This window comes from Amphiura filiformis, chromosome 3 (genome assembly GCF_039555335.1).
Source record: "Amphiura filiformis chromosome 3, Afil_fr2py, whole genome shotgun sequence".
NCBI classification, from domain to species: Eukaryota; Metazoa; Echinodermata; class Ophiuroidea; order Amphilepidida; family Amphiuridae; genus Amphiura; species Amphiura filiformis.
The window spans coordinates 46,959,428-47,103,606 of record NC_092630.1 but is presented as its reverse complement, the minus strand read 5'-3'; the positions used below and the strand labels follow the sequence as shown (position 1 = coordinate 47,103,606).

Here is a 144,179-nt window from a genome sequence, read left to right as displayed (position 1 = left end):
ATAACCAATTTGGCTCATAATGCAAATTGAATAATCTTCTGACCCCTGTACTGTTTATTTTTCGTTATTCCCTGCCCGATTATGTTGCTTGAGTTGCAGCGTGGTATGTAACGCCGTCGTTTTTCTTAATGATCTTAACGAATGGGTAACCTTAAGGTTGTTAATTTTTTAATGGGGGGGGAATTGATTGATTTATATGTCTTGTGTCTAGTTACTAACTCCGATTCATCGGTTACTATGATTTGGAGTATCCAGGCCGAAGAAACAAACGTCATTCCAAATCATCTCTCTTTTTTTATGTTCAAGGCGTGTATTTATGCAATATGAAAGTTTTTCTTCTCTGTCTATATTTCCTTTCTCTGTTACTTGTGAGTAGCGAAACAAATACCTCACTGTAAGCTAATACGTACAGATACATATATGGATTGGCTAATGCAATGGTGTCCTCTGCTGAGTCGCTTGTATCAACAAATAAACTCAGGACGAAGAAAATCAAGACACATGTTATAAAACTGGATGAATAAAACATTTGTGTTAAGGGGCAGAAAAGTTATTTCTTGATCAGGGGTGTTGATAATGCTAAAAAGTCATGTATAAGGACTTCCGGGTCGTAGTCAATTGCAGTCATTAAGTTGAAGACAGAATTAAGTAAACCTTGACCTTGAAGCAGAAAAGAGGTTTAAGTGTAAGTAATGTCATAGCGGAATTTATTTATTTTTGTTAAACAAATATGATTAACCTTCATCAATTCACAATAAATCAGAATGAGAACACATAAAAAAGGCTAGCCAAGAGAGTGAAGGAAAACGATTGAAAATAATGATTTAAGAAAATACACGATTTGTTGCATGTTTAATAAAAAATCTTCCATTGGCGCAAATTTTGGTCAGAGTTGACAGCGGGCCAGCCACGAACGTCAACTCTTCATTTTATCATGTTGGTATTTGTTTGTGTTATGATTTTGAACGCAAATAGGTCACCTCAGATGTAAGCATCCGAATGAAAGAGTGACGAACTCCAAATTGAAAAATCGTACATATACAAGAGTTCACTGCAGATGAAATATAACCAAGCCATGTAAATGCGTAGATGAGTTCAACTGGTATACCTCGCAAGTTGCGCACACTCCACTTGGATCATGAAAATGACAACCAACAGATTATAAATCACACAATACAACAACAGATTTAGCTGCTCTCCATTCCCGTTTAATTGCTCCTAAGATTCTGGAGCGCAAATTAGCGCGATCCCTTGAGAAAAGAAGTGGGAAAATAATCTGTATACCGCGATGACACAAAAGTGGAGTATTGATACGGTGGATAGCTTTACGTCTAATGAGAGACAAATCACACATATGTTAATTCCCCATTTGCTAAGAATCAAACAGGAAAACAAACAATAAATAATAATAATTCGATAATGAAATACATTATGGTGAAGAGGTATGTACATGTATTTGCTTTCTCGAATCCGTTTTAGTATTTTAAGAAAAACACAAAAAAATCTTTCACCTCCAAGTCTAAAATTGCCAAGTCATGGATCCATCATATTTCAGACATTATTCAATGGGTTGGAAGCATTTTATGGATATTTAACTATTAAACTACATACAATTTAAAAATAGGTAACATTTGTGTGTAAATCCAGGATATGGAAAAGCAGTAATATTTATAGAATTGCATACATGTATTTATACGTAAACGCTTTTTCTTTACATTTATCTTTAACGCTGCCAACTTATTAGGTTATAAATCCATACATGTAACCTATTAAACTTTCGAAAGAAAATATTATAAACATTTATAAAAACATAATACTGAGGTTAATGGATAAGTAGCCCAACGGTTATTGTACGACCTAGTGTCCTTTACGGGGTGATTGCAACGTAACTAGATATACTCTGCAATATCTATGCAATTTCTCTCAACCTTATCAATTTCATACCGTGATGACGTGTCTCTTTGGGAATCAAACCGATTTTACCGCAAGGCAACTTTTAATCCCGCTGATTTACATACTTTTAGACCGTGTAGTTTTCATAAAGTGGCAAAGTGTTCACACCACGTGTTTGTTACAACAGCTGCCTTTACTGCTACTGGGATTAAGGTTATGCTATTCTCTTCGTGTTCAGATTTTATTTTAGTGTGCCCAGGTTTGATATTTACTTTGCAAATTGATCACTATTGATCAAATTGTCCTAAACTATGAAAAAAGTATATTACCACTTGAGTATATTTTAAGATATATGCTCTAATGTAAACATGGAAAACATTGAAATCATAGTATGTCTATTTACAAGAAATTATCTGACTTCGAAGGGTCAGAGGGAGAGTTTTCAACTTAAAATTCTTATTCTTGTTAAAACTGCTCATCTAATTTTATGAGACCGTACCGTACAATAATTTTGGAACGATGCAAACATTCAAAACTTCACTGTCCGCACTTATTCTTATTAGGGATAGTCTAAGAACCCAGTTTGGTGAATTCTTGTTCCAAACTATCGGAAAGTGTACATTTGTCATAGAAAAGCTCTTACAAGCCATCACATTGTTTGAAAGTCGCCACTGAGGTCTGGGTTAAATAGACGATAGAGAGAAAAATCAGACAAAGTTCATTTAAATTGTTACTGTTCTCACATCTATTTCATATCTTGCATTTCTTGCCTGAGACTCATGTTCATAATTATTAAAGTGGGATACTTTGTCTACTTTTCTATATTATCATAGGCCTACCTGTTCATATTGGGCTATTCCATTTAAAATCCACACAGGGGGAGTATGAGTTTCAAATAGAATAGACAGTTGGGTAACTTCCATTTGAAAAACTTACTCCAGTTGTGGAAGATAAAGGTAAAGGCATAATACAGGGGGGAGTATGGGTTTCAAAATGATACACCGGACTAATTACATTTAAAAACATACTCCCCTATGGAAGATATTTCCAAAATCTTCCACAGGGGTAGTGTGGATTTTAAATGGAATAGCCCATTTCTGTAAACCAGCATAGCGAGGCTGTGTTAATTGTTCTTAAGACCTGTTCATTAGTTTGTTTGTTCTCCTAACTTCTTTCTCTTTTTCTTTCGCCTCCATGTCATAAAAGATAAAAACAGATTTTGAAGATTCAATAAACGAAGGTTATTTTGCACCAAACAAGTGAACAAATTTGGCAATGAGAATGGGAAATCCAAGATATGGATGAGTTGATGATCCCTTAACTGTAGTACTGTGATCCGTTTTCCAGGTTCTTGGTCACAATCGATTTGGTCCTATTTTAGGAATTGGAATACTGCACGAAATATACAACAAATCCTACTTTGTTGCGGCAAAGTTTTGGCTTTGATGACCCATGCAGCTCCATGCTGTGGACCTATCTACACAGTGCATTTTTTCCTTGCAGTTTCCTTGCTGGAACTTTCTGCAATGCATCTGCATACAGTAGAATCGCTTCGTGTAGATGAAGTTTTTCTCCAAAGGTCGACTACTATTGCATAAGCGTCAACAAAATATTGCTACAGCAGGTCAATTTATAATAGTTTATTATGTACTCTCCACAGAAAGATAATTCCTTCTTATTATAGTTGAATGGAAGACATTGGCACATACAGTACATCTTCCAGTCATGTATAAGATGTACGCGTGGGAGCTCACTAGAACCAGATGAGTATTAGTAATATTGATCGTTAACAAGTGGATGTGTAGGCACGAGATATGATCTTTCAAAGGCTAATTGATTACAGGTGATATTATGAAACTAACATTGTATGTGGTCGACGGAAACAAATTTATTATTTATTTGACATTCTAATTCCATCACAAATGAAATTGTTATAAACTTCTCTTCAATTGCTGCTATTAATAATTAATGATTTAATTCCATTTATAATATCATGAAATACAGCTTGTGACGCGAACAACAAAAACAAAGAAACACAAATAATGTCAAGGTTAAGAGCCTCCTAAAATATCGATGGTTCAATGCCCACTGTCGGTGGCACTTTACATTTATTTATTTGCTCAATCAAATTGAGTCACATCTCGCTCAACATCACTCTTTTTCGATGATACTTGTCTGCTATTCATATTTTTGATATAAACTAAATTTGATTGTGGTTTTAATACATTTAAATTGTAAAATTATATTAAAACAACAAACATGATATATATGTAATTCTCGACCAACAAGAGGCAAATTTTGCTTGAACGCAACACATTTACAGAATGAAACTAAGGTAGTAGTATTTCTCATGTTCTAAAACGTCAGCCAAATAAGATTTCTTTTTCAACAAATAACTTTTTACAGCAGCAGTGTAATTCTAATTCGGTATATTGTGTTTAAGAAGTTCAATTTCACATCACTCACGTTTGTAAATTCTTGGTTCTTTTCTGGAAAAGACTGCTGTTTACGTATTTCTTTTTTTAAGTCACCAGCAGCACAAACAGTGTTGAAGGACTTTAAACAGGAATAAGTTCCGACTAGTGCGCTATGGTCCATTAAACCTCATAATCATCTTTTCATTGTAGTTTGGTTTGATTACGGATACTACAGATTGCATTCGGTGAGGAATTTTCTACTATGCTCGAAATTTGTCAGCAGAAATCTTATTTTGACGCTTTCTCATGATGTGAACAAAAGTGTGGTATTGAATTTTTGGCTTTTGTAAGTTGTGTGTCTCGACACTTTACCTAAAAACTAGTCTTGATCTTAATCAGAGTCCCTGTGACTGAAATGTGACCCGATAAGAGTTGTGTTTTTTAGATAACAACAAAGATTAAGACCCGTTCTTTCTGATGAATCATGTAATAGTCAAGTAACGATGTTTCTTCCATGAAAGACCATAAAATGTGCTTTTATAAATACGCACGTGACTCATGGGCACGACATTATTTTTGATCGTAGTCTTACCATGGATGAGCAAGTCAGCGCCCTGTGTCGTAGTATTAATTTCCACCTGCGTAATCTTACAAGAATACGCCGTTATATTGACCAAACCACTTGTGCACATGCAGTAAGATCTTTGATCCTTTCTCGGCTAGATTATGGCAACGCTCTGTTAGGTGGCCTTTCAAACCGTGGCATGCAACGTCTCCAAAAGCTTCAAAATCGCGCGGCGCGTCTCATTTTCCGAGTTAACAAGCGCACTAGTGCTGCGCCTCTGTTGCGAGAGTTGCATTGGTTGCCTGTCCAGCAGAGAATCGATTTCAAGATCTTGGTGCATGTGTAAAATTGTCTTCACGGTTCATCGCCAAAATATTTGCAGGACCTTCTTCACAAGTCACGGTTCATCGCCAAAATATTTGCAGGACCTTCTTCACAAGTACAGTTGTAACCGTGGTGGGCTTAGGTCCATGCAAGATGTCACCCGTCTTGCAATCCCCAAAACTAAAAGATCTTATGGGGATAAATCTTTTTCTGTTCAAGGACCTAGGTTATGGAACAATTTGCCTTCCAATTTGCGCGAGGCTCCTAATGTGCAATCCTTTAAGAAACTTTTAAAAACCTATCTGTTTCCAAAATATTAGGTCTTTTATGTATTTTCTTAGACCTGTTTGCAGGTATTCACTCCCGATGTGTACAAGTTTTACTTTTTAAACATTGCTGTTTGATAATAATATGTATTTTATAATGATATATGTCCCCATTTGGGTTCAAGTGTATTTTTTATTATTTTAATTGTGGTTCAGATTGCTGCGCATATCTGTTTTATTCAAATTTTTGATGTAATTAGGAGTATATTTTACCACGTTGTGATATATTGTTGTTCTATTCCATGCTGTGTATTTTTTATGTATTTTTATTTTCTTTGTACAGCGCATTGGTCTATGGGAAATGCGCTTTATAAGTTCTTTGAAATAATAATAATAATAATAATAATAATAATAATACCAAGACCAGCAAGCGTGACCAAATCCTCATGCATTGACAACTATATAGAAAAGCATAGGAACTCTGTAGATAAATATCATCGAATTTAAGTATTAATTGAATATCAAAATTATTACATATGGGGGATTCCGAATTTGTAATATGTTATCAAAAACAACATTTTGAAAGTATTTGACGACAGAAAAATTATTCAATGACGGAAACGTTTACAATATAATCACAAAGTTTAACAAAATAGACAATTTTGCTGGACAGTAGTCTCGTGTTGTTCCGCTTTTGCATTCAAATGTATAGAAAGACCACCCGCCATGTAGAAGGTCACTTCGAACAAGCTGTTATGGCAGCGCGGAGGGGGTCACGTGCGTATTTATAAAAGCGCGTTTATAAATATAACCGAAATACACTGTTAAGTGATTATTGAATAGGCTAAATGACGTTGGTACCAGCTTTCCGTTTACTTTTTAATTTATATACATACTTAGTGTCTAAATTTAGTAACCCTTGGTTGGCTGTACATTTGGATAGGATTTATGTAAATATCCTTTAAATTTACCAGCAAGTTACCGGGAACTCTCATGGAATTTCAACACAATGTTTTTATGTGCTTCAGAAGCCGCCAACCAAGTAGTTTCTGATTTGCTAAACCATTTTCTATACAATCATAAATCGTGTTGTATGGACGTCATGAGCATTATTCTGTAAACCATTTCCTATAGTCTGTTTTACGAGATATCAAAAGCAAGTCATGTTAGAACATGCGACATTTCCAAACTCTTTATGGCAGAATTTCCTGTCGATAGTTGAATGACTTGAAGGCATAAAATGTCCTTGAAAATGTTTGATGTCTTATTTCTACAACAATAGTGACTTCGCTCGACAATGTTTGGATGTGATTACCTGTCCCAAACTCATTTGTTTTACCGGCAGAAAGAAATTAATATTACTGCTTTAAGGTAGCAATGACCAAAGTCAGTTACTTGCTTTGCCAAAATAATTATTTGCAGTTTACTCAATACATACAATGAACACTTGTACTATTTATCTGTTTTTAGTATACAAATGATGTTTATGAGTTCAATGGTAAGAATATTTCCATGAGGTGAAATATTACAGTAATGGTAATGTTTTTTAATGGTAGTGTTTTTTAATCTTGCATTAATTCCTTTTATAAATCACGGCAGGTTGTTTGAGGGATTTATGGTCAAAGCACTGTGTCGCATGTGAAATATTTTTGATATTTAATGTTGCTCATTCTTAACCAAATGTGCAATCAGTTGGAACATGACTCGTATTTGAAGTAACAATCTATACTGATACAAAGCAGCGGAAATTTAAATGTCTTGGCCTACTTTGAGTTTTTAAAATTACCATGTCGCAAGGTTTTGTGAAAAGTACGTTACCCCGATATGTTAACACGAACCTTAGTCGTTGCAAACACCAAAGTGTCCTTAAATATACTGTTTATCATGCAAGTTATATGATAGTAATGTTTTCAGGTCCACATGATTTATGTATTTGAGAAAGTAATCCTAGGAAATTCGAAGTTTCAGAACGTATTTTAAAGAAATGTAACATACGTTACCATAAGTGCAGGATGAAACCAAAAAAGTAACTATAAACTGTTGAGCAAATTATAGCCGTAGGTGTACTTGATAAACTTTATCAATATGTTTCATTAATGGATTTCCAACATACTTATCGGCATTTTGAAGTTAAAATGTAACCTACGTGACAGGAACATACGTTACCATTAATTCTAAACCCTATTAAAATTTACTAAAACGACGCCCGATTACCCGTGTATTGTTTTCTAATAACGCCACCATGCATTGTAAGTAAATAGGAAAGGGGCTATGCAGAAAATAGGTTCAATGAAAATGGTAAGTTTCATCTAAATGTTCAACTCTTTTTCAATTCCCCTTTGATTGGAACTTCTTTTTGAACTAAAAGGGACATTGCATTGTTAGTTTATGCATTGTCAACAAAAGAGTCTATAGTACTCCTTTGAATCTAATGGTAACCTATGTTTCCCTTAGTAACGTAAGTTAGTAATTGAAAACACATGGGCATTATTGAAAGTGATGTAAAAATAAAAGTTCACAAGATTTATAGTCATATTTTCCAGAATGAAACTTAGAAGGACTACGGAATCGTCTAAGTGCCACGACTTGGCAAGATAATTATCGTGCCAAGTCGTATATTTATCTTGCCAAGTCGTGGCACTTAGACGCTTCCGTAAAGGACTGCCTTTGATTTATGAATAAAAAGGAGTAGTTTAGAGATACTTTATTTTTGCCGATTTTTCAATTCCAAGTACTGCCGATTTATCGGTTTTGTATCACAAGCTCTGACATAAATACCCATGTATCTCACTAAAATACATTGAATACAGAACTGTCATTTTTGTATTATGGTAAAATTTGCTGCGAATTTTATTTACGTAAATTGACTTGGTAAGGATAGGACATCTCGACAACACAGTCTAATAAGGTAAGGAATCTCGAGGACAAATAAAAACAACTGATAATAAATAGTTGCAGTAAAGGTGAAACCCCACTCAAAATAATTACATTTTCAGTCGCTGAAATCCTATTTTTATTGATCATAGTCTTGCGTTTCAAAGGGTCAAACGCCAAAAAGAACAGTCCATAAAAATAGTTTTTAGATCATAAGATCTAAAAACATGAACATAATATAACGTGTACTTGGGAAAGGCAATCCTCCGGACATTGCGCCTTCGGCGTCCTTGACAATTCAATTCACCTCTATAAACAGGAAGGACAATTTAACAGCATATGGAACGGATCTAGACCACGAATAAATGAGTTAAAAAGAGCGTGATATTTAAAACGTACCCAACGACCCGCCTTCGAATGATTGCCTTTTCAATTGAACGTAATATGCAATGACCGGCACACAGGAGTATTTTTTGTATACAGCGGATTAATGATGTCATGAGTACAACATGTCCAACATGTACAAACCCAATACAGTCGGATTTCTAGGTTATTGTTCACGCAGTGAACTATAATATAATGCCATAACTCATATGCAGAGTTTATCCCTTACATACCATGTGTCTTGAATAGCTATTGTTGCCCACCAACCATGTGGTTAAGAGGCTAGGAAATTATTCCTAATAGCCCATCCCCTCATTTGTAAGCCTTTTTTCTAATTCTGCCTCACGACAAGGACTATTTAGCCCATTTTTATCTTACAATGAGAATATACAGTGTATGATATTTTTGGCCTTTTTCTAATCTTTTTTACTATTGGCTTCACATGATTATGTGATGGCTCTACTGATTGATGGGCATATAGAAAAAAATCTACTGGATATTTTCAGAGAGCCGATTTACTGCCAAATGCCGTGGCCAAATGAAACCTAGTACCTATCATTGAACATGATAGAAACAGTAACCGCCATGCTTCATAGAATTTGAATACATATCTACCCAGTAATGCTTGCTTATATTTTCTGTCAATAATTGGAGCCCTAATAATAACAAATATGGGCGTTTATCTCCTGGTTTGTAAAAGTTCCATCCAATATTCAATATATGGGGTCAAAGGTTAACTCTCATTACATACTGACCGTCCCTCGTACTATACACCCGATTTCTGAATTTTGTCTTTTTCAAGTCATTGATGGTTCAATTGTAAATATTCGATTAATCAAAACAATACTTAATCAAAACAATATTTTAAATAGGTAATTAAAAAAAAGTCTGTACTAGATCCTATGCGAATTCATTGAGAGCTAACAGATGGTATCGATGCTCAATCATTTAATGATGTATTGAACTAGGCGTTGTCAGAGGTATAGACCCACGGTTGTTGTAATTATGATTTGTGGTTAGATTTACCAAAATAAACCTTTTCTTTCCGATAACAATAAGTGCATTTTTTAAAATGCGTGCACTATAGCCTCCGTAGGGAATAAATATGCGTAGGTGTAAGGCGTATCAAATTATTGATACATTCATAACAATTCGTTCATATTGCAGATTGATTTTTGCTTTGCGTTTAAAATGAATGACTAGTTATCAGTGGTTATGTTCCTTGCCCAATTATGTTGCTTGAGTTGCAGCATGGTAGCAAAGGGGTGACACAAATTTCATGCTTGTTCTATTAAGCACGCAAACCGAATGACAATTCCCACTGATTTGCTGGCTAGAAAATGAGACCAGTTACCGATCTGTTATGAATAAATCATATTCGACCCCTTAATCATGTTAAAGGAAGGTGACCTGATATTGCAGGGGGATGTTCTAGCCCCATTCCTATTCATTGTTCTCATCGACTATTTGATGACGATGGCTACCGAGGGGACTGACAGTGGTGTTGAAACACACCCGCGTCGCTCCAGGCGTTATCCTGCCAAGGTGTTGAACGACTTGGATTTCGCTGACGATATTGCCTTACTTGAATCTTCCATCCCGCGGGCATAGGCACAGCTGACCAGAACAGCGGCGGCAGCAGAAAGCCTGGGTCTCGTCATCAGTGTTCCCAAAACTGAGTACATGACCATCAACTGCAATCCTCATCCTCCACTCCAAGTATACGGAGAACCCATCAAGTATGTCACTGATTTCAAATATCTTGGTTCCATGATGGGCTCTAGCACCAGTGACCTCTCCCGACGGAAGGCGCTTGCTTGGTATGCATTTTGGAAACTGGAGCACCTGTGGAGAAGTCCAACAATCACTGTTGCAACAAAAGTCAAGCTGTTTCACACCACTTGTGTTACAGTATTGCTCTATGGCTGCGAGTCCTGGGTGATATCTACTGACATGGAAAATAAGATCAACGCTTTTGGTACATCATGTTACAGGATAATGCTGAACATCAAGCGCACTGACCATGTTAGTAATGAAAGGGTCTATACCATCACCAACACTGTGCCTCTTATCAACTCTGTCAGATCACGACAACTACGATTCCTGGGACATATCCTGAGGATGCAGGAAGATGAACCATGCAGAAGATATGCTCTCTACACCCCATTACATGGTAAAAGAAGACCTGGAAGGCAAAGAACATCCTACTTGTCTTATGTGCAAAAACTGCTGGGGGATTTTGACAACTTTCTACTGCCAGATGCCATTGCCACTTTGGCTTCAGATCGTAGTGGAGAAACTTTGTAGTCGACTGCTTCGCAGCCGAATGAAATGAATGAAATGAATGACCTGATATATTTGGAAAATCAAATTCTTTAAAACATAAGTATAACATAAAATGCCATTCCTTTCAAGCACTCATGCAAAAAGAACATGTAAATGGTTTTTTTGTAAATGTGACGAATTCCTTATGGAATTATGGACAGCGTGATAATGGCAGTTTACAGTGTTTTTTAAATGATAATGATATTGATTTCAAGTGAAAAACCCTATTTTTCTCAATACCATATTGAAATTTATAAGTTCCAACTCGGTGTATTTCCGAAGATATCATAAAAAAACCTGTCTAATCACAGTTGAGACTAATTCGACAGTTTTTTGATGACTTCTTCGGAAATATACTGATTTAGAACGCCTAATTTCAATATGTTAATGAGAAAATTATGAGCTTTCCCCTGATACCAATATCTACAGTTTGATGGGGTAAATTGGGGAATGAGGCTGTCAATCAGGTTACTCACCTTTAATTAGGATTGACAAATAAAACCGTCCTTTGGGTTTGCGAACTTTGTCTGTTCATTGCGAAGCTTAAAAGCCCGCCCGCTATGAGAGCATGCACCCATCAGGCACCAGTACCAGTAAAGTCTAATAATGTGAGAAGGAACAGGGATATCGAAATTAGGACTTGCTTTCAATAATAGAAAGGAAATGCGAGACAGGTGTAAGGTATGAAATACATGTAGTATTCGAAGGAAAGAAAACTTTTGACACCACCATCTGACCCTCCACCATGGCGGCGTATTCGTCTGTGTGTTTGTATTCATGTCCTCATGTGAAAAAACATCAATCTGCACTAATCAGATATAATATTATTTGGCTCCAGGCATGAATTATTGATTTTTTTAGCAGGTAAAGAAATCCTAATTGACTACATATACGACCGTGGGACAGTAATGCACAAAATTAATGACTCCAAATATTGGTAAATCTGACTACTGGTCACATGTTGAAATATTACGTGTTTAGTAAATCACATGGTCCAACATTTTAAGATTCAAGTTAATTGTCATTTGCATTCTTAGTTATTTATCTTCGTTAATTACATCTCTTTTAAATGCTGATAAATCGTGGTTTGCTGCACAGCTATCTACTAGAACTATTTTTTAAATATAATTCTACCACGCAGACGGGGTCACAGAGCAGAATTTCACACCACCCGACTCAGCTAGATTTCGGAGCTCTCTGCACTTCAAAACCACGTAAATTTAAAATTTATACACTTAATGCATCAGGGCTGTCAACTTTTTGGAATTGCTTGGCGTGAGACAGAGGGGGGTGGGGTAGAGACGACAAATTATTTGTACGATGCGTGAGATTTTACTCATTTTCCAGCTTTTTGCGTGATATTTACTACCTATTCGTGAGATTATACTACCTTGGCGTGAGACCGTGAGAAAGTGAGCCAATGCGTGAGACTCACGGCCAATGCGTGAGAGTTGACAGTGCTGAATGCATTTAATACGATACCCATTTTTTTTAATGAAATGGTATACGAAATATACTTGCTTGTACCCTACAGAAAGATGAAACACATTCAACCCAACAGCCTTGCCAGGCTTGCACACGCTTCGATCCATACTCCCGTCTGCATGGCATGACTACCGCCCGCTCTAAAATCTGAGCGCAAATTTGAATAACAATACGCTATTTACATAACGATGTGCCTCGTGCTAATTAAAGTTACGCTCTCCAGGAGTTGTCCAGTGTCTATGCTTTATGATGGTAGGTAACGCCGTCGTTTCCTTAATAATCAAACTTTTATTTTTTAGTGATCCTAGCATCCTCTTTTTATGACATTTTTCAGTACATTAATCCACGAAAAAAGCATATTCCCAAAATTTCAGTTGATTCCGATTTTGCGTTTGCGAGTTATGCATTATTATGTGTATTACACTGCTCCATAGACAATACATTGTAATTTCGTTCTGGTGCACCAGGACGAAATTCAAATTTCGCGATATCTTTGCTAAATGAATTAATCTGCAAGAAATATTTTGTACATAAACATTATGTAGCCACAGAGTATTCCAGTGATATAAAAATCTCAACTTTTTTTGAGAAAAGTGGGGGGATGAGGCTGTGGATTTTTAAGAAGCAAATAATTATTGTTCTGAATTATCTCTCATATTTATATTCTAGGCGTGTATCCCGTATACTATATAGTACATTTAACAATATTAAAGTTTTTCTTCTTTGTCTACTTTTCTCATCTGTTACATGGTTACATGTGAGTAGCGAAACAGATACTTCACTCTCAGGTAATATGTACAGATGCATATATGGATTTGCTAATGGTGTCTTCTACTCAGTCGGTTGGATTGTATCAACGAATAAATGCAAGCCGAAAAGAATCAAGACGCAGGTTATAAAACGAGATGAATAAACATTTGTCTCAAGGAGCAGAAGAGGATTTCCTTGATAATGCTAAAAAGTCATGCATAAGGACTGAATTTTTACTTCCGGGACTGATCATGTTTTAAGGGGTCAACCAATCTTTAACAAAAAAATTGCCAAAAATGGGAGGAGTCTTTCATGTTTACTGTGACGTTTTACCAAGAAATATTGGTCACAGGTAAAATCGATAGTGTGTGTGAATGAGTAAACTCTTATATTTTAGCATGATCGCTTTTGTAAAGAGACAGGAAATTATCCCGGATATTATGAAAATAAGCTTTTATATTTGAAGCTGCATTTTAGCTCACGTTTTTTTCTTTTTTTGTGTAGACACGATTTCATACATTTCCCGTGAGCCGATTTTCTTCTTATTTTGGAGTGGTGTGTTGAAAACTCCAAAGAAATAATTATGGTACTTACTTCCAACTTTGATGAAGAACATATGCCTTAATCATTCTATAGTCAATGCAGACAATTCGACGTGATTTTTCATGCACGAAACGTCTATTTTGTCAATCAAAATTCACAAATTGTCCCACTTTTTCAACGAAAAGGACTTCTACAGACATTTGCGTGTATTCAGTACATGCCTCCTGTCAAAAAGAGTTCTGCTCATGCACGGCATATCTAGCGAATTGATGTTACGGAATTTTTGAGAGTAAATTCCTTGATTATAAGCTTACCTATTCAACGTGTCGTAACGAGATTGGACACGTAAAGAGGCAAGGCAAATAAAAGCCTTGCTCTGTGGTTTCTATTATGCTCACGATTGGTATCTTGTGTTCGACATTTTGCCTGTAAAAGTTCATTGCAACACACCATAACTGACAAACGTGTGTCATTCTGTTAAGGGATCGGATAGCAGCGCTTGCACAGTATTTTTTGTGGGACATGAGAGCGCATCAGACATATCAAATTGCATTCTGAATACGAAGCATGTCTTTCTGATATCAAATAATTTTTTTTTTTTTTGTAATTCGCGATAATACAAATTTTATGGCAAATTATTAGAAATAAATATTATTTACATTTAACAGTCCTCGAAGCAAAATTTATAAAATCTAATGATATTTACTTAAAGTGTATGTAGCTGTGAGAAAAAGCCGACGATCATTTAAAAAATTTGACCTTTCGTATTAAAGATACACATATTTTTGCCCAAAAAGAAAAATTGGAACGTCACATATCAACTTATCTATAGCGTTTTTCTTTTCTTAATATCGCTGTGAGGATCGGTTGAACTATAAAACCTCCGATCTAAATCCGTGTAAATCCCAGAGTGGGCGGAACGAAAATCTGCAAAAACCTTGAGCAAACCACAACTCATTTTCCATTTTCCAGCATGTATAATTAAAGGTCCGTAACCCGATCGACAACATCATCCCCCCCCCCCAATTTTTTTCATTGTCGACGAGTTTTCGGTATCACACAATAGATAATATTTTTCTCATTACTATCCTGAAATTTGACACTCACGGTCGATTGTATTTCCGAGGCTACCACTTCGGACTTCTGGGCACGTTTTATTATGAATGAAATTGTAATATTCAGTCTCCTCAACAGCTAGTTTGGTTTCGCGTCATTCACATTGTATGAAAAGAGCGAACCGCAATAACTACTGAAGAGACTTCAGATCGACGACGGTACTATAAAGGTTTTAAAATTCCAATGAAATTCAAGCTGTTGGCTAGAGCATCATATTTTTGTACAAGAGGTCCCCGGTTCAAATCCCGTTAGTGATAGGTTTCTTTTTCTTCTCCATTTTTTAAATCCAAACTTTTTTACATTCATTTGAAATGTACATATTGCAAGGGGAAATATATTTTTTTTTTTTTTTTTCTGAACCGGTACGAAAAAAGTTGAATCTAAATTTTCCGTTCAATACGGGCATTTCCAGCATTGTCGTCAGGACATTTCTGCAGTGTTTTGCTTTGCTATTGAACTCTATTAGCTTCTATTGACATTATGCCATATACACAAAAATATATGAACGATATATGTAGACGAACAGGAAAATACTGGTTGTGGGGGAAATGTCACCGTAGTATCGGAACGTGTACGTACTTGGCCTAGTGGAGTGGAGCTTGATTGTCAGTGCAACCACGCACGCACGGCACATGACGAACGGGAATTACGGCACATGTTGTTGCTTGCCTTCCCAGAATGCAATTCATGCATACCAAGTATTGGATTGCAAATTTTGCTATTTATTCACATTTACGCAGAAAATGCTCTCGTTTTTTCACAAAGCTGCATAAAGGGGACAATATTTGAAATTATATGTAATTTTAAAGACAATCCATATCCAAAACCAATAGGGTTACCCCTTTAATATTTGAGTTTTTAGAGACGATTTATTAGTAGTAGTAGGGTTAGTGTTAAAGTTAGGGATATAATTAGGCTAGAGTTAGGGTCAGAGTTAGGATTCAGAGAGTCGGGTTGAGGTAAGGTTTGGAGTTATAGGGCTAGGTTTAGGTTTAGGATTAAAGCTTAGGTAATAGGTAAGGGCAAAGTTTAGGGTTAAGGTTGGGGTAAGATTTTGGGTATATAACTAAGTTATTGGGTTTCCGGAGTAATGTGTTTCCCTGTTACCCAGGTAACAAAACACCTGAGATATGGCAATGTATTAATTGGTTAAAATGAGTAAAATCCGAGCATTTTTGATTTTTTTTTATCCCTGTACATATTCATGGAAACCAAAATTTGAAATTTGACTTTTATGCTTATAACTCAAGAACTATACATCGGAAATAGGTCAAACTATACTAAAGTAGTATCCTTATGAAATTGTCCTGCTTTTTCCCCAGATCTTGTTCCTTTCCTCTTCAATTTAAGTTGACTATCACTCCCACTTAAAGGCCCATTCAGTGATTTGCTCATCCGGACGATCGTAAAAATCATCAAAATTCAGATTTTGGTACCTTTGTAATTGGCATAGATGTGCTAACATAGCCTGATAGTGGTTCGGTCGAAAGCCGTGTATTTTAGACAAAATAAAGCATTTGCATGATTCTGGACTTTTGATACTGACAGTACAAAAGTCCGACTCGAGATCGAAAGAAGCTCACTCTCCACGTACCAACACGCGTTGCGTATTGTTTCTACTACTTATTACATCAGTAGCTACTATTTTAAACAAAATACACAATTTTAACTGTTTTTCATATTTGAATTGACCGTTAGTTTGCCTCGGTGACCTTTAATTGCTTATTTTGTTTTCTACTACAAAAATTAAGCGTCTGTTTTAAATCAATTTAGACTCTACTTCCCCGTGTTAGAAACACTGGACTAGGAAGTTTTTCCAGTCGATTGGTGGCGCACTGTACGAAAATCTCGATTTTCTCGAGTCGATCTGAGTTGAAGTAGAACACTTTTCTAAAACTTCTGTTTTTTGACTAATTTGTCGATGTATTCAGGGGAAAAGTGGTTTAATGAAATTCTGTAGACTTATTCTTTATTTCTAAGCAACTCTGACAAATTTCCATTTTTTTAATGTTCCTGTGAAATCACTGAAAGGGCCTTTAACTACTGGTTTCAAAGGCATGCACAAAGTAGTAATATTTTCTGCAATTTAGATTGAAACAGAATACATTGTTCCGTTTTATACATTTTGTATATTTGAATTGTCAAAAAAGAACCCCACTTGTTGAAGGTTTATACAACTAATGATATTCTGTTCAATTGTTGAATGTCGATGACAATTTAGGCCCTTTCATTGTGCGAACCAGCTGCCGAAGGTTCGCCAGCAATATAGGTTATCCGTGTTCAATAAGCTGCATATCCTATCAATGACTGCTATAGGTTGTTTAGGACTTTCAAAAAGAAGTACATGCATGTGCAACCATGACTGTTTCAAAATTATTTCAAAAAGTCATGCAGGTAATTCCGAGGTCGTGCATTGAATTTTGAGGAATACTATGTGAACCCGCGCCTTTTGTTAGAAGTCACACATGAGTAAAGTGGATAACCTCTATTATATAAAACGGAGCAAAGTATTCTGTGTCAATCCAAATCGAGGAAAATATTGCTACTTTGTGCAGGTCTATGAAACCAGTAATTGAGTGGGAGTGATATTATACATGTTATAGTATAGCTGAATTTTGACGACAATTTAGGCACTTCATTATGTTCATTGTGCTTCGCCATGCACCAATTGTCAGACAATCATGGCATTTCCCATGTTTCCAGGGGCAATTTACCCCGTTTGCAATGGTTTGATATCGGGATACTGAGGTCTATTGGGATCTCCAAAGCTGGTCGTTTACTGAATTAAAAGGTATATACTCGGACAATCTGCTAAACTATTATGGAAGCCCAAAACACAGTTGGCTCGTACGATAATTTGGCCCTTGTACGAGATATTTGACATTTAACTTACCTGACGCTATTAACTCCGGAACTAAGCACTTTAGAACAACATGACTTTTTGTTTTTTCCCAGCAATGAGAGGAATAATTTGAGAACTCGTATTACAATATAATAGAACAAATTTTAAATTTTGGCCCCATTATGACCTTCGACCCCTCGTGGGAAGCATAGGCGGCAAATGAAAAATGAAACAAATTCTAGTTTCATCATTTGAGGTGTAAGGATGCCAAAACCATGGTTCCGCTAAGACAAAATGCCAATTTAAAAATCACTACACAGGGCCATGTACTATTCACTTTTTGAACCAGACATAAATCTCATGTTAGCATTGTCATTATGTCATCATTGACCAATCATAAAGGAGATTGTGAGTCAGTTATGCAACTTTAACAAGTTACAAATGGTGAGTTTTAACACCAGGGTTTTTGTGTTTGTCTACAGATTTAGCTCCCCAGGATTTAGTCACAGGTCAAAGTCAATAAAAGTCACTTGCATCAATTACGTAATCACCCTAATTATGTCTGATTATTCCTTTTAATTTGTCTCTTGTGCAAATATCGGTGAATACATGATACATGATGCTTGAAACACGATTTCTCAAAATTATAGCAGGGTAACGATAGGGGTAGACGAATGATTAATAACGTTCACTACATGTATTTGTTATTTCTAGATATTCTTTTCTTTAATTTCTTAAAATCAGTGCCTGAATTCCTCTAGAATTTGTTGGGCAATAGATTTAATTTCTTCAGAACTTGAAATATAATAACAATGAGCTCAGGGATTTTACACGGATGTCATGATAAGGGACTTAGTTTATATATGAATGGGTGCAGGAAATACGTTCAATAAGTTAAGTTTTCCGTATTAAACTGTGCTATGCAATTAAAAATGGCAAGTGTGAATTTAATTGATGGGAATGAAGTATAAGAAGTCTAAACATTAATGACAAATTATTGAGTTCTTAAAATCTAATTTTATTGCTCACGCATTTAGGATATAATGACCAAATGTGAATATAGCGACAACAATGTAGGGTTACACGTTGTAAGCTGTTTAAGTTCCATGCGAGTCTTATTTTCAAATGAAATCGCATCATGCCAGTGGCAGCTCACTTTACAAATAAAATCAGGGCAAAGATCAGACAAGGCTTCATCTCACAATCTACAAGTATCAACCAAGTTGAGTTCAGATATAGGATGCTATATCGGTTCAATCACCGGATTAATTTGACTCAAGGGTTCAGCTTTAGTACTTAAGCTGTCAGCGTTTTAGATGACAAATAGGGAAATTGACGAAACCTGGAGAACTGTGTCTCCTGACTTTCAAGAGTAATCTTCTACGCGTTCCTTATGCTGACAAAAAGGAGTATTCAAAATTACATAGTACACAAGTTGATCTATTACATTCCAAAATGGCGGTAGCGCATAAAAGGAGCCAAAAAAACTGTAAGAATGAAAACACATTATCTTTGTACGTTCATGTGAATATTGATATCAAACCAATAGCATTACCGTAAAATGGGGTAACTTCGGTCAGCGGGGTAACTTTGGTCGGTCAAATATATTTTTTTTAAATGGTCATATTTTCGTACAGCAATATTGTTTTTAGTCATATTTGGTGTCAATTTGTTAAGAAATATGTTTGGAAGAAATAATAGTCGCTCATGTGTAATTTCCTTGAAATTTACGAAAAAGGGATTTTTGACCAAAATCATCATTTTTGTACATTTTTTCAGAAAAATAAAAATCAATATTTGTGAGCAAGGATGTGTGTTTGATTAATTTTGCAAGATGTCAAATGTCACAAAAAACAACAACTTGCCCATATTCAGCATAGATCAATTTTTTTAAATTTTTTTCCTTCATGGAATGGGATACTGTGACCAAAGTTGCCCCAAAGGCGGGGTAACTTTGGTCAGGTCATTTTGAACCCCTAGGGCACCCTTACAAATGTATTAAAAATCTTTTTCAACTTCAAGGGGTAGAAGGGAACCCTAATGTCACAAAAAAGAGTTAATTAGAAATATAATTGGTTTTGTTTGGAAGCAGTGGTTTAAAAACTCTGAAAAGTGCCCAAAGTTACCCCATTTTACGGTACCCTATGTGTTTAACTTTATTCGCACTTCGAAACAATAATGAAACAAATTCCAAAGAAACGAAATGATATAAATCAAGCAAAATCAGTCGAAGCAATCTCAAGCCACTTTCATTTCTACGTATTCGTTTTATATGTAGGTTCACTAAATCCCGCGTTAGTTGCAAAAAGACCCAAAATATTTAGGCGTTTGGGGGAAATGTATATCTACAATAGGAAGGTAAACATTGGACTGTTAAATGACAAAAATATAATTTTTCAATAATTTACCATAAAATTTGTATTATTCTGTCGGTCCGTGTCACGTCACTTCCGGTTGATGATGTTCGAGTGAAAACAAGTCCCTGATTCGATTTTTGTTGATGATTTCTGACATTGGTGTTATGTAAATTTCGATCGCAAATAGTCAGTGGAATCAAACAACCGTTTCTAAGTCTTCAGAGTGGAAGAAACTTACTTGATTTACCGTTTATTTACTGACAAACTTAAAATTAAATTCCATGGTCGAGTGTCGCTTTTTCCGAAATTGAAGGTCACTCCAGCAACATCGCTATGTAGCCTCCTTCACAGACGGTTTCTGTTATTCATAACAAATCGTGAGCCACATGCAGATTGGGCCCGAGACTAGAGATAGCCCGGATGTCCGACCGACAGAATATAGCAACTTTCAGAAGGATATTCATCGTATTCAGAATTCAATTTGGTGTATCTGTTGTGCTCCCAATCTCACAAATATACTCTGCAAACGTTTCTATTGAGCATTTATTGCTAACGTGAGCCACTCCGTCAAGCTTTGGTCCTTTTGATGTAATATTACCGTCCCGAATGCCATGTACGTACTGTGTTATGAACATCCCGTAAGCGTTCGACTAATATTTCGATCGTAATAATAAAATGACTTTTCTGTCTCGGGATTTTGTCACAACAACAGCACCTAAAGCCTTGATTTTTGCAGGTTATTTTAGTTAAGTACATTACTATTGTACATTACTAAAAACAGAATTTTAACAATTATTGAGGGCGTCCTCATTTAATTGGCAACCATCTTGGATTTTTAGGTGTCGGATTTCAAAAGAGCAGAAGTACGCAAGGAAAATCGTTTTTAAATGAACGATATCATGATAATAAGCACATTCTTAAGTAAGTTCTACATAAAACATTCCATTTGCTTAGTAAATGGCAAAATCAAATTGAATGCAAAAATCCATTTTTTTCTGTATTTCCGATTTGTTTTGCCTTTATTGTAAAATATCTAACACCATACAAATTGTGCTTATTATCTTTTATTTATAAAATAATTGGGGTTCTAGCATGTATCGTTTTGTATATACGTTCACTCCTTTGAAATCCGATAGCTAAAAATCCAATGTGGCCGGAAATGAAATATGCAAATTAGATGATTTTTGTATTATTTACTTTTATTCAACTCAGGTGTCCTTGTCACCAAATATGAAGTATATAGCATGTTTAAAGCATGTGGAAACCTTCTTTAAAATGTACCTGTAAAAATGTGTTCCTTAAAATGTATGTTAAAGGAACGTGAGAAATTGGAAATGGGAACTATATTTAATTGGATACAGATAGAGGTATTGGGTCTCTTAGTGGAAAGGTTGGAATGGAAATATGCGGCTAATTTGGGGTGCATTTTCAGGCTTTTTGGTATAACCTTGGGTCGCTATTTTGAAAAAAAACTTTGAGAGACTTTGAACAGAATAATAATCAAATATTATTTTCGCAATATGTTTTCGGAATCGCAGCCGCAATTCCATCAGTATGCTTCGACTACATTTTAAATACGTATTTTTAAATACACCACCTCCGCGCTGCCATAACAGCTTGTAAACAGTAAGTATCGAAGAGACTTTCTACATAGCAGGTGGTGTTACTGTACATTTGAATACAAAGGCGGATTATGCAGCAAAATTGTCTATTTTGTTCAACTTTGTGATTATATTTCCATCGATAAGTAAAATATTTTTCCGTCGACAAATACTTTCCAAATGTTGTTTTGATAACATCTTACAAATTCGGAATCCGCACGTGTAATAATTTTGCTATTCAATTAATACTTAAATTTGATAATATTTAGCTAAGTCGTTCCTTTCCTTTTCAATGGCATGATGATTTGGTCATGCCTGCTGATCTTGGTATATCGTGCCCATAGGTTATGTGCGTATTTTTATAAACAATTATTTAGTCCTGTCCACAACCAGTCCACGAACGCCTCCGCATAACCCGTAGGTAAGTCACACAGCTATAGCACAGCTATAGCACAGCTATAATAACAACAACACTAAACCACTTCATGCTTGAAAGAAACCTTGATAATATTGTACTTTATTTCTTAGCACTATATATCTTAGAATTATTCACAATTTTGTACATGTTATCGGAAGAACTCTATTTCATCATTGAGTGTTTTAGTAGTCGGCGCCAGGCCGTCGTTGTCTATATTTGTTGAACTTGACTATTATATCTTGTTATTGATTTCACATTAACTAAAACATAAAGTCTAATTCACTTGACATTGATCCGTTATTAGCAATTGGCATCACATATGTCCTTGTCAAATCATTACAGAGAATTACAATGTGTATAATCAGAACCGACTAGTCCATAGTTGAGCTTATGTTTAAAGAGTTCATCGGGATGTGTGTATACATATATTGTATGTATATCAAATGATATGGGTTACTATTGTATCTCAAAATGCGTTTACAGTCAATACTAATACACAGGCTTATGCTTTAGTTTCCAGTTTGTCAAGATTGAAGTTTACACATTTACAGAGAATCTTTAAGTAGCTTCACCACAATAGTTTCCAACATTGCACATAGTCCCATCATAAATATTTATAAGCAGCTTTATCTTGGTCATAAGGCAATGTACTATTTAAACTTTCGGTTATGAATTCCATTTCAATAGAATTATTACGGTTTGCAACTTTACATGAACGGCTTAGACGAATACGTTTACAGTCACTTCACAAAAATAGTTTTTGGTGCGTGTACGTGAAAGTCAGTGCCAAAAAGACACGGGCAACATTTACAGGTCCGATCCTTTGGAGACCCATGGCCGAGATACGCAAGGGCTAAAAATGAGCCCCTTGGCCTTTTTGGAAGACCACTTAGGTTGACATTTTCACTTAAAAATAATAGGGCCTTGAATGCCAATCCATCTCTAGGGCTAGGCCAGTTCTTGGCGGCAATTTGTTGCCATTCAAGAGTACAGTGCCGATTTGATCACACATCACTCATTCACGTACAGCGTCCTCGTACATAAAACTATTCCTGTCAAAATATGATCCATACATCGTACAATGTGTCAAATTACAATAAAAACCAAATATCGTTTTAAATTACTTAACTGAAATATCAAAACGAATTGGGACATGTACATGTATAAATATATATTTATGTATATCATAATTATGAGATAATTATAATCAATCTTGGCAAGATGCCAGACACTGTTGTATACTCTGTACAAAATATATTCAAGACATACATGTATATCACGTATATTCCGTTTAACTTTATTTATAAATTGGGCTGTAAGCATAAAAATGCACATGTGAACGATTAATTTACAAAAGTATATCAAAATAAATAAGTTTACATAATTATTATATATTACATAAGGTTTGAACTTATGACTTTCAAGCAAACAACAATAGGGGCTGTGCAATAATTATGTGTACCCTCGGGTGGTGAATTCTCAAAATGGTCTGCCAAAAATCGCCCCCACCACCTTTGGCCGTGCCAAAAAATCTTTGCCCCTTGTTTTGACGTGCCAAAAAACATTTGCCCCCCTTTACACATGCAAGATCATATCGTCTTATCATATTGTGCGAGCGCAGTAAATTTTGCATATTTGAATATGTTCCTAACGTTTTCCTATACCTTTTTAGGGCGTAATATAGAATTAGTGCCCAAAATATCTGTGACAAAAATCGACTTGCCCCCCCCCCTTTCCACCTGCCAAAAAATGATTGCTCCCCATTTGGGCCTGCCAAAAAATCTTTGTCCCCCCCCTATAATTCACCACCCCGGGGGTACACATAATTATTGCACCACCCCAAAGTAATACATTGGTAAGTTAAAATCTTCAAATTATGTCAGTAGAACAATCAGAGGAGTCTTCCAGTCGTCTGTATCAGTGTCGTCAGTATCAGAATGTCAGAGGTCTGAGTGTCAGATGTCAGAGGTCAGTGTGTCAGATGTCAGAGATTAGTCGGAATAAATGTCTACAGCATATATGTCATATTGCTTTATTAATAAAATATTCATGGTCAACATGGTCAAAGGTCAATATTACAATTTGACAATGTTTCGAATACAATCAAAAACAAATTTGTGTTTAAGGAGTGGTAACATATGTCTAACTAGTTATAACTAACGCATTTGACACGTTATATTTAAGAAATGAAAGAACAGGGTAATACCCTATCCTTTACATCTAAATGTTGTGTCCGAGGCAGTAAAACGTAAATAATGGGCGAGGCGTTTTTACTGCGGTGAACACATTATTTAGGTGCAAATGATAAAGTAGCAACCTTTATTTCTCTTCAAAAAACATAGGGAATGAAAGAGAAAATATCACTTTTTGCTCAAATATTTAAAGTGCTTTACATCAAGATAAAGCGGTTACGCGTATCCATAGCTCAAGTCACAGCGCGTATCGCGGGAAAATTCATTCAGAGCACATAATTTCAAATAATATAGTGCTTTCATGCGTCGCGATTTGACAAATCTCATTGTGGGATTTTCAATAGTGGGTCGTGAAGATGATAGAATTTGTAGTGTGTCTCGTCTGAAGTTGAGAGTAATGCCTTGTTGGATTTTGCAGTGGCAGATTCGAACCTAACCTAATCACGCGGGGATTAAGGGTGATTTGTATCACACACTGATGGCACGCTGAGGCACTCTCAACAGCTCTTTGGCACAGTATAGACCCGTCGGCTCCATCTCACCTAAAATGTGAAATGATGCGGCATTGGAGGGTTTTTTAAACTGCATTCTATCACCCGTGTTACACGTAGACAAAAGAATGATGATAGTTTAAAACACAAAAGAATCTAACATCGAATTTTAAGCGGCTTTAATCCACCCAATTGGACAGTCACAACACCAGTTTGGTGCTGCGGGGACCCAGTCAATGGCCGACCAAATCCTGACCATGACTTGGCTCGTTGGATTCGTCTATAGCATTTAGAGCTTCAGGTCTGCTGCACATATTGGAATCATGTAGTCACAGTCCAGAGGATGGTTTAAGGAAGCTCCATCATGCACTGTAAAAGTGTTATCACGCGAGTTTCAACTGCCACTTAACTTCTCAAATCCCATTGAAGTCTGTGCAAAAGATGTTGTTTTAGAATTGCCCGTGTGTCATTATTACTTGTCGATTTCAGATCTAAAGTGATGTATGCATGAAGGATAATTCACACCTTCTGTAGATAACATAAAATGTGAAATCGACCGACATTTTGAATGTGTTTTTATTGTAAATATATCAGTCCAAATTCAAATTTAACCATACACGTTTATGCAGTGGTCCCGGACAGTGGTGTCATGTTGACTCACACAGCTGCTAACCGCAAGTTGACCCCAGTGGAGTGCTGGGAAGTGCTTAAATCATCCTCTGGTCACAGTCAATGGTCGCTAGTTTTTCGGCTCTTTTTTGCTGCACATGAGGGCGCCCGAGTTAATTATTTTATATTATAAATCAGTATGCTTCAGAATAGGTCTAATTATGATTGATATCAACTTGGTCAAAATTGGTACGGTCAAAGGAAATTTGTCTACAGCAACACATCGGAAAATGGCGGGTCAGTATTGGAATCTTTCATTGTTTTACCTCATGTTTGAATTGTTTCTGTGAAATTTAATAAAGATTATACAAAGTGGTATGTAACTTTGTCTTTCACTTACCACAATGCTTAAATTTGAGTACCTCTGATTATGGGATGACATTAGCATAGAATCAATAACATGCGTACACTGCAGAATCACCAAGAACGAATGCACTTCATGCACGTGTTTAAAACCTTCAGAGACAGAGAAACTACATGATAAACATGTTTAGTTTAGAGTATTTTAAAAGAAACATTCAATTATATGGCATAAAATGTCACAAAATATTATGTAAGCAGAAATTTTATAATTTGTTTGAGTTTTATGGGTAATCGCAACCTCAAATGGACGGGAAACTAGCAAATACATATTTCCTGGCAAAATGTAGTCGATTTGTACCTGTGCGTTTATTGACTAAATTCTATTTTTTAAATACTTATAGATGGGCAAATCCTTACATGGTAGTTTGTTGTTCTACCACGGTTCTAAACAGCACAGCACGCCCCGTACACTTTACTTCCCGAGTAAAATATTTCTTGCAGTGTATGTATCCTATTGATTTGTTTATAATGCTGTTAAGTACTTGATACCATTTATAGTTTGAAAGTATAGTCTTTATATGATCATAAACACATTTTCATGAAAACATTCATACACGAAGAAAAATGAAAGCTCTCAATATATATTCTGATCAACCTTTGTATATTGTCATAATGTCGTACTACTAAAATTTCATGCTATTAGCTGTCAATTACCGATGTCTACTGCATTCGATTCATAAAAATGTGTCAAATTGGACTGAAAAATTCACATCGTAGCATATAGCACAGTAGCACTAAATGCAAAGGGTGAAGTGATGTACAAAGTCGGTAAAGCGATTACAGCAAATAAAAGCGTCCTCAAGCTTAGAATATTCCATCTGAAATACAGGTCACAGTAAAAAAAGCTACGAAAATACTTTCCCATAAAACAAGCTGCCACAAACTAAGAGTCTGCAGGTTTTGATAACTCGTGTGTACATTATCAATGTCTGATCTGGCTGCATTGAATCGTCCGAGTCTTGATTTATGGCTAGTCACATTCACAATATATTATTTGTGAGAAAACAATGAGAAACAATTAGGTTTAAACTGTCACTATTACCATAAACATAAAATAAATATCACGTGGCCTATAGACAACAAATACGATAAGATATTGTACTATTTTGTTGATAATGTCATAGTCATAATTTAATCCCAGTTACGTTACTATTAACAGTGATTAAAATGAGTCATCAATTGTCAAGTCAAAATCAAACTTAATTGATATTGCTTTTAGTTTTTATATCTGTTTAATGTCAAAGGTCAAAATACAGAGGGTAAAGACTAGGAATTATGCGTTTTCACGTATACAGTAAAGATATTATTTCTGTTAAAAAGTCAGCAATATTTCCCCAATTGCAGATAGATCCTACATCTAGGGTATACCGCGGCATGTCCTTTCATGCGTGTTTTTGTTGGATTTTGTACCGACACTCAGGAAGCTGGAAGTGGGACAAGCATTGAGTAAATTTAATTTGATTCTTCTATAGAATTCAAAAGGAGTTCATCTTATGCGTTTTTGAAATCCATGTCCTGATTTTCAATATAATAGTTAAACGTCAGGTCTCACTCTCATAAGCAATATTACTCGGTATGAATGTTTTAGGGCATTTAGTGTCTAAAATGTCCTGTAATTCTATTACAAACAGGTTTACCGCATTGAATGATTAGAAGATGACACTGTTAACGAATGAATTCGGAGAAGGTTATATTAGTTAATGTCCTGGTCACTAAGCGGGTATCAAGTCTTTTGTCCCTTTCATTCATTTATGCGGGAGGTCCGGTATTCCAATCGGCAAGTTAGTCAAGTCCAGTCGACGTAATCGTAAATATATTTACAGTGGTTAATTGTGAAGAACAACTTCAAATTCGCATGAAGTTGTTGTCTTTACATAATGAAATGAAGATAGTTCTGACGAATTTCTCTTTAAACTGTTATACATGCGCTTCAAGTGTACTTTGTAAAAATGAAACCAAAGGTGAGAAATGCCCAAAGCAACAGAGAGCAAATGACGATGTTATTATTAAATATGTTACTGTTCTCAACAAGACTGTTTTCTTATAGAAGTGTTACTGATTCACAGCAGACTATACACTTTTCAACTGTCACGTCGTATTTTCCCGCCTAAATGTGACATCACATAATCATCCATCATCTTGATTTATATATATTATTTGGCACACACTATTAGCAATTGATAATCATACGTTCAAAAAGCGTCAGGTCGACAATGTTTTAAGAATCGTTCATATCATAGGTTTTTTTGGCTCTACATCGGCGTCATTTTTCCCTTCAAAATAGTCTGCCCAAGGCTAGTTGCTACAGAGTAGATAACATGTGACAGGTAAGACAGAGGAGAGCTCTGGGACAATCCAAAAGTGTAAACAAGCTATGTGACGAACTCCGTTAGGTTCACCACTGAACAAGTATATCACAATAATTAAACTAGTCACTAGATGTATCATTACAGTTGCACTAGTTACGATTAAATGATACATTATCATTTTTAATTGAAAATGTGCGTAATTTTTCATTTTGATTAATTGATTATTTTGTGTTAAATGTTTCCGAAAAATGATTATATTTATAGGCACAATGATACAATGAAAAAGAGCTTCACTCCAAAAGTACGTGTCAATCTTAGGTTTCTTGAGTCATTTCATTTTTACATTTGGGCAATTCCAAGCATCATTCCTCAACGCGAAGTTTGCATAAGCAAATTAAGGTCGTTTGGAAAAGTTTCTCCCACCTTAATCTTTCACTTACCAAAAACAGTTTCCAGTATGCTATTCACCTACCTAATTGGCTGCTGCATTAGAAAAAATTCATGTGCAAACTTCGCGTTGCGGAATGATGGTGCTTGGAATTGCCCATTTCTACTGTTCTGACAACAGTTGCAATACCTGAATTCAATTGTATATTAGCACATCATCACGTTTATCACTCATTACGTTCGTATTGCTCATTCCATCGGTCACAAATTCCTATCGACAATTCAGCAACAGGTCATTTCCTCTTTTATATCCAAAGGCTTTTATCTTATATGCAATATCTAACGCTAAAGAAGCTTTTATCTTTTGTAAAATGTAAAGCAGCTGCTGTGAAGTGGCTTGCCTTTAAAATCAATGAATTTAATCAAGTGATATAAAACACTAAAAGGAGGCAATATCCTAATTTCAGCACAATCATGGAAAGGTAATAAACAGTTTACAAGATAAATTATATCAAGTGTAATTTGCACACATTATTTCACTGCAATAAGGTCAATAAATAAAAGATTGGTTAAAGGCATATCAGTGATCCTAGCGAAATCGTAACATATTCAAACCCAGCAGTTTTGATCAGTATGAAGCTCTATACATTATGGGTACCGACAAGTGTCTGTACGGACACATCATATAGGTCATTATCGGTTTTATTGCTTACAGGGTATCTTAGCACATCTATGCTCTTTACAAAAATGTAAAAATCTAATTTTTGATTATATTTTAGATTTTCTGATTTAGCAAATCACTGCTAGTGCATTTAAGGGGTCCCTGACAAAATGAAAATGTGATATTATCCCAACGGAGCTTGTTTAAGAAGGAATAACACCTCGTCATCTAGACGATATAACAAACAGTATATCTTGTGAAACAAAAACTACTTGTTACTTGATTATGTAGTCATATCAGGCTTAATTGAAAACATGACCTTCAAAATAGATTGTATTGACAGTGTCTTTAAAAACCGTATTTAATTCTATAGACTAACTTTCTTTCCTCGAATAGCAGTCATAGTACTAAAAGAAAAAGACATGCATCTATTTAACCGTCAATTTAACTGACTCTTTGACTGTCATGGGAGATATTACGTCTTGTTTTAGTGGCAGTTTCAAAATCAAGTACTGGCTGGCTACTCCATAGGCACAATTTAATTGTTTTGTAAGTACCACAAAAGAGCGAAGGTCCACTTTATCAATTTATCGACTATTTCGTCTCTTTTCCTGAATACTGTTATTTGTACCATTATAATGTAACCGACAGAAAACGCAATTCACTGTTCAAAATGCAGGTGTGTGTTGTAGTAAACACGGATGTCTGTAAAGTTAAGTCTGTTTTTTATTGACATAGCTAGCCATTCGTGGACTTGACGACAATATTGCCTTTCTCTTTACTTTTTACTTTTCACTGACGTAAAGAAACAGTAGGTGCATTAACGTTTGGGACATTTTGCTTAAAAGCAATCTTTTCAGTTCTTTTTGTAATAGAACTATTGTTGTTTAGTACAAATACGCTTTCTTGATGACGTCAACTCTCGATTGTAATATTTATAGTGACAAATGGAGTATTTTCTCAATTTCCAACTTGTTTGTGTTTTTTTCTGTAAATATTGTTAGTCCAAAATAGCTCAGAATGTCAAATATCGTCACGTATGGTCTTAGTTTTTGAGTCGAGTCGAATATATGAGTATCATTGTTGATTGTAGAATCCTCGTTCAAAAAGTTGTTGCTTAATGTCCTATCTCCAAACATTGTGTCTTATGAGGGTGTGGACTTTCGGCTCAGAGAATAACCAAATTCCAGAAAGTTTCGATATAAGAATTGAAAGATAAAAAGTTTCGATATAAGCTCCAATTTGGAGCTAATATGTTTATTTGGTTTTGGTATTAAAGGTGTGCAGAAAATGGCTGTTGATTTGTTGCAATACGATGATACTCATTCTTTTTGCTACATATATGAATTCAAGAAATTAGTTTTCTACTGACCCACTGTGGGTTTAACCAAAATTATGAAATAACGTAAGATTGTGTCAGTCTGTCAAACACAGAAAATACGCGACGCATACAACAACAAGTCACGATTTCAACACAGTATTTGATTAAATAAAGTCAATATTTGCCGTCAGATAATGGGGTATGTATAATGTACTCTTAAAAAATAAAGAATATGTCTCAGGTTTATAGGTCAAGTCGTGGTAATCAGTGTTTTAAGCCATGTGAAAATTACATTATCAAATAACACTTGGGTTAAATTACCGGTACTTGGCATATTGTATCTAAAAGTGTCATGAAAGTCTAGCGCACTTCCTGTTTTTGACTGCTTTAAAATTCAAAGAGAGGAAAAGAATCATCTCATTTGTGATGTTGTTCTGTAAATTTATTGCAACTCCTTCTGTGGCCTGAAATTTTATATCCGTTCAAATTTTCAATAGATATCATAAATATCCCTAGAACCCCTGTTTCATCTTTAAAGTCATTATGGATAATTCTATGGCCTTTCGTCGCACTTATTGCTCCATTTTCCGGTCAAGTGAATTTTGATTATATAATTTATCTGCTTGTCACGAATTAATTGCCTATGCGTCCATGCAGATAACTCCGACATTGCAAGCAAAGGTACTATGTGGTTTAAAAGTTATGATACAATTAATCTGACGTGTTTCTACACATTTGAAAACAACTTTTAAAGGGCATATCTATAGCAAAAACAAATTTAACTCCATTCGAAGAGAATAATTATTACATTACAAGTTGACACTCGTTGCAATTTATTTATTTATTCGCATTTCTCCTGAAAAGCAAAATTGTGTTGTTTAAATGCTGCCTCGTACGATCCTTCCCCGTTCGAAGCGAAATTGATTTCCAATGCAGGAAACTGATGACGTCACAGTAAATGAAGAGTCATGTTACATACACTTGCGCCCTCGATGAGCTCTTTCAGTCATGTGTATAATGCTCGACCACGAGAAATCGTTTTTAGTCCAAATAGTTTCTCATCAACACATATACACATGAATTGTAATGTCACAATTTACTAATATATAATAAAGCAGCGGTCTGATTTTATCCATATGTGTAAAAACCATTAGATTTGTAATACTTGATTCATAGTTTTTTCTGATAACATAAACAGTATACGTTCTGTGCATTGGGAGTGTTGACAGTCCATTCTCTTAAAGCTGGCACACTTCATTCATGACATCACACTAGTTTCTAGGTCAAATCTGTCTCCTTCGAAGGAACTCACCGCTTACAGTTGGTGTTTGCGGAATATCAATTTTAAACGACTTTATGTTCTCAAAAAAGGAGTCATTTTCACTGTCTTCATAATATTAGCTTGCCAATGATATGATGTTGTCCGAGCAATTATACCCTTTAAACAAGAACGTTTAATTTTTGAACAAATAAAGCATAATTATTACGGTCTAGTCTGCCTGCTTTTAAATATGAAAACAATTACATTAGCAATACTTGATGTTTATAAATGTGTTTAAAAAGATAAAAAATAATACATTTCTGTTATTATATAAAATTATTTACTCTTCATTTCTATTGTAAACCTTCAATATCAAACATTACATTGGAAAAACATGATGTCATAGGCCCATTCAGTGATCCTAGCGAAGAAGTAAAAAATAAAAGTGAACGATAAATCATTCAAAATGTAATTAGGCATTGTGAAATGAAGTATTGAAGTATTGAAAAAGTTGAAGCCCCATTAAATTACATAGAGTTAATTTCTCTACTTATGTAGAGAAATTATAGATTCATGTAAAATGTCTTATTTTGTCTTTAAAACACGGCTTTCTGCTTAACGCTAGCAGGCTATATTAGCACATCTATTGTCTATAACACTATTAACAAGGTCCCAAAATCAGAATATTGATGATTTTCATGATCTTCTGAATGAGCAAATCACTGAATAGGCCTATAAAGTGTAGAATTATAGCTTAATTCAAAACTAGACATTGATAATATTGAGCACCCTTCACCTGTTCACGCAAAACAAAAAGGACTACAAGATAACAGAATTCTACTAAAGGAATAAAGTGGTGTCTTAAAAGAATTGCATAAGAACCAGAAAGCCTTAACTCACAAAGGAATCCTTTCTGGTTCTCAACCCGATATGCCTATGGATGTATAAAAGGTTTTCTTTCAATGAATATTAGATGAGTCTTACGCTTTTGTTGTTACATCTTGATTATGTATGCTATAAGAAGAACAGCATCTTGCTGAAGATATGACCGTATTTAAAAAAGAACACCTTCTCAATCACATTTTGTACCCGAGATCAAACAACCTTAAGACGGTCATTACCGGGGTAATCAAATTTGATCTTCTTATTAACAATAGCGTTTAATTTTAGTTTTATGAGATAAAGGAGAAATTTAAAATGCTATTAATTATGGGCACAGTTATGTTAAGTACAATCATGACAGGCTGCAAAAGTTCTCATAAATGTGTGATATTCAATATTCATTCTGTCTGACTATAGAAAAAAAAATATGGTACGTTTTAGATAAAACAAAAATACAAATTTTAGCGACATATATCTTAGGAATTGTTTTACATAATCGATGAGTAAGCATGACATAGCACCAAACTAACATAGAGGTTGATTTAAACCATGATTACGGGGCGCTTTTTGAATCTTAATAAAACTGAATTAAGCTATATCTGAATTGACTACAATATTTTGCTACCGACTCGACTGGCTTTGTGGATCTTGAAATATCAGCATCTCAGTAGCTGTATGCGATTAGGACGCGAGCGTTGACAATTGCGAAAGTGTAGTGACGGACAAATTCAGAAACATCATGCGCAATACTCTAATCATTTCCCGTCTTGAATTACCATCGCAACCTGAATTAGCGCCACCACTAGTTTTCACAGAAGATCAATCAGCGGTAGGTTGTTTTCCAAGAAAAATTTGAGGGTGACCTTTTTTTCCGGGATAGAATGCGTATTCAAAATTGTAAATGTAAAAGTTTGAGGAATGGGAGAGACATGCTATTTTTGAGAGATTATGAGGAACACAAAATTGTTATTCTTAAGATATTTTTGAATTCTCCTTTCTCCACAGCGTAAATATTGCGCTATAGATATAGAATGAAAAGCGCCCGTTTAATCTACCCCCCCACCATCCTTTCCGTCGTAGTCAGAGGTCAATATTGTATCTAACGAGCAACAACAGATTGGTTTGTCAATTGTCATACATTTTATACATATATCATTGTTACGTAGATTATAGATAATGATTATGCTTAATGTGGTTACAGTCCGATAACATCGGTTCCTCAGAGATACTTTGTACCTTACATTAAAGAATAACATAAGAAAGAAAAATTACCCGAGGCTTTTAACGTTGCACTTTCACATATCTGTAGGATATATTGACATACGTGGTTTGATATGATCTTTGGTGATACATCGCGCTATAATATATAGCCATTAAATTAACATTGCAAATTGATAAAAGAAAGTGCAACATTAATGTTGCCAAAGAAATGTTGTTTATATCAAAACATCTTTATTTAGCATGTAAGTCTACGTTAAATATTGATATTTGTCAACTTAGGGTAGTAATCTATTTCGATCAGACACCTAGAATCCCAGCAAACACAAAATGTTTTTAAAACGTTTTAAAAAGGTTATATTTCGGGTTTTTGGTTTTGGTAAAAACGTTTTAATAACATTAAATGGTGAATTATATAAAGCTCATGAAAACGTTTTAAAACGTTATGTATGAAAACACACTACAAACATATTTTTAAAATGTTTTTAAAATGTTATTGTAAAAATATTTTTGCAAACATATTTTGTCAACACTCAAATAAAATTATGCTAGAATATTTGCAGGAAGTTTTATATCATTCAAAAAATGTTTTTGAATGATATGAAAACGTTTTATACCCTTTATATACCCTTTATATAACCCGACATTTAAACGTTTTATGGCAACCTTTTCTTACCTTTGACGAATGATGTCAAAAACGTTTTGTGTTTGCTGGGATAATATAAATTGGTACTCGTAAGATGCATATTTAGAGGTTATTGACTTAATATGATTTTGTTGTGGTACAAATGACAAAAAAGAACTTTTGATGTTTGCACGTCAACAAAATCATATCAGTCATACTAATGAATGTATCTTTATTCCTCGCCACTTTATAGTAGTGTATATTAATGCTTTAAATGAAATACTACTTTATTTGAAATATAGTTTGAAACTCTGGTCTGCACACTGTAATCTGTTTTGATAGACATTTAGAGCTTTATCGTTTACACGAACAAACGCTTACCTTATTTATCACTTAACTTAAGAGGACGATAGGTACAGATCAATCATGCCTTCCCATGATGCATTGCTGCAATTGTACTAACACATGCAGTCTGATTATATTGGGATATTCCAGAAAATAAGTGCACACCCCACCCCTATAAAGGAGTAACTTTTCAATCAAAGAAATGTCTGGATTTCCAAGTCTGCTTTCTGAAAACGACCGGAATTCCAGTTGCTACTGTCAATTAAAAAAGCTTGAAAATCCAATTAAATGAAGGAAAAATCATGGAAATGTCCGAAATGACCTCTCAAATTGAGGATTTCTGATTTTGAACTAGTTTTCTGCTTTTTATGACACTTGGACATGAGTCTGGATTTCTAACAATCACAACTGGACAAAAAGTCCGGAATTCCGAACTCCTTTATAGGGGATGTGCATCAATTTTCTGGAATAGCCCATTTAGCTAAATGGGATGGTAATTGTTCATCAGCATAGCCATTAATGCGTATTACAACAATACTAGTGATCTCAAAGAGCAGTTAAAGCATTATTGTCTAAATTTTTCAACACTACGTGTTATGCATTGGTTATGTTTATAGTGACACTAAGTTATGATGGGAAGGAAATATACTATCTATGCTGTGGGTACAAATAGATAGTTATACTACGAACTGACCTGAGCGAGCGTAAAAGTATCACGAGTTCCAATTATAGATTAAATTAGATGTTCAGTTTGCAACATGTAGAAAGGATTTGGGATTACGTTACTGATTGAGTAATCGTTAGGTATGCTTGGTATCTGACTTTGAGCTTCCGATCTATCAACAAGAGAGTGTTATTTGTTCATGGCAAAGTAATATCATATGAAAGAGAAGATATGCAAATAAAGGAATACAAATGTTAAGAGCTATATGCAAAATCAGAAAGTAGCCGACAGAATTAAGTAAGCCTTGAACTTAAATCAGAAAAGAGGATAAGTGTAAGTAATGCATTTCGGCAGGGGAATTTAAAGAGTATTTTGTAAACTGAATATGATTAACCTTCAACAATTCAGAATTAAACAGAATGAGAACACGTAAAAAAGGCTAGCTAGGAGAATGAAGGAAAATGATTAAAAATCTTCCTTTGGCGTGATGTTTGGTCAGGGGTTAATGCGGGCCCGCCGCGAACGTCAAAGTACAACTAGCATTCTTGTCATATAATCATGTTATTATTTACGTATTACGGTCACGCAATTAGATTATGGTTCTTGATCACGTTGTTAAACAAAATAATACATACTTCATATTTTTAATAAAGGAAATATAAAAGTATCCGCTTGGACTCTTGAGCTGTCCGTCCAAGTCCTCTCGGTCTAGTATACATATAATATATTTGTAGCAGTTTCAATAGAGTTATATTGGAAGCGAAAATTAGAGGTTTCCTGTTTCAGCTGTTACCATAGTTTGGCGGGGGCGATTCGATTTGCGGCCTAGTCAGGATCTCACACTAGAACGAAAAGTTGTATGCGCGGTTGAAGATTCAACCTGCCTTACAGTTCGCTTAGGCCGCCTGTCACATGTAATTATTCGAATGAAAGCGCGACGGAAGTCCAAATTGAAAAGCGTGTATATACAAGGGTTCACTGCAGATGAAATGTAACCTAGCCATGTAAATGCGAGGAAGAGTTCAACGGGTACCTCACAAGTGGCGCACACTCCACTTGTTAAATGGATCATGAAAAATGGCAACCAGCAGATTATAAAGCACACAAATACAAGAACGAGAGTTTTAGCTGCTCTGCGTTCACGTTTACTAGCTATCATATGTTGTCGAGATTGTATTGTTTCCACATTGGTGCTACCATACCCAGTGCTTCCTCCCCCTCCTGCATTTGTCCCTCGTCTTCCAGGATTAAACGTAATTCTCATGGACTTTTTTCTCATAGCTGCTCCATTACTTTGTTGCAAGCCATTTGCATCAGCCTCAGATAACGGAGTATTGGAGCTAGTTGCCTGAATAGGCGTTTTGGGTGACGGTTCTGAGAATTGTTTTAATGCGGATTTACGACCACGAAGTTTTCTAACAGCGCCAATGTCCACCACCACCATAATGGCTAGAGGCACATAAAATGATCCCAAAGAGGAGTAAATGATAAATGTTCTATCGAAATAGCCACAATCACGTCCATGATTTTGAAGTGTCAAGTCAGGGTTAATCAATCCTTGTACACCCAAAGGGATTGTTAGGCAAAAAGACACTACCCACACAGGTATAATTGTTCCTAAGATTCTGGAGCGCGAATTAGTGCGATCCCTTGAGAAAAGAAGAGGAAAAGTAACGGCGAGGAATCTGTTGACTGCGATGGCACAAAGGTGGAGTATTGAGGCGGTGCATAGCATCACGTCCAATGAGAGATAAATCACACATAGTCAATCCAAATCCCCATTGGCCACGAATCTGTATAGGGAAAACAATAAATAAAAATTCGATAATTACACACATTACGGTGGAGATGTAGCAGTTTGCTCGCTCGGAAGCGTTTTAGCATTTAACAGTTTTGAAATATCTTTTACATTAAAGAAAATCAAAACATCAATAATTCTTTCACCTCCAGCTCTTAAATTACCAAGTCATGGATCCATCATATTTCAAATATTAATCAGCGTGCTGGAAGCAATTTATGGATATATTATGGAAATATTTTTAAAATGGTAACATTTTGTGTGTAAGTCTAAGATATGGAAAAACAGTATTATTTATACAATTACATATACATCCTGGATATGCACGTATTTACGACGAAGAGATTTTTTTCGTTCTCCCATAAGCTTTTTTGACATTAACGCTATAGATTTATACATTTAACCTAATAAGCTTTCGAAAGAGTCGGAAAATATTGCAACCAAGAAGCATATGTATAAAAGAGGTTAAATGATACATAGTCCAACGGTATGACTGTTAATATATGACCTTGTGTCCCTTACGGGGCGATTGCAACGCAACTAGATATACTCCGCAACCAATATCTATGCAATTTCACTCAACCCCGCCAATTTCATATCGTGATGACGTGTCTCTACGGGAATCAAACTGATTTATTTTACTGCGATGAAACTTTTAATCCCGATGCGTTACGTATTTTTAGACTGTGTTGTCTTCATAAAGTAGCAAAGTTTCCACACCACGTGCTTGCTTCAACAGCTGTTTTTACTGCTACTGGGATTGCAGCTATTCTATTCTATTCTATTCTCTTCGTGTAGTACAACAATCAGATTTTATTTAAGTGTGTACCCAGGTTTGACGTTTACTTTGCAAATTGATCACTATTGATAAAATTGTCATAATATGAAAATAAGTGAAAATATTTCGGAATGGAAGGGTCGGAATGAAAGGTTGCAAATTTAACCTGATTTAAAATTCAACTTGCGCCAAAAACTGGCTGAGTTGTTGCACGTGCATCCGTTCTTGTTTAAAATTCTCATCTTCACCTGCCAAGTAGCTGTCCCCATAGGCTTTCCGATTCTTTTGACGGATACGGATCATAAGTTATGATTTGAAGTAGTCTTTTGGAGGACCAAGATCAAATAGTCTGAGGTAATAGAATGATGAAGGTTCCTTGTATGGATTGAAAACCTATTAATATCAATAGTGGAAATATTCAAGGTATGGTTTGAAATCATTTGAAGTGGGTAGAAATGTTGACTGCAGACAGTAAATTAAACAAAATATCGATTGGTTCTTACGAGCCGTAAACGCGTAACTTTTAACACAATTTAAAGCATCGTGGGAGGGGAATATCTTGTTTCATTTCAAATGCGGAATAAACTATTTAAACCACACTTTTCTTCAAAGGATTACTACTGCATGAACTTCAACCAAATTCTCTTCTTACAGGTCAATGTATTATAGTTTGTTATGTACTCTCCACGGAGAGATAATTCCTTCTTTTTTAGTTCAATGAAAGACATTGGCATATATATCTGCCAGTCATGTATAAGATGTACGCTTGCGAGCTCACTAGAGCCAGATAAGTATAGTAATTGATTGTTGACAAGTGGATGTGTAGGCACGAGATATGGATTAATATACTTTTATTGTCACACCACAGAAATGCTATCGTGTTTTTTTTTCTAGCTTTCTACAAAAGTGGATTTCAAAGGTTAATTGATTAACAGTGAGATTTATTAAACTAAAATGGTATGTGGGCAACAAAAAGAGTATTTTACAATGTATATGAAACCCAATGACTTAATCAGTAATGAAATTGTTCCAAGCTTCTCTTCATTTGTCGCATTTAATATTAGTTGATTCAGTCCCATATCAAAAACAATCAATAAGTGCAAACAGTGCAAATACTCAATTAGAGTTTCAATTTATCGGTTGTCAGCAATCAACATACACATAGATCTACCTGACATGCAAAAACATAATTTAATATTACATAGAATGAGAAATTCATATTTGCATTTCACTATCCATCTATAAATAAATGATATAATAAAACACAATTATTTGTGAAACTAATAATGAAACAAAAACCATATTCAAATATGTAAGCAACATATAAAACATCTCAAGTTGAATTGACAAGATGGTCATGATTATTTTACAATGAAATATAAACAATGTTACGGATACTGTTAAGGTTTGGCCTCCTGAATGTAAGGAAACACCAACTACAGCGATGGTTCAATGTCCACTATAGGTGGCACTTTACATTATAGTTTGATCAAACAAAGTGAGTCACATATCAGTAAATGTAAATTTGACCATAAGAACACTGCTCACTCAATATTACGCTTTGTCGAATATTTTGTTCCTGCTGCATCATACCCTAGGTACCATAAATTAACTTTTGAATGCAAATAATTCTCTTCCGATAAGAGACCACTTTCGCTTCAACGCATCACATTTACAAAAAGTAGCTAAGGGAGTATTATTACGCAAAGACGTACCGCTTGATTGAAACTAATGTTTAAAAACGTCCACCAAATAAGATTCATTTTCAATAAACAAGTTTACTAATCAACAACAGTGATACTAATTCGGTTTATTGTTTAAAGAGTTTAATCACCAGGGTAATGTTAGAAGGAATTTGCGTCAATTTTAATTCACTCACGTTTGTAAATTCTCGGCACTGTCATAGAAATGCACTGCTGTTTACGTATTTGTTTTAAATCACAGGCAGCACTTCAAACGGCATTGAAGGACTTAAACCAAAAATAAGTGCCAACTTGTGCGCTATGGTCCATTAAGCTTTATATAATATTGTCATTGTAGTTTGCATTCAGCTTGCATTCGGTGAACTGCTCCCAATTTGTCGGGCGAATTCTTATTATGATGCTTCTCATAACAAGAATAAATTGTAGTTTTTAGGACTTTAAAAATTTTATGTTTTGACATCTTAAAGGAGGATTTCGTGATCCTAGCATCCTCTTTTTATGACATTTTTCAGTAGATATCCACGAAAAAAAGCTTATTTACAAAATTTCAGTTGATTCCGATTTTGCGTTTGCGAGTTATGCATTATTATGTGTATTACACTGCTCCATAGACAATGTGTTGTAATTTCGTTCTGGTGCACCAGAACGAAATGATCAAGACATTTTCTTCCTGACGAACGTAGTTGTCAAGTAACGACGTTTCTTCCATGAAAGACTCCACATATGCATTCGTTGTAAATACAATACTTGCATTAAGAGATTATTGAATAGGCAAAATGACGTAGATACAAACAATACGGTACCTTCCCATTTACTACTAGTATTTAATTTATATACAGACTTAGTGTCTAAATCTATAGTAATCCTTGGTTGGCTTTACATTTTGTTAGGATTTATGTAAATAATCCTTTAATTCTACCAGCATGCCAATTGCTTATTTTCTGCTTAAGTTACCGGAAACGTCCGTATCAAATTTCAATATAATATAGTTATGTGCCTCAGAAGCCACCAAACAAATAGTTTCAGATTTGGCAGACCATTTATACATTCATACAAAGGTATGGACATGGCGTCGTAAGCATGTGTATTGTAGCCTCCTATATCTTGTGGTTTGTTTAACGAGCTGTAAAAAAGCAAGTCATGTTAGAACTTGTGACATTTCCAAACTCTTTATGGCCAAATTTCCTTTTGAGAGTTGAATGACTTGAAGGCATCAAATGTCCTTGAAAATGTTTGATGCCTTATCTTTACAACATCAGTGACTTCGCTCGACAATGTTTGGATGTGATTACCTGTCGCAAACTCATTTGATATACAGGTAATAAGAAAATACAATTTTACTTGTTTAAGGTAACAGTGACCATGGCCTGTTACTTACTTGTGTCAAATTATTACTCGGGAGAATTAACAGTTGTGATTTTGCTTTTCTGCTTATTATATAACGATTTTGCCATAACGAAAGTTAAGCAAATGATTATGACAGATTGACACAATCATTTTCTTACCACTTTTGAACAAGTTAAGGCAATACGGAATCTTCACCGTAAGGCGACATCGTTAGCCACGTGCATCGCAATCATCAAAAGGCAAGATATGTGTTTTTCTGTGGATAGTTGTGTGATATCGACTTATCAAGTTTGAAGTGTTTGTTCGAATACATATTACGTGTATGAAATGCTAAAATTAAGAGTGAAGCGTGAAAGGAATGAAATTTTGCCATTTTATATTATGGTCAATTTTGCTGGCAAATCTTATTTAGAAGCCGATAAAAAAGCTGACAAATTTAGTTTGTAGTAATTGACCTTGGTACGGATCGGAAATGTAGACAACACAATTCAATAAGGCAACAAATCTCGAAAACCAATAAATTATTTGTACATGCCATGATCACATACATACCTTACCCGCTAGCGTGGCCCACCTTTTGTTCGTTTTATGAAGTTTTTAAATTAGCTTTAATACAAGCGATCTGTGGGTAACTGATAGCAAGTTCTTCCACGCCCGACGTATCGCGCATTTGGAGGAATTCAGGATGAGTTGTAATGCACCCCAATTCAACATCATACTCGCAATCTTGTATGCAATACCCATGCGTCTCAATCATCCAAGGCAAGATATTTTGTGTTTTCTATGGATAGTTATGTAATATCGACTTATCAAATTTTAAGTGTTTGTTCGAATACAAAGTACGTGCATACAATGTTAAAATAAAGAGCAAAGCTTAAAGGAATAGAAAATTACCAGTTTGTATTGTGGTTTATTTTGCTGAAAAGTTTTATTTTGAAGCCGCTAAAAACCTGACACATTTGTCGTAAGGTGACCTTGGTGCGGATCTCATATGTAAACAACAAAATCTAATAAGGCAACAAATCTCGAGGACAAATAAAAACAACTGATAATGTTAAAAACAGTTGAAGCAAAGATAAAAACCACTCTAAATAATTACATTTTCAGTGTCGGAAATCCTATTTTTATTGATCATAGTCTTGACTTTCAAAGGGGCAAACGCCAAAATGAACAGACCATAAAGAATTGTCTTCAACATCTTATAAAAGATCTTAAACCTGGACATACAATAAGTATACTTGAGTCAGAAGGAGCTAAGAGAAATGAAATTTTCCGGACGTTGCGCCTTCGGCGTCTGTGACAATTCTATTCGCTTCTATATTTGCAGGAAGGACAATTTAACAGCACTGGGGCCGTTCTAGTCAACGAATGAATGCGTAAAAGGAAAGTGAGATTTAAAACGTACCCAATGACCTGCCTTGAATGATTGCTTTTTCAATCGAACTGAATTTAAACTGACCGGCACAGAGGAGTATGTTTTGTACACGGCAGATTAGCGAGGTCATGATCACAACATGTACACTAATACTCATACTCAGTCAGCGTGGTCCGCTTGTTTGTTCGATTTCTGAATTTGTTAAATTTAATAGATTGTTTAATATTTTCTTCAATTCATTGAGTATTTGATTAGGTAATCTTAGAAAATCAATAATCAGTATAATTATTTAGATTCTATTTGAATACACACACGACGGAGATAACAGACGGCATTGATGCTCATTCATTTAATGTCCCCTCTGGGAAGTTAACATACGTTTTTGCTGGAAATGCATGACCATTAGCCATAGTGTCAGCTCTCTAACTCATTCAGTAGTGTATTGAATTAGGTGACGTCAGCAAAAGGCGTATTTTAATCAGACACGTACCTACGGTTGTTGTAATTATGTTACTTGCGATTTGTGGCCAGATTTGTGGGTACTGTAAGTAAGCAAATTCTTCCACACCCAAAGTAACGGATATATCACGCATGGGGAGTTCAAAGGAACTAATAGAGAGTTTACGAAATGTGGTTCAAAGGCACAAATTTCATCGTTTAGAGGAATATCTATTCAAAACCTCTCTGCCATCATAGATACTAAAAATAAGTATCTATGCTGCCATGAAAGCCTCCAGATGTCAAAGTGAACACCTAAATCCGTCGATAGTAGAAGTAAATTTTGAACTTAAATACGTCAAGTTAAGAACAATAGTTTCTATATTTCCTCATGCAGTACAAAAATACAAGTCATGTATTATCTAGTTAAAAGACCAATTATTGAAACATAGGCCGATATGGCTAGTTGGATTATGATAAGGAAATTAGCGATATATTCCCTGTTGGGAATGTCATCGCCTAGTGAGTTCATTCATGTTTATTTAGCGCCTAAGGTAGAGTCTTTTGTGTCTGAGTGTGGCCAACAACCCACTTGACATAACAAATTGAAGAAAGTTTGCTGCTGCAGTTGCTTACACAGGGCTTTTATTTTGATCACCTGTGATACACATGTCCCGAGTTTAAGCGTCAAATCGCTGTTGGTGCAGTAACCGAATAAACATTCGCGTTGTAGTAAATCACAGCAAGAAAACCAAGCTGACGTAGAAGTTGAAGTAAATTTGCAAACTTCATTTCGGAAACTCTTTATTGACACCAAGTTCTCAATTTCATATACTTTCAATCTTTTATGCAATCATTTCTTTTGATTACTCTTTGATGACACATTGACCATGTGTTTTGATGCTTTTGTATCAGCTCCGAATATAAAAGAATATAAAAGCTCTTTTGTGAAAGAGATAATATACTCTCAATTGGATAAACAACTATAATGACATGATTAATCGCTGATCCGGAGTCATTTATAATGTATTGAAGATGTGGATATTGTATTGAAGATGTGGATATTGTTGTGAAATTAAGGAAACTTTTATCATAATCATAACGTGGCGCTGGCAACATACTGCGGTTAACATTTTTACTGATATCAAATAGTGCAGCGTTGAAACTCGCGAGTAACCTCCGTAGGGTACACGTAGGTGTAAGGCGTATTAAATTATTAATAAATTCAAGACCGAATCATTCATAGTGCAAATTGATTTATTTTCTGAGGCCTGTTTGCTTTGCGTGATGAATTACTAGTTTATTCCTTGGCAGATTTGTTGCTTGAGTTGCAGCGTGCTATGTAACGTAATCGTTTTCTTATTAATCAAGTTTAGTTTCTTATTTAAAAACTTTAAAAGCTGATGCCATAGTTGGCCAAAATTAAACTGCATTCTTTACTGTTATCCATCAATCCATTGCATTGCATCCAATGTACAGCGGCAATTGTGCTATTTGATTTCATAGTTTTATTTTTGGGCGAATATATCTATAGAAGTTCTATGTCTCGTGCCTGCCATTTGACAAGCCATTGCTTTGAATATATTCACACTATACAGGTTGGTCAAAGACCTGGCATGCGATAGACAATTTTTTTAGTTATTGTATATTAACTATTTGATTTCATAGTTTTATTTTTGGGCAAATATTTCTATAGAAGTTCTATGTCTCGTGCCTGCCATTTGACAAGCCATTGCTTTGAATATAGTCACACTATACAGGTTGGTCAAAGACCAGGCATGCGATCGACAATGTTTAGGTTACTAACTCCGATTCATCGGTTACTGTGATTTGGAGTGTATAGGCCGAAGAAACAAAAGTTATGTTATTGCAAATCACCTCCCATATTTATATTCAAGGCGTGTATTCCGCGCACTAGTACATTTTGCAATAGTAAAGTTTTTCTCCTCTGTTTACTTCTATCCTCAGTTACATGTGAGTAGCGAAACGAATACCTCACTGTAAGGTAATACGTACAGATGCATTTATGGATTGGCTAATGGTGTCCTCTACTCAGTCGCTTGAATTGTATCAACGAATAAACTCAAACCGAAAAGAAACAAGACGCAGGTTATAAAACGAGATGAATAAAACATTTTGTCTTAAGGAGCAGAAGAGGATTTCGTTGATAATGCTAAAAAGTCATGCATAAGGACTGAATTTTTACTTCCGGGTCTGAGAACAAGTTTTAGGAAAGGCGTAGGTAAGATGTAATTGCCGTATTAAAACTTGATGTTGACATCTCACATAATCCGTCACGGTGTAATCCTGATGGTCCCGCGAAACAAACAAACAAACAAAAAACAAAAAAACCACGATGCTCGATCCTTCTAGTAATTACTGGTATTATTTGCGCGGGAAACCTATTATGTTCTGCGAATCCATCTTGATAAGAAATGTAGCTCTGGTCTGGATTGTCTCTTATTATGGACTTCGTTAAATTGACATATATATTTACAACAAAGTATTCCTATTAACCTTTGTGTTATTTTACAAAAATGATTCTAAAAACATGAACAATTTCAATCAATACTCTTAAATTCAAACATTGGGCTAATCCATTTGAATCCACACACCCCCTACGGAAGACATGACCTTAATCTCCCACACAGAGAGTGTAGATTTTAAATGGAGTCACCCATTCAGATAAGTCCATTTGAAATTCATATTCCTTGTGTGGGCGATTAAGGTCATGTCTTTCATAGGGATGTATGCATTTCAATTGGAATAGCCCATTTGATGACAACAAATAAGCAATTAAAAAATCACAACATCGCAACCTTGAACTAGTTATGACAATACATTACCACGGTTTCCTGTAGTTATATATTGATGAGTGATGACATGATAATCGAAAGAATGTACATGCAGCTTTAATGAAGTCAAATTTGTTGAAAACATTGAATATGTATGTCACGTCTTTTGTTATCAATTAAAAAAATATGACAGGCAAAGGACGCACAATATAAAGCCAACACATAGAAAATTCATTATTTATGCTGTACTTTTTGCACTTTACATGTGTTGAATGTATTGAATGTCAAGCACTTAGGGATGTTTTATGGGTTGACCCCTGCTTTAAACAGCATACGAGTATTCGAGTAGAATATGCGTTTTATTTGAAACAACATACGCCTGAAGGTGTATCGTTTACGCAATTTTCCTTTTTCGCCCTAGATCTTGTTTTTTCCTTTTTATTGTATATATAGCTATTATATCACTCCCACTCAAATGCTGGATTCAAAATCATGCAGAAAATAGCAATATGATCCTCGTTTGAAACAGAGTGCATTGCTCTGCTCCATATACCGGGTAAGTCTTCTTTCTATCAAAAAAGGGACGTTTTCAAATCATATATGATTGCGGTAAATTATATCACCTGTGCAATCATTGTTTGTGCATAAATTGTAAATAAACTGAACTAAACAACTAATTCTGCATAAATGTTCAAATGTTGAATTCCGTTGACAATTTAGGCGATTTCATTGTGTTTATTCCGGCGGTTGAAGGCTCGCTAAAATACCCCGAAAGCCCGTTATGTGATGGATGCTAATATCTATTGTGATGTGCAATGCCGGTCGTTTACTGAATTACAAAGTGTACCGTATACTCGGACAATCACCTATTATGATAGAAGCCCAAAACACAGTTGGCTTCCTCAATGAAGTCTCTCTTGGAATCATGTTCCAATGTTTAAAGGGGAATATCATACTAAAGCAATATCTACATTCCGTATGAGTGACATGCACGGTAATAAAACCTCCAACGGCTGACAGTATAGAAACCTGTATGTCTTTGATACGGTTGACTGATGCTTTGCAAACAAAATGAAATCAAGACACTCGACTTAGCTAATCATCTGTCACGGACATTCACAAATCCGCCATAACTGATCATGTGGCCTCTACAAATCACTCCATCAATTGGACTCAAAAGCTATTGATCGTGAAGCCGACAAGAACACCAGGTGGCTGAAAGAAGCCATCAGGATCCGCCAAAAAGGACATGACACTCTAAACAAGGACGAGGGGGCCTGTACGCACTCAACAACATCTTTGACCAATTCATCACGCCCTCCACGGTGCATCCTGTTGCCTATAAATGCAAGCAGTCAGATGTGATGAGTTGCCAGTCTGATGAAGCCACTAGTGTAGTGGTGAAACGTCACTAAAAACGTGAGTAAATCACCTCGTTTTTACTAGGAATTGTTCAAAATGAACAAAATTCACAGTTGATATCAACATTCCTAATGAACTTGTTCAAAGACCTCCGTCAATCCGTCAAAATCACCATGGATACGTGGCTTCTCCTACCGCCATTGTTAAGAATAGGCACTTATAAGTCTAGGTGATATGTCTAATTACCCCCTCTGTTGGTCAATGTTTTATTCTAACATAAACATTTTTTACATTTTTTTAAAAGGAAATGAGTCAAAGAATCCCATGTTTTTTTTTGGTTTTTTAATTTAATAAAAATCCAGTTTGTGAAAAAAAATCACACTTTTTACCCCAAATTTGTTTTTGACAACATAAAAGAAAATTTGTTTTTGACAACATAAAAGAAAACCTGCCCTTGACTTTGATGTACGCCAAACGATAGTGCAAACAAAATTACCATTGCTTGCATATATTTCGAGTTATCTTGACACAAATATCGTGAAATGTTGTCAAAAGTGAACTCAGCTCCGCTTGGTCTTGATCTGCATCTTTTTGCACCAATGAATCCAATGTATACTTTTAGTGCGCAAAAATAATATAAAAATCTGAATGGCAGTTTGACTGCGAATCTCTGTTCCCTTTGCACACGTTTGCTACCGAATGCGACTTGACTGCGTTGGACAGGTTTGCGCTGGTTCACGCAACGCGAATCGCGCGAGTAATCACAATATTTCGCACTAGCGCATTCCTGATCCATATTTCCCGCCAATTTACTTCAGCTGTCTTGAGCGATGTAACCTTTTAGAGTTGGAAAGGGTGCTACAATGATTTTTAAATCAAATAAAAATAAAAGGAAATATTAAAAATTTGCATTTTATCAGTTTCAAGTGAAAGTATACATCTTAGTGTATAAGAATATTAAGAAATCTCAAATTCGGGCGTGGACGAATGATTCTTCCTTTAAGACTACTGTTGGTCAATGTTACATGAAGGTTACTCTGGCTTTCTTGCCCTGCGGGCCCTTCTATATTGGAACTCCATTAGGAAAGAACACAAATATGTGAGTCTCCGGCTTTGGGCCTACCAGCCATGCAGCCTAGATGTTTTTTGTTAATATTAGGCGGCAGTATCAACAAAAACATCTCTACGTTGTGACGGGCTGTCGATAACGAAAATGGTATTTCGTTATCGACAGCCCGTCACCCATTTCATACTTTTTATTTTTCGTAAATTACGAATATAGATGTAACTTTACGAAGGGTACCGATCGTACATTATTTTAGTGAGTAATTTACGATGCGTCGTAAGTTACGATTGATTTCTAAACTTACGAAACTTGGTAAAGTTTAGTGAATTGGACCCCCGGGAGTTTGAAGCACCACAGGTTGAGCCTTACATACGAAGCATCTTTTAAGTTAATGGATATAGAGCGATTTGACATGTTTTGTACTACAACAAATTTGTCATGTACATTTTGAAAACAGCTACGTAATAAGCACAAATTTTATAAATCGGCTTTCTGTACATTGCAAAATTGCAAAAACATACTTCTTTACAATAAAAACAGGACCTTATCGTGATTTTCTATCGAAATATGAACCTGAAAACCATTTGGATAAACGTTTGCTGATAACATCAAATTGTCTTGCATATGTCAGGTATGCACGCATGCACCTTACAGATGGTAAATAAAAAACCCGAAGCGTGCGACTGACACGATTTGAATTCCTTGTCCTTGAACGAAAGGTAATTACACTCCTTGAAATATAGTATCAAAAGGTAAATTACTTATAGCAATAAAAGGTATTTCCGAAATGAACTTTAATCAATCTATTGTAAAAATGCCTTGTACACCAAATGGGAAATTAATGAAAGAAAATGACATTAATTTGAAAAGGAGAGCAATGTCAAGAAAGTTAGTCGATAATTACCCCGACCGTTTTATTTATATTGGCATGACAAATAGAATATCTTTCTTGACAATCGTTTGGAATGGAATCAATTTCGTAATATTTCACTTTTCAATTAAGGCATCAATTATATATATTTATATTATAAAGTAATAAAGAATAATTATGTGTAATTTTAAATTGTAAGAAAGCAGGTACATTTCAACATGAACTTCTAGTTTGTATTTCGGTATTTATATACCGTATGACTACTTAACTCGCATTTGTAGTGTTCGCAATAAATGTTCTGACACCTTGATACAAATTTTCCACTTTTTCCAATTTTTATTTCAATGGTATAGCTTTTAGACGATATTTGGAAAGCATGTCATGTACAAATCTAACTTAACTGTCACTTAGCGTTGACTGTTGAGGAAAAGCAATCCCTATGAGTCTTCATAGATTGCAATTGCTTAGTTACATTTTTGTATACTCGAGCAGTAGACTTGGTGGTCTATCACCCTGTTATAGAAAATACACGCAAACACTTGAAAACGTCATCACGCTGCCAAGTCAGACATCAAAGCAAAACGTGAACAGGGTATAAAAGCAAGGTAAAGGGTTTCAACAATATGTATTTTGTGAGTCAGAGATGTTGATATAAATGTAACCAGTAAAACGACACATTTTTTGTACATTCATAAAGGACACTTCAAAGGCATTTGCCTTCCGAAGTAGCCCAGTTTTATTTTTCAAGCATGAGTGGATTACACATTACCTGTACAAGTTGATATATAAAACTGAACATTTATGCATGTCTTCTTGCTTTTTCAAAATGAAATGATTTTACTTCTTTTCATATTGTTTTATTATTTGATTTTAGATTTCAGATGCTGATAAACATATCGGTATAGTTCTGGCAATTATTGTAAAACGTTGTTTTTTTCCTGTACATTTAGTTGTCTCTGAAATGCAAACTACAATGTTTTTATTATTGCGCATGCTTTCCACAAAATGCATACCTAGTATCATCGTAATTTTCGTCCTCAACTTAGCACTATATTATTCTTTGTGGTCAAAGCAAAATAATGCATACCGCATTTCAACCTTGGATCGTTAGTACTCATGAAACAATCAGTTCTTGGGGCATGCATGAAAACAATAACCAAAAATAATACAAACGCCTGTTTTAGTGCACGCTACCCAGTCTAATAAAGTCCTTACCAGAACCAAAGGCGTTGTCAGGTCACACGTACCTTTCACAGGTCTTTGGTTTTTTCCCTCTAGTTGTTTGGTTTATATGGTGACAGCTCGCACGATACCAATGTTACTGTTAAGAGTGTCTAGCGGCTGGTCAGAAACATATATCGAATTGGAAGGTAAAATCTTTCTTACAAAATTTACTTTGACAGATGAAATTGAGGATACAGCCACTGTATTTATTTAATTTTCATGTGGATTGTTTCTTACATCTCCGTAAATACATACTTACTATCCTGTAAATACCTAAGAAGCAATCAACGTTGCTGTATCAGCTCAAGCGTGATACATAATGCTTGTAAACAATTGATTCCATAATGAGCCGTAATTATAACTTGTATAGGGCTACTGCCGGCAAACATTTAATATACATTGATCAAGTCTGCACTGTAAAGCTGTAAAGAAGTAGGAAAATATAAGACTGACATTTTAAGGGTAAATTTGTGGCAAGTGAAGGAAGCTCCGATGTGTTGCCTCGGGACTGAATAAGCCTTCGTCAATGGGTGACTTCTCAGATCATCACTTCAATCATAGCCTGCTTCAGATTCTTGTCTCAACACTATCGTCGGATGAGTTCAAGATAATAAAACTCCAAGAACCTTTATGAATTATTAAGAAACAGTCAAGCGTCGAGCAGGTAAAGAACACCAAGACCCGGGAACCAGACAATACGTTTCTGTCGATCACAAAAGTTCACTGTCTAGATTTGTTTACATAATTAATGTTAGTTAGCACACATCAGCCCTCGATGATTATTTTGTATAATTCATCAAATTCCTTGTTTCAGAACATCAGAGGCAATTAAGTAAATGTCGTTTAAAATACCACATTTTTTACATCTACATCATTTTCACACAATTTTTCGAAAACATACCAATATGCAAAATGTTAAATGAAGTTTCTTCTCATATTCACTATCAATGATTTAAATACATGGGCTAAGGGTCACATTTTATAATTATTTATTCACAGCACTGGTATGGTCCTCACAAACCCAATTTAGTAGTTGGTGGCGACTCTCTGACGAACGATAAACTTTTTCATATTAGATTTGAATTTAATTGTATTAGACATAGTGGAGCGTAGCTGCGCTGAATAGCATTTTGTTTGCCACGATTGAACGCCGCGCCGTTGCATCCTTGCGGCTTTTCATTGACTGAAACTCCACGGGTTGATAAGGTGTAAACCAACCTGTGTAAAACATCACTTGCTATATGGTTACATTCATTCACACTTCACACTTTTTGGTTGACATCCATAACGTTAGCGTAGGGGTAATAAAAGAACATATATAATAATGATCGATGTACGTACTATATAATGTTCATGTTACGTGAGTTATATTACACGTACTTGTAGGATACAATGTCGTAAGTAATGAACTTGGTAATATTGATGTCATTGACTGTCTTTTGAATATTGCTAGACAGAGATTGACAAAAACAAACTATATAGTCTGTATATCTACCGCGAGTCACCGGCACTAGCTTTGAATGTTAGCGTGTTCTGCGTTAGCCCCGGGGGGGTCACTCCCATTGTGGCCTGTACACCATCCGCGATAATCAACTTTTGAAAAGCACCCTAAACAAGGATTTAACCCTTGGCTAAAACGACACCCTAAACAGGGATTTCATTCCTAACATCAAATTGTATACCCTAAATTTCATTTCCGCGTATTTAGAAATTGCAATTTTGCTACCCTTTTTCCAATTTTTCATGTTTTGACACCCTAAACGCGATACGCGCGTATCGTGCTTACCCACGAAAAACGACCCTTTTTACGTGTTTTCATTATCGCGGATGGTGTACAGGCCACAATGGGAGTGACCCCCCCGGGGCGTTAGCTTAGCGTTACGTGGTGCATGTACATTCTTTTACCCGCGCGATCAACGTGCCGCGTATGTACACGCATGGAACTACGCTAAGCCAACGTAGCACACGCTGAACTTCAAAGCTAGTGCCGGTGACTCGAGGTAGATATACATACTATACCCAGTGGAACTAAACTTACACACACACCCCCACAATTGTACACATTTATTATGATTTCAAGGTCGCAAAAGCAAAACATTCTGATCTTAATTTGGATCGAGAAGTGTATAACTTGCTTGCGTCATAAAAGATCAAAGTTGTGTGCTACATGCCGATCTAGTTATGCTATAACTTTAATAAATAAAAAAATCAGTTTTACTTTTAAATTATGGATAAATATGAAGTAATAATTATTGTTCCAACAAAGAAAGTAAGTCGAAGTTGACTGTATTTCTGTATTTAGACATGTCAGAGATCATAAAGTAGGTCTACAATAATATCATTTGCACGAAACACATATTGCAATTAAGATTCTAATGATGCCAATGCTACTGTCGTGACATATGACTGTAGCATGAAGACACCGAGGCTGCTTCTACTAAATGTAAACCAATGAGCCATTTCCGTGTTTTATCTCATTCACATTATTTCGAACTGATGCCTATCTGTCTACGAATAGAATGATTAAAATAATTGAGACAGGCATCTTATTATCCCTCCTAAACATGTGTCTCGTTTTGTGAAACATCGCTGTGAAGTAAAAAAAATACATCTTTGCTCGAAGGTTAGATGTTATTTTGTAAATCATTGTCTACCTAAAGATTACATGATACAAAAGACCTTCGCCACTGGAATTGGGTTACATTCTTACCTCTTAGTTAGTAAAATGTAGGCGTCCATTGTGACATTTAAGTAAAACAATGTTCGTGAATATAGGGTAATAAATTTGATAATAATCGACAAGAATTACAAGCAATGTATACATCATGTGGTTTCATGAATGACTTGTTTGTTTTAAAAAGTAAATAGGTGTAGAATAAGATAACCACAGACAGCTATAGCTACCCATTGGCAAGTGAAAATCAGGGTATGCACTTTGAATACACGGTCGTCAAGTATTTTATTACCCACGAATAGGTAAACTTTACGCTTTACACTATTTTTATATATCACGTACCGGAATGGAGCTCTGAGCTCACATTGAAAAATTCAGTCACTTTCCCTTAATAGAAATAATCGTCATGGATATTGGCTGATTTATTATTGATGGTACTAAGCTTAATGAAATGATTAAAATGTAATATAAGATAAACCTCATTCAAGTAACAATTCCAAAAATATGAGTTGTTAATCATGTTAAATAACTACTTCTTAAACATTAAACGCAGTAAATGTCATGTTTAATAACATTCTGTAATTATTTATAATTATTCTTCATTGGGAATAAAAGCAGCTAGAATCCAGATTAATCATAAGGCATACATTGGCACATATAAAGATATGCAGCTTTAATTGTGTAATGCATTTTATTACTTAGCCTATATTATACAAAATTATAGTTTAGCGCTTTACCGATCGACAAAAGATTTTGTGATGGCGATACTGACCCTTTTCTGAACTTCAAAGATGATTATCCGCCTGTTCTTTGTTGCAAATGAGATGGTATTAATAAAAATTATTTTGAAGCAATAAGAGTAACCCACAGAACCTACTTCCCCTGAGTATTTCGTTGAATGAAGGGTCATATGATTACTACAAAGAAGTAATCGTATGATCGTCTTGAGACTAAGTTAATCATGGAATTTACCTTAAAATTCTCTATATCTCAGCACTGGTAAATATGTATGAAACACAATGGTCTGTTGCATATTACGGTAATTCTGACATCTGCTCTTTTAAGCACAATCTCATTATTAACTGACCGTATTTGAGAATTTGGAGGTATAATTCTCATTAATTCACATATTTTAAGCGTGTTCTTGTAACTTTAATTATAGATAGTATAAAGCATCACACTAAACACACTTAGTGTAAAAGAAAAGTGCACTTACTCATGCACTTGCTGCTGTTTAAGCGGAGCCCCAGAATCTGAACATTTAACACGAACTAGTGCACCTGCTAATGTTAAACGAAGCCCCAGAATCTAGAAGGCTTACATACTCATGCTCCTGCTGCTGTCAAGTGCATAGAGCCCCAGAATCCAGAAAGTTTACACTTACTCATGCACTTTAAGCGGAGCCACAAAATTCGGAAAGTTTACACTAACGCATGCAATTGCTGCTGTTAAGTGGAACCACAGAATTCGGAAGGTTTACGCTCGTACACTAACTCATTCACTCAAGCGGAATCCCAGAATCTGGACAGCTTAGGCTCGTACACTAACTAATGCACTTGGTGCAGGTACGCGGGCCACAGAGTTCAAATTCTGTTTAGCGGATTTAGAGCAGCTGCTTAATCTAGAAAGTTTACACTAACCCATGCACTTATATCAACAACTATCTTGTGACACATAGTTTGCCGAGCTTGCTACTAATCCGATAAAACAATAGATTTCTATAAATAGGTACTTAACATGTATTCCATAATATGAACAAGGATTGGCAAATTCACACTATTTTGAATAATATACGATGTGATTTACTCTGTTCAGGCAAACAAGGTGATAAGAAGAAAAGCATGAAACTGACAACATGCAGCTGGTATAGAAACACCGCACACAAGGAATATCGGTAGGAGTTTTGTGGAACTCAACAAGTTATTTAAGCATATGGAGAAAACATGTCTTGCTGTTGAATATAAGGCAAGAAAATAAACGGAGGATAAAAGTATTAAGTTTCGTTATCACTTTTCTAATAAAACGTGGAGCAAAACAACAGTGATAACCTGCATTGTTTGTGTTGGTTTGTCTGCTTTCTCCTATAAACATTAAAAACGGATGTCCTAAAACTAAACTATAAATCCTCTGTATGGTACTGCATGCTAAAAGGTATATGATTCTAGAGACTTCCTCCATAATGACGTTAACGTCAATCGTGTCTGATACTGATTGAGTTTATTTGAAGAAAAAAACCCACAAACAAGCGTAGCTTCAAAGTTTAGATAATTACTTTTTTATGTTACAAACAAGTATAATTGGGACTCTCTAAAGACCCGATTTTGTTCAAAAATTGGATTCTATTTCGTATGCAACAAAATAAAGTCGGTCGGGGTAAAAGGTATTGGGAATTGCAGTCGTGATTCACGATCTGTCTTATCCATCGACTCCTCTATGATCATGCAACCTTAGACAAAACATCCTGAGAGCAAACTAAGCCAGGCTTGAAGACGTGGCTTTGCTTGTTTATCTTTATCGCGAGTGACTAAAATCAAGTCAACTGCTTCTTTTACTCCCTCCATAGATAACAAAAGTGAAATGACAAGCTATTTTCGGGACATAAACGTCTTTGTCAGAGGGCCGCATCTGCGGTTTTTTTTTGTGTGTACACGTAGCTCACATGTGTCTGCGCGTTTTCTTATCGTTGCGTGTAAATATGCATGGTTACTCGCATAGCGCGCGGGATTTTAAGGTGTGTATTAAATGGTTATTTACTTCGAAAACCCCTTCCACATTGCACTGTTTAAAATGTCCTGCATGTACAAGTACTTTAACAGAGACGTGATTTTCACACTTAACCAAGTATCCTGCTATATACACTGGCTAAAGAGCATTTTGACTTATCCCTGAAACGGCGAAAATATTCTAGTACCCTTAACACGTACAAGTCTCGCACAATACGTGTCGCCTGCAAAATTATACTCGACACGGTGTATATTGGAGCCTGGTACTTTATGTGTTTGTTACCTTACGTATGGACTCTTATTTCTTGTAGTTACAACTATAGAGGCGCTAGAAAAGAGTAATAAACATTAGGATCCACAACATGCTCATCTTAAGGCACATTGCATTAACCCCAATACATTTGTACATTCATTGAATGACCTTAGAAAATATGGGTACAAAAACTCATACTCTGCAACTTGAGGTCAAATTTTGCACTATGAGTGTTTAATTGAGGTTATTGAACTATGTCATTGAGATGAGGCCATTGTGGTCCATAGTGAAAGACTTACTAGCATCACTGAATAACACAGTAGTTGGAACATAACTACAGGTGGTAATTTTTACAGGTAGCGTTATCTTCAAGATCTAGTTACAATGTTCAATTAAAGAAGAGGAAGAATGTTCAAATTAATGATGAAAAATGAGCAAGTATGTCAATGCTTGTTGAAATCAATACAGCTGAATTAATAATGAATCTAAAGGTGTTGCTACAATATATAGATCAAAAGGTTAATTGAACCAATTCCCGTATACATTTTGTAATTGAATCGGTAGACATTTGCAACCTGCTGCGAGTTATTGCGCTAGCAAACTCTACACAGGAACATTCTATTCACTAAAAAAACAATTTGTTGACAAGCAACGGTATTTTCTATCTTGAAACGTCTGCTGAGGTAAAGCTTTTCTTTTGCAACCCTTCGCTTGATAATGAAACAGGTCTATTTTGAATATGCATTGAACTTGAACACCATGCACAAAAAAGCACATCACAGCATGTAAACCGCTGTAAGGGAATTGAAGTCTCTTCACTGAAGAAATGCAATTACATTCGGTAACCTAAATATCAAATGTTAGCACAAGTGTAATAATGCCCAACTAGGTCAAAGACAAAGATCGGTAGTAGTATACAAGAAAGAAAATATTACTATTCACAAAGACTGACATACATACAATCAAATGGGTCACTTCTAAACGTATTTTGACAACTGCTGCTATCTGCTTTGTTTTCTGACCAAACATTGCAGCTACAAGAATGTCAGCAACACTAACAATAAGAGGTTACTGACGTTGATGTGGAAACACGGCACAAGTCTGCTTGGTATACTCAAATAGCATTGGTAATACGAGTTGATGATCTTGTTATACAAGTTGAGGATCTTGTTGCTTGGTGAAGTTGTATATAAAATACCGTTTTGTCTTTCAGTCTGCCACGTATAGCATTATAGGATCAGGTAAATAGTCATGATAGCTACAATGTTATTCTATTTTTTTAATTTAAACTGTTTTTGTTAAATAAACGAAATTAAAAAAAAAACAGGAAAGAAATGAAAATCAGAATCAATTTTAAATAACCACAGAGTACTGAAGTGATTCTAGAATAAATTATAACACCTACTGCGTTGTAGGTATTTTCACAAGGAAACTTGAAATACATAAAGCAAGATTTCTACTGCGCAAATAGTTGCATGAGCGCAACCAATTAAACATGAGATACTGTTATAACAAGGAAATTGTGTGCTTCATGTCCGGGTCCTTGATGACAGTGAATGCCGGAACCCTCCAACTTCTGTTTTTTTAAGTGAGGGCAGTGACCTTCTGTCAAATGTACTGATGTTATACGGGTTTTTAAAATTATCCTTGACCTCAACGACAAAGACTTGAATGATTCAGGAGTCAGGACATGCAAAAGGTCTTTACAATGCATACAATGTCTTTGCATTTATACAGCCCACGTCAAATACTTCGCCATTCGTAATTTTGACTTTGTAATAATGCAATCACCACCGGCAAAATGCAATTTTGAGTTGGTTTGCTCTTGGCAAATAATGTTGGATACATCTATTTAATGCATGTTGATTTAAGTTACATAACCAACCAAATGTATTGATAACCGCTGTTTGAAAAGAACAACTTTGAATGACTACCGCACACAATGTTACATTGTTTCTTTGTTCTGTCATGTCATGTTACAAAAACGCGTGTATGCAACATTATTTTCTATAGCATGAAATATGGGCAACGACCATACACTTTCTATGTATAAATAGAATGTATTTGTTTACTTTCATTTAAAATTTCCATGCAGATGTTACAAAACACGTTCGTCAATAAGATGCAATTTTTAGTAATACCGGGAAATAATGACTGTCCTTGACTAAAAAAAACAATCCCTTTTTAGATAACACGTTTCGTCTAATTCGTTCTATCTTCTTAGGGTGGACTGATTTCTAAACGGACTAGAAATTTAGAGTCATAACTTCTTTGACATATCTAATTGATATCTCGTAGTGATCAAGTTTACATTATAATTACGGTGTGTTTGAACAAATCAAAGGTGTCTCCAGCACGTGTGAATTCTTTACTCATCGAGAAAAATCAATTTAAAACACACCGAGCGTACGATCGATGGAACTTGTTAAGTGGAAAGTTGTTAAGCGAAACTTGTAAAATAATGCAAAATTGACATCGATATCTTGCAGAATAAACTTTGCACGGAAGGTCATTGCTTTACATGGTGCATTGATGCACAAAGAATTTAACAAACCAGATAGGGTTTTTTATTCATGTTTGATCGAATGTGTTAATCAACTGAAAAATTTGCTCTTCGTTTTTAGTTCAAGGAACTCTTACGACCAAAATACGATTCTTTCTTATTTATCATTGGAGATATCTTGCTTTTTCTTTCAATGTTTATGTCTTTACGTTATTTATATGACATGTAATATTGTTGTTAGCAGATGAAGAAATTAATACAGTGCTAACCCACATTATTTTTCTGGTTTTGAATTTTGTGCATTTAAAACACCTTCATTAGGACGCAAATGCAGGTTATTGAAAAAGTATAATGACCGCGTCTCGTGACGTAGCTACAAGTCCGCTTTACAATGACCGCGCCGTGTGACGTGTTATGCATTCGAACAATTTACGCGGACGCTGGCTAGCGTATTTGGACATCGCATGATTGCGCGCTAGTGTGATTGGTCGCTAGCCATGCTAGCGGTATTTCCTTATTTTTGACAGGGAAAACGAAAGATGCAGTTAAAATTGTGTTCTGTTTTCAATAAAAGAAAGAACTGTAAAGAAAATTGAATAAAAAAAGGTGAAATGTGACAGTTATGAATGAGGTTAATGACATTTGCATCAGTTATTTTCGGGAATTGTGAAATATCTACAATATCTACCTATACAAATGGTTCTGCATAGATTACTGGATGGTGGCATTATAATTTAGATTTAAACCATTATGTTCGTCGATGAAAAGCAGAACCCAAAATAGAGAACCTATATATGAAAAACTCTGAAGAAGATGGCTAACAAGTCCTTCAAGCCAGACACACACATAAAGGGTTTGCACCGCATCCTTTTGAGAAAGTGGCAGAGCATTGAACAAGATAAGACAACTCGTCAGAAGCTTGCGACGTCACAATACAGCTGTTGTGAACAGTGATGGAGGACACACTAAATATTGAAGGATAAAATGATGTAAACTGCACTTGACATGACTGAGAGTAAAGAATGAATCCAAGAAAATAAGAAAAGCATGAGATTGAAATAAACAGGTTTAATAAAAGTTATCACTTTGTTATAAATTTGTCTTTTATTTACACGGGCTATACTGCAACTTTGAAATCCGACCCTAAACCACTGAGATGCTTGTGACTAACGAGATCACAGAGCAATAAATGGCAGATCAACAAATTAGGTGTCAAAATTCGCAGATAAAATGCTGTTTTCAGCGACTTTATTGATTTGCTCAATACCCTTTTGGTTTTTTAATCATCTCTACTTTTTCAAGTGCAGCGATACTTTTTTGAACAGTGTATATTGACGGCAAATTTATCACATGTAAACTGTATTTAACTTGTTGTATGTGGCAAACATTAATAATATCTCTTTAAAATAATATGGAAAACTGAGCTCCCCACACTGATTTTAAGGTGTTGTGTCTTACCTGAAACTAATTTCCATAATCTAATTGCACAATAATCTATATGCAGTATTGTTACTATAGAAGTCGTAAAAGTTGTTTTAGTTGGTATTGTTTGTTGGATGTGTGTTTGTTTGGGGGTGTGATGGGGTGAGTGTGCGGGTGTGTGGGGTGTGTCGGGGGGATGTGTAAAGATTGGTTGCATCCTGATGATCCACTTAACAATTAAGAAGGCGTTTGTAAGGGCGTTGAGCAGGTATTATAATCCTGTCAGAAGACACTATCTGAAGGAAAGGAGCTTTGTTCATACAAATGTCACGGGGCAACGTCCCACATAATAGCAGTGAGTGAATGCATGAGATATTATCTCCACGGGTTTAACGCTATAAACTCTCCATAAAACTAGATCTCTTTGGAATTAGTCTGACAGAAGCTATTCATAAGGTTGCTTATGAAAATGCACCAAGTCAACTGAAAAACAAGTTCTTTAAAGCTACAATAAAGTAGGATAATTTTTTTCTTTGAAATAGCATAACTCATGTTAAGTACAAGATAACATCGTTACTACTCTTCTGATAAAAGAAAAGTAACAGTAAATGCGTTTAATATCGACTCTGTCTTTAAAAAATTTGAAATGTGTTTAGATATCTCGCAAAGGTAAAATGAAATATTACGTGAGTCGCATGAATTTTGTATCGGTCTAATAGGCTTTGTGTCCTCTACGAACAAGTATCGGTGAAACATCAGTAATATATTCAATTGAATTCAAGAGCAAATACGTTTTGTGTTTTCAATGTGTGAGATGGTGGCAATTTTATTAAGCATACATTATTTGCATTTTAATGTCACGCGGTAAGCTTGAATGTCAATGAATATGTTTTATTTTAACTTTAAAACCGCCCACTACAACTGAAGATGTGATTTACAACGCATGGCTATCGATTAACAAAACAGTTTTCAAGGTGACAAAAAACCCGGAATATCGCAACGGAAGATTGGTTGACGTGGATGGATTAATGCAATTTTATTTTATGTCTATGAAAACATCATCACGGATTTTGCATTTTCCGCTTCTCATTGAAAACAATCCATAGGGTATTTGAAAATAAAGTTCCGCTGCTATCTTTCCGCACGTCTTTCAGACATGAAAGCTTAACATGACCACTCATGTTAGCGGAGGTCACAAACATTAACTAATGACGTCACGTCGATTCTTGATGAATGAGAAAAAGTTATAGCTAAATATTTTACGATGATAGATTTGAAAGTTAATTGAAAAAACATAATGACGTTTTTATCTCGGAGTCAAACTTAAGGGGGTACTACACCCCTCGATAAATTTGTGTCTACTTTTGCATTTTTCTCAAAAACTAATAACACAGTGGTACCGTAACAAAAGTTATACATATTATTGGGGCAAGGAATCCAGTTACTACACTGGAATTTCAGTGACCAAGACAAGCGGTTCGTTATTTATGATAAGAAATAAGGTACCGCTATGATGTACCTCATTTTTTATTATATATACTGAACCGCTTGGCTTGAGTCACTGAAATTTCAGTGTAGTAATTGGATTCCTTGCCCCAATAATATACATAACTTTTGTTACCAGTGTGCTATTATTTTTGAGAAAATGCAAAAATAGTCACAAATTTACCACAGGGTGTAGTACTTTAAGCTTAAGTTACATTCATAAATTCAACTTTGGTTAACTTAAGGCGACGCGATCTTTTGTTGGTCGAAGCAACCAATAAACTCGATATTCATTGTCTAAATCAATATATCATTGAACAATAACACTTGAATGTTTTGCAAAAGTTCATTCTACAAATCATATACTTTGAAAACTAGCATTACAACATAACTCATGAACCACAATGCCTAACACATGTAAGACATGGTGATTACGTTTCAGGAATATATAATATTAAAAAAACAAGAAAACTTCCAGGAAAATATAGACAAATTTGATATACATGTTTGGCCAGATTTGCACTTTTATCATACTGCAAAACTCACAAATTAAGTATTTCACTATCCAACAAATCAGTTCAAGTTGTCCGAGATTCATTTGTATATACTTTTACACGAGCCGTCACATCAAAGATACGGTATAACACAGTTAATCCCAAGAGATCTTAGCCCGGTGTAACTTCATATCAAGTAGAGAACATAATGTTGATTGGAGGATTTCGTAGCCAACCCAAATGGAATTACAAGGTAACGCGAGATTTTAACCAACGTACGAAAGGTATAAAATTGTTTGAATGTATCACTATACACAGATATATTCCAACATTTACAAAGGAATCAGAAAAACCGAAAGTTAACCTTAAAGCTGTACCTTAATTCGAGTGTATTATCAAAATCCAAGTAACCGAGCCATCGCAAACAAAGCAGCCAAACTGAAAAAGTAAAACAGCGCTTTCTGAACTTTTCTCATGCTTTCTATTCTAATGTTCTATTATTTTGTTAATAAAAGAAAAACACAGTTGGCGTTACTCTTGATCCGAGTGGCAAATTCCATTTGATAATGAACTCGGACTGTCTTACAAGAATTTGTTTCTACTTTGTTTACCCTACGAAATCTTATATTTCAAGGCCATAATAGGAGGCAAGGCATTAGTCCAGATCAAAATAGATCACACAAGAGACGTAACGTTATTTTGACAGAATTTTTTCTGACAAATGTAATTTAGAATAAAGTAAAGCAATATTGGATTTCGTATATGAGTAGTGTAGTTTGCCAAACCCATGTATTCCTGTGCGGCATGCGATATCATTTACATGTATATATATGATTGCTTAACTCGCTCTCCACTCTCTCACTGTTATTCTCTCTGTATGTGTGTAGTAGGGGTGGATGGGTTGCGCTTGTGTATAATGCGCGGGATAAGTTGATGGGGTGTCGAGGTGTGTGTGTGTGGGGGGGCGTTTCCCATACAATTACATCCGAGGACGTATACATTATAACACACCAGCACAACCTTATGCACATTGAGGACCTCGAAGTTCAAATGATCAATTCCGAAGCACCTGAGGGACACAGTCACCTCTGTGAACGTTCCTGCGAGACCCTCGAAAATGCGATACTTCAAATGTTTACCCCAACACGCCTTCGTCAGGTCCATCTATCCAACTGTTACAACGCCCTCATTTTGTGTAATTATTGTAATGCAAGATTCCCCCAGTTGTTCCTAGGTAGTCCTCCAAACTATAGTACTGCATGTCAGGTCCTCATTTTGAATGATGTATGTCGTCATGAAGTAACTAAATAAATCTCAAATATAGTGTCCAAAATCTTTTAGCTTAAAAGAGTCATCCCAAGAGTGTTATTTATTTATTTTTCAAAAGTAAAGGTCCTCAGAATAATGGAAAGTAGTCAAGGTCCTCGGTAAAAATAGTATTTATGCAAGGGGGAGCGGGGTTGGAATATGTACTGTGCTAGACAGTACTAATTTTATAAATTACATTATTCTTTGAGCGATAGAATGCTTTAAAAGGCCTTGGGATAAATTTGTCTGGCCACAAATGCGCATTGATACTTGTTCCACCGATAAATCACCATCATGATACTGCTCAAAGTTTGATTCCTATAATAAACAAGAAGTGAATTTGTTTTTCATGTCCATTTCTGACAACATTCAATTGCTTACCGAAAGTGGAAGCATGTGGATAGAGATTAACCATGATACTCAACCATGACCATGATAACTATTAACAGCAGTCTGGATTTTAAAATAATCATTATAAATTAAACAAACCCCTTTGAAACGTTATTGATGGAGCATCGGTGATACTCAGTATCTGTTCATTTTTGTTGTGAATATTTTGTTTTTAAAATTTCCCAATGCGACCAAAAAAAAATCCCGATTTTGAATTTTGGTTACATTTCTTTCTGTATTTCTGTAAAATACGTCGGTTTTTCTGTTGTTGCAAAAATCGATTTTATTTCAACTGAAATAATGTCGAGCAAAGCGATTTTAAGGTTGGTATTAAGCCTGGAATTATGGAAACTGTTGGTCTAAATAAAATAAAATTATATATATTTAGAATGACAAAGACTTGATAAATTTATCTGTGAGGTCAAATTTGGGCCAAAATGCTCACAGGTTTTTGGCCCACTACTTTTGTGTTCCACGTAACAAAAAATTATTGAGCCATTTTTTTTTCTTTTTAATTTTTAAAAACTAGATACAAATATCTTGGAACTGTTTTTTCCTTCTTTTTTTTTTAATTTTGACCAACTTTACCAAAAGTATTTTAAATTTGGGCGAAAGTTAGGCTTTTTATGATTTGTTTTTGAAAATTGAGCATATTTGACCCTTTTTGGTGCAAATTTCTAAAAGTTGGTCATGATTCAAAAAAATTTAAAAAAACTTCCTAGATATTCTTATCTAGTTTTTAAAAATTAAAAAGAAACAAAATGTGGCCCAATAATTTTTTATTACATTGAACGAAAAAGATGTGGGCCAAAACAGTTTTTGGGATTTTGGGCCAAAATGAGCATTTGACCTCACAGCTGAACTTATCAAGTCTTTGCCTTTCTCAATATGTATACCTTATATAAACTGGCCTCAAAAAGAAACTTATAATTTTTCACAATCCTGTCTATAAAAATGAACAAAAATTACACACAGGATTACTTCCATACTCTACTCTAAACACATGTCAGTAACCAAGCAGTTGTCCAACTGACACAATACCAAAATGCACTGACATGGAACACCTTCCTGGACCACATTCACAGCCCAACAGATTTCTTTTGCTGGGTTCCAATTATTCGCCTGTGAATGTGGTCCCGGAAGCTGTTCCGTGTCAGTGCATTTTACTGTTGTGTCAGTTGGACAACTGCTTGGTTACTGACATGTTTTTAGAGTAGAGTATTGCAGTAATCCTGTGTGTAATTTTTTGTTCATGTACAGGCGAATAATTGGAACCCATCAAAGGAAATCTGTTGGGCTGTGAATGTGGTCCAGGAAAGTGTTCCAAGTACAGTGCATTTTTATGGAGAGGATTTTAAGATATGACTTTGTGAAAAATTATAAGTTTCTTTTTGAGGCCAGTTTACTTTAGACCAACAATTTAGCAGTTTCCATAATTCCAGGGTTAAGACCAACTTTAAGGAAATATTTTTGGTGATTTGTAATTTTTTTTTTGGGTCGGGTCACTGACCAACCTTACTTGAAGCCCCTGCCCGTAGAACATAATGTTGGAAGAACATTTAATTGGTTAACAATTTGAATAGCACAGAAGGACGGTTTTCATACCAGCTTTTAGAGAGCTTGCGATTTCCAAACGTATACGCCCGTGTATCTATTCAAAATCACTCCCATGTAACGGGAGTCTGAATAGATGCACGGGCGTATGATACCTACGAGTTTGCGATTTCCACACGTAGCTACGTGTGGAAATCGCAAACTCTTAGCACAAACTAATTTGCGCTAGGACTAGCTCCGTTCGCAAACCGCGACGCTCCTCGAATATCGGATACCTTAGATCATCATACAGGTTATCATACAGGTATTAGAAACGATACCGATCAGCATTATAAACAAGTAAATATTGAAACAGCGTGGGTCTATGGTTAACAGATCTCTGAGTAGCTCTTTGAGTGTAACATTGATATTTTTTACGAGAACGCATAAACATTCTACTGAGGACATACATAAAGGTCATATTTGCAGAATATTTGAAAACACCTGCTGGATAAAGACTTGTGTGTTGTTTTGTTCCGGTCATTGTCATTCTTACATGTCGAGTCATTACTGATGATACAGGCTTAGTAGCCTATTACATCACTCGTTTGTATTATCAACGCAGTTTATGATCCCCATGGGTTAAGCGCTGCTTCAACAAATCACGCGCCATCTCAGCTGATGGTGTTATCGCCCACTTATTTGCCATACTCAATCGTTTCTATAAACAATGTCCTATAGGTATCGGTTACTCTGAGATACACTTTGCTACAAATAAATATGTATTTGGTGCCATATATAGCTATTAATTGGCTATTTGTTACCTACTTGACGTAGTATTCAACAAGGGAGTCATCTCTTATTTGCTTCCACAGATAGCACATGGCTAGTTTAGAAGTAACCTAAAATGAATGTTCATCAATGTGGACGGGGAAAAACTATAAGTTCACAAGGGTTTTAATATAGGCCTACCTTAAATACGCTAGTATGATGTAATGGAAAGGAATAAGGTACCCTGTTGTCTTAAGATTAAATGTCAATCAATCTTGTTTAAGTGATGCAATCATAGTCTTTAATTACTTCTGTTAAAATGATCACTATACATTTTTGCACCTCTTTAGTCCCGAGGAGAATTCATAAACCTCTCTTCTTGATATGTTAAATTTCATGATAATAATTATACAAGTTTACAAAATTCTTGAAGTATAGTGAATCCGGCACCTTTTGATGACATAATAAGTTTATGGTAAAAATGCGCGCGCGAAAAATTTTGCAATTTTGAAGCTAAACGGATAAAATATGGTGCAAAAGTGGAATAAATGCGCGCGAAGCTCAATAAAATTTGCGCTCTTGGGGCTAAAATGCGCAAATATGAGATTAATTTGGTCAGAAACCCATTTACAGGCGTCAATATGGGGGATGATTGTATGGACCACCTCCTGGCAAAAAATTTGGGGGGGGTGGGTTATCACCATCCCCCGGGATATACATACGCCTATGCATTGGCGACATAAGAGTATAAGAGTTGGAATTAAATTGCAATTTTCTTTACCTCAGTCGTTCGGCTCAAAATTTAAAGTGGACATATCTGACAGCATAAACCAACATTTTTGGGACAAATACGAATCTATTTTTTATGAAAATGTTACAATACGGCTTTAAGTTAATCCTGTAGTGTTAATTTGCTGGATATTTTCTGTTGCTTGGTGTTTAACCGTAAAAAGCTAATCTGTCAGAAAATCCCCCTGGGTTTCAACTTTCATATTTTGCATTTACTCTGTCCCATCATTCCTGACGTCATTATCAACGTAACCACTGAAGCAGCTTGATGTATTATTTTAGATTTTGACAATTTTGTTCATGGAAATTGACCATGAAAAGCTATTTTGGTGATTGTTATAGATCTGATCATTTCATTTTGTACCTAATGTTTTTCAGGAAATGAAAAAAATATATATGCAAAACAAATTGATGATATTGTGTATTGTACTAAGGGGTGTTGATGTATGTGGGTGGGATGTATTGGTGTATTAAATCTCTTTTTAGGCAATCTGAGATTTGGATGATAAATGATATGACGTTTTCTTCTTATAAATGGCTATATGGAGTCTGGACTTGACTGGAAAGAGAACCTGGTGTTTTTGGTTAGAGATTACTAAGCTACATTCGATTATTGAGATATTAATTTAACTCATGTGGGCAGAGTGGCTATAGCAAAAAAAAAAAACAAAAAACAATCTGCTCACATGATTAAGTTAATATCCCATAAACCTAGTTTATTTTTCATTGTATGTACACTGCTTATTTGTTTTCACGTGTTTTATTGTATTATCATGCGAATTGTCCCATGGTATCTTTTGGTGGACAGAATTTTATTTAAATGAGTACAAGTGACGTAGTATGCGACCACGAAGCCTTGTGCATTTTTCTAAATTGCAAATAACTGGATGGAACCTGTGTTAGTGTCAGCACTTTGATAAAAAGTACGGTTCATTGAAAGAGGACAAACATCTTTGATGAGTACACACAAGATGAATACATTGCGGTTACTTCACGAAGGTAGCCCAACGATCACCTTATTGATTATCAATTAAAATGTGCCACAATGTCCACGTCAATATTAGTCATTTATTCAAAACGATAATTGAATTTTATTAAGTTATGATGTGTTATTTCTCACGGCCATAAAATTAACATAATTTTGTTGGACTTCAGCTCACTCTGCGGTGAATCTGAAATCAGAAATATCCTATGTTAATTGCAGTAGCTAAATAATTGGGATGGTTATTAAAGGTAATAGCTGTCCAAAAGCTTCAAAAACTTATTCATAAAAAATCAAGAAATCATTCTATTTGATAATAGCTCATGTATTTCCAAGAAATAGATCAAGTAATTTCTTCATGTAGTGTACATTACTCCCATCATAGCACCGTCTGTTAGCGTACTTATGTAGAAACTGGTTTTCGAGTTCCTTACTCGCACAAGTTATCCATTGGTAAACATTCGGCAGTGATAGATCCCTGAATGTCACTCTAAGTGATAAACTACCCTCCATAGCGAGCACATGAAGCAATATGTGACAATGAACTTAATCAAAGACAACTACGCACAGGTTATCACAATGTTAAATATTACACAAACAGGATGTATGGCTCAATCAGCAAGTTATTCTACTCCAATCAGTGTTGGAGGAAAATCAATATTGGTCAGGAAAAAGAAAATGAAAATATGACCGAGGCCAAAGACATTTCCAATTATAGTTCTGCTAACAGCAAGTCATCTATACTGTAATGGGTATATTTCTATTAATTGCTTTCATGCTTAAGGTTGGGCAATTATATTGTGGGAGTTATTCGATGTGCTTTTCATATGTAAACGTTCAAGCAACGGTCAGCAGAATCCATTCACCCATTGCGTCGGCGACCAGTTTGGCGAATTACAGTTTTAGACGACATTAAATTTGGCGCACATTATTCATTTGATCACTGCTGAATCAGTTACGTATTTTGACATCTGTGTTGGAGACTGAAAAAGTTCATAATAACTTTGTTGGAATGCAATTGGTTACGTAATACATTACGTGTTTACAGATTTAAGCATGTGAATAAAGTTTTTTAGCTTATATTTTTTACAAAAGTTGTATAAAGCAACAACTAAAATCACGAAAGGTGGCTATATCAATTTACTATGACAGCTTCAGCTCAAATTAACAGATGTCTCCATTCTCATTAAACCACAAATTGTAGATCATTAGAGAAAGTTCTATGGACTAGTCTTCAAATATTCTAAAACCTGATGAATATACGCGGAGGGTGAACCTATACAGAAGGTATGATCGGCATGGAATTTTGCCTGTAGTGCTACAACAGAGTGGCAAATTCACACCTGCTTTCAGTCAACTCAGGAACACCTTTTGGACCATGACAGACGATGTGCCGCATCAGACAGGTCGATTTAGTGAGAGAATAGTTTTGAATCAACTATGATTCGCGATGTTGCCCATCACTATTCAATTGATTTTGTTAGATAAAACTGCTTGCGTGTAAAAGTAGCAAGAGAAAGAGATTTTATTTTCTAATTTGGTTCTTTACTAATTTACTAGAACATAAGAACATGAGAAAGCGTCTCGTAAACAATTCAACATCGACGCTCTTTTAAAACGGTATGTAATTCAATATTAAGTCAATTGCAACTTAACATAAAGTACAATGAAATATATCTACAGCCAAGTTTATGGTTTAGAGATACGTTGTTATCAATTGTTGTCAATTTATATTTTTAAACTTAATCGGCTCAGTCAATTTCATTCGGTATGTCCAGCAAAAGCAAGTGGATAGCAGCACAGCAGTATCTTTGTCGGAATACTTTCTTTTGATTCCACAACCCGTTTTATTCCCCCCACTTAATTTATTGATGCTTGTAGTAGTACGCCTGTTGCAAAAAGAAATTCTATAATTAATATTCCATTATAGCCAGTGAACCAATACACAGTGGTTTAGAAAGTTAAATCTTCATCATGCAGTACTAGAAGGTTTGCAATCCTGTAGTAATGTTCAAACAAAACCACCAAATGACTCTGTGTAAGTGTAATGACATTCTTTATGCTACACGCGCTAACAAACACCAATCTAACCTTGCAAGGAACAGAATAAACCAGCCTTGAAATTAAGGGGTTGTTGAAACATCTGATCTATCTTAATATTGAGCTTTATAATGTTCTCAGTAATATCGACTCTAAATTTGAGGTTTAATCAAAAGCTAATTTACCATCAAACAGCAAAAATATTATGTTCTGTCATAACTTGTTCTGACGCAGGTATAAAAGCGACTCGTAAAAATCCAATATTCACGCCCATTTAAAATTGAATGTAATTCAATGTCATGTCAATTTCAGTTGACATCTATTGCATAAGATACGTTGTTATGGCAATTTGTACTTTTAAAAAAACTAAATCGGCTCAGTTAATTGCATTCCGTATGTCAGGTAAAATCAAGCTTTATCTTGGTCGGAACGCTTGCGTTTAATTTTACCCCTCTTTTTATCCCCCTACTTAATTTATTGATGCTTGTAGTAGTACGCCTGTCTCTACAAGAAATTCTATAATTAATATTTCAGTATAGCGAGTGAACAATTTTATTTTGGTCAATAACGTCTCCCTGATGTTTTCTTATGTATGACAAGTCGACCTTGAAGCTTTAAACGGTTAGATTGAACTATGTTTTCAATTATCTGTTGACATTTTGACAAGATGCGGATTTGAAACAGGAATAACCTTGTTATAGACGAATTAAAACTCGTGCTCCTGCAATATAAAACCATAATAGCTTCGCCTGACGATTTAGTCAAGATAGGTTGATCATCTGTAAAACATGAATTTTATTTCATAACTAAAGAATACGAAACATGCTGCTGAAATAATTATATTTTAATTAACCGCCTTTTATGACGACAAAGCTTTTGAAGGATGCGATTTGTATAAACTTCCCGTACTCGAGATAATTGCGCCCTAGACAAACAACTTCCAACGGAAATTCATCATTTGAGGTTCAAGTGGTTTGTTTTGAGGTAATATGTATTTGAGGTTTGACAAATTTCAAAAAGTTTTTAAAAAGTCCATGCGTCATTATTCTAGCCATATTCGAGCCATGGTTATTATTGAATTGAATATTAACAATTTGTATTGGTTTGTCTTTATTCGCCCAAAGAACCGAATAGTATTTCAATATCAATGATGCACACTGAGAAAATGGTTAACTTCCTTGACATCTAATTCAACAATTCAAGTTGCAAATACGCAGTACCATTATAATTGTGTTGTTGTTTGTTATAATGTTGTCTTTGTTGCTGTTGTTGTTGTTGCTATACAATAATTCAAGAACCTTTCCAACAAATTCTTCAACATTCGAGATTCAAAATTATTATTTCATTTAGATGAGATGAGAAGAAATCGTTTATGTAAGTGTGGCGGTATCAACACATTTTCTTTGAGGTGGTCATTTTAAAAGGGAACCCTAGGGCAAAGCACGAACCATGACAATTTTCCATTGATCTTGCTTATTTATATAATACACGTAGACCATTTTACTAACCTCTGCAAATTCATATGTATCTTTATTACAGCGTTTTTATAGGCTATGGTGCATACTTGCCCCACATCTTATTAATGTGATGATATTGAGCACATTATGAAAATCAAAATTTTCAAAACCCTTATTTTTAATACCAATCTATTGCCTTTTGAAGCTTGAAATACTTTCATTCAATGTAATATTGGAGCCAGTTTCAAGCAATCATATGAACCAATACATTTCAGTCTAGAAAATTAAAAACCAAGAAGCAGTGGCGAAAAGAGAGACTGTATCCAAAGCGCAAATATGCTGTGAGGGAATAACTTTATATAGATATATTTCTACCACACATTCTACATAACATATTATCGATTTTACGTCATCAGATATTCGATAAAACTTAAAACATTACTGGTAATAGAATGGGAATAGATTAAATAAGGAGGACATGTTACATTGAATATTCTACATCCACTCAAAAGTCTGTAGCGGCCTTTAGAAGAACATTTTTATTGATTATTAGAATAGCACAGACAAGCCATACAGAGATATTCTGCACTAAATAGTTTATTCTAGAACTAACTCCGTTCGCAAACCGTAACGCCCCTCGATATATTGTTGGAATATCTTATATATCTTATATCCTCGTTTGAGAAATGATGCGTTTCTTGTAAGTGCGTTACATTGCGTTACAGTGCGTGTAAAGCTCTCGTGGCGTGATACCATCTGCGCGAACAAGAGAATTTCACATTAATGTGCATCCCCAAAGCGCGCATTGATACAGGCATTCCGAGTGACGTCACAATCTATGTAATTTAGGGCTAGCCAACACCAATTTTACCTATCACTTTACACCGGACTGAATAAACTAGTCTGGAATGTGTGCAAGCGCATATTATTTTTTTTTTGGGGGGGGCAGCCTCGGGGTTGATGAAACATCTGATCTTAAAGTTTTATAGGTCAATGTTATCAGTAATAACGACGCCTAGGTTTAATCAATAGGTATTTTCGTTCATATTTAAACAAAAACAATCGCATATTTTGTATTATTTTGTTTGCATCAATCTAGCATTTTCAGATATGTGCATATGTACGACTGCTCAGAATATGTATTTCTAAAGAACATCGACAAGTCTGTCACCTTTGAATTGTATTCATTTAATATTTCTTATTCTCAGAAAATTTGGGTCAAAGTGCTTAGAATACTTTTATGCTAAAAGGCTGGAAGAGTGTTTGACTGTTAACTCCTTTTTTTTTTTTTTTTGGCAGTTTGAAGAGACTGTCTTCGAGGTTTTTCGTCTAACACATACACAAATACTAGGTATCTGTTTGACTATGTTAGCTCAAATTTCGCTTGCCACTCATGTTTAACTTCAAGACGAAGCCATTTGAATAAGAATTTGTGCGTTCGTATATGCTAATATGTTTAACATTCATCGTGGGAGTTTTCCATTGTGAAAAACAATATGTATTGTTTATTGATGAGGCAATGCATGTTGATATAAATCTTGAGATGTCAATAAGTAGATAGTGTTCAATCAGATATGTACTTCATATGTTGAAAATGAAACATGTAAATATTGTACTTGCATTGCTCTACTTGTCAACTAAACAGGTGGTACCATCACTATATCGCGCTATAAAAGCTTTCAAATGCATTCAGTGTCTCAATAAACAATGATGTTCGACGCTAAATAAATGTTTAGAATATTCTAAATTTTTGTGGCGTAATAAAACACCAATAAAATGTTGTTTTTGTTTCAAAAGCTTTTGGATTGCAATTAAATCACTTAATGGTTAGTTATTGAGCGTTATTCAAAAGTATATGATATCACTTTTTCATTGCAGAGATATCAACATGCCACTTTGGTCTGAACATGTTCTGAATATTTTGAGCAGTATTTCACTTTTTAAGTTTCTAACATAGCTACTGACATGGTTGGTGGTTTTCTTGTCATGATAATGTCTCAATTGAGTGGCTTTGCTGATGTCGAATGTGCTAACCTTGAAACCAAACTAAGCTGTTGCTATTCCGATCAGTACTGCATATTTGCTATCTCTGTGATGAATCTTTGCAATCACGCGTTTGAATAAAATCTCCGTACCGTAACTAACCTTATAAAATTATGTGATTAAAATGCAGTAACCAGTGGTAACTATTTAAATTTGACACTAAATTTAAGATTGTACCACATCTACAGCAAAAGTTTCTCATTTATAATGGAGAGGATTTTTTTCACCCTGTATACAAACACATTGTGACCCTCAAAATGTACTTCAAAAGCTGCATGTGTATACCGAATTTGAGTTATCCTGTCAAGATGAAATTGACACTCCCAACATTCCAGAGGCAGGCTTGTTTTTACTCTAGAATTTTATTGCAATTTAATCATTCAATTGTTTCATATAGTGTTTGCCCTGGGTATTCCTTAATGTATGCACAGTCTTGTTTCCCAGGGTTATTTGGGTCTTAATCATTAATGTTCGTTTCCCTGGCCGGCGTTACATTATTATGCCATGTTAATTTGTTATTGGACTCTCAATTCAAGACAGCTAAGGCAGACTAGACTACATGCCAACGAATAGTGCATTCTGTATTACATTGCAGCGCCAGGAGGGGAGATTTATCAGTAAGTTCACTTGGCGACGTGCGCAAATCTACCAACCTAAAATTGTCTTCATCTTTACTCATGTACAAACTTTGTAGTGAATGAGGTGAATAAACTCCAAGTAAATAGCTAAACTTTGACTTGAGGACAATGCAAGCGGTGTCTTCGGATCCAGTTTACTAGATTGCCGAGATCCACGTTATTTGCTATGTATTATGTATCCGTCCAGAAACACTCTCGTCAGCCAGCCCAATCGAGCACCCAGGAAGAAAATAATATCGTTTGGGCGCGTTGTTGAGGCATTTCGCGCCCGAAAAGTATTGCGTAACGCCATGGAACTGAAGCGACACGTACAATTTAGGCATAGACGTGGGTTTGAACGCCGAAATGGCAATACTGTACCATATCATTGCATCAATACAATGGTTAATGTTAAAAGAAGCATGGAAACAGAACATCAGTTCTGATCGTAATTATTACGTTATTAGTATCAATTCTGAGGGTAATTATTATGATATTAGTATTCAATCAAAAATTGCATTGAGGAAATTGTCTAGAATCATGTAGACATGACGCAACTTACCACATTAATTTTCCTGGCCGGCGTTTCATTATTATGCTATGTTAATTTGTCATTGGGACTAGCGTATTCTCCCAGGAGGGGAGATTGATCAGGAAGTTCACTTGGCGACGTGCGGAGATCTACCATTCTAAAATTGTCTTCATCTTTACTCAGGTACAAACTTTGTAGTAAATGAGAAACTCCAAGTAAATTGCAAAACTTTGACTTGAGGACAATACAAGCTATGTCTTCGGATCCAGTTTATTTAGATAGCCGAGATCCACGTTATTCGGTAGAATATATTGTGCATCTGTCCAGAAGCACTCGAGCACCCAGGAAGAGAACAAGATCATTTGGGTGTGTTGAGGCATTTCTAGACCAAAAAGTATTGCGCAACGTATTGTGCTGAAGTAACTCGTACATTATTAGCCGTAGAAATAGTGATATAACAGGGTCAATTACTATAGCAATGGATGCACACTATTTTTGAATGTATTGCCCTGCACTTAAAAACAAAATACTAGTATTTTCATAATTTTCTTGATTTATACATGAGTGTAGTGATTCGGTTTGTGACCCACAAGAATACTTCGATAATACTCATTGATAAGATCGTTAAGATATTTTACTTCATGTCTCACGTAAACATGCAAACTATGCTCCATTTCAACCTATTTTGTGATAAGCGCAGTGTTCTGATTGGCCAAAAGCGGGTCACGAGACGGTCCCAAACATGATTATTAACCGGCTACTTGACGTACGTGAGAATCTTTTCAAAGGGCGTTGTTTTTATCTTTCATATTACATATGTATGTCGATAGCTGTCAATCACAAGGATGTCTGTGTATACTTACAAGGGGATCATCAAAAGACTTGCAGGTACGGTTGTCATTTACATTAATTCGGCTAATGAGTTTTAATAGTGTTTAGTATAAACAAAAACAAGCATCATAACATAACAAAAAAGGAAAACAGTAAAAATAATGGTATTATCTCGTTTTTCATCTCATTATAAAGTGCAACGATCTAGAGCTGCAGAAAAAATGTTAGTCTGGCATACAGAATAGACATTGCCTGTTTTACTAGAGAGAGAAAGCATCAAATGATGAACTCAAATTAACTTTGATATAAAAGTTCAATCATTTCTACAACATCAAAATGCCATATCAATCATATACTTATTATATCCTTGAAGACCACATACTTACAAAGTATCAAGTTTGCATCGCGCTCTGAATCTATCCAAATAGAATAAATCATTAATAAAGGCAGCCACACAGCGTCCCACATATCTGCTCTTAGTTAAAAGTGATTTAAAGCCAAACACCAGAAAGCTTTTAGTGTCCAGTAACAAGTAATTAAGAAGGGAGTAAATCAAATGAGTACATTTTCCTGTTCTTCCTGGGTATTTTAAATTACAAGCCTTACAACTACACAAGCAAATTCCAGAACACCGCGAACACACACACCCCACAATACACATACAATTCTTACAGACCCCCCGCAGCGTTTCGGCACATTACAATATACAAGTGGCCCAGAAAAAATGGACCGCAAATTGCCTCAATTGGGCCTTCATTTTGAAACTATATTTCAAATTACAATTTCACACAATTATAGTGTACTAAGTTTGCACCAAGTGGCTTTAATTTTAACTTCTGACGGATCTTCCTCAGGAAGATCTGCTCTTCGTGACCATATTTAAAAGTTAGACATATATTGTTCCCCATCCACACAATCACAGATTGACGCCCTTGGTCTGCAGACACATTCACTTAAAAAGCAAGATAATCTGGACAAGCTAAAAGAATCCCCGAAAACGGGGACATTTATATTTAGCATTTATTCCAAAGTACACACTTTCGGTATCTAATGAAAGAAGAACAACTTGATTCAAGCATACGAATACATCCTGGGGACAGATTCACAGACATTGAATCCATCTGTATGAAAAGTGCCCTATCAGCTGGGTACGTCATCAGTAGCACTTATCTAAATTAAAACCCACGTAGAACTAGAAACTGAGTGTAGTCATTCTAATTACATCTTGGCGGGTGTTAGGAAAATATTTGGGCTGAATTAGTTTTCATTTCGACGATACATTAAGAAACGTGATTGATTTTAGTTACCAACTAAGGTTACGCATAATAACTTCTGGAACGTCCTTATAATGTCTTCCTTTGCTTTTAATATTGGAATTCTACCGCCAAGCTTTGTAGGTGACATTTTAAATATGTGGTGATATGTCTTAATCAGGTTTACACCTTCTGTGAGTGTAAATCAATTTCGTACACCAACTTATAACGGTGTATTTTATAATTCAGAACATAAGTGTACAGGATTCGTGATCAACATGATTAATGGTACAAGGTTAATTCAGCATAATTGAGTCATTTTTAAATGAATAAAACAATAGCATCTCTTTATCAAGCCCATTAGGAAAAACGTATGACACAAGTTAATATTATATTAATGGCTTCTGAAAGGATGGAAAACACAAATCGCAAGGCACCAAGAGCCCAAAGTGGTGTACACTTCGACGTTTCATTCGAGTTTGAATCAATAACCTCATATCCGTGTTTGTAATATTTTGTAAAATAAAACGAACGAATATTTGTAATATTTTGTTTAACACACATAATATAGATTTCTAATATTTCTTCCCCCAATATCGCTATTTACAGTCTGATTCATATCAATGACCTCGTTATCAAAAATATTAATATAACGTTTTTTGGTATATTTGTCTACTATACTGTGACTTTATTCGATTTCTGCATCTTTATTATATTTTTGAAGTAATCTTGTGCTTTGATGAATAACAGTATAGCCTACTGGGTGTTACTCTGTATAAACGAAGATAAAAGTGCAAATAATCGAAAAATTTATTTAAAAAAAATGATCAGATAGAGTGTTTGAATATTATCTGGTACATTAAAGGAACGAAGCCGTTTATTTTTATTGTAATCATTTTTCGTATTGAACTTGAATTGGATATGAACTCATATAAGACGATGTCTTTATATATTTGCAGCCATTGGCGAGGCCTTGCGCTATTTCCGAGTTTGCTTCTGATTTAAAAGACAAAGTTTTAAGGCTGCTCTATGCGATTTTTGTCGATGTTTAATAGGGAAGTAGTATTGTAATGCAATAATTAAGACTTTTAAAGTATATTGCTTTTCACTTGAAAGCAGCTATTCTGTACTGTTTTTATCTTATCTCGTGGCGACATCAACCTTCTGTATAGTTTCCGTTTAAAGGTCGAGACTCACGGGAATAATTCGAAGATGTTCATTTTTATTTGTATTTGCGCCTAGTTTGTTCGAAATATTATGGAAAAATCATCATTGAAAAGCGTGTTTCAAGATTTTAATCTGGTCTTTTTAGAATAATTGCCGACGAAAATAGTGATCGTACACACAGAACTAATCAGCATAATTATTTCTTATCTGCTGCCAATATGAGAGTCGATCGCATGTGCTTACAAAGGTACTTTTCGTCATGGATGTGGCACAGCGTTATTTTTCCTTTTGGATGCCTCATTGTGTACTTATTCTAACCAGTATACTTTGTTATGCAAACCTATTACCTTTAGCGACCATAATGGTGTCCATCTAGCATCTCCCAACTGAAACCTCATTGTATCATCAGAAGATGCAATAAATTGATCTACACTTTACAGGCACATACACCGTGTATCGATTTGTGACATTTAGGAATCCAAGAGCAAGTCTGTGTTTCGATGAATATACATTTACTACCAATAAAAAAATTAATGCTAAATTTTATTTACTATATTTACGGCGATAATAAACTAAGAATTATAGTCATGATTTAAAGAGAGAATTGTTGATGAAACAATGTAGTAAAGCAACATGAGTTTAGAATCAAAGTAACAAAAACAAAATACCCTGTTAGTTAGGGCATATTGGTTACTACATGGTTTATATCGTCAAAATATGGAACATGAGTAATGATATTTTATTGAATGCACTCCATTTCGAGTGCACTTTATTGAATAGACTTGCCATTCAGGATTAGTGTTTAGAGCAATATCGTTGATTACTAATTGAACATCACAAATGCACTTTTGTGACCTCAAGGATGAAGACTAGAAGCAAATGCAGTCTGACTGTGTAACTAAGAAGATTATTTTGAATAAAAATTCATTTTTGTAGTGTAGTGTATAAAACTTTCCCGTTTCGGGGTTTATGTTAAGCACTATCAAGTATGTTTCAGCAGTAGTAACATTGTCTCGATTGATTGAGAGGACGGGGCATACGGATCTCCTAAGGAACTATTGGATTACATGCCTGGTTCTCAAACACATAAGTGTTATTAACTTTTATTTTCCTTTTATTTCTTCTGAGATAGAATAGCCTATACACTGGGATTTTGAGCATTTTGTGTATATATAAATTTTGCAGCGAATCTAGGTAAATATTCTGGCAGATTAATTGTTCCGGCACAAGTGCTTGCTATAAACAAAAATGTCATATCCCTGAACAACCTGATCTCCCAATCAAACTGCCGTGTCAGTTAACAAACGATAGTAAACTGAACATATACATCAGTTTTCTAATGGAATAAATCTAAATTATATGCATAAAGTATGCATTTTATACCGTTTTAGACAGCCCGTCACCCAAATTTATGTTTTATAGTACCGCACCGACTGTGAGGTCCAAACAACCCACTTCCAGTTTAGCTCAACGAGCTGTTATAGGAAGTCACCCACTGAAGACCCATTTTATATTTACCTCTCATTCTTCAGAACCTGCTCTCTATCGGGGGCTAATTTATAATATAAGCTTGATCGCATTTGTTTGTGAACGCTATTGTTTCTTTGTAGCCCTGCGAGGCAACCTTGAACAATAATTTTGAGCGCTATTATGAGAGCACACCACTAAATTAATGCGCCATTTGTGCAACCCTACTGAGTTCCGGTAAAATACAAAATAAAATCGACAAAAAAGTCGCACTTCATAATTTTCGAGAAAATACGTCAGTCTTGAGAACATTGATGGCACTGTTTTCAGGATCGTTTCAGGAAAACAATTTAAATTATCATAAAATATCTCAGAAAGCGCCCAAAAAGGCCTTAAAACGAGCAAAGAAATGGGGCGATTATTTAGTGATACTTAGAGACAGCCCGTCACCCTTAATTTCTCTCATTCTTCAGACCCTGCCCTCTATCCGGGCTTATTTATAGTTTAAGCTTGATCGCTATTCTTATTGAGCGCTATTGTTTCTTTGGAGCTCTGTAGGGTATCTTTGATCAATTTTTAGCGCTATTGGTTTTTTTTTTGGTTTTTTTTTGTTTGTGTGTAGGGGTGGGTTTGTTGCTGTGATTAAGTAAATGAAGCATGAGAGTACTCCGTCATTCGGAGGGGACGTTAAGCCGTTGCTCTTATGAACAGAGAGAGCCATATCTGGCGCATGCATGGCGCAGTCAAATTTGTCAAAAGAGTATGATGTTATAGCACCTGGCTATCTTAATCTACTTCGGTACTGTTTGGATATTCATATTCTAAGTAGTGTGTATGTTGGCGTTTGTAAATGCCGTCTAACGAGGACCTACATATGGATACACACCGTAAAACGAGGACACACCTCCAAACGAGGACGTCCTCGTTTTGAAACTATGCCCAGGATGACGTAAATGATGCAAATATGCATATAAGATAGCATATAAGATAGGTCCCCCTTAGCGGGTATAGGACGGGTCTCAGTTGGATAGTAAGTTGCCTGGTGTGTTTGCGTGAGGTCCACGGTGTGTCGATTAAAAACGGGTGTGTAAGTCCTCGGTTAGATCCTTCTAAAGTCGAGGTCCTCGTTTGAACGTATTTACAAACAGGGGTGGGTGTATGTGGAGTATGTGTATATATACATATAGGATGCTGGTTCACTATTCTGTCCTCTCATGTTAGCCATGTTTATTCCATATTGAGAATCCGGGAATATATTTTCACATGAATCTTATTACCATATCACGTTTAGTCGTTTATGTTGTATTCTTAAGGCACTTTTGGATGGTACGTGTGTGTGGGGGGGGGGGGTGTCAGTCTGTGTGCAATATGTAGGCCTATTTTATTACCGTATTTGTTTGTACTGTAAGCAAATTTAACGTCTAGGATAATCAACCACATGCTCCGGCATTGTTTTATAATAACAATTTTATCTAGGCTTTTTTGCACACACACACAAAAAATTCTAAAAAAAAATCTAAAAAATATACGTTTTAAAATGCTTTTATCGTATTCATCATAGTCATGATTGTGGTATGATCCTTTTATAATCTCTATCAAGAGAAAAACATAATTGACTTTTCTGTGGAGATTGATTTTCACCTCTAAGAGCTACATCAGGTATTTGAGGCAATTGACATAAGAAGTTAAACTGACGTATTGGTCTGATAATATGCCGGGGGCAAGATTACACTGTCTGTCGGTTCAGAAAGCAGCTGCTTATAGGGTTAAAATCTCCTCTGCAACACCCACGGACGGTCAGCACATCAATGTGCTAGAACATGATAGTGTCGATTAAACCCTTTCTTCTCTGTGCTACTGCCTAAAAGGTCATTGCGTAATAGGTCCTCCCGCACTGGTCCTCTCAAAAGCATCATTATATGCCATATATGGTGTAGGTAGAGGTGAAGTCAAGTTATTTTAAGACTAAGCACAAGCACGGCCAAGTTATAGCAAATCACCTGGAAGGGCTAACATTATAGAGCTGTCAATTTACACAAACCCATTATTTTTGATGTCATGTGAAAGTTTGAATAGTTTGGTCTGCTTCTATTCGTTCGGTTTATAATAGGCGAAAATTATTCGGTTTTTGTTACTGAGCGCGTCAATAAAGTTCCCAACTCACGCTTGCGTAATCTCACATAAGCGTTCGCTAGTCATGCATTACGCAACGCGCAAATGGTGTAAGTGCTTCGCCCAACTACGCGCACGCCATTGTATATCAATAAATGGATGTCATTTCGCCTATTGTAATATAAGCCGAACAAACGTATTAATACAGGAACTATTATTTTGCAACTCACTTTGCTACGTTGCGTCCGATATCATCGGACTTAATCCGGCATCTGATTGGTGGTGGTGAGATGGTATCGGACGCTACATAGCAAAGTGAGTTGGCCCAGTATTGCATTTGATTTAGAACATAATGATTTAAAGTAATGGATGAAAAGTCCAGTTCCAGTATAAGATTTAATTTAAAAACTAACATTTGTTCAGTACACTCTGTTGTTTATTTATTGATCACATTTTCTCATGGTATATATATATATATATATATGTATGGTGTTTAATAAAACAATTTTGGCTAAATAATAATTTTGGCTAAATAATATGTATGGTGTTTATATATTTATATATGTCTACTAGGCATGTCACTAAATATCAAAAGAAATCGATTGAGACATGTCCAAAAACAGTTGGTCAGGGAATAATCAAATTTATATTAGCGTCACAACAGATTCAAAATCAAATTTGACACTTCTTTCTGATCTACTCAGCAGGTCAATATCGGCAAAGTTAAATATGATATGTAAATGAAAATAAAAAGCAAAAATGTTAGATAACATAACAAAATTTGTATTTTGCAACATGACAACTTCACATCCGCATATACTGTTGGTTTTTAGTCTGCATGGAAAAGCTTAGTTTCAAGGTAATAATGATATTGCTATGATAACCCAATTTTTCAGATTGGCGACATATGCCTGATCAGATCGTGGCACCTTTAATACTATCTATTGCTCTTACTAACATCAACGTAAACCTATTACCATCGAAGTACTATAGGAACATTGAGAACATCTGTGACGGTATTAAAGGGTTAGGAACTCAGCAACTGTTAATAAGATTGGAGCAGATGTTAGCTAAGTACCCCTCAAGAATCCAAGATTTCGTACGCTTTTCATGTTACAAATCTTCATAATTATAAGGAGACATGTTGAAGTATCTTGAATGATTTTGTTTGACGTATACATTGTGCGTACAGTATGGTTCCAGCTGATCGCCTCAGATTTGCAAACCTGCTGCGTTGTACTAAAGTAAAAAGAAAAAAATATGAATATCAATGTCATCTCTACCACCGTCATATATTTGCCGTAACACTGCCAGCATCCTAATAGAGTTTTCTGTGTTCGCATTTATCTGTTTTCGCAAAATTTGATCGCAATGGACAAATGATTTTTTGTAAAATGGTCGAATTTTATCTCTCTATTATTATTAACTGAATCAATATAGCCAATAATAAATAACTTGTTTTTAGAGTGGTCTCAGAGTAAGATTAGTTGCTTAAACCTCATAATATCATCGGATTTTACGTTTATGGTTGTTTTTCAATGTCCCTGCCATGCTTCTTAATATAATCGTCGCTGATTAACCATTATTATATTATTATAGTTTGTAAGCAAGTATTGCAGCTTGTGTAGAGAAAGCACAGTGTAAATGATAATAGTATGGAACGCTGGAAAACAAATTGAATGTGACACTTGCGAAATCACGACACTTCTATGATTAATCAAACTCATTTGAAAACGGAAATCATTGTTTTCATCATATATAATGAATATGAAGTCAAATTCGTGGTTTTTCTATATGAATATAATGAATCAGATAAGACGTAATATGGTGGATTAATCCATCACGTTCACAGGTCATATGCAATAATCTAGATAGATGAAGGATTCCATCGGAAGATGAAAATCATGTAAAATGTTCTTGCACAAAACTCAAGAGGCTTTACATCTCAGCATACGACTGGAAGGTAATTCTATTATTCTCTATCTAGGTCACTCAAGCGCATTAGTAGTAATCTTTCCAACACTTGCAGGTTTAATGAGCGTTATGAGCACGAAAACCTTTTCAAGGTCACAATTGTGGAATATGGCAATCTGTTGAGGGCACGTTTTTGCTGTAGGCAAGCAAGGTAAATGTTGTCTCTAACCATTAGTCCCGATCCTTCCCTCAGGTATGATGACACGGAATTGTCATAGCTCTTGGCAATTGTTTCACGTCAAACCTCGTTACTAGTGTTTTACAACTAAATCGTGTAGACATCACAAAACAACATCACTATAATGCTTCCCTTTTTAGTGCTAATCCGTGAGAATCTTTATTTCTACGATTTCAAAATTGATTTATAAACAACATAATGGTACTGGAACAGTAGGAGCTGATTAAATCAAAATTTCGTAAGTAATTAATGATATTCTTATTCAAATTGTGTCTTCAGATTTTCATACTGTCTCTGGAAAACAACAACAACCTGAAGGAACAAGATGACTTGTGTATTCCTTACATGCAGTATTAGTGTCATTGTAACATTGGTCCCTTATATCATAGACCATAATGCTTAAAAAAGGGGCACAATGCCACCTCATATCTTGTTAAACACACTGACTATTGTTGAGCGTTTTGACATTAAACGCCTCAATTCATACTTACCGTCCTGTGCGTATTTGCACAATAAGGCTAGAGATAGACACCCTTTAGCTAACTTAGTTTGTCAGGTTTGTTTTCCTTTGAATGTTCGCTTTTTAAAATTATTGGGTCGAAAGAATTTACAACTTCCCATACTATTCTGTGTGTAACCAACCTTACTACAGCATTTAGGACCTGCGGATATGTCTTAACCAAGGAACTCGAAATAATCACTTCAGCAAAAAGTTTGGAATATGTTTTATGCATGAGACAAACGTGATTAATTTGTTTTCCGGTAGTATCTTTTAAGCTGCCGTTCGGTGTCTTATCGGTTCTCTGATGTGATCACTCTATAGAACCTGCACTGCGTGATGAGACATTCAGAATGCATAAGTTTGCTACTTGGCGATGGAACATTGCATTTTAAGGGCTGTGGATACATACAGCATAGAAAAAGTCATCACATATTCACTGATCATCTAGCTCTTCACCATGTTCACGATATTTCAATATTTACATGACCCCACCCTTAGGGTGGTAATACCCTCCACACGCACCCTACAATAAATAATGCCTGGGATATGATAAACAAAAACCGACCAAGAAAGCGATTGGCGTAGGCGTTATGAATTAGAAGCAGTCTTTCAGTCGTTGAACATATATGTATTTAGAATTATTGCTCTAAGATGAAAGTCTAGTTAATATATATTTTATTTGATGTCTGAATGTTTGCTAGCATTTTCTCGAAATTGATATGTTCATAGCCCAACTGTCAAAAGTAAAAGATGTCGTCAAAATCTCGGCAATAGTATTAAGTGCACTAGTAGTAAAATGTGCATAGGAATACATCTAAATTACCAATATACTCATCCATTATCGAACTTGCTGTTTAATATGCGTTCTGTGTTTTGGGTGTTATTTTGCTACATCAGTGCGGAAGTAAGGTTTTTTGGCATTCTAACACCCCAAATAATAAAACTATGTTCCATGTTCGAATGTATCTCAAATTGTTCCTCTCATCGCTAGGAATAAACAAGTTTGTGATGTTATTCTATGATGTACAGTTCAGGAGTTACACATATCAAAATATGTGTCAAAAAATTAATATGCAAAGGCCGAGTTATTGAAATGGTCCAATTTCATCGAAACTGGTCTCAAATTACTCCCCTAAACATACAAAATATCAAACATATTGTAATTCACAATTTAGGCTTATTTTTAATGTCATGTGCCTCTTCAGAGTTATTGCCGCCAAAGTACAGGTATAATATTTGACACGTGATTTCATCCAATTATGAGGTTATATATTTCTCAAACAGTTTTTTCCTGTTACGTTTGCCGAGAGGAGTAGCTTGTGACAAATTACGATTGAATCAGTGAATTTTTGAGAATTTTATCCTTGTATATAAGATATTTGACATTAAACCTATTTAACTCTATAATTCTAGGACTATATAAGCAATGCCATGTGACAATTTACTTATATTACCAGCAATGAGAGGAACAATTTGAGGTATATAAAACATCACAGAACAAATTTTAAAATGTGGCCCTTCAACCTCACCATGGGAAGCATGGGTGGCGTAGAAAAATGGAAAATTTAGTTTTTTCATTTGAAGTGCAAAGATCGGCAAAAAACCCAAACCGGTTCCGCTAATGTAGCAAGACAAAACGCTAATTCAAATATCACTATACACAGCACGATATATAGCGTATACAACAGAGAAAATCAAATAGCTTCTTCAAGGTTTCATGGTTGTGTTTGAAGAAATTGAATTTGGTAACATTTGATTGATCATGCATTTGTGTTATTTATTCTGCATGTTGATTTATGCGTGTGCTCGTGCATGCATGAAGTGGCCGTGTCTCCTCCTGATCAAATAAATATCCAGGCGTTTTAACTCCACTGGGATCCACTCCACATGGATTTTCTGCTTATTGTGTTTTTATTGTTTACGCTCACATTAAGAAACCGTATTTTCAAGGATTTCATGTTTTTATTTAGAGTACGACACATTTATACGAAAAAGGCACTAATCTATTATGGATCGTGCTATTCCAACCATGCAAGATTTAATTTCATAATATGGAATATTAAAAAGGATTAATGTATACTCTAAGAATATTAGGGTAGATTTTACTGGTATGATAAAATGGTAAAATACATAATGCCACACACATAGCACTTTCTATTTTTCTTACGGATTTCCCCAAATCTGCCTAAATATAGGTGCATTTCCCCATCGTGGTTACATAATCTCTGTGTTATCTATATTAAATTGACTTTGATGGAATTTTACACCTCTCTTAAATCCTGTTCAAAATAAATATAAAACTTGAGTTTAGTATTTTAAATTTTACCATCATGAGGGAAATATTTGAACGTGTATTTTCTTGTCATTAGTGTCATCTAAGGGATAGACTGTCACCGCATATCTACGCTATTGTGTATTGTCAATAGCGTTGGGATGTAAAAAATACTCCTCGAAGGAATCAAACGTACGGTTGCACAGACATGTGCGTATTTGCACCATATGGCTGCAGAGAGTTACCCTTTAGCCAGCTTAGTTTATACAGGTTTTTGCCGTTGAATGTTCGCTTTTTAAAATTATTGGGTCGTAAGACTTTGGAATTTCCCTTTACTATTCCGTGTGTAACCAACCTTACTACAACAATTAGGACCTGCGGATATGTCTTAACCAAGGAACTTGAAATAATCACTTGAGCACAAAGTTTGGAATATGTTTTATGCATGAGACACACGTGATTAATTTGTTTTCCGGTAGTATCTTTAAACTGCCGTTCGGTGTCTTATCGGTTCTCTGATGTGATCACTTTGCAAAGTCCTTGCGGTGCGTGATCAGACCCTCAGAATGCATAATTTTGCCACTTGGCGATGGAACATTGCATTTCAAGGGCATTTAAACAGCGTATGCATAGAGCATGAAACAAGACATCACATATTCACTGATCATCTAGCGCTTCATCTCAAAACACAGTTATTTCAATATTTACATGATCCCCACCCTTGGGTTTTAATACCCTCCACAAGCCCTACAATAAATAATGCCTGGGAAGTAATAATAAACAAAAATCGACTAAGCAAGCGATTGTCGTAGGCGTTACGAATTAAAAGCAGTCTTTACATCTTTCAGTCGTTGAACTGTATTTAGAATTATTGCTCTAAGATGGAAAGTTTAGTTATTCTAGTTATATGTTTTATTTTATTCCTTAATATTTTTTAGGATTTCCTCGAAGTTGATTTGTTCAAAGCAAAATAATTATTGTCAAAATACTCCACAAGTATGGAATGTCGTCAGGTGCCAAGCAACTTAATATTTCTAGCCGACAGACTCAGTATTGGTAACTGCACTTGTGGTAGAAAGTGCACAAAAAAAAAATCATTATTATCATCCATTGCTGAACTTGTTTTCATGACGCATTAATAAAGCGGATAAACAGAGGAAATCAAATAGCTTCTTCAAGGTTTCATGGTTGTATTTGAAGAAATTGAATTGGGAATATTTGTTTGATCATGCATTTGTGTTATTTACTCTCTATGTTGCTTTACATGATTTATGCGTATGCTCATGAAGTGGCTGTGTCTCCTTTTATCAAATAAATATGAAGGCGTTTTAAATCCCCTGGGATCCACGCCACATTGACATAGATATATTTTGAATCAGTTGATAAGATTTTATTCTGTTCATTGCTTTTCCATTGTTTGTACTCACATTAGCAGCACATTGTCAAGAATGTCACATTTTTTATTTAGTTTGTAAAACGGTAGGTTTAAATGTAAGCAAAAACACACTCATCCAATTTATGGATCATAATATTTCAAACGTGCCCAATAGTGTCATAATACATTAATATGAAGTAAAATATCAGAAAGGACTAAACCTTTTATTAAAAAAATTAGTAAATTTTACTGTTATATACAATGGGAAATTATATAATGCCACTCATAGTACTCACATTGTTCATACGGATTTTCCAAAATATGTCTTAAAATAGGTACATTTCCCCAAAGTGGCTACATAATCCATGCGTTATTTATATTAACTTGACTTTGATGGAACCTTATACCTCTCTTAAATCCTGCTTATAATGAATGTAAAGCATGGGTTTAACATTTTAACCTTCTCATCATTAGGGAAATCTTTGAACATGTATGAACAAGTAAATGTGAAGTTTATATTATTTTATTAAATAATCTCTGTCTTTTAAATATTACTATTAAACACTTATAACAAATTGATGTCAATGTGTAACCTGTAAAAGGGAAATGTGGGTTACCGATTATAAGATTACGGTTTTGCATCCTCCACAGTATCATTTGAAACCATAAAAGATAACATAGGTGTTCGTTTTGAAGAACACCAATTACCAATTCCTATAAATGAACAGGGAACTATGTTTGATAACTATAGCTACCGCACCCATGGTTGCTATTTAATCAGCCATCATGTCCATAATCAGTATCACCCATGCGCGGATCTCTGTTTTAAGAGGTGGGGGAAGCTGAAAAACAATTCGGCTCGTTTCGCTTCTCCAAATTAGTCGACCCATCCTGGACAGGTTTTCTGTGCTATATCTTTTTTAGAGGAGCTCATCAGTCTAGATCCGCCCCTGGATTAATTAGGCAGCGAATGCAAAGGGGTTGTAAGACTAGACACAACACAAAAACACACACAATTTGATTGACACAACCGTGTACAGCATCTTGTTAGCTCTAATTTGATACCACGTTTGCTACCAAAAGCTAGAAATTGACAAAAAGTGAATATTTGGTCCATTTCTATAAGGAGCACGAAGAGTTGTTGAGGTAAATCCATGCGTTTCAAATTAACAATTGAATAAACCGGGCACTTGGGATAATCTCGAGCAAACGAACTTGGTCATGCCTAGAATTCCAACTATGTGATCGTTTTGATTTGCAACTTTTGAAATGCACCAAATTTCATAAACTGGGGGTATCAATCTTTGTCAATTTTGTATACGACCGCGTCAATTGAATTGTCATAAAATGAGCAGATTTATGTCGAGTTATGTAAGAGAGGAGTTTCATTTTGTGCTGTGTTTATTTGGAAAACGCAGAAAAGTGTGTTATAGTAGATTGATAGAACGTTGATAGAACCAAGGTGAAAAGTTTGTCACGTAGAAAAAGTATTACGTTGGGTTGGTGCTCGTTAGCATTATGATATCGGAAACTCGACCAAGAAGAATTAAATCTTGCCAACTTGGATATATTTATAATTCATTGACATCTTTATAATTCGTCATAGAAGTAGTGATGTAACAGGATTAATTACCATAGCGAAAGGTGAATACAATATTGAATGTATTTCCCGCACTAGACGTACGCTGTAACTCTGCATCGCACCATTGATTATCAAAGAATAGGCATGAAGACCTGGATTGTAATTATACAGAAATGTCAAATTACGGCTCGTATGCTGACATCACTCACACCTGTATGATTAGTGTCTTTGAAAAGGGCGGTATTGTATTTAACCTATGATTGCACACATACAGAGACATGAAAGGTGATGAGTGTTGCCACCTACTTGTAGTGCAGCACAAAACATTCAAAAATTGTCTTCATCTATTGCTATAGTAATTAATCCTCTTACATCACTACTTCTACGGCGATTATGATAGTTATTAGTCGGCTTTAAAGTATTGCTGTCTTGGATGCAAACGAAAGGGATAGTCTCAATCTCAATTGTTACTTATTCCCAGATTAATTACGAAGTACGTGTGTAGTCACTGGCTGTCTACGATCGATTTAATGCATCCATCGAAGGCCGAAATACTGTCAAATTATTTTGCTAGTTATAAATCTTTACAAATTAGTTGGGAAAGTGGAAATCAGTAAGTTAATCCATATAGATCAATTGAATAGTTTACCTAGAGAAAATGAGATCGAATTTCCTGACTTTAACTAGATATGCGAGACATTCTCTGGGTAAAAAAAAATGTCTACATATGAATTAAGAGCCCGAGACAGACTGAAAGAGGGGAGAAGAAGATGACCAAATATTTACTTTACAATCAATGTTAGAAATTACCTGGGAAACCAAATGCAAATCTTATGAAAAAATGGAATTAACCAAATTGTAAAATTCATTAAATTAAAGCATTGAAGATACGACGACTAAATCCTATTAAGGTCGTGAATGTTTACACATCCGTGTTGTTTATTACGATCGTGTAAAATACGCATATTTTATGCAGCATCTCACGTTTACCAGTTCTTTAGGTTTGGTTCAAGTTTTACAGTGGCTCCCTTTATCACTCAAAATAGCATTAAGAGGTCTATTTGTATGAATTAATTTTCAGTACTTGAACTTAATTCACGTGTTAGCTGTAACAAAATACAAAATATTAATGCAATGAAACATTGATAATCGATTCCAACCTAGCTGCAAATGGTTCTATTACATACATGAAATATTGCACGTAAACAAGCAATCACAACTCACTCGTAAACAGTCGGTACTTTAAAGTGACACTGACCACCGCAGTCCATATTATTTTCCACAATATGGATTCACAATGCCGTGCCTGGACTTTTTATTAGGAGTGCAAAGCAAAATTGCCCAGTGAGCAGTAGTTCGGCCCAATTTTATACCCAAATCAAGGTGTTTACTGATATGTGCGTAGTTACACAGTACTAAGAACAAGGAATGTTTCTTTGTTTTTGAATTGCAGGAGGGGCAATCAATCTTCCCACCACCCTGCTCCCCCATCCGGTACACCACTGTAGATATATTTGAATCGAAAATGATGTAATCATGGTAATGAATTAATAATTTTGGCAACTACAGTTGATTAATTACAACTTTAGTTGAACAATGTAATAATCCGCAATGGTCATTTATTCTGTTACTGACTGGAGGGCCTCGCGAAGTTGGTCCTTTGATTTAAAACAGCACTTTAACCGATCGCTGACTCTCAATCATTAACAATCAGTCCATTGAAGATGCCAAATTATTTGAGAGGCAACGTCGTACTCAAGAAAGTTAAATGTGTACTTTTGACTTGTTTGTTAACCCTAACAGGCCTGAGTACTACAAAATGTTAAATGATTTATATGCACTGCACCTGCGTCCATCTCACGTGATGTGATGACGCAATCACCGTAAGTATATGCACGATTTCGTTGGCCCGGCCAGCGAAAGACCTGTGGTTGAGTGTTCTTTTTATTCCTTCCTTCTTTCCCTTGGGGCGTTAGGGTTAACCTACTGAATAAATGACCAACTTCATTTTGAGTACAGCCGAGGATGTACTCAAATTTGGCTTGGGTAGCGACGTGCCGCTGTGGACCCATCCATATGCCAATTTTCAAAGAAATTTAGACCCATCGCTATGTCATGAGTCAACATTTTTAGCCAAATCTAATACATTTTGCATACTTTACCCCAAAACTTTTGACCTTTTTTTTTTTTTTTTACAGTTAGGCAATATCGGGCTAGTTTTCGGCACAAATTGGGAAAACTTTTGAAAAAATAACAAATTAAAAAGAAAAAAAATGACCTTGAAAAAATGTCAAACAACCAATGTTTGCTGTGGTCATTAAGTATCCCCACCAACAGCAAGGGCAAATGTGATTTAAATTTGATGCTTCCTTTACGTCGAATCTGTCTCGGCAGTTGTCACATTAATGAGAAATGCATTTAAACATCAATTACGGCGACAACACCAATCGTTACCTTAAATGGACGCTTAGTAAAAGAGCATGACGTCACATCTACTAACCTTCACATCCACATGATTAAAACCGGATTAGTAGGAGTTCCGTAAGATTTGAAATAAAGTATTCCTGACATTCAGTTATAAAGCGTTGTAGGTTAGATTTAATCATTGTAATGGTAAAAAGATGAAATGAAAGACAATAGGTAATTAAGTTTGATGGTTTTGGCGAGGGAATTGGCTATATTAAAAATGAGATATGACGTTTTTGAATTTGATGTAATTACATTGTAGTTGCCGTCGCATGTCTACTTTGATTTTGGATTGGACATTCAAGATCGTTTTGCTTAAAGTTGACATTGTCCCGTCTGAATACGTGTGATGCATTGAATGGTTTTTCATATAGATTTTCTTGGATGAATATATTCAAAGTAACACCGATGTTCGTAAAGGTTGACGAAGGCGATACTTTTTTGTTGAGGCGTGAAAATTAGGTGGAATGTAGACGTGGGCGTTTATTCTCAATTTAAGAAACTACTCAGGTCCAGCACTACATGTAGACATGTGATGTATGTGGTATGATTAACTGCTATGGCAAAATTAAAATAGAGACAAAAGAAATATATACTTACCACAAATGTATTAAATCGGATATACACTTGAGTGTTTCTAAGAATTTTTGATGGATAGTACAGACGTTTTATTTTTTGTTTTGGCTAGACATTTTCTTCTTTTATTATGTTTTTACTTCAGTCCACTTGTCATTTAGCTTACAAAACGCGCAATATCTACATTGTTCGTATACAGGTGTTTTTATCTCAGTAAACATTTTATATAAGATACAGTATATTCTTTCGATTCCAAAGTCTTAACTTATTCATTAAATAAATTGTTCGAATACTGTTTTTTACATTACAGTTATCACATTTATTAACTCAGCCCTATCGGGCTTCAAATACGAAGCGGTATTTGAGATATTGTCTGCAAATATTAGATGGATATTAGGCTAGCTGATATAGGTTATTATTATGAAAGAACAAAGGCAAGCTTCAAAATAAACTGTAAAATTTCTCTCGGTGGATTCGAGTACATTAATATTATAGTAAAAAGAAACCTTCGAACGAATTCAAGATCACCGTTCCTGAAATGTCAAATGCAATATATTGCCCCATTCTTTAGTATTAATTTCATTAGCATCTGAAATTTGGCTAAATCGCATTGAGAAGACAGATTCTGTAATATAATTCCTTCAAAATTGTAATTTAACGAAAAGAAAGAGTCAACAAACGATTCCGTCGCAGGTAATGCAAAGCAAACAGTGGCTTATAACTGTGAGAAATTTACCCTTTTCCGTCGGGAATCTCAGCCACGTCTATTATAACCTTTTATTTGTGCTTTATGGTACAAATTGTAAACCTGCGTCATCTAGTTACATTGTTCAGTAAGGTCGGTATCCATTCATAACATTGTGTAATCGGACTGGGTGTTTGTAAAGGAATGCTTCAGAGACATTTAAACATTTTATTGAAATGGTACGAATGCAATATGCTGATATGTTCTACCATTCTTTTACCGATTACTATACTAGACAAATGAACGCAGCCTGACATAGCGTGACGGTTTTTCGCCAGCGATGTACGCCAGCGTGTTCGACTGTAAGTCGTATAGCGGAAGTGCATCCAACCATGCCAACTCACTCGTGATTGGTTAGTATTGTAATTATTGTACCCACGGTCGTTGTAGTTTGAAATGCGCGATATACGATCGCGGTTGGATCGCGTACAGCTGTTGAAAGCTGTGTTCATTCAATTGAAATTTCTAGTATAGTATTTTAGTGATGCGAATCAGCACCTTAAATATCTTGTCGTCAAAACATAGTTATATTATACGCAAATCGTATTTATTCTATTAATAATTTCAGTTTAGTGCTAATTTTAATTTTGTTAAGCTGTTTATTGAATATGGTTATCTTGTCCGTATTGAATTTAGGAAATCAACGTATTAGACCGGAATATTAGATATATTTATTAGATTAAAATCATGCTATATTTATTTGTTTCATAACGATAGACAATAGTATATCTTCACACGGAAGTTGTTAAGAAAGAACTAGTTTGGGTCACAGTAACTTTCAAACGTTCAAAATAATTTCTTTTCGTAAGCTGTTGGCAAATTACAATCGCATAAATACATAATGATGTGGGGCCCTAAAGAAAACACAGTCTTGTAGACTACTGTTTCTTCACATAATTATATAATGGAAGTACAAGTATACATGGTGGCTTTAGTTTCGACCTTCATGTACGTTCATGAAGATTGCTAACGGGTAGCATAGATACGTCTAAATGAGATGAGGGTCTTGAGGTCCAAACATAAACACAGACAGACAGTAGTAATATCCACGTACGTATTGAAGTACACTCCAACTGTATAAGAATATATCATTTGAACGAGTTTGAATTATACAGTATGCGATAAAGGAAGAACATGCATGGAAAAAGACAGATTAACAAAATACAGAATACAATATGCTTGTAAATAATGATAATGATAAAACAGTGAGTGTAAGCTAATTGTAAGAATTTGAAATATGCAATTTCGAATTCGTACCTTGACATTAACATGATTGTATTATTAAATTAGGAAAGTAGTCTGAATGCTTCATCTCTAGCAGGGCGTAAGACGATGTTATATGCGAGGATAGCAAATAAAGGTTGCCGACCGAGAGAATGCTAATTAAACAAGAAGGAAAGTATGCTTGAACCGTGTGGCACAGTCGGATCAGCTCTTGTATAGACCAATCATCTTGAGTGCGGTAGTTCGATCCCCACCGGTTATGATATTCTTGTTCTCTCGATTTATTATATGTCAGTTTACACAAGCTTTCCTTTCTGTATTATTATATATTTTTTGTAAAAACGGTTGTAGTGTTGTACTTTTTACTCACACTTATATATTACTTATATGTCTCATATATAACGTTGTACATGTTAAGTGTATGAAAGAGTATTAAAACATTAAATTATTACCGCAAAATGTAAAAACTAAATTCCATCATCTATTAGAAACAATCACCCTAATTTGCATAGTATTACAGTGTTTCATAAACTATTATCTAATATATAAACTATTTCATAAACTATTATCTAATATATAAACTATTTCATAAACTATTATCATAAAATGTTAAAACTAAATCTATTAGAAAAATCATCTTAATTTGCATAGTATTACAGTTTTTCATAAAGGCTTTTAAATACATATTTATTGATAACTTCATATGCACTCTATTTCCTTTTCCTGGTTCGCGATGCAAAATCGTTATATAGAACTTCCTTTATTATTATAACAAATAAGTTGATCCTCCAGGCAATTGTTCAGAAAAAAAAGTAACCATGTATCTGCATAAATGATTCTTTTGTTTTAAATAAGTGATAAAAATTCAATACAACTCATATTATAGGGCAAGAAATACGTGAATTTGAAAAAAAAATGTACCTGTTATCTATATTCCTATCTGACAACAAACCAAGAAACTAATCTAGCGTACATGAGTATGGTTTTGTTAATCATAGGCCATTACATAATAGCAGGGTTTTCATTTCAGACTTGAGAGTTATAATCGAGCACAATTATGATTAGTCACGTTTTATTGCTATGATGGGTATTTATATTAGATGAATTGGTCCGGATAAATGTGAGTTCATGCACTCTTATGTCATTAACCGTCGAGAATACATTTAATGAGTCAAATAATCTGTAAAGATGACGGATGTAGATAAGTTTGCTCGTATGAAACGAACGTTCCCTGAAATAATGAAATTGAATTCTGTTTGATTAGATTTCAAACAAAAGATGCAGGTAACATTAACAGATGAGACTAATAGCATTATTAGTCCCAAGTGATACCTCAGTATGATGTTCTTACTATTATCAGATGACTAATGGTAATCACTGCTTACTGCGGATTGATCTTTGACCTACTTCAATATTAAAACCTAATGAAACGATAAAGCATTTTATGGAAAATCATAAAAATAACGTTACTCTTGAGGAATTGATGTGGATAAATTTAAAGAAAGTTGTTTTTTGTCAAAATAGAATATGAAAATGGCGAGTACTTTTAAGGAACATATAGTCAAGCAGTTTCTAAAAATACTTTTCATGTTGTGAGCCAAGATAAGGAAAGGCAACATTAATCACAAAGTAGCTGAAACACGAGTGTTCATTAATTAAAGAAAAGCAGTTGGAGTGACTAAAGGGGGTAAGGAAAAATACTCCTCGCGCATGATTACGTGAGAAACGAGTATTTTAATAAAAGGAAAAACAGTACTTGTGGCGAAACACAATCAGGAAAGCATTACTTACAAAGTACGTGAGATACGAGAGGCAATTCATTTAACACTGAACCATGTCGCGGAAAAATAACATTACTTGCAGGTTTCAGTGGTTTGATTGCGAAAGACGAGCTAAACAGTTTAATGCGTCACGAATGTATATTTATATTTTATAATTTTCTTGTAGCTTCTTGTAATGAAACGAAAGCAGTTAGCATGCAGTGAAATAAATGACGTATCATATAGTTAAATATAAAGTGAGGATATATTTGTCATCTCCGTAGTGAAATAATGTATAATCACATAAATTTTAAATCTCATTTTATCGAGACTTGTGTACCCTTTGGGGGATGTATAACTCGTTTATATTGCCACAATGAAAACTTAATGGCGCTATTACATTGATATAATCTGGCTCTGTCTGTGTGTCTGCATTAGGGGCACTCCTTCATAATTGGTTTAGGTGCTATGTATTTATTTGCTTAGAATGTGGCATATGATATTTTGAAGTGTGAGATAGCTTTGCCGAGTAGAAGATAAGATTACGGATAGAGTGGCAAAAGTAAGGGGGAAAACCTTCAATGTCATTAACACTTGCATCAATTTTGAAATCTAAAACGACATATACATAAACCCATCTTAGCTAACAAACTTAAACTATCAATTTGCCTGCGGACTGGAGGACCTGAGCTACCCTTCCTTACTTTCAAATCTGTCTGTCCACCAAACATCATTACCACTTTAAACTTCTTGGGAATCAGATACTGATCTCTGTCGCATACTCTGCAAACTTTTACCATGTTTTAATGCTTAGATTCACCTTTTCCCCCATATTGATCCATTGGCAGTTGCAAGCCGTTTCTAAACAACATACTAAGAATATATTTTGTCTAGGTAGGTGTCTACGTTAAATTGGAACCGGCTTCACAAACAATTCAATTTATAAACTAAATAAGAAAGTAGGCCATTAAACCCCTTTAGGTTAGCGTATGAACACGATATAAACTGAGTCGTTCTTTAATGGACCTAATCCAATTTCACGTCTACTTATTCTACTTGGCAACATTTAGCCGTATTTAAGAAGCAATCGATAGGTTCCCTTTAGGGCAATTCTTTCATATCCCATATAATTTGTAAAATACCCCGCTTACCTAACTATAATAAACATTTTAAGACAAGACGTCATTTTTTTCCTAGTTTATCTTCATCTTCACTGAAAAAAATCAGTAAATTGTGTTTTGGTAGGTGCGTGGTTGGATATAGGCTGTTATCATCATGACAGTAATCAGGCGTTTTGTTTTCGGAACGATTCCGTAAAAAATCGGAATAATTGCAATACGGAATTCCATACATTCACGAATTTTCGATGCGTTAAAGATGAATGATAAGTGTTTGATAGAAGAATTAAATATATCCCATGCCATTCGAGTCCAACCTTTCTCGTTTAATGCAAGCATCATGTGTGATTAGTTCTATCCATTTCAAGTCAATCGTTCGGCGCATGCAAAGCGTTAAGCAAAAAATTGATGCAAGCTGCGCAAACATGTTTGCAACCGATTTCCATGTCATTTTTTCATACCTTCTTATCATGTCAATAAACACGGTTATTGAAAGTAATTTGTAGGTAATACGTAAAAGATGTTTGCGAGTGGCCACTTAATATTCCACATTGTATCATATATTGATACAGTAATTTTGTATGTGCGTGCTGATTTACTTGTCGGTAAATTATTTCCGTAAACTAGAGCACCATTAAAACAAAAAAACCTCCTCCGAGATTAACTTGAAATGTCACGACCTGTATATAATTACAAGTGGTAGTTTAGGATAGCAAAATTGCAAAGATAAATCTGATTTCAGTTATGGAGGTCAAAGAGACAGCCCATTTTTGTAATTGAAAGATATCTGATTAATTAATTTCCTATTATTATTGTCCTACTATATTGACGAAAAGGTGGGTGGCTGCGCATCTGTCCCTGTCAATTTAGTCTTTTACTTAACCTTTTTAACTGTTCCTGATCTAGCTCTGGAAAACTCTGAACTACAGACTGATTAACAAACAGATTGAAGGCAACTTTCGTAATTGAAGCTCCGTTTTCTAAACATTTCTACCAGCTCTAATTACAAATACATTTCCATACCTGATAGAAAGTATGAATATTTCAACATATTGCACAAACAAACTAACAAATAATAATTGCTCAACATAAAGAAGAACATTCTCGTTCAATACTAAAAGATAAATCCGAAAACCACATTACTTACTCTGTGCTGATTTTACAATACAGATAGGCTATAATTAAGCCCATCACAAACCTCTACATAGCCTTACCATAGGTCCGCCAAAAGTATACAAGAGGTACTATACTAGCTGCTGGATAAAAACGGATATCCCACCCGGCAGTGATTCCACATTCAGGCAACCGCTTATTCCCGCAAGTGAACTAAAATACCCGTAGCTTTCATTTGAGGATATACTTCTCGAGTTTATTTCGAAAACCACAAATTATTAGATTTAAAAATCACAGCATCAACGATCATGACGATGATTAGTTTTGGTTAATATTTGCAATACGTCTTCAATATCGAAACTTCAAATCAAAATCAATATTAATACCGGGTCAACTATTAATGTGTTTTATGAAAGAGAAGACTCTTAATATTCGAGTTTATTGCGATATTGATTTATTAATTTTCAAAAATTGTTAGAATATCTTTCTTCAACATTGATATTATAAAACAAGATTATGAATGATTATAAGGACAGCTTTGATATGAAAGTACCCTTTATAGATTTGCTTCTTTTGTAAAAGAAATACTGGTTTGCTAATATATTCCATTTCCTGTCTAAATGCAGGGACTCAACACTGTAATCTAAAATATTCGCATTTCATCGCCTCAAGAAATGTCACTTTGGTAAATTGATGATTTTATCTATTCGAATGATACGTAGAATACGAAAGCAAAAATTGACAAAATGTTTATTTCATAGACGCCATAAGCTCTGACTTATAATTCACTTCTTCTAAAAAAATTATTAAAGCTATTCATTAGGCAAGCAGGATTGAATAATGCATGTAAGCGAGTTTGTTTTGAATCTATACTTTCAAACACGTTCCCTAGCCGTAATTAAAGACTTAACAATGATATATTGATGCCATTGTGTTTGTGTTACTTTAACATTTGCACGTCCATTAATATATTTTGTTTGTACCTGCTTTAAGCATAACCCAATTCAGGGAGTACGTGCAGCATGGTGCAAATGCATTGTGCATATATGAAATCTCTTTGGTACCACTAATAAAAACCAAAAACTAGAGTGTTCTTTAAGTGCGTTGGTTATCTGTTAGCTTGAGACTTTTATTTGTGCCATTGTTCTTATTACATCTTGGATGTCATTTAGCCTTCTGTCTCCCCAGTTAACCTATAGGTCATAACAGGCTTTGTTTTGTGTGCTAAGTCTGTTTACTATTGGCTTTTCTCCTGGAATAAGAAAAACGAAAGCCCTTGCACGAAGTATATTGAACGTTTTTCTTATATATTTGATTCATATTGTGTTGTTTTTGTGTTCATGTTACAGTTATGTTTTTGTGTTCATGTTACAGTTATTATTACTTCAGTTTATTATTTTTGATATTTTCAAATATGACATGGTGCATCTTCAACTGAAACAGCTGTTTCTTTGATCAAACAATGTAAGCAAACCCGAAACATATTTTAATACACTCTCGAGTTTGCTTAATAAAAATTACACTCAATGCTAAATTATTTGCTTTGTATAATTAAAATAGTACCGCATTTAACGTCAACTGTGTATTGTTCTCTTTTTGAGAGATGAATTCAAGAATTTTGAGCAGCGTACAGAATAAATGATAAATGTTTACTAGAGAAGGCAAATATTTACCAATTATTCGAGTCCAACCTTTCTCGTTTAAGTAAGCATCCTGTTTGATTAGTCAAATTCATTTCAAGTCAATCTTCCAGAGCATATAAAGCATTAAACAAAAAAAAATGATGTAAGCTGCGCAAACATGTTTGCGACCGATATTCATTTCATTTTTTTCATATCTTCTTATCATGTCAATAAACATGGAAAGGAAAGTATTTTGAATGTAAAATATGTTTGCTAGTGGCCCCTTTGTACACTACACTGATAGAGTAAATTTGTATGTGTATGTATGTGCTTGTTTGCTTTGCCGTATTTTATCCTTCAAAATTAGAGCAACATTGAAACCAAAAACCTCACTCTGAGATTAACTTAAAATGTCACGAACTGTACATAATTGAATTGGTAGTTTAGAATAGCAAAATCGCAAGTATAAATCTGATTTTAGTTATTGAGGTCAAAGAGGCAGCCCCGTCTTGATTGATAATTGAAAGATATCTGATTAATCCATCTACCTATTGTCAATGTCATGCTATTATTGACGAAAAGGTGGGAGGTTGCGCATCTGTCTCTGTCAATTTAGTCTTATACTTAACCTTTTTAAATGTTCCTGATTTGGCCAAACTACAGAATGATTAATACAGATTGAAGGCAACTATCATAATCAACTCCGTTTTCTTAACATTTCTACCAGCTCTACTTACAGAGGCCTATACCTATCCAAACCTGACACAATTTAAAATGAATATTTTAACATAGTGCACAAACAAGTTATCTCTCAAGTTGTACAACATAATACAAGAAGAAATTGATTTTTTTTTTTTAATCATGCAACTGTTGAATAACATATTTGTTTAAAAAGACACTCTAGTTCCATAGAAAGAAATTAGGTCTGAAAACCATAATACTTACTCTGTTGTGGGTTAAAATACTTGTACTCCTAATTACATCACAGACACTCAAGAGCGCTAGAAGCACATTTACTAGAGGTATTTGGTTCCTGGGTAAAAACGGATCTTCCACCCCGGCAGGGATTCCCCTTTCAGGCAACCTTTTATTCCCAAAAGTGACCTAAAAATATATATAGTTGTCATTTGAGGGGCATTCTTCTTGAGTCGTATAAATTTATTCTAAAACCAAACATTATTTAATTTAAATCTCAAAGAGACAACAAGGATTCGATTGGTTAAAGTCATAATGTACGATCTTATTGAAGTTGGTTAAATTTTTTCAAACTTAATGTTTTGGCATATTAGTAATGTTTACACGTGTCCCAACTTACCTCTCAATAGAATCAGCCAAATTCGTTGTGTTTGTCAGGTCAACAGAGCAATTTTGACATAATGTCGTATTCAGACATTTTAATGAGTTCTAGGGGAACTTACTTTTAAAAATGTTCCTCGCAGAACTCGGCCAAAATAGCCAGTTGGGTTTCATTCACTTTACTTGTTATTTTCGGCGACAGAAACCCATCCTAATAGTTAAGTACTGATATTATTTCAGCAATTTGAATAAAGAATAACAAAACTAGAATTTGATGGAAATCGTACATTGTGGCTTTAATATTTAAATTCAAATCAAAATCGATAGTAATACTGGGCCAAATATTCGAGTTTCTTGCGATATTATGTAGTTACATATTTAGAACATCTTTCTTCAAGATTGGTATTGTAAAGCAGATTGTGAATGATATAGGGACAACTTTGATATAAAAGTACACTTTATAGACTTGCCTCATTTTGTTATCACTTCCTGTCTAAATGTAGGGACTTTTTAATCACTGTAATCTACGAGAAATTTCCGTTTGATAAATAGATGATTACCGAATGTGATACGTAAAATACGAAATGAAATTTTGACAGAAATGTTTGTTTCATGTTTGATATAAGCTCGGTTCTTCTTCTTAAAAAAAACACGTTGTTCATTAGACAAGCAGATTTATGTATGCATGTATGCGAGTTTGTTTTGAATCTACTAGCAAACACAATCCCAAGCCGTCCCTGCCGCCATTGTGTTTGTGTTACTTTAACATTTGCACGTCCATTAATATATTTTGTTTGTACCTGCTTTAAGCATAACCCAATTTTGGGAGTGCGTGTAGCCTGGTGCAAATGCATTGTGAATATATGAATTCTATTTGGTGCCATTACGAAAAACCAAAAACAAGAGTGTTCTTTAAGTGAGTTGGTTATTCGTCTGCAAACGTTTTATCTGTTAGCTTGAGACTTTTATTTGTGCCTTTGTTCTTATTCAATCTTGGATGGCATTTAGCCTTCTGTTTCCCTAGTTACCCTATAGGCCATATCATCCATTTGCTTTGTGTGTTAAGTCTGTTTACCCTTGGCTTTTGATACAGTTTCTCCCGGAATAAGAAAAGTGAAAGCCCTTGCACATGGTATATTGAACGGTTTCACTTTTCGTCTGTACGTAGTATAAAAGATAATTGATGTCGACGTCATGTCATCTGGCTTATCTTCGCAAATGTTTGCATTCGTATGTTTTTCCGTCACATTAGTTTGATTTTTAATCCTAAACTTATTCTTACTTTGTATTTTACATATTATATTAGTATGTTATTTTTAAGGTACCTTGGTGAAGCCGCGACCAAAATAGCTGATTCTGTGATCACACAATGCAAACAAAATAAAGATAATATTATTAATTAAACACAATGATGAAGTATTTGCTGAGCATAATTAAACTGTTACCGCAACTGTTAATGTCTACTGTGTTTTATTCTCTTTTTGATATCGATTTTCAACAAGGATTAACAGTGATCTGATTTGTTTAACCTAGAAAACGTACGCTTCATATGGATAAAAATTATACTTAATACTCATTATGATCTCAATAGCTCTTTATGTGTGCTAGAAAAAAAACCTAAATAAGGCAGATGATATGTTGAGGGAATACGTAAAAATGTCTTTTTATTACGATTGCATTATGCCGTAGATAATGCACAGCTGAGCTCACAACAGTGTCTCCAGTCTGCTTTTTATTTGCGTATCAATCATGTCAGTTGAGGAGAACATGAGGAAACTAATGTCATTTTGTAATATTGAGAGTTTCCAAACTTAATTAAGGAGATAGGAATCTGTTGGAAACTTTATAACGCCGTGGTTTACAACTAAGTAAGTTAATCACACATTGAGATATATGATGGCCGTGATAGAAATAAGTAGATCAACTGTTTAAAGCAAAACCTCACCCATCGTATGACATATTATGAACACTAATCACCATGGTAATATCATTACCGTAATCTCTAATTCAAACCTAATTATTATTCTTATCCAACAATTTTTCCCTTAACTCTAATCTTGGTCCTACCATAATCCTATGTAAAGTTTGCACAAAAAGTAACGCAGCTGTAATAAATACGCCTATAACTTCAGAACTAATAATTGTTTCCACAATATTTCTGCATAGAAAGAAGGATGGTTTATTTATGAGCATTTTGATGCCCCATTTGTCAAATGTCGTTCAATATTAACAACACAGTAGTGCCTTTGAAGAAAATAACCGAATCATCATGCAGTTATTGTTAACTACATGTATGCACACAACACAGGGGCACTCACAATAGGCAATTGAACCCTACTGGTAGCGCTGTGTTGTAGCTATAGGTGATAAACTAGTTTGTGTCATATATGAAAGAGTATAAAAGCTATGATTTTAGTACTTTTTCTGTGTTTCAATTACTTAGTCTTTTCCAAATATCTGAATTTTCAACCCGGTACAAGCTTTAATAACGGGGGAACATACATTTTATGAAAAAGAAATCCTACCATCTATCCAAACTCGCCGCGTTATTCCAATGCACATTTTACTTCACCGGGCAGCCCTGGTTTGGTCGTATTTGGAAGATTGGTGTCATAAAACCGTAATAGGTACAAATTTAGTACTTTCTGTCAATCAAGTATGGCTTATTCTCTACATGTCAATATTTAAATAATTAGCATAGTCCTTATAATAAGGGTGGTCCGCCTTGATGAGTAAATGACAGCAAACCAGTGAAAAATACCCCAAAACTCGGTCAGTGGAGCTCCGCTCGTACATGTCAATAGCGTCATTATCGATTGGATTAGTCGTCCGTAGCGGACAATTCGGTCGCTCATTGGATTAATATTATCATGTGGTAATAAATTTGCATTGGACAATAGATTACTATATAATGGTTTAGTACTGCATATATCGGTTTCATCTTCAATAAGCGGGTTTATGGCTGGAAAGGTCACGGTGAATTTGCCGTGGACGTAACTGCACTATGTTTAAAAGTTGCAGTTTACAGCTATCAATGGTTATTACGCAAGCATGTGGCACATAAAACCCTGCATTTTCTTCGCGCTGGCTTCAAATCAATACAAATAGCTGCAACTTTTAAATTCGGGTATTTTCTTTAAAAACACTGCTGTGTTGTTAATATTGAATGAAATTGGACACATGCGGTATCAAAATGCGCGTAAATAAGTCATCCTTCTTTCTAGGTTGACATATTGTCAACACAATTATTAGCTCTGACGCTATATACGTATTTATAACAGCTGCGTTACTTTTTGTGCAGTCTTTAGGTTAACAATGCATATGCTAAGATCATACAGAAACTTTTTGCAAGTGTTTACGTGTCATAACCCTAGCCCTTACCACAACCATTACCCTATTTCTAACCGTAATTTGTGTACGCGTATGCTCAAATTGTGCCAATTTGGTCTTAGTTACCCCAAAAGAAACCGATAGTGGCGGTATGGTATACAGATCATTGTATTGAATGATTCTAATGATTTAATGAATTTAGACCTAGTTTTGGCCTTAGGCCTTTAGAATTTGTGCAGCGGTTCATTTCCATTTACTTTATTAGTCTCAATACTGTGTGTCTGCAAATCCAAAATCACAACCGGCTTTGTCATATCCCCGGATAATATCCTTATTCTTTAAAATCCATGAATCTTCTCTGTTGGAAGTGACCTAAATACCTAATTCTTCACCCCGTACACATTCCTATACTCAGTACAATAGACGGCATACGAGAAGCTAAGCAGAAGATTCCTGCATTGTTTTGTCGGGTGATATCATTTATGCCTTAGAGAAGATGAATACTAGTATTGACAGTGATGCATTGCTTATGTTACCAATGTCCTTGAAGCGTTCCATGTACATGTTTCCTGTCACATTCTGAAGCCATCGGTGATGAATACATCAGGGTTTCACAAATTTGAACATCTTCAAGGATAATGTCTTAATCAGTACTGTATTTCACTTGAGTGCCTTATACGTGGGCCGCGTAATTGTGCTAACGGTAGTCTGCTACAGCTGGTCGTAATCATTAAGGGCATAGCGATACAGTATGTTCAAATATCCATAAACTTATTTGTTGTTTATAGCAAAAACTTATCTTGCTACAAGTCTGTTGTAAATGACTTGGACAAGTAAATGACAAATCAATTTGAATATAAAAATAAATGTGTTTCTATAACTTGACAGAGAATAGTACATTCCATGATTACTTATAAAGATTGAGCTACAAGATACAAATAATCAAGAGTCCTACCAAACAAACAAAATAATGTGTCAGTATTAATTATTCGCAGATGTAAGACATCACAGGCCCCAATGCTCAGTTCAAGGCTATATTAAACCTTTCAAAGTCACTTAAGACTTACCTTGTCATGGCTTTCATTAAGGACATTTTGACATTACACGATGTTTATTGTCATGACCCTGTATGTTTTAATAATTATTCTTACCCTATGCTTAATTGATAAAGACATATTTGGCTCAGCGAGGATTCATCAAGTAACAAAGAACTTTGATTTAACAAGACAACATGAATAAAAACGTCGGTTATGATTTATTGAGCTTCTCTTAAATTGACATTAGACAGGTGATCACTATGTTACTTGTGTTTTAATAGAAAACTTCCTCATCGCTATTCTTCTGGTGTACTATTTTCACCTGTTCAGAATGTTGTCTTCTCCATTGATTATGTTTGGCTAAGTGAACCACATGAGACTAGACGAATACGGAATGCAAATAGCCATTTGGATGATCAGATAGTATTAGTGTGTAATTCGTCGGTATACTGGGTGTTATTATAAGCCGTAACTCTAGGAGATTATCACTGCCGCGTTATATAATAATATAGCCTAAGAAGTATTAAGTGATAATGACTGGATAATCAAAAAATAGTACTATGAGATTCTAATGATAATCAACGATAACCTAGTCTTAGTTACAAAATAAAGTCAGATGAAATAGAAAAAGCACAATACCATAAAGTTTTCATTTGAATCGAAAACGTGGCAAATATAGTAAGGTATTGATTGTAAGCTAAGCTAGATTGTCTATTGTTAATGATTATTCTAGTCAACCATACATTTAGACAGAATCAACGACGACGTTGCGACCAAAACATCTTGTTATAGTATTGTTGAACGCCATTATCGCACCCCGCCCATAACCCGGTTAATTAAACTGCATTACAAGGGTCATTGCATGCTCAACAGCTGATAAGATAATGTAGCTATATTGAAAGCTTCAAGTGCCGCAATATTACTAGAAACAATTAAATACATAATTATGTTGCTAAGAGACCCAATAATTCCCAAGTGTTCTATTTTCAACACCTATCTATTCAGAGTTCCAATAATTAGCTCTATAGATGAAATCAAACAGAATACATACTGCAGTTACTGTCCGTTTTCCTATACACAATACACAGTGCTCTTTCCCATTGACGCGTGACAATTTTTGTAAATAGCCCTACGTTAACAGTATGGGGATATGACTAGTTAACGTCGCTGTGTGAAAAATAACCGGCCAATATTAAAAGTACTCTTCTAAAGTTCTAGAAAATATAGTTTTTAACATGTCCTAAATTTTAGCTAATTTAGATGTTTGGAAATATTCGTACTTTGGTGTTTTAGTTAATGTTATAGGTAATAGTACATTGCCTAGTTAACGTCGCTGTGTGAAAAATAACTGGCCAATATTAAAAGTACTCTTCTAAAATTCTAGACAATATAGTTTTTTAAATGTCCTAAATTTTTAGCTAATTTAGGTGTTTGGAGAGGGTCGTACTTTTGTGTTTTAGGAAGGACATGTAAACGACAGATAACACCAAAAATATGAAGAAATTATTTCCAAACCGTGTTAAGTCAAAAATCATTATGTTGCTCATTTTCAAGAATGCTGGTTTACAAAAGCACGCCATTGTCTGATTTCGTGAACAAAGCCACACATAACATTGTTTCCTTTCGTTTCCTTTATAATCGGTTACCCAACTGAAGCTATGAATACCAGCTTTATTGCGATATCGCACATGAAAACAGTCACTTGTGCACAACCAGAGAAGATCCGATTTAATCAGTTGAGCTGTTTCAATGAGTGTTATCTTGGTTTAATAGCTTTTAATGGGGTTAAGTCCTGCAAAGGTCGAGATGAATTCTACTGTAGACATGACTGCATCATGACGTACATCAAAAAGTGTGAAGTTTTATGTCTAGCTACAACGTTTCGTATTAAGTGTGCTGAAAGTTGGAACAATTTTTGTAAAATATATTTTTGAGACACATGTCAATAAACTTCAACTGAATGAATTGAACTGAACAATCGAATGCAAGGCCAAACAATCAATCAATAGATTGGTTTACGAAATGCCTTTCGTGATTGATACTATACTGGTTAATGTTATTGAAAGTGCAATTTACCGCGTCAATGCAGGTTTACCGGACGCGGCGACGCGTCGCCGTCGCGACGGGTTGAATTGTATATTCAATTGTTTGTTTATGCTTTGTTTTTGTGTCAAATGGGGGTGTGGGGTGTCTGTGTACGTGTGATGGACCCAATTCTCTCAGCAGATGCTACTCCTATACACCATTATTATACGATAAAGCCAGTTTACATTGGTTACCGCTCAATGGTTACTGGTATGACAATTGTGCCCTTTTTATGCGTAAATTCTACCAATAAACCTTAAAATGCAATACTATGTACTCTCGAAAACAAATCCAGTAGATAGCTAGCTTGACAACATTTATATAATAATAAATAGTATGAAATGAAATGGCAATGACAGTGCTTTATTGCAAGACGAACGCGTAGATGTCCTATGGCTTAAGGCACATTTTTGGTTGTTAAATTTCCGGATTACAACCGGTGAATAACATATTCTTCTTATTAACAAACTTGTTAGATACTAGCGTATTAGTTGACTAAAATACCAGATAGTGCTTTGATAGTGCAAAGGCAACATTGCCCAAAAAGTAACACTCTTATTTCTGGGCATACCTTTATAGCATTAATTTGCAACATTTTCTGAAACCATGGTAACCGTCCTTTACCGGAGGCATTTTTTGTACCGAAGAGGTGGGCTGCATTTTTGGCTAAATATGAAAGGACCTCGTTATTCTAATCTGAATATCAAATTTGAAGTAAACAGCCCTTAAAATATTTTATAAGAGCAATATATTATGCTGATGTTGCACCAACCCCTCCACCTCCCCTTCCCCTTCCCCTCTCTCTCTCTCACTCCTTCCTACCATCTCTCTCTATCTATCTCTCGGGTCGAGGGTACGGTGGTAAGTCAATATTTGTATCGCTAAAATGATTGCAAGGATGGCTCCACAATTAGAACAAGTCGTTTGGCGGTAAATTTTGGCGGGAAAAGGAGTTGCACCCCTCCCGCCTTCGGTAGACAACTGCTAACAAGTTTGCATTATGCTTTTGAAAAAGTCTAGTTTGAGTCTTAGTTTGAAAGTTACATAAACGGTGTCTGTCTAGACTGACTTTTACAAGTTTATTTATACAGTAAATTAGAAATTGAAAATTTGACCACAATCTGGTTATCTGAAAATTAAATGTAAACAAGAGAAATGAGAAATAGAAAATTGATTTATTTTTCCCAAGTAATCATATTCGTGTAATTTTATTTTGCATGCAATATCACGAATCTATTTTAGCTCACATTTTATGCTTTGACGCACTTCACATTTACATAATTACAGCTTCTCAATAGAGAAATTCTATCTCTTTGTACCAACTCGATTTTGTTTACACAGTATTTTAAAATAAGTTTTTACCCTTGACAAAACCGATTATGCAGCATGCACCTCTAAAGATAAAATGGTTGTTAGTTTCTCCATCCCTGGGAAGAAAATACCTCCATACCTATACCTTAAGCAGATGCTACATAAAGAGCCAATCATTACATATTTGAATTGATAAGGAAATTATACCGCTTGGAAAAGTTAGATCACTCCGATATGGTGGTAAGTCAATTCCGTAGAAGCAAATTTGAATGTTTCAAGATTGTCTTGTTCGTACATTATTAAACTGACAGCGAGGCATAAACGTCAAGAACAGGAACAGCAATTAACGTTTCTGCTGCAATTAATGATAATATAAGATAATTTTCAATATACATGTACAATAAGTATTTATCGAATACTAAATAACACACAAATATTTTCTAATTAGGAGAATTGACACAACTCAAACCTTTTGACGGCTGGAATTTTTTTCAATTTTAAAGTGATGGCTGAATAATAACACTTAAAGCCATATTATAACATTTGCTGAAAAGGACGTCCTCGGTATTTTTCAAAATTCTGTCTTTTACACGATTGTAATAAACTTTATTAAGCTAACATGCCCTGCAAAAATCAAGACTTTAGGTGCTGTAGTTTTGTCAAAATTCGCGATTTTGAATAAAACGCAGGAACCGTCGTTTTATTATTACGATGGAAATATTAGTCGAACACGTACACAATGTTCACATCACAGTACCGTACACGGCGTGCGGGATGGTACACACACATAAAAGGCCGCGCAGTAGCATAACCGAAGGAGTTACATGCATTGGCGACATCTGCGCTGGTAGTAAACTTCATTTTTCTTTGCTTTACCTCAGTTGTCGGCTTAAAATTAAAAGGGGTCATATTTGACAGTAAAAGCTAACATTTTATGGAAAAGAAATGCTAATCTATTTTTATGGAAATGTTATAACATGGCTTTAATACTACCAAGCCTCAAGTTACATTGTATAACATGTATGTATTTAAAAAGGCATTGGTTATCTAGAAGCGGACTGAATTTGAACCTTCCACGCCCTTGCCCAAAGTTATGAATCCCTTTAAGCATTGCCTATTATAGTTCCATGACGTATACTCTGTTTTAAGATTATTTTGAGTAAAGTAATGATGCGATGTGCCTTATTTAAAAAGGAAGCGAGTGAATACTTCTAAGCTAAGTTGATGAAATGAACAAAACTAGACATTGTGTAGCATGTTGAATTATTTTACAAGAAATATCATAAATAAGAGAAATACGTGGATGATACATTGGCGCATCTTCTTTTGACATAAATATCGATTGAATAAATCAATACTATACATATACTTAACATTTTACGAAAGGAATTTAATAGAGATGAACGTCTGCTATTCAAATGAAAAAATCAAATGCTGTCTCTTTTGTTAACAAATATACTTGTCTACAACACAGAGCTATACCTACAATTGTCTGTAATATCCGGGGTCTGGATATAATTGGCAACACTCTACCCGGGGGGCACTTAACACAAATGACCATACGGGTATGCTCCCCCCTTTTTGGATTTCGCAGCTCCGAAAGACCCCCTATATTTAACCAAAACAGAGCTTCGAAAGACCATTGATTTTGATAATTTCAGCTCTAAAAGGTATTTTCAGGCGATTTTCAACCAGAAAGCCAAGAAAGACCCTTGATTTTGAATGTTTGCAGCTCCAAAAGTCCCCATTTTGCTTGTTCGCAGCTCCAAAAGACCTCCATTTACAAATAGAAGTCATGGACGTTCCATGCAAGAAACCTTTTGCCAGTATTTATTTATTTTGACACCGCGTACCTTTTCTTTGCATGGATTTCATGCTGTTAATGTAATTAGAACGCAGTTTTATCTGCCTCCTTTGAAGTGACTTTTTATATACAAAAGACTTCCTGTCACGACGTAGTATAAACAGGCAGGTTAATTTGGGCCTATAACGATTCACAGTAAGTTTTCTGTGACTTCAATACGTTTCGCGCATTGCCTACAAAGACCATTATGTAACTTTAATGTGATTGTACGGTTTAGAACTAGATTTACATTTGATTTACACTAATATTATACAACTTTAACGTGTTTCAACTGAAAACGTTTTGTTTTCAGTTTCCGACTCTTTTCCTGATATCTGTGTGACTTTGTTTTGCATGAAATAACACGAATCTATTTTAGCTCACATTTTATGCTTTGACGCACTTCAAATTTTTCATAATACAACTTCGCAATAGAGAAATTCTATCTCTTTGTAACAGCTCGTTCTTGTTTACACAGTATTTGCAAAATAAGCTTTTGCCCTTGAAGAAAATGATTATGCAGCATGCACCTCTAAAATAGAATCCTTGTTATTTTCTCCACCTCCCGGCTTCCACCCTGGCAAGAAAATATCTCAAGCAGATGCCACCGTAGAGCTAATCATTGAATTTCATCGTCATTGATATATTGAACGTTTACCGCATGGAAGAAATTTTTGGTCATGGACCATAAGAATTCGAATCGCCTTATATAGCGGTGCTACTCATTATTTTATCGGGCTTTATTCCGTACTGCAGGAGGGGGTCTTCGTAGGAAACCCGCGGGCAAAATTCGACCCGCCAATCACTAATATTTAGCTCTTGACCCACTGTAAATGTAGGCTTTAAGAAATCAAAAGAACGCATGTATGTTTGAAACCTGTTTGGCTTGCGCTTCTTGGGAACGCACCATTAGTTTCTCGGGGGGGGGGTGTCGCCGCCAAAGGCGGCAAGTACTTGTTATTAATTTTTATGCATTTATACACTGTGAGTTAGGTGGGTGGGGAATATTTTTTAGTGTTGATGGGGAATTTTTGTTGTTGCTCATGTAGTGGGTGAAGTTGTTTTTTCACAAACTTCCTACCCCCTGAGAATCTAATTGTGCGGTCTCATGTGCCCCTTGAACAAAATACGAACCGGTAAATATGAGTTAATCCATAGGGAGGTCGTTGCTTTGAATCTCAGTAAAAATTGCTTGATTTTGATTTTAGTATAAAGAGACGAAAAATGAGGTGTGTCATCTAGTTATGGTCGATAGTCATGGTATTCATGGAGCCGGATAAGAATCTACAGAAAGTAAATTGTGTTTCTTCAGTACGGCCTCAAGTTAAAGAGCAAATTATATTTTTTAAGACCTGGGAATCGGCACAATTCTATTGTTTGTTACGAACGGAAAATTTAACACTTTAAAATGGTAGCATAATAACATATGATACTTTCAAGCCTTCGGTTACATTGCTTAACATTCGATGAATAGCCTGATAAAAAATAATGATTTTCTGAACTTGAACTTTTCAAGCCCTATCCCACAGGTACGAGTCCCTTTAAGCATTAGGTATTATATTTCCATGGCGTTTATGCCGTTTTATGGTATTATGGGTGGTGACGTTATCATGCAATGTTCCTTATTTAGAAAGGCAATGATTGATTGATAAAATGCCATAAAAATAACCAGTTTAGATACCAATCAAGTTTATTTTACGTAGCATGTTTAATTATTTGAACAAATATCAGAAGTAAGAGAAATACATGTTCATAATGTAGGTAGGATGGATGATACAGTGGCATATCGTCTGTCAACATAAATATCGATCGAATAAATAAATAGTATTCTAATGATTGGATGTAATGGAACCTTGGCATGATACGCGAGGAATTGTATTATTAGAGATGGAAGTCTAGGAGCATACTGATCTGTCTTGCTAATAAGCTTACTAATTTTGACGAAACATTTGCTGTGGTGTGAATTAAAATACTAGTAATCGTTAATACTTTATGTATCCATATAGCATCCAACAGCTACTGTTGTCATCACTCTGATCATGCTCCAAACTACAAGTAAGTGAGAAGCAGTAAACAAATTAAAGTCATAGACGTCGCATAAAAAATACCCCGTGCCATTGTATATATTTACTTTCAGGCCGCATACTTTTTCCTTTCTTGGATTTCATGCTGTTAATGTAATTAGAACACAGCTTTATCTGCCTCCTTCGGAGTGACATCTTTTTGTACAAAAGACTTCCTGTCACGACGTAGCATAAACACGCAGGTTTTGTGACTTTTGTAGTGACCCACTTCTATTACGAGTCCCAGCGTGCTTTGTGTGTTACCTGAGTGCGTTTCGCTCATTGCCTACAAAGATTCAAGTGACCATTATGTAACTTTTTTATGAGTGTATGTTTACAGGCTATGGCATTAGATTTTGCACTGCACCATAATTGTACGACCTCAACAGTCTGACCAATTGGTGAAAGTAACCATATGCTCGAAAACCAATTTTGTTGCAGTGTCCTTCTCTTTTCCTGATTTAAGTTATGTAAATTATTATGTGTTATCTAACGAAAACAATTTATGTGATGCATTTCACTTGCGGCGTTAATATTACTCATTCTAAGATGCATTTCAAGTAAGCAAGTCTTGGGGCAATTCCAGCATTATCGTACGAACCAATTCATGCACCAACCTAAATTATATACAAACGCTCTTTTGAGTCTTTAAAATGCTAAAACGCCGTAGCTGAATGGTCGAGACAAACTTTTAAATAATGTTAACAATTACCATGATTACTGCAACAGAAATCTTCAGCATATATTCTCACCGTTTGAAATACATTAGTCACAGCCATACCATCATAGACTTATGTAATCAAGAAGTAGCTGTGTTTCATGCTTTAATTGAATTAAGTGGGGAGTATTTGGAAATTTCAAGTTTATAACGGGCAATGCACTTATCAAAAGATCGCCGCCTCTTAGACAAGGTCAAGCTTTTACCGACAACTAGCTACTGTGTCCTCTAATTGACATGCTGAGAGGGTTAGCTAGATACCGCATTAGTTTTAAGACACCTTTCGGTGAAATTGTACTTGACCATATAATATTTTGTAAGCCATCCACTCCCATATTTTCTGCAGGGAATTATCTAAAAGCACTTTAACATTATAAAAGGAAGGTGGAACGCTTTGGTGTTGGTTTTTGTTGTTGGTTTTTTTTTTGTTTTTGTTTGTTTTTTTGTTTTGTTTTTAGTTTGCTTTATCTTTCATTATGATATTGATATCACAAGGTATGAACATATTAAATCATACTAAGAAATTATATAATACACATGGCCAATTCGCAATAATCTTTTTCTTACTCTTGCCGGTTTACCTAATATTACTTGTGAAACAGTAGAATGTGTTGTGTAAAAGAAGCGGCAATTAAAGACAAGTATATGCAGCTACAATCAGAAAAGAAGAGACATGGGAGGAAGTCAAGGATCTATTAAACAACACTTAACTAATCGACACGTTACTGAAAAGACGTTTCATGTAAAAATTTACTATAGTCATATCACATTTACAAAGCAATTTAATACCGTAGCAGTTAATAAGGCATTCATTTGACACATTCTGTCGGATTTGATTCCTTTATTTTTAGAATATTATGCATTCTTGGATTCGAAATAATCAAGGAACAAGTTTACATTATATTCTACCGTCCTTGAAAATGTCAAATCATTGAGAAAGCTTTAGACGATGGACATTACTTGCGTTCATCGGCCAGTAAAGCTAATGACCTCGGTACAAGATAAACAGATATTGTATCAGATTTGACACATAAAATATTGCCATTTTCGTACTGCCAACTTATCATATATAACAGTATGCGAAATTAGTCACTTGTCGCTGCAATCTATAAGCGAATGTTCACAATATTGTGTTTTACTAGTTTCGTTCCATTATTAAACATGAAAATAGGCATATCTCAGAAGCCATATGATGAGATAAGATCTTTGACACATTCTGTCGGATTTAATACCTTTATTTTTAGAATATTATGTATTCTTGGATTCGAAATTATCAGGGAACAAGTTTACATTATATTCTGCTGTCCTTGAAAATGTCAAATCATTGAGAAAGCTTAATTGAAGGTGGACATTGCTTGCGTCCATCAGCCAGTAAACTAATGACCTCGGTACAAGATAAACAGACATTGTATCAGATTTGACACATAAAATATTGCCATTTTCGTATTGCCAAATTATCATATATAACAGTATGCGAAATCAAAATCAGTCACTTGTCGCTACAATCTATTAGCGAATGTTCACAATGTTTTGTTTTACTATTATCTGAACATTCTTACTCCAGTGACATCTCGTGCATATTTTCCTGGTAGGATTAGACAAATGTTAATTGGAGGGGCATGCACTGCAGCCCTGTTTTATTGATTTTTCAAAGTAAAATGCCTGTACCTATTACATTGCATCCAAAGGTCCAGGGAAATTAATGAGGTGCCACTGGAGCTGGAATAGATCAATCGTTCCATTAACATGAAAACAGGCATATCTCAGAAGCCATATGATGAGATAAGATCTTTTAACATATTGTAGCCTCTTCATGGAAAAGAATGTTAAACAAGTTCAATTTTTTTAAAGATTATTTATATAATCGATATATTTATCATGGGTATGTATGGGAATATGCTTGTACGTGATTAATACTAACAACACACACAAAAAAAATTCTGCAATTTGCAATTCATTTAGCTAGTAATGTGGGAAAAATAAAAGTAGTAGTAGCAACTCAATATTTCCTCTTTTACTCCCACCATTATGACATGACGAAACGAAATCAATAGTATATCAAAGTAGAACTGTAGAATACTTATCTGCCCCTTTCTGGATTTTGAAAATGAATAAAGCCATTTGACAAATATGCCTCGTGCCTAATAAAATGCCATATGTAAATATATATAGGAGAGAAGCTGTCAACACAACAGTATAAAGTTTCCCTAATAAGTAGTTCTGGTAACGCGATCAGTTTATGTTAAATTTCAAGCATCTCCCTTTTAACTCACGATTTGTAATGTAAAGTTCGTGTTCAATATACATGACAAATCAACAAGTCTAGATCAGCATTTCATGCATTCAACTTTGGTGCAAATGTTCCACAAGATGGAGTGGTTACCATGGAAATCCGGTAAGTATCCTCAACCTGAACTCAAATGGCTTTTTATTTTGCTTTTATACTGTCCTGGGACATCACACGAGTAAGTCGCAAGGCCTGATAAGTTTCAACAATCCCTGAGTCAACTCCTACATATCAGACATAAGATGAAAAACAGGATACTGAGATTTTTGCAACTTTCGTGAGGTTGAAGATTTTTGTTTTCGTGTGGGGATGTGTTTGGAACTTTATTTTGGCACGTGAATAAATATGCACATTCTAAATGTTTTGTTAAAGACAAAGTCGCATATATTTGTTCGTGTTAAAATACAAAAAAATCTCACATTTGGATTTTTGTTTGATGTTCGTTTTTTGTTGTATGTTTGATTTTGTTGTTTAAGCTCTGAAAATATTGCCTGATTGATGTTTTCACCTCTTTAATTGAAACATGACATTGATTGAAATAATTTAAAAAATGTTTAACACTTGATTATAAACAATAACTCGTTTACACTTAATCATTGCATCAGTGGACTATGGTTCAATTTTTGGTTTGTAATTAATTGTTAAGTGTATAGTATTTCTACATGTACGGCGTCGGTTATCACAGTACATGTGCAGCCGGTCCTTGTGTGAGTGGTCGAGCTTTCGTTAGATGTGTCTCAGACATGTCAGCGACACATCTAACGAAAGCTCGACCACTCACCCAGGGACTGGCTGCACCTGTACTGTGATAACCGACGGCGTACTTGAAGAAAATACTATGACTTATTATGAATGTCAGTTAAGAAAGCATATCTACTGATTGGGCAGGGAACACACGGACATTCTAAAGTTAAGCAGCAATATAAGTAGAATTCAATGTTTATCACTTAACATAATATAATAAAAGGAAGGAAGGATGTGGAAGCAGTTTTGATGCTAATTTAATACAGAATCAGTTCCGGACATTTAAACAGTCATACGTGGTCTTTATAACCAATACTGCCCGAGCAATCTGCATCCCGGATCTGCACGAAGGACAAAGTAATAACTCAATATTAAACTTTTAATAATGTCACTTGACCTGAGCAAAAACGGTTTTCATAATATTTGCTTTACATACCCACAATTTTCTCTAGTTATGAAATGAAAAGTAACATGAAACCATAGAAAACTTGACATTTCCATCTCGTGGTTGCTTTGGAATTACAACGCATTAAATGAAAATAAAAATCCAAGAACGAATAAACTGATGGTCAAAAAGCTAGTAGAGATTCTCTTCCTATAAAAACATTTGCTCTGCAGTTCACCTGGTATCTGACGCATTTGTGCCTTTGGCGCTGAAGATACGACAAAAGTGGCAAAATGTCAACCACACAGATTCCTTGTTGATTTTCATACTATTGGAATGGGTGGGAGAAGACGAAAATAATACCCGAGGCTTATTAGACCAAACGAGAATAAGGCAATATTCTATACTTATTAGTATATATGTTTATTTTGATTTTCATGTCTAGGATTTGTCTGGAGGGTAAGAAAAGGATCAATCTGACGTTAAGATCATGTTCTACAGTAATAAACAATGATCGCATTCAGTCGGATGTCCGTTTTGTTGTTATAAACTACCATGACAGTGTCAGATAACTCTATGGTTTTAAGTTGTCAGAAGTTTTAATTGGTCTCTGGAGCGTGTTTTGAGCAGTGAGCTAAAATAACAGTAAACTGCAATAAGCTAAGTCACCGTTCAAATCTGATGGATATTTTAAAACCCATAGGTACGTACGTATATGTTTATACTCGGTAGTGCTGAGCGATTGGTTTGTGACCAGTCAGCTAGGCAGTTTCTCTTTCATCCTTGAAAACGATATAGTTCATCCATCAAAAGAGCAATCGCTTAGCGGCTGCCACTGGAGTATGAAGTCAACTTATAGTGTTCTACTGCCGCACGATCACCTTTCCACATGTTTGTTTAATCAACATAGTTATGCAATATGCAGCGTATTACTTCTTCATGAGTTGAGTTAAGCTAATCATTGACGGTCACCACGTAGGTTTCCTCCACTTAATGTCTGCTTATTAAGTGATAAGGGACAATTATCACATACCTTAAATAATTAATGTTGATAATTATTTAAGGTATGCTTGTAGAGCAAACAAAAAAATAAACAAGAAAGTGACAAAAATATTTGGATAATTTTCGATCTTGTTGTTACCATATTGAACATGTTCAAATGACACAGGGAGCAAAAGCAAAACTTCCATCTACCATAATACTATGATGGATTTTAAAATGTTGTCGGAGTTAAGGAAATGTCTGGTTAATATCGCTTGCTACCGTGATACTTAATGGAGGGTCAAACGCAGGGCGTCATTTTAATGTATATATGCTTACCCTTCAAACAAGCCTGGATTTATATATGAGTCGCTGCACAAAACAAATATTTATCTTATTAAACCTAACATGGTTCTTTCCAAGTGCATGAAACATTTGACATTTTGTAATCTATAATCCAATCCTACAGATTACACCAAGGAAACAACAAGAAAACATGTAAACTACATTGAATAAATTATAAATAATTTTGAATGCTATGGAATGCCAAACATTACAATAAGGTAAAAATCATTTTGAGTCGTGAGTCATGAGTTAGAAACTCAACATTAAAATAGATTATAAAACATTTTGGGTGTTAAAATCATGATGTGGAACACCAACAGTACTATAAGGTAAAAATCATTTTGAGTGGTGGTTCATAATGTGGAAAACCAATATTACAATATAAAAATTATTTTTGAGTTGGGGGCCGCAATGGAAAACATTACAATAAGTATGAATCATTTGAGAGCGAAAAGCATTTTGAGCGATGATTCATAATGCGGTAAACCAACATGAAAAATAAGTAAACCGCGATAGAAAACCAACATTACAATAAATATAAATCAATTGGACTGGCAAACCACGAGGTGGAAAACTAACATTACAATAAGTATAACTCATTTTGACTGACAAACCACGAGGTGGAAAACCAACATTACAATAAGTATAAATAATTTTGAGTGCAAACCAAGAGGTGAAAAACCAACATTACAATAAGTATAAATCATTTTGAGTGGCAAACCACGAGGTGGAAAACCAACATTACAATAAGTATAAATTATTTTGCGTGGCAAACCAAGAAGTGGAAAACCAACATTACAATAAGTATAAATCATTTTGAGGGGCAAACCACGAAGTGGAAAACCAACATTACAATAAGTATAAATTATTTTGCGTGGCAAACCAAGAGGTGAAAAACCAACATTACAATAAGTATAAATAATTTTGAGTGCAAACCAAGAGGTGAAAAACCAACATTACAATAAGTATAAATCATTTTGAGTGGCAAACCACGAGGTGGAAAACCAACATTACAAGAAGTATAAATTATTTTGCTTGGCAAACCAAGAAGTGGAAAACCAACATTACAATAAGTATAAATCATTTTGAGTGGCAAACCACGAGGTGGAAAACCAACATTACAATAAGTACAAATAATTTTGCGTGGCAAACCACGAAGTGGAAAACCAACATTACAATAAGTATAAATTATTTTGCGTGGCAAACCAAGAGGTGAAAAACCAACATTACAATAAGTATAAATCATTTTGCGTGGCAAACCACGAGGTGGAAAACCAACATTACAATAAGTACAAATAATTTTGCGTGGCAAACCACGAAGTGGAAAACCAACATTACAATAAGTATAAATAATTTTGCGTGGCAAACCACGAGGTGGAAAACCAACATTACATTAAGTATAAATCATTTTGAGTGGCAAAACCAACAATACAATAAGTATAAACCATTTTGAATGGCAAACCAACATTAAAATAAGCATAAATAATTTTGAGTGGTAACATTACAATAAAGCAGGTGAAATTTCCAAGTGTATGACCTTATATAACACTGACAAATGTATTTTTAAACCATTTGATTTCATTCCGTCACTTTTGCAGGAAAATATCATAATTTATATATCATATCTTTTAATTGAGAATGTAAAATGTCAGGTGAATAACCATAAAACAAATAACATTTTCAAATGTCAAGATATAGCATAATATTTTATGTAATAATATTTGGAAATGAGAAAATTGTCATCATCAGTCTTTTCTCCTGATCACCTGTTGTGAATTCATAGATACAGCACGTTTTCTTTATATGCAATTATTAATCAAACTATCTGCAAGGGTTTCATTAAGAAATCGATTTTTATTCTAAGCCCGTAGAGAATAAAATGACGTCATAAACATATTCCCGTAGGTAAAAATAATAAGATGTGTAATATCAATACAATTATTATTGAGTATTCAAAGTCAAAAACAGCCTAAGGTGAAGTGCAATAAACATCCCGTTGCATTCCTTAGCGTCTGATGAATACGTTTTACGTTTTAATATATTATCGACCTGCAATGGTGTAAGGTGCAACGGGAGTCACGGAATGAATTATGAATTGAATTCAATAATATAGCTGTATGATATGAGAGTTGCAATGGGTTACGTGTAGACTAGAAAAGTGGTGGAAAGCTCAAAATGTTTGGAACCCTAAAGATATGTGTTATTATTCAGATCATCTTAGATTTGTCTGATGGGAAAACATTAGTATCTATATTTACGTGCCTTATGATTCTTAATTTACATTAGAAGGCAGTAAAATGATATCATTGGCATACTATGAGCTCTATGAAACCTTAATGCATAAATTGCTTGTTTTGTTACTTATTTCTAAGTTCTATTAGGCCATCTTAATTTAATAGTTCGTCTCAAAGCCCTTCCGAGTTAAAAACCTAATGCGGAATGCGGGTTTTTTACTTAAATTTTATTTTATCTGTGGGACGAATTTTTTGAAAAGAATAGACTACCTTTTCATCTCTCAAGGAGATTTTACTGTGATCAAGATGATGAATTTTATTGAGATTTACGATTTAGTTTAATTTGACGACCGGGGATGTCAGACGTAAGATTTTTGTGTGGTGGATTTGAAAAAAAAAAGCAGGCGATTTTACTAACTCGCGGGGTGAGACGAACATTTAAACTAAGATGGCCTTATCTGGCATATGAAACAATTTAAAACTACGAGAGCATGTAAAGTGTTACCTAACAATTGCTTCCTTCATACCATAACAAATAAAGTTGTTTGTTCAAAATGTGGTGCACCTGTAAGAACACTACAATAGTCTCAAACCTGCAAGAGACTTAGACATTAAAGAGGCTTAGAATTAATAAGACTAAGGCATAGAGGGTTTTTGGCATGCAGCTGGGACATCATAAATAATAGTAGACATTACGTACCGTCCTGTTGTCACTATTCATATACTTATATTTTTCTTCCTTGTGCGACCAGGCTTTCAACATTCGATCCAGGAATAAGTCATTATTGTGGAATTTTGTCATTATTAAGATCATCGTAGAATTGTCTGCAGGAAAAACATTACTATTTTACGTCCCTTATTATTCTTGATTTACATTAGAAGGCAATAAAATTACATCATTGGCACAATAAGAGCTTTTTGGAACCTTGTAATACAATGCATTTGTGTGTGGTATGGGAAACAAGTTATCTCTATAACCTGGTATCAAGGGAAACAATGTAAAACTGCGAGAGCATGTAAAGTGCTACCTAACAATTGCTTCCTTCATGCCATGACAAATTAAGGGGTACTACACGCCTGCCCAATTTTTGTGCCTATTTTTGCATTTTTCTCAAAAATTATAGCGCATTGGTGACAAGTAAGATATGTATATTATAGGGCAAGGACTACAACTACTGCACTGGAAATTTAATTTCAGCACAGACAACAGTTGTGGAGTTACAGTCAAAAATGAGGGAAAACCAATATTTGATCAATAAATCAATAACTACTTGCCTTGATTTGCTGAATTTTCAGTACAGTAGTTGTAGTCCTTGCCCCTATAATAGACATATCTTACTTGTCACCAATGCGCTATAATTTTTGAGAAAAATGCAAAAAATAGGCATTAAAACTGGCCAGGGTGTAGTACCCCTGTTGTTCAAAATATGGTGCACCTGTGAGAACATTACAATAGAGTCTCAAACCTGCAAAATTAAAGAGACTTAGACATTAAAGAGGCTTAGAATCGAGACTAAGGCATAGAAGGTTTTTGGCATGCAGCTGAGACATCATGAATAACAGCAGACATTGCGTACCGTCCGGTTGTTACGATTCACATCATAGTTATATTTTTCTTCCTTGTGCGACCAGGCTTTCAACATTCGATCCACGAATACATCAGTGAATTAGCCATATTTGTAGAATTTTATCATTATTAAGATTATCGCATCGTAGATTTTTCTGCACGAAAACTTTATTATTTTACGGGACTTACTATTCTTGATTTACATTAGAAAGCAGTAAAATGACATAATTGGCACAATAAGAGCGTTTTGGAACCTTGTAGTACAATGCATTTGTGTGTGGTATGGGAAACAAGTTATCTCTATAACCTGGTATCAAGGGAAACAATGTAAAACTGCGTGAGCATGTAAAATGCTACCTAACAATTGCTTCCTTCATGCCATGACAAATACATTTGTTCAAAATTTGGTGCATCTGTGAGAACATTACAATATAATTTCAAACCTGCAAAAGTAAAGAGACTTAGACATAAAAGAGGCTTAGAATTGAGACTAAGGCATAGAAGGTGTTTGGCATGCAGCTGGGACAGCATGAATAACAACAGATATTGCGTACCGTCATGTTGTTACGATTCATATAGTTATATGTTTCTTCCTTTTGCGACTAGGCTTTCAAAATTCGATCCACGAATACGTTAGTGAATTTGTCATTATTGTAGAATTTTGTCATTAGTAAGATCATCGTAGATTTGCAGGTAAAACATTACTATTTTACGTGCCTTACTAGTCTTGGTTAACGTACATTAGAAGGCAATAAAATTACATCATTGCCACAATAAGAGTTTTTTGGAACCTTTTTGGAATGCATTTGTGTGTAGTATGGGAAACAAGTCATCTCTATAGTCTGGTATCAAGGGACATAATGTAAAACTATGAGAGCATGTAAAGTGCTACCTAACAATTGCTTCCTTCATGCCATGACAAAAATTAATTTGTTCAAAATATGGTGCACCTGTAAGAACATTACAATATAGTCTCAAACCTGGAAAATTGACATTACAGAGGCTTATAATTGAGACTAAGGCATAGGAGGTTTAATACATTGGCAAGCAGCTGTGACGCAATAAATAATAGGAGACATTTCGTACCATCCTGTTGTCAAGATTCATACTTATAATTTTCCTCTTGCGACCGGGCTTGCGACATTTAATCTAAAAATACATCAGTGTAAATGAAGCATCATTGTAGAAATCTTTTGTATTCAAAAAGATCAAAGCTACCGCTTTGACAAATGACAATAATCAATAGGGACTATTTTTACCTGAGATTTCTCTTGTGTCTCGTTAAATTCTTTTGCTATTATCTAGCCACCTGGAGAAACATCCGAGAGGGTAACGACATATTATTGACTGTGGTTTTTATGGTTATGTAAAATCTAGGCGTATATCTGGGAAAGGCAAATTAGTATTGATGTTTATTTGATTTCAATTACATCCAACATTGGTTAAACCTAATGGATGCATAGTATGCAATCATAAAAGTGCTGTATTGTCTATTATCGTAATTTTGCAATAATTATATAATATTGAGAGGCTTATTTTCGTGTGATACAAGAATATATTGCAGTGTAATATATTCTTGTATCACATGGGACATTCAATATTATTATTATTATTTATATCAGACTGATTTGGTAAAAAAAATTGACTGATTTGACCTAGTGCGAGTGTGATGCCGATCTGCGAAACGTATAGGTATCTTCATACCAGCATCATCAGTCGTACCATCATCAACTTATTGTAATTATGTATAGAAATCGTTGTATAAGGAACAAATGGTGACCACTTTAGCAAAAAAAAATGCCCGTGCAGCAAGAGTAGCTACTGTAAAGTAGACCCCTAACCATTAACGACAATAATAATGGTAACTTAATTATATTTAAAAAGTAGCAATTCCGCCCAACGTATTTACAGTGAGTACGTGAATAGAGAATCCAGCTATTGACAAAACTTGCTATGAACCCTAATTGTTCTACTCCTCGGTTGCCATTTAGCAATAATTGCTCTTAATGATTGGCGTTATATTGCTTTTATGTAGTCCAATAAACTGCCTGAGAAAACAAGCTGATTTCATTGAGTCGTCGGATGGAAATGCTCCTTCTGCATCTACCTGCAGGAAATTTGTATTTTAGGAACAGGTAAACATGAAATAATCTTAATTGATTTAAGTTAACAGCACATTGAAAAATTGTGAACTCTGTGAGGATTTGGTTACGCACAATTTGAACATGCGAACTGCAGCGAGGGATTGGGAATGATTTGATATGTGAATTGAAAAGAACAACATCTTACGCTGAAATGTCATAGCTCAAGGAAGTTTGTGTTCTGATTATTAATATAAATTTAAGTGATTTCAATTTGGCATTTACACGCAGAGAATAAGGTTAATGGCGCTTAGTGTTATTATAGAGCGCATTGAACTCAAATTTGACTGGTAATTGAGAAGATTGAGTCATTGATATCCAGGTAATCTCAATTAGTTTATTGATTTTAAATATCAATTTATAATTAAAAAAAGAAGGAAAGATAATCTGATATGCAGTTTAAATAAGTGCTACATTTTACTAACGGGTTCATTTGTGTAGCCAGAATGTATACTAAAAAGGGTGTTGTAATAATTGCAGATACAAGCTCGTAATTTGATACTTTCTGATCGTCCAATTATATAGCATGAGAAAAATGTAGCAAATGCAATTAGGTTAAAGTAGATAGAACAAAATTACGTAAGTTTTGCAACTTACTTGCTTAGTTGGTTGCTGCAACTCCAGAAGTAATGGTTCAAATTAGTTATCTTTACCGAGGTTTGGTTTATAGCCGAGCTCGTTAAAATCAAGAATTATCGCTGTATAATTATTTCCTACTTAACCTTTTACCCATTAATTAGTACCTGAACTTTCTAAATGGCGCAATGATTTATTTAAAATTTTACAATTAAGTAATGAGGGTAGAGCACACATTGATTGACATGTTATTGTATACTAATTGAACTATCCAAGTACATGTATTCAATGTACGTAATTTTAAGTAAAGAAACCTTTGCCTTTAAACTTGACTCTCATAATAACCTCTTTAACGAAGGTAAATTTGTAATTACGTAGTTTCATAATATTGAGCAAAGATAACACGGTCGGTTCGATAATTTCATTATAATAAAGTGATGATGTAATGTTTCTTTAACGTGACTTTCGTAGTAATGGAACGCTTCATTGTTTATAATTGTGTTCGACTGAAACAAACTTGAAATACGTCCATTATTTAGTTAAGTTGATAGTATTTTACTTTTGCATGAGCTTCAACTTATAGCAACCCTTTGCGTGTGAAGAGGTTTAATTGATCTTAGTCTCGATGCCCTCGAATTCGACAATCTTGTTATTTAGGTCACAGTGAAACGTCTCGCAATTGAAATTATGCATGTATGTCATCTCTTCTTAGACGTTGAATAAATTAAGAGTGCGCAGATATCAGAGAACGAAACACCAAGGTGTCACGGGCAATGATTGTAACACTCTGAAGCTCAGGTGCCGTTTGGAAAGATGCATTCACTGGGGTATACTTGTTTACATATGATAATAACTAGTTTTTAACTAGCAATTTCGTGACAAAAGCTACAGACGTTATGTTGGTTTTGGCGCCATTTAAAATCTTCGCAAAGGATTGGATCTTTTGATATGACCTTGGTGAATTCATTTACTTCCTACGACAAAAATCTAAGAGACAGTATGCAAAGAAGCTCACATATGATATGAAGTGTCAGCAGCAGCAACAAACAGCGGCAACATAATAACAAATAATCAATACCACCAATATCCACATCATTATCTAATTTCTTTTATAAGGATAATAAAGGCTAAAACTTTTAACTATTTCTTTATTTTTCAATCTTTCTTTGCTCTTTTGATGTTGAAGTCAGAAGTACAAAATGAAAACAGTTATAAAGATTTCTAAATTTCGATGTTTTTTGTCTTCAAAATGAAAAATGAAAAATGTCACCATGTGAAGGATTTTCTCAGATCACATTAAGAATGTTTAGCAGCAATAAAAATATAAGTGAACATTAAGGTCAAATCATTCCTTACTCTTCGAGGCAAATGCCGTTTTTAATGCGACATAACATGATTATTCGAGTATGACCATATTAGGCGTGATATTAAATCACGTGAATAAGGAAACAAAATAACTTTCTGAATTACCAGACATTATAGTGAAAGTAAGACCAGTATACCTGACATGTATTTTGAAACAATCTTGAATATAAATCAATCTGAGCAATGACAGAAATACTAAATTTAGAAGATCTTTAAATCAATAACTTGAAATGAGAAAAAAAGGCGACACGTCAAGGGGCGGTTAACCTATATTCATAGTTTCGATGCTATCGCACCAATATCAATCGACTATATATTACTATATATTGCCTGCTAGAAATAAACGATTTTAGACAGGTCTTTTAAAATGGCGTATAGCTACATGAACATGAAAAACATGTTAAAATTATGTTTAATATCTTAAAATCATCTCGATGAAAGTCTCCATCTTTGGTATGATACAACTCATTCAGTTCAAGATTTTAGCAATATGTTTTCGAAACACCTTCAAAGGTAAACAGACTATTTCACAATTTTGCCAGGTACTTTATATATTGGAAGTAGACCTAATGTTCTTAACAATGGATATGTTCATATATGACATTCCTGTAAATTTTTGACTGTTACGCAAGTTCTTATTTCTATAAGTAATAAAGAAGTTTTTAATTATTCATTGTACAAGTAATGAACAATTATACTGATAGTTTCTCTATTGCGAAATTAGTTTTCCTCCAATTGGAGTAAAATTATCGGATGCTGTTGGAGCCAAGAGTACGCTTAAATGAATATTATAACTACATACATAAATTGTTTGGAAGTCTTTATTTTGTACAAACATTTTGTATCTTTTCATTTCCCTTTAATTACGTAGTTTCATAATATTGAGCAAAGATAACACGGTCGGTTCGATAATTTCATTATAATAAAGTGATGATGTAATGTTTCTTTAACGTGACTTTCGTAGTAATGGAACGCTTCATTGTTTATAATTGTGTTCGACTGAAACAAACTTGAAATACGTCCATTATTTAGTTAAGTTGATAGTATTTTACTTTTGCATGAGCTTCAACTTATAGCAACCCTTTGCGTGTGAAGAGGTTTAATTGATCTTAGTCTCGATGCCCTCGAATTCGACAATCTTGTTATTTAGGTCACAGTGAAACGTCTCGCAATTGAAATTATGCATGTATGTCATCTCTTCTTAGACGTTGAATAAATTAAGAGTGCGCAGATATCAGAGAACGAAACACCAAGGTGTCACGGGCAATGATTGTAACACTCTGAAGCTCAGGTGCCGTTTGGAAAGATGCATTCACTGGGGTATACTTGTTTACATATGATAATAACTAGTTTTTAACTAGCAATTTCGTGACAAAAGCTACAGACGTTATGTTGGTTTTGGCGCCATTTAAAATCTTCGCAAAGGATTGGATCTTTTGATATGACCTTGGTGAATTCATTTACTTCCTACGACAAAAATCTAAGAGACAGTATGCAAAGAAGCTCACATTGTTTAATCTTAATTCAATTAAGCGATAGGCTAAAGCAGTCATCAAATCTGAATGGCGTATTAAGTGTAAAGTGCTTGAAATCTATTCTACCGGAAGTTAACGTGTGCTTTCTCATCCATCATGAATGACGTAACAGGTTTGGAGTGAAAATGTGTGCAATTCTGCCAACTAACATCTGTTAAATATATGTTGGCAATCCTATTAAATATTAGCATTACGCCTCTGTGGACAGAAAAGCACACTGAATACCAGGGCTTTGTACTGTTACGTTTAATGTACCTGATATGAAGTGTTTGACATAAAACATTTATGGGTATTTGAGTTAACATTTAATGCCAGATGAGTTATATAAACACTAACTACCTGTATTCAACTTCTCGCCTGCAATACGTCACCTGCTATCCTCGTTCAAGATTATTCTCTGTTTTTTTACTAACTCAATAGTATTGAAATCATGGACTTTTAATTTGCAACATTGCAACATTGTTTTGTTAAAAACGTGAACGAACCCAAACCATATCAGATTTTGACCCGGATTTTGATCATTTACTTCTAAAAATTACTATTTATATCAAAATGATTTCTTATCTCTCATGTATCTGATGTTGGAGAAAGATATTAACAAATAACAAAGTAAAAAATACAAATTTATTTTTGTGGCTCATGTAATGAAATACTATACAGGTAATAACGATTTGATCAAATTTATTTTAGAATTATGTTGTACCAGTCCCCTAATATACATATAGATGGACGTTTTAACGTTGATTTACTTAAGCCAGCAGGTCCTTCTTACAGATATTGCTTGTATTATAAATTAGATTCTTCTTGAATGTTTACAGAGGGAATTTCGACATGTGCTTCAGGTAATACGATCGTCGGATTCTATCGGTGTGGGTGTATGTCTGTATGTTTGTATTTGACAGTCTGTCTTCCCTGTTGTCTATGTCTTTTTATGTAAAATGATTATACTCCTCATACTAAAATGTTTTAAACAGGTTATACTTTGGGGTTTTGGTTTTAGTAAAAACATTTTAATAACAATAATTGTTGGGTTATAATGGTCATGATAACGTTTTAAATCGAATTGTATGAAAACACACTACAACAATATTTCAAAAATCTTATTGTCAAATATTTTTATCAAACATCTTTTAGCCAAATATTTTGTCAACACTTAGATAACATTATGTTAGAATATTTTCAGATAGGTATGGTTTTGTTATGAAAATGTTTTATACACTTTATATACCATTTATATAACCCGACATTTAAACGTTTTCTGGCAACATTTTCTAAGCTTTTGCGAATGATGTCCAAAACGTGCTGTGTTTGTTGGCCTGTTTGTATAATGCGTATTTCGTATTATATTCCACGTTGCACCGCACAACGGTAAGTATAGCATTAATGTTCAGCACCAATGCTCACGGTTGAATAATTAGCTTAGAAATTACAATAGATTTATAATTAAATATAACATCTGTGCGTCTAAAAATAAATCACATGTGTTTCCACTCCAACATTTAACTTATTTGCCAAAATGTTGCTGTATTACAAGCAGACTAAAGGCACTTTCAGAAAAAAATCGCTTTAAAATAGTTGATAAATCAGGAAAATACCCTTTTTTTCAGAGACTTATATGGAATACTTTATGTACTTTTTTTTGTTTGTTTCTTGACATGAAAAAGCAGGATAATGTAGTTGTGACAAAATGGTTGAACCGATTGTTGTACTGTCTTGATGCTACATACTTTGAATAAACCTGTGTACATATAGTGCCTATATTACAATATAAATCCAATAAAGCAGCCATAGGTGTCAATTGTCTTTTGGAAAAAGACTCGTAATTGGTAAGAGTAATTTCTTGGCTATTTATACTGCACTAACACATACTTGTCCCAAAAATACAAACACATACTTTCGGGACAACTATGTGTTAGTGCACTTTGTCCCGAAAATACATGTTGTAATTTGTATAAATTGTCTTCTAACAATCACGAGCCAAAAGACTAATTTTAACACATGTGGCCATTTAATGGTAATTATATCATATAAGCACTGCATGTACACATGTTTATTCAAAGTACGCAGCATCAAGAGAGTGCAACAAACGGTTCAACTATTTGTTCACAGCTACATTAACCGTTGTAAAATTTAGAGTGTAGATATATTTAAATGCAAAAAAATGACATGTGCGTGGAATAGTGTAGTTTGGGATCGACGAATCTGTGAATGACCCTTTAATGTGTAGCCGGAGACGTATAAATCGACAGATAAATATTAACGTGACCGTGCTGTAAACTGTAAGGATAAGGTGCAACTGACGTGATTGAATATCATTTCTGAAGATGATGTTCAAGGTTATATATATATGAAAAGGTTATGGAACTTCTCTCTGTGAGTTGGGAAAACCCAGAACATCATTGATCTTTTTACATGCCCTTGGACTATTACAGTCTGGATAAGCCAATGCCGATAGGTACAGTGGCTTGTAATAACAAGCACATCCTCATCAAAAGATTATAATCATGCTTTTAACATACACAATAATTGAAAAAGAGATTGAAATCAGGATCATGCTCATTTCATACTCCATCTTTAGCTACAAGCGATAGCTTGATGCTGATCAATGACCTTGATGCTTTTCTTGTAACGTCAGCGAGTATGGTTGGTTACAATGGATAAAGACAATCGCTTTATATTACGGAAGACTAGAGTATGAAATACATTGAAGATTATGTATTAATCAGAACCTATTGGCAACATAGAATTACTGTATTAATTTTTTTATCTTATATATTTCTCAAAATCATTTCGTCAGATATGATTTTGTTTAATCACTACTACCCAGAATTTGATATACTAGCTGTATTTTGCCATGCATTAAAACTCGATTACTTAAATACCTTTTCCTTGAATGAGATATCTGGATCGAAACAGCGCAAACGTTTGTTTCCGGACGAAAGTGGGCTAATGGACTGTCATTTTAGCTTTTAATGCCGGCCAAGCCCGAGAAAAACACAAGATTTCCGCTCTTTTTCTTTAGATTGTCGTCAAAGTTTTAAGATGACGATCATTATTTGAAGAACACTAAAAGCAAGGAGTCATAATCATGATAATATTGTGTGTTTAAACTAATTTCAGGCATAAGATGAGAATTTACGCACCGTTTAATATGGCGATAAAGCAGCAAATAATTTGACATTTTCCTTCATTAATGGTTCAGGAGATAAGAGTCTGATCATCATACATCAATTGATAATGTCACATGTTGAATAAATCAGTGCCTTAATGACTACATTATTTTGCTTCATGTATCACGTATAATTGTGACGATACATGCAAGATAATAGGTGAATAACCTACCGAGTGTTAAAAACTTATCAATCTGGATTGACAAGTATATGGTTCGTTTCATACCAACGTTAGTGTCTTTTTCAAGTTCTAACGACACCAATAACTTATTTCCAAAAATTGAAAATAATGAAGAATAAAAAAGCCTTTCAAATATCATTTTTTTTATTGTTCAGTAACATTAAAGGTGAACTACCAGTAAAACCATTAACTCCATGTTGTGATGGCAATTACGAAAAACAACAACGATTAAGTATCACAGCAGTACTGACAGCATTAACAACAAACAGAATGATAAAAGAATAAAATATTATCAATATCGCGAATATTCATTTTACTATCTACATATCATCATCATTGTCTAATTTAATTTTTTAGCAGCATGCGAACATAAGGTCAAATCATTCCTAACCCTAGAAGGCAAATACAGTTTGCAATGTAAGATGACATAATTATTCTAGTATGACTACATCACGCGTGACATTAAATCACGTGAATAAGAAAACATTACCAGAAGTGCATTGCAATCGACTTAAAACAAAAATAAATATATGCCTGACATGAATTTTTGAACAATCTTTAATATAAATCAATCTGAGCAATGACAGAAATACTCAATTTAGAAGATCTTTAGATCAATAACTTGAAATGAGAAAAAGGCGACACGTCAAGGGGCGGTTGACCTATATTCATAGTTTCGATGCTATCGCACCAATATCAATCGACTATATATTACTGACTTGCCTGCTAGAAATGAACGAGTCGAAACAGGTCCTTAAAAATAGCTTATAGCTACATGAAAAACAGAAGATTTGTTAAAATCATCTCGATGAAAGTCTACATCTTTGGTATGAAACATCTCATTCAGTTCAAGATGAAAATGTTCATACCCCAAGACATATAGGAGGCCCTAGTTTTCGAAGTGATGAGACGAAATGTTAAATTTGAGCCGTAAAGCATTTTAATCTACTCGAAGTTAGCAATATGTTTTTGAGGCACCTTCAAAGGTAAATAGACTGTTTCAATTTGTCAGGTACTTTATATATTGGAAGTAGACTTCATTTTCTTAAGAACGGATATGTTAAGATATGATATTCCTGTAATTCTTTGACTGTTACTCAAGTTCTTATTTCTGTTCGAATATAAGTTTTTAATTATTCATTGAAATAGAAATATAGTTTTTCTATTGTGAAATTAGTTTTCCGTAAGTAAGTAAAATAATCGGATGTAATGACAGCCATAATGCAAGTTGCAAATATTATAAGTAGGTAAATAAGCCACTTCGAATTCTTTATTTCATACACAACATTTTGTATATTTACATTTCCCGTTTCATTATTTCTCTAGTTGGTACTATTAGTATAAATCAAGCCGGTGATGAAAAGTTACTGGTCATGCTTTAGAACTTGAATATCAAAGCACGCAGAATTATAATAAAAATATATTCGAATTCACTTGGAGTTGATGGATGTAAATAAATTTGAAACTGTGAAACAATTTGCTCATAATCAGTGTCCCCGAGTTACTATTACAGCTCAAGCTATAAGTAGGCCGATGCTTTCTATTCTATTGCTAATACTGCTGGTTTAATCTGTATTTGAAAACTCAATTTAGAAGAATTGAATTCTATACATCTTTGAATTTCTTATCTAAATTTTCAGTAAGTGCTATTATGTCACAACCGGAACCTGATTTGACAAACCGTTATTCATTATCGTATCTTAAGTGATATATGCTGTGGAGGAGGCTGACCTCACCAATGCTTTGTCATTTATAAGGTTAACGGATTAAAGGCAGATTAAATTTAAGTTTTTAAAAGGTGTTTTGAACCTGCAAGATCGTTTCTGTGAACCATTCGTACGTGATCAGATCAGATGTCATTTTGCTTATGTATCCAAACCTTTAAAATGTTTTGCTAGCATAACAGTGTTGTCATTGCCACACTTAGACACTTATATAGACATCGGTAACTGAAGATGCTGTATTGGTGACAAATATGTGTTATCATATTGCCACAACTGATGTATTACCCTCCTTGAACATACAATTTTGAACTTAAGTATGCATAACTTCAAAACTCACTAGTACATATTTTCTTTCGCTGTCTAATCAGACACCTTGTGTCTTTTTTACCATATCTGACCTTGCAATTTTCATAATGTACTTTTAATCAGATAACCTCCAATCCGGAGGTTTAAACAAAAATAGCTACGCATATTGTACAACCTAATACTTCAACACCTTCCAATATCACACTTGTTATTTCATTAGCAAGATGAATATTTTGGAATGCTGCAATTGTTTATTAGAAAAGAGTACATGGCTTGAATAATTCATCTCCATGAAATACGAGTGTGTTAAGAATTTTATAACTTTTAGAATACATCACTATGGACCACAATAGTCTCATCCCAATGGCATAGTCCAATAACATCAATTATATAATCATAGTGCAAAATTTGACCTCAAGTTGCAGAGTATGTGTTTATGTACCCAAATTTCAAAGGTCATTCAATGAATGTACAAATGTATTGGGGTTTAAGAACTGTGCCCCTGATAGATGAGCATGTTGTGGATCCTAGTGCATGCTAGATAACAGGTGAATAACCTTCAAGTGTCGGAGATGTACCAGACTGGATAACATATCGCAGTATATGGTTCGTTTCCTACGACCGTTATGACCGTTAGTGTCTTTTTCAAGGTCTAGCGTTCACTTGTTTTGAAACCATTATAGTGTATACTAAAATTTAGACTTTCAGATATCGTTTATCGTCATCGTTGACTACTTTACTGCGAGCTCTGCGGTAGTGAACCAGTAATAGCATTAACTAAATTACATATATGTAATTGACAATAGAAATAACAACGATACTGAGATGACAATAATTAACATAAACAAGAAAGATTAAGTACCATAGCAATACTGGCAGCAGCAGCAACAAACAGCAGCAACATAATAACAAATAATCAATATCACGAACATCCATATCATTATTTCTTTTATAAGGATAATAAAAGCTAAAACTTTTAACTATTTCTTTATTTTTCAATCCTTCTTTGCTCTTTTGATGTTGAAGTCAGAGGTACAAAATGAAAACAGTTATAAAGATTTCGAAATTTCCATGTTTTTGTCTACAAAATCGAAAATTAAAAATATCACCATGTGAAGGATGTTCTCAGATCACATTCAGCATGTTTAGCAGCAATAAAAATATAAGTAAACATTAAGGTCAAATCATTCCTTACTCGTCGAGGCAAATGCCGTTTTTAATGCGAGATAACATGATTATTCGAGTATGACTATATTACGCGTGATATTAAATCACGTGAATAAAGAAACAAAATAACTTTCTGAATTACCAGACATTATAGTGAAAGTAAAACCAGTATACCTGACATGAATTTTGAAACAATCTTGAATATAAATCAATCTGAGCAATTAGAGAAATACTAAATTTAGAAGATCTTTAAATCAATAACTTGAAATGAGAAAAAAGGCGACACGTCAAGGGGCGGTTAACCTATATTCATAGTTTCGATGCTATCATACCAATATCAATCGACTGTATGTTGCTAACTTGCCTGCTAGAAATGAACGATTTTAGACAGGTTCTTTAAAAGAGCGTATAGCTACATGAAAAACAGAGAAGATTTGTTAAAATCATCTCGATGTAAGTCTTCATCTTTGGTATGAAACAACCCATTCTGTTCAAGATAAAAAATTTCATACCCCAAGACATAGGAGGCCCTAGTTTTCGAAGTGATGAGACGAAATGCTAAATTTGAGCCGTAAACCATTTTAATCTACTCGAAGTTAGCAATATGTTTTCCAAACATCTTCAAAGATAAACAGACTCTTTCACAATTTTGCCAGGTACTTTATATATTGGAAGTAGACCTAAATTTCTTAAGAATGAATATGTTCAGATATGACATTCCTGTAACCTTTTGACTTTTGACTGTTACTCAAGTTCTTATTTTTATAAGTAATAAAGAAGTTTTAATGTTGTAATGAACAATATACTGATAGTTTCTCTATTGCGAAATTAGTTTTTCTCAAATTGGAGTAAAATTATCGGATGCTGTGGGAGCCATTAGTGCGCTTAAAGTTATGAATATTATAATTACATAAATAAATTGTTTCTTTATTTTGTACAAACATTTTGTATCTTTTCATTTCCCTTTAATATCTCCCTAGTTGCTGATAATGGCATACAGCAAGCCACCGATAAAACGCTTTAGAACTTGAATACCAATAATGCACGCAGAATCATGACTATGTGATAAAACATATCTTAATTGTCTAGTTCTTTCACTAGGGGTTGATGGATCTACATAGATTTTAATATTCTTTTATCACATATCTGTTGGAACTATGAACCATTTTGCTTATAATCTGTGTCCCCAAGTTACCATTAAAGCTAACGTTGGCTTTATATTCTATAGCAACTACTGCTGCTATAATAGGTATTTGAAAATTCAACTTAGAAGAATTGAATTCTAAACATCATCTGATTTCTTATCGAAATCTTCAGTAGCAATATTATGTCATTACCGGAAACTGATTTCACAAACTGCTATTCATTATCTGATATTAAATGAGGTGTACAGTAAGACGGACATATTATGCAATCCATTTCTTGAACAAGGAGGTGTACAGTAAGAAAATCATAATATATTTTGCAGTCCATTTCAAGAATATATTTAATCAAACCGTATCCAAAGGCCAAACAATTCATATTCGTAATTTATACCAATGTTAGCTAACATTGTTTGATGCAATAATATTTTATATTTTCACCCCAACTGAAGCTTGGCTAGGACATTTTGTATAATAGCACTCTCTCTTAAATCAATAGAGTGGACGGGTGCAAAGCAGAGTACCGACACTTGTATCATCTGTAAAGTCAGTTTCGCTTGGTTATACAGACATTATTCATAATCTTCGGAAAAGGTAGTCTTATGGACATGAATAGATTGCCTTATGGACAGGTTTTGAAGTTGCAGTGACATCTCCATTCCTTTATTAAAGTACAAGTAAATATTCTAAACTTCGTCGAAAATAATATGCCAATTCTTGAATTTCGGTAAGAAGTATGTGAAATGTAAACTACTAATTGTTGTTGGATATGATTGGAGTAGGTATGTTCACCGTTCACCCCGTTAAGTGATATAAAACTGCTGCGGACGAGGAGGCTGACCTCACGAATGCTTCGTCATTAATATAACTTGAATTGATTGAAGGCATATCCAAGAAAAGTTTTTGAAAGGTGTTTTGAACCGGCAAGATCGGTTTCGTGAACCATAGGTACATGATCAGATCAATGTCATTTTACTAATGTATCTTAGCTTTTAAAATGTTTTGCTAACATAACAGTGCTTTCATTGCCACACACTTTAGATATATATCGGTATCTGATAATGTTGTATTGGTGACAAGTATGTGTTATCACATTGCCACAACTGATGCATTACCCTCCTTGAACATACAATTTAAATTTGTGCTTACATAGCTTCAAACACTCTAGAAGGACATATTTTCTTTCTCTGTACATTCTGCCACCTAATACCTAGCGTCCTTTTTGTCCAATCTGACCTTGCAACTTTCATATAACGTTCTTTTGATCAGATAACTTCCAATCCGGCAGTTTAAATGAAAATGTCAATGCATATTGAACAACTTAATACTCCAACAACTTCCAATATCACACTTTCATTTCATTAGCAGATGAAAATTATGGAATGGTGCAATTGTTTATTAGAAAAGAGTACATGGCTTGAATAATTCATATCCGTGGAATATGAGTGTGTTAAGAATTGGATAGCTTTCACACACTACGCTGTTTTTAACAGGTCTTAGATAAATATATTGCTGGCGTTCAATGCAGCTGAGAACCTCTTCAATTTAAGCTTATTACTAAAATTGTTCAATGCCAATTAAGATATTAATTTACATATCGTGTCAAGTGAGATATGGAGAGTAGATGAGCCAAAAAACACTACGTTTACCGTGTTTACATACATGCAATTCAACTGAGTATGTTGGATTTTATTAAAGTACTCTAATAACGGAAACATGATATATTCGAATTCGCGGGCAAGAAACAGATTTACAAATATAAACTATAATTATGAAACTAACGAGTTTCATTTGCAGGTTTTTTCAGTGCTCTTTTGCAAGGCAAATCAAAACCTTAGCAAAAAAGCACTTATTATAATTATGGAGTATCTAGACATTTTTTTATCTTCAAATGTAATATAAAAACTAACATTTCCTTTTTTAATTAAGAGAGACAGCTGAACATGAAAGAGAGTGTTGTTGGGTGAATATTTCCGATCCGCTCCTAGTTGAACATTTTCATAGATTGAAAACGACAGCAAGAGGCTATTTGTAGAAAACGGCAATGCGTGCAATGTAATGTTTTGATGCTACAGTACTTTGATGAAACACATTGTCATTGATACATAGTAATAACATGCCTCCTTTTAACAAGAAGACCTATGACAATTGTGTTCATTTCACTGTTAAGGTAGTTGAATAGCGAATATATAACACCTTAAAGCTGATGATAATGTGATACCTTCGTGTATGGAACATGCCGAAATAGAATATCTTTGTGTTCCAAGAAAACATCGAATAGCATATGGGGGTTTCCTTCTGGAGATACACAGGACCAACAAAGAAACATGATACGTACTCATTTTTTATGTATGTTGAGGAAAAAACAAGACAGTTAAATTAATAGCAGATTTTGATTGTCATGTCTAATATTTCAAAGCCCTGACGCGTGAAAAATAACCCGGAGGTACAGAGTCTGGTAATATTATTGTAAATTTAAATGATCATGAAAAAGAGCAACTTTGTTTTTGTAATTTGAATACTGAAAACGCAGCAGTATAAAACATATACAAATTGATATATTGCTTATTTATAGAAGGAAATATGCTTGCCTTTTAAAAGTAAGATGTTGCATACAAAGTATGTATCACTTTTATGAAAGGAAATCAACATCGGGTATTTTTACATTACATCTTGGGATGATTGCCAAAAGACAAAACACACTTTGAGTGCGTTGACGTTAAAGTGTCTTATATGACCGCTTACTAAGGAAAGATTACCACAGGGGACAGAAAGTAATATAGGTGTTAACGACTTAAGGTTGTACTTATTAAGAGAATATGTACTCACCAATGAGACTAATCCCAGAGGCATAACAAGTAGTGCTAGGAGAAGATCTGCTATAGCTAAACTGGCAATCACATAATTTGACATAGATTTGAGCCCTCGCTCCCGGTAAACAGCAATTAGTACCAATGCGTTGCCGATGAACGTCCATATTATTAATATCACCATGGGGAGAAAAGAGAGGTTACTTGGACTCCATGTGAATTCCGTTGTGGTCTCTTTGTAGGTGTAGTTTCCGGATTCACCGTTCACTTCATAAGGTAGAATACTTTCAACGCTACTTTCATCAAGTCCCGACATTTTAATGCTCGCCTTAGTAAGCACTTTATGCCACAAGAACTTTATATTGCAAATATATACATAAATGTATGTTCAAATTTGTTAGATCCTTTTGTCCATATCTGTGGATAACCAACGATACATCCTAGGTAAGAATCGACGTTCTATGTTTGATGGCTTACTGAAAAGAGTTTACTGCTGAGTCCCAACGTAAGCAAAGCACTCTCTGTACGAATGATAATATTAGGAGCTTGCTTTAGTGCTAGGTTGAAATGACCCTTCAGGGAGTTTTGCTCCTACATCACACTATTTACGGGTTCATCAACATCACTCTTTAACGCATTCAATGGTCAGGGTACAGACGTAAGACATCTCCGCCTTTAGATCGAGAATTAAATGGAGCAGGATGGAAAGTATCAACAAAATGTACTTCCGAGATGATTTGCTGCCGGTTAAAGCTGCAAGGGCATCACAATCCTTAAGCAGTAGAGAATTGACATGCCTTAGGTGGAAGAAGCAGTCGGCATGACAACATAACCGGAGGGTGTAAAATCCTTGCACATTGACGAATGTATTGTTTGGTTTAAAAAGCGACAACAATCTCTAAAAACAACGCGTCAAAATTTTAATAGAAGTAAGTTTAGCCGCAGACTGAACCACGTACTAAACTAGTAATGCGGAATGATGTGATGATTCGCTACATTTCCATTACATATGCTTTACACTTATTTCACCGAACAAAAAAATCACTCGGCAAGTTAATGTTATTTCTAACACTCACTTCTACTTCATTCAAGCAGGAGGAATTATCTCCTTGGCTTATGAGTAAATTGAACTCTGTCAACAAATAATGTATAGTTCTGACTCAATTCTGTTTCAGATGTCCCAAGAAGATATTCCAAATAGGTTAGTTATCGCTTTAGTGGTACATTAAACTGTCAAACTAGTTCCATGGTCCGTCCACTGTTAGGGCGTGCTCTCATTGCATACATCCATCTATCCATTCAGGTGCTTACATACTCGGCACGTATCTGTCAAAGTAAAAAAGAAACACAAGTTCGTATCGACTGATCAGTGCTTTTGAGGCGAGAAGAGAGCAAGTAACGAGATTCCCTGTACGGCCGTACTAAAATAAATCAATAGTTGTTTGACGTTGAATCGTGCAGACGATCGGTGTATAGGAAGTTCGTTGTCTGTCAGCGAGCAACTACGGTCTGAACTGATGCGTATTCAACTAAAACGTTTCGTTCAACACAGAAACGAACGTCCACTCACATAATCAGTTACAGAATGAGGGGGCGGCGACCGTTCACAGCTACGCGTAAATCTCCAATATGTGTTCTTAAAAAGTCTCGAGAGAAATATTTATGCTATTCTGAAATTCAGACGCCCTCACATGTGATGTCTTTACTTTTTGCTCTGACAATTATTATGTGGACCTGATGGTTGACATAATTTTTGACATTGTAGCTCAAAGATGATCGACCCGTAACATGCGGAGCTGATGGGTGATATGGTATTAGACATTGTAAACGGTTATCGACCCGTAACATAGATGGCCACGATCCATGGCTTACATCGGTTGGTTTACACCAATTTATCTTTTCTCTTTGCACCAAATTATCGGTATGTGTGTTCAGTATGACCTTATTTTACTGTCAGGAATAGTAATGTGGTTCTGATGTGTGTAAAAAACTTTCACATTTTTTTTATCATCACTAACATCATCATTCTCATCAAAAACACAGTCCTCTTGCTCGGTTCGTCACTGTTTGTGATACATCATTTTTCGTCAGTAAAACTATGTCTATTCCTTCCTACATACAAGTTTCTAGAAATGGCGGGAAGCAAAAATTAACGGTTCAGAATTAATTGTAGCCGTACGTAATAATGGTCAGGATAGGGTTGCCAAACTAATCACGGTAACTCGAATTCAACCACTTGACAATACTTATTTGTTTGTTTATTTCAGATTTTACTAAATAATAACAATTCATCATTCCAGAGTTTTACCACACCATCTTACTTTGTTAATAACTTTAAAGTGTAGCAAATTGGTATAACGAAAAGTAGGACGACCGGTCACAGTACTATGAAAGTTATACGTTTCACACTAAAAAAAGAAAACGATAAAAACCGGAGAAGATATATAAATTCCGTAGATGATCGAAATCAGGAACGGCAAATCTATCAATTCCAGCTCTGTAATTTGTTCATCTTTAGATTTCAGGCTGCTTGCGGCACCTGGTAGCAACCGAGTATCCAGGATAATGTGATCTCTGCGACTTTATCGGTAAGGCGTAGAAAGCTTATCCTAAAGATTTTTACCATGTCTCTTATCAACGTTAGGTTGGTTACGATTACAGAAAGGTGAAATTGAAGCCATGATTAACTACTGCGTTGCTGGATATTGACGATATATGATAGGAAACTTATTCTTTCTCTTTCTCTAGCACACAACGACCGGTGTATATGTCTTGGTATAATTGGGAAGTAGAGAATCAGTTTTTCAATTCGAATTGAAACACGATACTAGGCTATGTCAGTTGAAATTTATATGATGAAATATCCGAGATGGTATCAGTGAAAACAGGCCAAATTACAGAATACCCAAAATCAAATTTGCCGCCGCAGAAAACTAGACACAATTGCGTGTAAAAATGTTTGTTACCAGTATCTAAATGGAATGATCAAAAACATTTGTGATCTCCTGCAGTGCATATCGATACCTATCAGCTCATAATCGGCGGGAATTGTTAGGTTTTTACCACTACGCTGAAAAGTAGACCAACGTTAAGAGTGCTATAGTAACACTCTGTTCTAAACTGAGCTCCAAAAAAAAACTTATAATTTTTCACAAGGTCATATCTTAAAATCCTGTCCATCAAAATGAGCCAAAATTACGCACAGGTTTACTTCAATAATCTACTCTAAACACATGTCAGTAACCAAACAGTTATCCAACTGACACACAGCAAAATGCACTGACATGGAATAGCTTCCTGGACAACATTCACAGCCCAATAATTGGCACCCAGCACAAGAAATCTGTGAGAATGATTACAAGATCCTTGCACAGGTGATAATACCCAGAGAGTAAGTGGAATAGTAAGGAACAAGACCTGTTTCTTGAGGAAAGTGCGTGAAAAGCAGAATGCAGCACCATTTTATCATCTATGCAAGGATCTTGTATGCATTCTTACAGATTTCGTGTGCTGGGTGCCAAATAATGGGCTGTGAAAGTGGTCCAGGAAGTTGCTCCGTGTCAGGGCATTTTGCTGGTGTGTCAGTTGGACAACTGCTTGGTTACTGACATGTGTTTTGAGTGGAGTATTAAACTAATCATGTGTGCAATTTTGTTTCATTTTGATGGACATAATTTTAAGATATGACCCTGTGATTCACAAGTTGTGAAAAATTATAAGTTTCTTTTTGAGCTCAGTTTATAATGTGCATGTTGAAGAATATAGATAAAGTATAGGAATTGAATTGATAATTTGCGATGTTTCTGGTGAGATGTCACAAGCCAATTCTCGAAATAAAATATATGGATATTAATCCGCGATGTTATATGGTCCCCGATTATGAGCTGATCAAACTATAAATCGAGGAATTGTTTTCAATGTGTTCTAACCACACTTCGTGAGGCAGCTTCATGCTGAATACACAATTAAGGCTACAGGGGTGCGTGGGGGAGGTGTTTGTGTGACGGTGGAGTGAGTGCGAGGTGATTGTGTGGGGTTTGGTGGGGTGGGTGGGTTTGTGTAAGGACTTCATTCATTGCGGGAGACCCAGACATGGGTCCTTGAAACAGAAATCCTCTAAAAAACCTTATTCTATTCCCTACTACTACCTCTATAGCTAACGTACTTTGTGTATTGACCTTTTGAGGGCTTTTTCGGTATTACCATCAAAAAGAGAACTGATCTTTTCCTGTCCTTGGAAATTTGTGTAATGTAAGGGGTGTAAAGAGGTGTGTGTTTTCGGGGATGAGGCTACGTTGTGGAATGGGGTGTGCATGGGTGTTGGTAGGATATATATTTTCTGTGTAATGTGTTTTTATTTGAATATTTTTTATGTGTTTATGTCCGTAGCTTCTCCCATTTTTAATCTCTCAATTAACGTCCGCCTCTTACATAAAAACCAATCGATACGAAAATGTTACTCAACTTCTAAACGAGCTATGTTGCTATGGATTTTCTGGCAATACAAATACATATAAACAAGGTCTATTTTCCACTCGTTTGTATTTGATTGATTTTCTGGTAAGCTTGTATTACTTTCTGATAGTAGATGCCTTTGTGTTTTTGACTCAGACCAGCCTCTCTGATGCTATTTTAAAATGCAGCTGCTACAGCGAATTAAATGAAATCGTATTTTCGTAAAGTAGTCTGCTACTGGTCTATTCCCTACCGTCATTTTAATGTTGGACATTTGGATGGACAATTTACAGGTGGACATTCATTTTTTCATTGATTTAACTGCTTATAGTTTAAATTCGCACAGTCAAATTACAGTGATAAAGACGTACTATGTAAAAGGTAATGCTCACAGGCTTAAGTGCATCTCTTTCTCGTGCGTTTATTCCAGACTTCCCTGAACTAAATTATAGTATTGGGGATTACTACTCCTTCCGCACGATGAGTTTTGTTACCTCCCATCACTATATTATGCCGGTACGTATTTATTCATACAGCTGGGTGGAGAGAGACACACACGATCAAGGGAATTGTCTATCTATCAAGTGCAAATACTACAGTACCATGCCAGGTTTCGAACCCGTTACACTCCGGTTATGAGACAGATCCCGTACTACCACGCCATCGTGCCCATACACATATTTTGCGTTGGTTTAAGAAAAAAACACCAACGTCGCAAGTACAAAGTTTGCACCTGAAATAAGGGATTCATAGCTCTTAAGGCTACAATAGAATAAATAGAGAACCTTGCAATAAGTCGAAAAGCATGAAAAACTACAGAATCACTAATGCATAGTTTTTCTTTCCAACATAATAGTTATTATTAATGATATCCAGAATTTATGCACAATTCACTAGAGAAGACTAAAATAACACATATTTTACTGTGTAATTTTGGGGTATAATATTGATACAAATGCTTGAATAACATCCTTCAAGGGTATCTGTCTGTTCATGTGTATTAGCCAAGAAACTTATAAATATATAAGCCACTGTATTCTATTAATTTTATATGTTAATAATATCTCTAAAGCAGGTTTATTTAATCTCAGATCAGCTTTATTGATATACGACCAATACATAAATATAAATGTTATTCACTTGATATATCAATGCGAGTAAAACATTTAACTTACTTTCCTACTGGTAAAACGCTTATGCCATATTCCATATGAGTCCTGAATATTGGATATCGTACTAAGCAATTTTGAAGGAACTAAAACACCCATATATACCTGTCAGTAGTTACAATATTCACTACTAGACGTTTTAGAATATAGCTATTAAATCACTGGAATCTTATTTATAAATTAAAGGATTCCCCCAAATTTAATAACACTAATATAAGTAAAAGCACAAAAAATAACTAAGAAAGGTATCTTGTGAGCCATGTTTGTGTTTTTCTAATAGCCACGCAAGGATAACTTACATACCTTGTAAACTGTTGTTTTCTCTGTAACGGTTGTCAACGCAAATAACCTTTTCCCTTGCTACAATAGAATTAATAGAGAACTATGCAATAAGTCGAAAAGCATGTAAAACTACAGAATCACATTAAATGCATAGTTTTTCTTTCCAATAAGATAGTTATTATTAATGATATCCAGAATGTATGCACAATTCACTAGAGAAGACTAAAATAATACATATTTTACTGTGTAATTTTGGGGTATAATATAGATAC

The 144,179-nt window shown here is 34.9% G+C and overlaps 1 protein-coding gene across 1 annotated transcript; it reads right to left on the bottom strand.

Moving 5' to 3' along the window:
• Positions 1 to 35,251: 35,251 nt before the first annotated feature.
• LOC140148622 (probable G-protein coupled receptor No18) lies at positions 35,252 to 139,559 on the bottom strand. Its single transcript, XM_072170639.1, is given in 3 exon segments — positions 35,252 to 37,314; positions 37,316 to 37,341; positions 138,021 to 139,559. Coding segments are annotated over 3 exon segments (1,260 nt in total). The 5' UTR covers positions 138,318 to 139,559; the 3' UTR covers positions 35,252 to 36,377.
• Positions 139,560 to 144,179: the final 4,620 nt, after the last annotated feature.